At 39.7% G+C, this 105,935-nt stretch overlaps 10 protein-coding genes and 1 long non-coding RNA gene across 20 annotated transcripts; 4 read left to right on the forward strand and 7 right to left on the reverse strand.

Annotated features, from left to right (window-relative positions):
* Positions 1–210: 210 nt before the first annotated feature.
* LOC148400245 (troponin T, fast skeletal muscle isoforms-like) lies at positions 211–7,518 on the reverse strand. Of its 2 annotated transcripts, XM_088371622.1 has the most exons (12): positions 7,293–7,518; positions 5,523–5,540; positions 5,263–5,283; positions 4,683–4,701; positions 4,561–4,606; positions 2,735–2,851; positions 2,571–2,648; positions 2,182–2,295; positions 1,940–2,049; positions 1,738–1,828; positions 1,227–1,267; positions 211–475 (listed from the first exon to the last, which is right to left on the reverse strand). In XM_088371622.1, exons 1-12 carry the CDS (start codon positions 7,501–7,503, stop codon positions 436–438), a joined length of 906 nt encoding a protein of 301 aa, XP_088227748.1. In that variant the 5' UTR covers positions 7,504–7,518; the 3' UTR covers positions 211–435. The 2 variants fall into 2 exon arrangements, with proteins under 2 accessions (XP_088227748.1, XP_088227749.1); XM_088371623.1 differs by lacking the exon at positions 5,263–5,283.
* Positions 7,519–15,752: 8,234 nt separating this feature from the next.
* On the forward strand, positions 15,753–25,804 carry LOC148400246 (uncharacterized). 2 transcript variants are annotated; one of them, XM_088371696.1, is made up of 3 exons: positions 15,753–15,840; positions 18,944–21,049; positions 23,248–23,572. In XM_088371696.1, exons 2-3 carry the CDS (start codon positions 18,952–18,954, stop codon positions 23,424–23,426), a joined length of 2,277 nt encoding a protein of 758 aa, XP_088227822.1. In that variant the 5' UTR covers positions 15,753–15,840; positions 18,944–18,951; the 3' UTR covers positions 23,427–23,572. The 2 variants fall into 2 exon arrangements, with proteins under 2 accessions (XP_088227822.1, XP_088227821.1); XM_088371695.1 differs by having other exon boundaries at positions 18,944–25,804.
* Positions 17,404–38,534, reverse strand: LOC148400247 (uncharacterized). Of its 2 annotated transcripts, none has more exons than XM_088371698.1 (14): positions 38,318–38,534; positions 34,726–34,857; positions 33,819–34,068; positions 33,579–33,673; positions 32,523–32,712; positions 31,832–31,951; positions 31,237–31,260; positions 30,109–30,150; positions 29,947–29,978; positions 28,951–29,035; positions 28,665–28,796; positions 27,523–27,615; positions 26,613–26,715; positions 17,404–17,781 (listed from the first exon to the last, which is right to left on the reverse strand). In XM_088371698.1, exons 1-14 carry the CDS (start codon positions 38,374–38,376, stop codon positions 17,777–17,779), a joined length of 1,362 nt encoding a protein of 453 aa, XP_088227824.1. In that variant the 5' UTR covers positions 38,377–38,534; the 3' UTR covers positions 17,404–17,776. The 2 variants fall into 2 exon arrangements, with proteins under 2 accessions (XP_088227824.1, XP_088227823.1); XM_088371697.1 differs by having other exon boundaries at positions 33,816–34,068; positions 38,318–38,533.
* A 3,361-nt stretch (positions 38,535–41,895) lies between these two features.
* foxr1 (forkhead box R1) lies at positions 41,896–46,715 on the reverse strand. Of its 2 annotated transcripts, XM_088371247.1 has the most exons (7): positions 46,524–46,714; positions 45,954–46,040; positions 44,594–44,763; positions 43,212–43,268; positions 42,979–43,106; positions 42,086–42,318; positions 41,896–41,970 (listed from the first exon to the last, which is right to left on the reverse strand). In XM_088371247.1, exons 1-7 carry the CDS (start codon positions 46,642–46,644, stop codon positions 41,942–41,944), a joined length of 825 nt encoding a protein of 274 aa, XP_088227373.1. In that variant the 5' UTR covers positions 46,645–46,714; the 3' UTR covers positions 41,896–41,941. The 2 variants fall into 2 exon arrangements, with proteins under 2 accessions (XP_088227373.1, XP_088227374.1); XM_088371248.1 differs by lacking the exon at positions 43,212–43,268 and having other exon boundaries at positions 46,524–46,715.
* A 1,147-nt stretch (positions 46,716–47,862) lies between these two features.
* Positions 47,863–52,836, reverse strand: LOC148400249 (V-type proton ATPase subunit d 1). Its single transcript, XM_088371867.1, has 8 exons — positions 52,636–52,836; positions 51,806–51,977; positions 51,405–51,583; positions 51,217–51,296; positions 50,884–50,961; positions 50,458–50,634; positions 49,564–49,641; positions 47,863–48,961 (listed from the first exon to the last, which is right to left on the reverse strand). The coding sequence occupies exons 1-8, from the start codon at positions 52,760–52,762 to the stop codon at positions 48,800–48,802; spliced, it is 1,053 nt and encodes a 350-aa protein (XP_088227993.1). The 5' UTR covers positions 52,763–52,836; the 3' UTR covers positions 47,863–48,799.
* On the forward strand, positions 49,499–51,208 carry LOC148400250 (uncharacterized). Its single transcript, XR_015857708.1, has 2 exons — positions 49,499–49,939; positions 50,782–51,208. It is a non-coding gene; the product is annotated as an uncharacterized LOC148400250 (long non-coding RNA).
* Positions 52,837–55,931: 3,095 nt separating the features above from the next.
* Positions 55,932–59,305, reverse strand: LOC148400251 (low choriolytic enzyme-like). 3 transcript variants are annotated; one of them, XM_088372005.1, is made up of 9 exons: positions 59,174–59,294; positions 58,628–58,661; positions 58,469–58,519; positions 57,588–57,737; positions 57,372–57,501; positions 56,900–57,078; positions 56,594–56,675; positions 56,241–56,365; positions 55,932–56,111 (listed from the first exon to the last, which is right to left on the reverse strand). In XM_088372005.1, coding segments are annotated over exons 1-9 (807 nt in total). In that variant the 5' UTR covers positions 59,228–59,294; the 3' UTR covers positions 55,932–56,109. The 3 variants fall into 3 exon arrangements, with proteins under 3 accessions (XP_088228131.1, XP_088228130.1, XP_088228129.1); XM_088372004.1 differs by lacking the exon at positions 55,932–56,111 and having other exon boundaries at positions 56,233–56,365; positions 58,469–58,516; positions 59,174–59,305; XM_088372003.1 differs by lacking the exon at positions 55,932–56,111 and having other exon boundaries at positions 56,233–56,365; positions 59,174–59,297.
* Positions 59,306–64,098: 4,793 nt separating this feature from the next.
* LOC148400252 (low choriolytic enzyme-like) lies at positions 64,099–66,631 on the reverse strand. The gene is made up of 7 exons (XM_088371367.1): positions 66,614–66,631; positions 66,447–66,497; positions 65,667–65,816; positions 65,460–65,589; positions 64,981–65,159; positions 64,576–64,657; positions 64,099–64,460 (listed from the first exon to the last, which is right to left on the reverse strand). Exons 1-7 carry the CDS (start codon positions 66,615–66,617, stop codon positions 64,328–64,330), a joined length of 729 nt encoding a protein of 242 aa, XP_088227493.1. The 5' UTR covers positions 66,618–66,631; the 3' UTR covers positions 64,099–64,327.
* Positions 66,632–75,838: 9,207 nt separating this feature from the next.
* Positions 75,839–88,004, forward strand: c1qtnf4 (C1q and TNF related 4). Of its 2 annotated transcripts, none has more exons than XM_088371945.1 (3): positions 75,839–76,025; positions 82,853–83,216; positions 84,253–88,004. In XM_088371945.1, the coding sequence occupies exons 2-3, from the start codon at positions 82,860–82,862 to the stop codon at positions 85,033–85,035; spliced, it is 1,140 nt and encodes a 379-aa protein (XP_088228071.1). In that variant the 5' UTR covers positions 75,839–76,025; positions 82,853–82,859; the 3' UTR covers positions 85,036–88,004. The 2 variants fall into 2 exon arrangements, with proteins under 2 accessions (XP_088228071.1, XP_088228072.1); XM_088371946.1 differs by lacking the exon at positions 75,839–76,025 and adding an exon at positions 80,100–80,913.
* Positions 88,005–89,855: 1,851 nt separating this feature from the next.
* On the reverse strand, positions 89,856–101,987 carry LOC148400254 (high choriolytic enzyme 2-like). Of its 3 annotated transcripts, none has more exons than XM_088371259.1 (8): positions 101,104–101,987; positions 92,994–93,044; positions 91,535–91,693; positions 91,328–91,457; positions 90,850–91,028; positions 90,490–90,571; positions 90,047–90,171; positions 89,856–89,919 (listed from the first exon to the last, which is right to left on the reverse strand). In XM_088371259.1, coding segments are annotated over exons 1-8 (744 nt in total). In that variant the 5' UTR covers positions 101,120–101,987; the 3' UTR covers positions 89,856–89,917. The 3 variants fall into 3 exon arrangements, with proteins under 3 accessions (XP_088227385.1, XP_088227386.1, XP_088227384.1); XM_088371260.1 differs by lacking the exons at positions 89,856–89,919; positions 101,104–101,987 and adding exons at positions 93,165–93,198; positions 93,566–93,624 and having other exon boundaries at positions 90,039–90,171; XM_088371258.1 differs by lacking the exon at positions 89,856–89,919 and having other exon boundaries at positions 90,039–90,171.
* On the forward strand, positions 95,632–100,703 carry LOC148400255 (low choriolytic enzyme-like). The gene is made up of 9 exons (XM_088371347.1): positions 95,632–95,665; positions 95,830–95,897; positions 96,246–96,279; positions 96,396–96,446; positions 97,155–97,313; positions 97,393–97,522; positions 97,825–98,003; positions 98,386–98,467; positions 100,571–100,703. The coding sequence occupies exons 2-9, from the start codon at positions 95,844–95,846 to the stop codon at positions 100,701–100,703; spliced, it is 822 nt and encodes a 273-aa protein (XP_088227473.1). The 5' UTR covers positions 95,632–95,665; positions 95,830–95,843.
* Positions 101,988–105,935: the final 3,948 nt, after the last annotated feature.

Consider the following 105,935-nt stretch of genomic DNA (forward strand, 5'->3'; position numbering starts at 1 on the left):
CATACATTGTTTGCCCTGTATGAGGAGCAGATTAAATTCAAATAATCTATGTTAAACACTCATTTGTTTACGTTTAAACGTGACCTTTAAACACAGCACAATCTTTGGTCTGAAATGGCTAAATCACAAATTAACGTTGGCAAAGTAACAAATATTGGAATTATATTGTCTGATTTGTAAAATGAATTAATCAAACAATGAAACTTAGTGTATTATTTCAGATGCAGCATTTATTTTTCTGGACAGTCACACCATCTTTATACAAATACAATGATGAACGTTTGATGTATTGAGTGGAGGTAAATCCATCCAGAAAACAGTTTCACTAAGCAGAGGCAGCAAGATGTCCATACTGCAAGTTTTTCGTGGTTGTGGTGGTCGCAGCGTGGGCAACGATGTTACCTCTCCGGCCTGACTGAAGCAGACCTTACTTCCTCACTTTCTGCGGCGACGTGTGGCGGCTCCCTTCTTGCTACTGCAAGGTTCGCACACACAAGAGACAGTGTCAGCTCTGAAAATGTTATCAAATCCAACTGGCACATGTGAATTGTCTGTGTACAGTATGACCAAGACAAAATAGGCTATTTATTTTCCTGAACTCTTCATTGGCCTATACAAAACACGATAATTATTGAAGAAAATAAGAATATTACAGAATATCTGGATTGTTATGTTCAGTACTTTTCAGCCATGATGCAGCTACTAATCAATAATAGGGAACGTTCATATTTAGAATTAAATAACCTTGAATCATTCTTGACTATTGCAAAGACATTTATGATTGTAAAGCTTACAAAATGATCAGTCAAATTGTTGTACATTTTGCACTTCATTCATTTGACTGAAATTATCAAATCTGTGAATATCTAAAGTTTAACTGTCCTTAAACTAATCAAAACAACTATGAGATGGTATTCTAAAGAATATAATACAGGCGTTAAAAAAAAAAAAAAGTAATCAATGTTATGACATCATGGCTTAAATATTTTCTGTTCATTTGAATGTCTAACCAGTGCAACCACAGTGTAGTCACTTTAACACTTCGACTAATGTCAACGTGAGAATTTTCAGGCAAGTCCAGGAATATTGCAAACCCCTTAAATCTGTGATCTATGCATTAACATTGATACTCTTCCCCTTAATTTGAACAAATTCACTCTGAAGCTGTTGTTTAAAGTCCTGTGGAGTTTCAACAGTGCCCTTTTGCAGTATCTCAGTAAACTTACTGTTTTTGCAGCTCATCGATGCGATTTCTGAGAGAGATCACCTGAAAGATAATATGATTGAATTATAAACACTTTACATTTATATTTCATCATTATTTAACATTCGAAAACAACTTTAAAAATCAACCCCATTTCACTTACTATTTATGTCACTACTTATATGCCAAATTGTGTGATCTCCATTCAAGATTGATATAAACAATTGATTGAATGATTACAATTCATGGAATGTAAGGCGTGTTGGTCATCACATGATTGCTCAATCGATCAAGTCATTCGGGGATTCTTGAACCACAGAAACATGCGGCTGTGATGGGGAAAAAAATGTCTCAGGCAGATGAGCCACTGCTGGTAAACTGAACCAGCTCTACGCATTGACACATTGTCATATACCAATAATGCACAATTCTTTCACACTGCTTGATAATGGCTGACTCACAAAATGATGAGAATTTTGAGGTGCAAAAAAAAAAAAAAAAAAAAAAAATCCTAATCAATGCCCTTCACAGACCTCATATCGCTGTCTCTTGAGCTTCTCTAAGTGGTCATATTTAATCTCCTCCAGGCTGTGCAACCACTCCCACATCTCCCTTGCCGTTTCCCTGATAAACACAAACCAGCAAGTCAACGTCTGAAAAAGTTGAATGCAATGGAACTCGATCACTATGATCAAATCAATGATTGCACTGTACTTGATGGCTTCAGCCCGTTACCTCAGTTTGTCGTCACTCAAACCGTCGATGTCCAGAGGTTGGCATCTCTCTGCCAGAATCTTCTTCTTCTTTTCCCTCTCAGTCTGCTTCTTTCCTCTCTTTGTTTCCACCTGTAAAATCACACAAAATCTCAGTTATTATTCTTCACTTGCAATATTATGACTATAAGACAGCACATTAGAGATGTGCGATGCGATGACAGGAAAAATAAGTGATTTAATATAAAGAATAATAAACCATACCCTCTGGAGGTGGCTGGTGAAGCCTGATCCCATGCTAGAGAGAGCAATCTTCTTCTTGGCTTCATCTTCAGCCTTCCTGTGGGCATCGGCCTCCTCCTTTCTTATCCTCTCTGCCTGTCACATACATAATATATATACAATTAATATCATCAATGAAGTCACACTTATAAGCAGCAGGAAAAATACTCCTCCAGTGTTATTGTTCCAAGAAGAAACTGTTTTTACTGCTCTCTAGTGGTAAGATCAATCGTAGCGGCTAATGCGACCTTAGACAAACTGTGATGTCAGTGATGCCATTAATGGATGTGATGTAATGACTTTTGTGATGCATCCCATGAACCAATATGTTCAATATTTCACATGCAAGTTCAGAGATAGCCGCTTTGTACCTCCCGTCTAGCTTGGCGCTCCTTATCCTTCTCAGCTCGAATCCTTTGCTGCTCTGCCCGTTCAGCTCGACGCTTCTCCTGAAAACACCAAACAAAAGACACAGTTACACACTGAGCCGAAGTCACAGGGAATGCTGAATCCATATTCTTGAGGGACATCTCACAATTCTTTCTTTGAGTGCAATTAACTCCTCTTCCTCCTTCTTTCTGCACTCAAAGTGAGCATCAATCAGCGACTGGAGCTCAACTAGGTCTTTGTTTTGACGTTTCTTCTGGATGTCCTGTGTGAAACGAACCAAACATGATCATCAGTACAAAACATGATTGCAAACCAGGCTACAATCATTTATGATTTATCATTATTATGTTTTACTTTTGCATGATTTTTAAAACAACAATATAATTCACATAGTTGTTTTAATTATTTACTTATTTAATTCATAAGATTTTAGAGCGGGGTGATTCATTTTCATTTTGGAGAAATGGCAAAAAAATACACTAAAACACCATCCATCCATTTTCTATACCGCTTGTCCCCACAGGGGTCGTGGGCATGCTGGAGCCTATTCCAACAGTCATCGGGCAGTAGGCGGGGGACACCCTGAACCGGTTGCCAGCCAATCGCAGGGAACACAGAGATGAACAACCATTCGCACTCGCACTCGCACTCGCACTCGCACTCGCACCTTAGGGACAATTTGGAGTGCTCAATCGGCTTTTTGGGATGTGGGAGGAAACCGGAGTGCCCGGAGAAAATCTGTGTGGGCACGGGGAGAACATGCAAACTCCACAAAGGGAGGGCTGGATGTGGTATTGAATCCACACCCACCTAACTGTGAGGCAGATGTGCTAACCGGTGCTCCACCATGCCGCCATGCCGAAATTATTATCATTATTATTTGGGCTAATGAAAAAGATCTGCTTATTTGGCTATTATCGATCAGAATTTTTGCATCAAAACTGGGTGTAGGCCGATTACCCGAGTAATCGACTGAGTAATCGATCGAATAGTCAATTCTAAAAAGATTGTTTTTGACAGCCCTAGTAATTGGTACTAATTAATGATACATGTGAGGGCACCTTCCTGTAGCTCTTCACTTTGAATATGAACATCCACTTTTTCTTTAGATTGTTTTACATTATGTGTTCTATGTGCCCTCTCTGCATACATTGCAGCCTGGTCATCCTGGAATGGGGATCCTCCCATCTGTGGTCTCCTCTCAAGGTTTCTCGTCTTTTCCCCTAGTAGTTATTTTTTTTTTTTTTTTTTTAGTTTTTCCTTGCACTCCTGGGAGTTTAAGATCAGGGGATGTTGAGAATAATTCTTAATTTTTGCACATGTGAAGCCCTTTGAGACTTGTCTGTGATTTAGTGCTGTATAAATAAACTTGACAAATGCAAAAAGATTGATCATTTTGTTTTCTCATAATCCTAAACAAACAAATAGCATCAAAATTACTGATTGAATGAACTCTGGCGCCTCCTTCAGGTTTATTTTTTTTATGCTCCTCAAAATAGTTGCTTGCAGCAGTTTTAATATCGTTTTAAGCAGCTGTTTGATGACCCGGATAAGTGGTGCAAATTAACGACATAACAGGCAGTGTACCAATTCTCTAGTTTTCGCACGCTTGTAGCCTATGTTTTTGAATATTATGTGTTCTTCAAGTGTATCTTATAGTGTGGGTATTGGGACTGGGTGACTGGGTGCAATTGTGGATAGGGGTATTTGGGGGTATTAACCTAAATGATCTACATACTCTATTTATTTATTTGTGTTTATTTACACAATTCTTTACATGTGTAATATACGACCTTGCATAACTGCACAAACTACTTGAAGGGCACCCCGAGTGCAAAACAGCCAGTTATTAACTCTAGTGTCTAACCATTGTGTGATTAATACCATGATGAAAAATCTCTTATTTAAATTGTGATCAGAGCTTGAATATGGCGACATTGAGCTACATGTTGATTATAAATGTAAACTTACATCAAAGTCAACCTTTTCCCCATCTGGGATCTTTGGAGCAGTTGGCCTATAACAAAATAACACAATGAGTAAGCCACATGGCGACAACACAATGTGTCCACAAAAGTCAAGAACTTCCTCACTTGAACTTTGGCTTCTCTTCTGGAGATTCAGCACCATAAGAATGAGAAAAAGAACAGGGAGAGAGGCAAGAGAGATCAGATGGTTAGAGGCTCAAATGTGGAGGAAGATGAAGTCCAACATGTTGGTTAATCAGGGGGAGGATCCATGTGGACAAGCTGTGTTACATCACAAGTGGTTTCACAACTCCAGACGACAGTTGAATGATGTGAGTTTTAATTTTAGAAAAACTTTCCACAACATCGTTGTCAAATTCCTGTTAAGTACCCCAAGTTCATACTGCAGTATTACCTGATTTATTGAGTTAATTTGGTCAATTAGTGTGTATAGGAAACATGACCAGTTAATCTCGTACCACAAATTACCTCAATAGTTTGACACTCGTTTGAAACCAATGAGTCGAATAACTGTTAATAGATGTGCATGGTAAAAACACAGCTCGATTCCAACAGGGAGAGTTTACATTATAATACTGAAGTTGGAGATGATCTTAAAGTTGTCTTTAAAGGGAGCCCCATTCCAACACAGGAACAAATCAGAAACAAGCAAAGCAATAGCGACTCAGCAGAAAATACAAAGTACCATCTTGATCTCCCTCCTCCACTGGTGGGACACATTCATGCAAAAAAAAGAAGAGGCAGAGATGAGTTGTTTAAGCATGGCTCTGCATCTTTGCTTCATTATGTTCCTTTAATAACACCTCAGTAGGTTTGGCTAATGAGGAGATTAAGTCACTTCCACCTTTCTTTGGAAACCAAGTTGGTGCATGAAAAAAAAATGAACAAAAAAGCTTTTTGCACAGAAAGAGAGCAAATAAATTCAGAGAATCTAGACCAACATACCTTCCTCTTCATAGTCGTCTGCATGCAGCAAGCGTCCAAAGCAAGGGCAGAACAGAATTCATTAGTTATCAGACTTGCTTGCTGCCACTATACAATGCATGGCTTTTGAGGCCCATTTACCAAACTGGGGTGTTGCATTGTCAACAGGAGCCACTGCATAATGATGTATTTATGTTTTGTTTCGAGAGCGCCACATCAAAAGCTTGAGATCACGCAGCGACTCCCTGCCATGTAATTTACAGAGAGTAGGATTTGAACAACACCGATTTCAAACCATTGCATTTAATGCCAACACCCCAGTGTAAATATCATGTTGCAGTTTGCCACGCTCGCTTCACTTCTCATCTACTCACAACAAGAGTACGATTCTAACAATGGAGTAATGAGGGTTGAACAAATAGCTTTTACATGATTTCAGAATAAAATGACATGTCATCCAAGGTGTGATGGCCTTTAACAAAAATTCAGTTTCAATTTATATTAAAAGAAAATGTTTTCAACACAATAAGGTACAATTTTATTTGAGACCTCGGATGAGATGGGGCAGTTTAATCATGTAAAAGCAGTTGAATTTCTTCTTCTCACGCTTAACAATTTATGCACATTTCATTACACACGAATGCAGTAAACACAACGGAATGTTTTGGTTTAATTATGTATCTAACACTGATGGTGCTGCACTTTAGGGTTCTTTATTAGAACCAGACTGAAGTGCAAGGTGCAACAGAGTCCTGTTCGCCAGAGTCTACCCACACATTGAAAAGTCTTCTTTGAGGACTTTGGCAGTAAATATTCAAGTGTCACTTTAGTTTTAAGAAAGAAAATGTGAGGCAGTAATGAAATTGGGAGCACAGTATTGTAACATGAACATGCTCCTCAGTTAACATGTGATGTCTTGGCTGGTTTATATTGTAGTCGCAATGACAAAAGACCACTTGGACCACTTGTCATGCTCAGTATTTTCATTTATTTATAGATAGCTAATTGAGAACCAGCTTCATCTTTTAAAAAATAATCCCATTTTTGATCTGTCAAAATCAGTCTCCTTTTTAGTGTCGGGACACAGCCTCTGGTGATCAGGTTATTCCCTAAAACAATACATGTTTTATGATGCCCCAACCAATCTAAAATTTAAATTCAAAATCATCAATTTCAGTTTCTTACATGCATGTTTGTGATGTCACAAAACACAACAATGCTTGCCTGCATGCTTCTATAATGCGAAGGCCATGAATCATGTAGCATGATATCATTTTAGTATCCAGCTCGTGAATTTCTAAACCTAAAGGATTTTTTTAATCATTTTCTTTTAGCCCTTTATAGGGCAAAGAGCTGATATACTATATTTCAACTACAGAAAATCAGTGTACAGTACTGTAGACATAAAGAGACTCTATTTTACCTTGGTATTTAAAAAAATGCTATTAAAAATAAAATGAAATGATACATATAGATTTTTCTTTCCTTTCATTTCTATTCTGAAGTTTCTTCTGGCTTTGAGCGATGCGGGTGACATCTGTTTTGCCTTATTCGTAGTTTGCGTTCCAAAATGTATTTCCATGCCCTATAAAGAGCTTCAGGTTGCACAGTTTGACAGCATACACTTTATGCCAAAGGTCAAATTTCAGTAACATACACTAACCCATTTATTTGGCAGTACAGTTGATTGGCGAGTGAAGCTGACTATGTTTTGCAGTACCGACTGCCCTGGAGGGCAGAGAGCTGAGAGGGTAGCGGGAGAAGGGAGAACAGACTGCCCACGGCACGTACCTTCCTCCTCACGAACCACCGCCTGTGGCTCTGGTTCAGGCTCTGGTTCAGGCTCTACCTCAGGTTCAGGCTCTACCTCTGGCTCTGCTTCTACCTGGGCCTCCGCCTCAGGGGCTACTTCTACTTCTACTAGCTCCTCCTGGGCTACGGCATGCACCAAACCGCCAAGGAGAGGGTGTCGGAGGAGGCCATTAATGAAGACCACAGACATGACAGAGCCATTAAAAAACAGAAGTGAGAGATTGCTTTAGTTACACAGAAGATGAATTGGTGAGCGAGGGACGGCGCTGCTGGAAAACAAAGAGAAAAACAGATGATGACGATAGTGATGAAGAATGATGATGGGAGTCATTTGACTATTCACGCAGAAGCCATGGAGAACTTGATGAAATGGAAAACTACAGTAACTGAAATATTTTTTTAAATAAAGCTATTTACCATCAACATTTAATCATATATCCATCCATCCATTGTCTGAACCGCTTAGTCCCCACGGGGGTCGCGGGCGTGCTGGAGCCTATCCCAGCCGTCATCGGGCAGTAGGCGGGGGACACCCTGAACTGGTTGCCAGCCAATCGCAGGGCACACAGAGACAGACAACCAATCGCACTCACACTCACACCTAGGGACAATTTGGAGTCTTCAATCGGCCTACCATGCATGTTTTTGGAATGTGGGAGGAAACCGGAGTGCCCGGAGAAAACCCACGCGGGCCCGGGGAGAACATGCAAACTCCACACAGGGAGGGCCGGAGGTGGAATCGAACCCGCACCCTCCTAACTGTGAGGCGGACGTGCTACCCAGTGCCCCACCGAGCCGCCTTAATCATATAATAAAAGCATTTTTCCTTATTACGCTTGCAGGTATAATGGACCCTATATCAGCTGGTTTCTCTTCACGGCTCAGTGTTTAAGATTTTTACTATCTATCTATCTATCTATCTATCTATCTATCTATCTATCTATCTATCTATCTATCTATCTATCTATCTATCTATCTATCTATCTATCTATCTATCTATCTATCTATCTATCTATCTATCTATCTATCTATCTATCTATCTATCTATCGATCTATCTAGTTTTATAATTGTTATAGTTTTCCACTTCCATGGCAGTTGTGTGAAAGACCTCAATGACAATTTGCACTAATCACATGGCAAGAAAATAAATGTAGTGAGCCTAAAAGCTCAATCCCATTTTTTTGCTTAACCATGTAATTGAAAACACTCTGAAGTCAGCAATACACCCTTAACTTGAACTGTTTGACTGTCAGCTGTGTGTTAGTTAACTCTTCAATTTTCTTTTTTTTACAGACACATAAATAGACACATACTAAATAGAACTTAGTACCTTGATATATATTGTTGCTCTTCATACAAAAAATAACTACTACTACTACTACTACTACTACTACTAGTAATAATAATAATAATAATAATAATGATGATAATAATAATAATAATAATAATAATAATAATAATAATAATAATAATAATAATAATGAAGGCCTTCACCTTCACACACAAATAATAATAGCAACTGTTTGGAATGTGACTGAATGGTAGTGTTTACAATACAATTTGATCTTTTTTTGAACATTTTACATTCACTTATTCTAGACTTTGTTCCTGGAAAATAAAGTATACCAAACCAATGAGTAGATAAGTGACAATATGTTTTGTAATACTAAACACCAGCTGTCTTTGCCAAACACTTCAACTTAAGCATGGAACCCAGAAGCTAACAAATTAGTGGAGACAGGTCTTCACAGCTCAGAACTGGTTTACATGTTTACCTTCCTCGTCTTCAGTTTTGAAAAGATAGCATGGATGGGGAAGAAAAAAAAAATCTGTTAACATCATTTTAACTGTACTGTATACTCTACCACATAATCTGTTATAAACACCCTTGACACACTGGGCTCTACTTTTGGGAATGGCATAAATCCTGCAACGTGAGAGGCATAACTGCACGGAGGTGGTTTAGACCAAGTGTTAGTAATTTCGCCGATGAATGCAAGCCGGTAGATCTGAGGGATGGAGATCTGCGCTGCTGTGGGAGTGGTCACAAGCAACTTCAATCATCGAAGCAACTCCTCTCATTCCCTTGTTGCGTGAGTCACACACGACAATTTCAACATGGTAGACAGTCCACCAATTTTGGCAGAGACTGGTCTGTCAAATTGGCAAACCCGCACAAGTCTTGCACTGGCCCAAAAATTCACCGGCATTTGTGCGTCATTGCAGATTCAGTCTCTCCAAAAATAGAGCCCTTTGACTTTCTTACATTACATGGAGGTACAGTATGTGTTGCAATTTGTACTTTAGCATTTGACAATATTGCAGATCAATCTACTTCTATCGGTGCATTTCCATCATGCACATTATTGCCAACATTTTATTCTAGGACAGGAATAGACAAGGGAACATTCTTCAACAAGGCAACAACAAGGAAAATTATTTTATCAATGTCATAGAACACTTTCATGCCTGATCTGGACACTGCAACAGCTAAAACTGTTGTGGATGCTTGAAAACCCAAACATTCCTGAATGGTTACTTACCCTCATACTGATCCCTGAAATATGAACACAAGTCAGAAATCAACTTAACATGAATTTACAATCCGTCATTTCATCCTCAAGTTGAAAATCATCAGTTAACGTGTGAACACAGGGTGTTTAGTGACTGACAATGTGTGATGCACTTACACTTCCTCAGTGTCGGACATGGTGACGGCAGACCTTGCAGCTGAGGGCAAAGACAAAGAGCCTCATGAGACCACGGTGTTGAAATAGCTGCCTCTGCGTCACTTTGCCATTTATTTCTGTATTTAAACTTTTGCATTGTTTTGATGAAAAGGTGTAAAAATAACATCAAATCAAATGTCAAGCAGTTTAACGTTCCATTGTTCAGAATCACATAATTAGAATCAGAATTATTGTTGTTGGCCAAATAGGTTAGAACGCGCAAGAAATTTGTCTCTTGTTAAAAAAACACAATCACAAAATCCACATTTAGGACATAAACATAAATATATAAATAACTGAATATTTTACTGTATCATTGTAACAACAAAACAGAAAAGGATGCCGTGTCAGAACTACAATGATGTGTGTACGTTGAAAATTACAAATCAACTGTTAATTAGGTTAGCTATTTTAAGAGGTTAATGGCAAGAGTAACGAAGAAAACTGAATGACTGATTGATGCAGAAATGCTGAAAATCCCCGACACAAGCAATTCTATGATAAAGTGTGTTCCAACAGTGTGTGTTGACGCTAAACACCACTTGCAACACATTGCTATTCAAGTAAAGCAGAAGTGAGAGGGGAAGAGCTCAATTGAAGCTGAAATGACAGGGTTTCTGTATACTGTACGCAACTGTATCATATTTGATGTATAAAAAGTCTCGGTGGATGACACCTTCACACTTAGCGGTGGGCACAGGTGCAGAGGACTTAAAGGATTAGTTAAGGATCATATTTCTACCCATCAGCTGAAGAGCACAGTCCAAATAGTTGCTTTAATCCTCAGGCTTGGACCAGAGGGAGGAGCCTCTGTAGTCCAGCAGCCAATCAGCATCAACTTCCAACAAACGAAAACTTTGATCGACTCACAGCTGACAGCCGTGTCTCCGTTGTGTTCAGTATTCAGGCAGTACATACCTACACATCAGCACTCTGTATATTTAGTGGATGGCCACTTCATTTCTTTAGTATGTGAACACTCAGTGCTGAGGAGTATTTCTGAGTCTTTCTGAATCTAAAACTGCAATGGAACAGATGAGCCCAGGGAGACACCCATCCCTGGTCAAACTGATTGCAGATCTGAAATGTATTTATAGGCCGATACATCAGTCTGACACAGGGGAGGGGCAAAGCCCCTACCAGCCAACAGGACTTAGTTTATTATTACTGCATCTAAATGCCATATATCACCAAAGTGACAGCCGGCTTCCCAAGCCCGGCATCCATATCAGATTAAAGTTCGTTACACTGACAAGTGAGATGAGCAGGATTCAACTCGTGATACTGCATAGGTGCATGTGATAAATATGCACGCATTTTAGTACTTCAATGAAATATAAATCACTTTCCAGTCTGCTTGTGCAAAACCTGAGACCTGTTGCTAAATCTGTGAACACACATAGACATCATTTGCAGATGTTCAGGTACAAGTGCCCGCATAGCTGAGGGTCCGTTTCACCCCTTGACAAAAACTTAAGAAATGCCGTACAGTATAATTATAGAACTGTCATTTGGAATTGAAGAATGTGAACTTTGAACTTTGATACTTCAACAGAAAAAAAAAAATCGTTTAACTGTAATAAGTGTAATTCAAATTAATATCAAGAAATTAGATCACATCACTAATTATATCATCTTACTTAAGCTTCAACTGACTGGGCCAACTTCACTATCATTAATATTGTCAGTTTTTTATTATTCATTGATTAGTAATCGTTGTAGTAGTTGATTAGTATCTACTTCTTAATTTTCTTGGGTGATATCAATTCACAGCAATAAAAACTGCCTATTAATGTCTACATGAAATAGATTAATCACAATCATCGAGTAGAGTCCGTGAAGGAATAAGGTTTTAAATTTTACTGAAAATGACACACATTACTAGCCCATCACTCAAGAGTAATGAAAACTGAATTTTAAAAAAATATTCCCACATGGTTAAAATGTTCAGCAATGAAGATTAGAACTCTCCAGAATCTTAAAGATATCCCACTTGATGATATATTCCGACAGTCCAGAATCACATGGCTCAGATTGCCCTGCTGAATGTTCTCTGTATATGCAGTAAAAAACTAATTCAAGCAACGGTATATTTAATTTGAAAGTGAATTTGCCCGTGTGCCCAGTGCTTACCTCAGAGCGGAAGAGAAGCTCCTGTGACGACCAAGATGAAGGTGTGCACAATCTACAGCCTCTGCTCAGAGAATATGTCCTTGTGTTACAGTGATACTTGAGCTCATCTGGCCCTTATTGGCTGTGGGATGAGAGTGAGGTGTGGGTGTAGAATATGTTTGTGAGTGGGAAATGTGGGGAGGGGGCCAGCCATGACCCCAGAGAAGGAGATGGATGAAATACTGTGGATGGGAGACGAGGGCTCGGGTTTTGGAAAGGAGCAGCTGAGAAGCTTCAGTTGCTAAATTTACAGTGATGGAAGGCTGAGAGGAGGGAGGGGGGAGTTACACATCAGCTTGGCATCCAGACAATGGAGGGAGACAGTGTGCGTGGGTGCGTGCGTGCGCGTGTGTGCCTGTGCGTGTGTGTGTGTGTGTGTGTGTGTGTGTGTGTGGTTGTCACTGCGTGTTTGTCAGCCACTTCATAAATCAATTCGTCAATCAGTCTGGCATCCCAGTCAGAAATGGTAAAATCAGAACAAGAACAGCAACAAAAAGTTGAAATGGAAGTATCACAACCACTTGTGTTGCTTTCTCATACAGAATAGTTGAAGCATCTTTACATGTACCTGCAGCCTGCTTTTATAGGTGGGATTCTTTTTCAAAAAGGAGGAACAAACACAGCAGACTCTTCATTCCAAGAGGATCATCACTGGAGCCACCCTTGCAAGGATCATTTCATCATCATCAACTCAGACTTACATATTGTTTCAACACTTTTCTCTCCATTAGCTGCTTCTTTAGTGTATTTGTCAAAGAAGGTGTCCAAGGGTTTTCTGTTGGATTTAGAAAAGTCACAAATCTCTTTGGCACAGCCAGTTGAAATATGGTTGCAACAGTATGTCGGACATTCTACTGAATATCCATCAAGTAAGAATATATCATTCTGTTACATACTAGAATGCCAGCAGAGGTGCTAAGCTCATTGTAGATGCCCACATTGTTTTCACACACATTTATGGCAGCATGACGCATTGTTGCATTGTTGCAGTCAAATCAAATTAAGCCCATGAAATATATGCAAAATTCCCATGGAAATCTATCTACCCACCATATGTGAAATTAATATATACACGAGCACCTATAATAAAATTTAAAATGGATTGATTTTTGGTATTTTGGTGTCAAGGTTCAGTCCAGTCCACCAAAGTCCTAGATCCCCTTTACAACTGGCATTAAAATGGGATCCATGTCCGGACACGTAATCCAGATAATAACAATCCAGTCTTGCCTTTGGTTTTGCACCTTTTATTTTTAATACATTCTCATTAACCTCATTGAGATCATATCTATGTCTTGCAGAGCAAAATCTGCACATATTTCTGAATTGTAAAGAACATTGTGTCCCTGCAGGGGTTTTTTTTGTACCAAATTTTTTCTTTACGCATCCTTTTTTCCCCCATTACTCTATGCAGAGAGATCTTACGACTGAGCCAATATCTGTGACACAGGCTTCTAACAAAAAAGGTTATGAATATGCAGATGAAATGTATGTGACATCGCAAAAGATGTAACATTTGCTTTCCGCTTACTGTAATTGTGGCCAACACTTGAGAAGAGGACACTTGCCTCACTTGCCTACCCTCAATGCACGTCACTGTCTACTGGCTGCGATATGCATTCACTAGATCAGGCATGTCCTCAAGGGACGTTGTTCTGCTTTATTTTCATGTCTCCCTGCTGCAACCTACCTGATTCAAATGATTTCAACAGATGAGAATTCCAATTTGAATAAAACGGTGGAGTGCATATGTCAGACTATCGACACCATACACACTGGCAACCAAACAGCTTTAAAAAGCCTCACATTCACTTATGTAATCCGTTCCTGCCGCCTAACCAGTCAGGGGACGCAGGGGCGACATTTTTCCAAGGGGGGTCTCGGTCGTCACACATCAACAGGGGAAGCCCAGCAGGAAGACAGGGGTCACACTGCAGTCCGAGTTAATTTGGCACTCTTTTTCCTTTTGCATCTTCAACACGTTCGTTCTCATCTGCTTCAAGTTCAGACCCGCACGGACTCAACGGGGTGTCCTCCTCCACAAGAACATCAAGAGCATCAACATGTTTTAAGTTTAAAATTATTTACTTTAACCTAGAGCTCAATTTGCATTGATGCCAAGGGTTGAATTAAATCCAAATTGGTTATGCAATGTCATACAAAATATTGACTGGCGGCCATCAGCGGCATCCTAGGGCTGAGGAGACATTCTCTCTGAGGCAAATGGCTTTCATTTTTTACCTTGCGTCACTGTGTCGGAGAGAGGCTGAGATTTCATAATTCTTAAAACATTTAAATTAGGTAGTTTATGTACTATCCACCTCCAATTAATTCACAGCCACTCGGTCTGAACGTAGTGTTTTTGCAGATTACACACGTGAGACAAAAGACTGTGTTTCTATTTTTACACACGTGAGACAATGTACCGTGTTTCCATTTCCGTCAGTTAATGGGCTTCCGTCAATGACACACTGATGCATGCATCTCTGAAGCCAATTAGGCCTTTATGGTAGAGTGATTCAGACGGCGGGCATTCTTCTGTAAAAACCTCATTAAGTTCTCTACTCTATAACTTTTAAGCTTTAACGTCATCACTTGACCAGTACCAACCCAACGATGAGGCATGGTCATGGTAGTGTCATGCTGTGGGTATGTCTTTTAGCGGGAGGAATAGGAGGACAAGACATACATCTTTTCTGAATCACTTATCCTTACAAGGGTTGCGGGCGTGCTGGAACCTATCCCAACTGACCTGGGGCAGTAGACGGGGGAGCCAGCCAATTGCAGGGCACAACAACCATCTGCACTCATACTCAAACCTACAGACAATTTGGAGTGTTCAATCGGTCTACCAAACATGTTTTTGAAATGAGGGAGGAAAACCCATGCAAGTACTGAGAGAAGATGCAAACTCCACATAGGAGCCTTCCAGCGTTGAATGGAACCAGAATCAAACCCACAACCTCTGCACGGTGACGTGCCCCACCATGCTGCCAGGACTAGACATGTTTAAAGAATAAAATTAATAATCCAGCATTGTACAGTGATGAAAAAACGCTCAGGAATGCTGTGGAAGGAAACATTCACTTTCCAAAAGGACAACAATCGTTGCACACAACTTAGGACAACAAATGAGTTGTTTCAATGATGTGAATGTCCTTGAGTGGCCCGAGCAGAGCACAGACGTGAACCAGATGGAGTGAAATTCGAAACCTGAACCTTGGAACTCAGAGGCAGAAGTGCTAACCTTCAGGACATCGTGCTACCCGTGACTTTAGCTTTTGTTTAATGCCGCCACGCTACGTACACACTCCAATGCACTCCAATTTTTAAGTGTTATTTTTAAACTGTAACTCACAGTGTATTCAACTGTGAAATTCCTCCAGGTGAGGTGGCTATTGGCTGCCTGTAGGGGCTGCACCTTGATCATGCCAGACAGCCTGGAAAAAAAAACATGTTTGCCTGCAACATGCATTGGAGGCAAGTGTTTTATTTTTGGAGTACCCACTGCACTGTGTCTCTCTCCTTAAGGCTCCAGTTCGCTAGAGGATGAGACGGCCTAGAGGCACTCTGAGCCGGGATTAACAAGCAGAGAGCAGTTTGTCCCAACATCCTCTCACCAAAGGTAAAGCAGTCAAACTGTGTTGCTTGATTGACAAGCTGGTGATATTTCGATGTATCCTTGTCTGGCCTAGTGCCAGATGCTTTCCTCTATGCAGCGCATTAGCCTAGCTAGCAGCATGTGCGTAATTGGAAATCTTAAATGCATGGAATGCAAGACAGTATAATACAGTTGCTCCAAAAGAGGAACAACAAAAATGGAACGGTGTTTCTGCACAGTGTTGTGCTTCAAAGTGAGTAACTCACTTTCCAAAACATGCACAAATGTGACATCTTGTTAGTTTTTTATCAAATTCCTATGAAACATTGGTTGAGTGTTTTTACCCCACCTGTAATAATGGAACTGTCGTACCTACTGTACAAGAGAAAGAGCAAAACAAAGGCAGCACCGGTTTCTCCTACACAGCGTGGTCTTCAAATTTGCAATACATCAACCCCATATATATATATCATAAAAGGGCTTGGTCTTTTTTTCTTTTTAAATTATGTTATTTATAGATGCATTTGTTGAGGTCATGGCACAGTTTTATCTGCAGAGATGATCTTACACTTTCCACCTTTGAGCAGCCTCGACGTAAGCCAAGACACCCCAGCACAGAGCCTTAAAAAGGGACTTCTCATGTGTCAGCTTGCCTCCTTGCCATTGGAGTTGCTTTGACAACCCAAATTTATATTTACTGCAGACCAGATAGATGGTGTTCATTTATAACGTTGATGATGTATATTATCCCTTCTTTTCGACTATTGGGTGATTTTCATGAAAAACACATTTTAAGGTTTAGAGGTTCACTCTAAGTCTGTGAATATGATTCCAATAAACTGCCAGACACAAGTCCAAGCTTACAGAAGATCTGGGAGGATTTTACGTCTCATATTGATTTCCATCAGACTGATGTTGTTTCTCTGAGCGTAAGACATCACGCAACAGGTGCTTACTGTCAGAATGTTTGCTCTTATTTCCCCCAGACTAAATTTAGACTGCAGACCATTTTCTAGTGGCAGCCAAGTAAACTATTCAAACTGAAAGGAGCCAATTCCACTCATGTTTGCACTTAAATAAAAGTAACTCTGGTCTGTGGCAGAGTAAAAAAAAATATCCATATGCATTTATCATAACACTGGATGTTTTTTTTTTACATTGCCATTAAATGAAACCAAATCTTTTTATTAGTAAAACAAATGTCTTGTTTTCCTCAGCTAATTTAGCAGTTTCTTAAGTACTCCTCGTTGGCTTAAAGTCCCTGCCCCTCCTGCATTGCTTGCACCTCTTTACCCTCTTACCCATGTGTCAGTTACTTTTATATCATGCCAAGGTCATTCCCGAATTTGACCGCCTCCTTGAAAGACTATTTTCAAAAGAAGCTTGTCATCGGTTCAATGTATCCTTGCCATAAGCAACAGCTTTACGTGCCTTTCTATTTCTAATAGTATTGCCTATGGTAGAAAGGCATCGTCTTCAGGACCCAATTAAGACTTTCAAAATGTGTAAATGAGTCAGTGATGAGAGCTCATATTCTAATTTCAACTACAGATTTAGCTCAGAGACATGAAGCCATTTTATTCAGTGTTAGAGCAGGCAATAAGAATTCAGAGTAGAACACGATGGACATGAACACTACTAAAGCGAACTAGCAAACGACTTATGCAGTAAATCACACAAACAAATCAGAGAAATCAAACAAGATTAAGAAAAAATATAGTTATTTTATTAAATTACAAGATAAAGAATTCTAGCATAAATGAATACATGTCAAATAACAACGTTTCCAAACTTTTGCTAAAAAGTAATAGGTGTGATAGGTAAGCTTTAAAACATTTGAGTAAAGCGCCATAATATATGTTCAAATGTATGGATGACGGGAATCACAAAGTCTATACAGTTTCAGACGTAAATATTTTTGGGGGAAATCCTAAATGGCATGTCCCTCTTCCATTTTTCTTCAGGCTGGAAAAAAAGAAAATATTACACTTATTACTTCTCAAGATGAAACAATCATCCATCCATCCATCCATCCATCCATCCATCCATCCATCCATCCATCCATCCATCCATCCATCCATCCATCCATCCATCCATCCATCCATCCATCCATCATCCAGGAGTGGGGTGGCATTACAAAGTGTGTGTGTGTGTGGGGGGGGGGGGGGGGGTACTGAGTGGGGAGAATGGCATGGAGGAGATCAAGAATGCGAGGGTCACTCAGTCAGGGCTCAAGTATTCCTTGGTGCAAAATGAAGCAAAGGACCAATAAGTCCTGTAAGGTCTCGTACGTACAAGATAGTTTTTTCTTATCTGGTATTTCTTAAAGGGATTTACAGTAACACTTTTGTCCCATCGTATGTTGTGTTCTCTGATAACCAAAACAAAAAAAATTTGGGTCTATGGTTTTGTTTACTTCTGCATCATTGATTGTCAGTCGGAGCACTTCTTTGGTTGTAACGCTGACGTCAGACTCATCGTCAGTTGCGGTTCCAATCATTCCACAGGCCTATATAACTATATATAAACTATATATCAAATAACTACAACATACGACAAGTTTATCGAACCGTCCGTGTCACTCCAAATCATTAAATCCAACGAAATATTCGTCCTCTGTGTAAACAACGCAGGCCTATATAACTATACACAAACAATCTATCAAATAACTATAATGTAAATAACAAGTTTATCAATTCATCCGTGTCGTGCCAAATTATTAAATCCATCGAAATCTTCGTCCTCTGTCACTTGTAAACAACGCCGCTGACTCCAGAAGTCAGTGGATGGATTCAGACTTGTCAATTGCAGTTCCAATTATTCCGCAGGCCTAGAGCACCCTCATGCAGTTTAGTCTGAAAATAACTTGTGAAGTGATAATACTACTAGTAAGTAAGTCATGTGTTAATGATCAAGTGATAATGTGTTAATACTTTCACACATAAGTCGCTCCTGAGTATAAGTCGCACCCCTGGCCAAACTATGAAAAAAACCTGTGACTTATAGTCCGGAAAATACGGTATTTTCGATACTCCAGAGGAGCTAAGACAGACCTTTCTGCTCTGATTTTTATTGTAATTTTAACATTTTGTGTGTAAAAAATGATATACCTCTGTATCTTTTGCAGGACTTGATATGCTGATGGAAGTAAGCCACGGGTTTGAGTCGGGGCTTTCCCAGCAATATCCACCACCTTTACTCCCGAAACCAGGCAAAGACAATGCAAGGCTTCAAAAACTAAAGAAAAAGAGAGCCAAGAGAAAGGGCAGTCTCTCTCAGACACCTGTCCCATTTCGTTCCTGTTTGTCACCTGTCAATGAAGCCAGTACAGATCTTGAGCACAGTGACCTGTCCAGTCCACCCAAAACACCGGATTCAGTCGGCACTGTGGAATCCTTGTGGTCTGCTCTTCCACTAGAGTCCTTTGATCAATCTGCATCTACATTTCCTCTTCTTGAAAGCAGCTCCTACAAGAAATGTGATGGGAATCTGCCACAGACCTACAAAAGACAGATTAAGACTTCTGGAGAGCAGGTGGCACCACTATATGAATGCTCCGCATTTTTATTTGATGAAGTGATGCCACCTTTAAATTCGTCCACCGCACCAAGAATGCAGTGTATTCCATCATCCTCACCTCAAACTGCTTTCAATTCAGTGTCACTGGATTCTCTTAGGTCAGACACGACAGACCATCCTATCACTGTGTCAGAGTCCAATCCTAAAATGTCAACTCATAACCTGACACCATCCTCAGCCATCCTAAACTATGGTTCAGACCCAACACCTTCTCAAGTTACAGACCTGCCTCCTGTTGCTCCTGTGCTGGTATCAGTTTCAAACACACAAAAAGATAATTTTAATCCCAACCATATGGAAAGAAAAGAGCATAATCTACTCCATACATCAACTTCTTGGACCCCAAGACCTATCAGTAATGATAACTTGGTAAGGCATTTATCCCAAGAGACAAGGTGTGATGGTCCTAAAAATTCAATTTATGTATCAAAATCAAGATTTAATAAGATCTCTAAGTCTCCTTCCAAACAAGACCTGACAGCGATACACCAAAGCACCAAAGAAGAGTCATTAGCAGTAACACATATGGACAAAAAAGCTCCAGATGAAATAAAACCTCAGAAACCAGCTGTGCCCACAATTGCATGTAGAAAACCCAAGACTGCATTGTGCACACAGTCAAGATTATCCAGTCACTCTGGTGAAATACCGAAAAATGACCCTCTGTTATCTATAACAAGTACAGATTTGAAGTCTTGTCAAAATGAATTTGCTCCCTCAATTTCCGTTGAGTCTCTTCGCGGCAAAATGTATGCCGCAAAAATAGAAGTACATCAGAATATTATTGACAATTACACAAAAAGGCAAAATACCGATCACAAAGAGAGCGCTGTCCGAAATACTTGTAGGAGTACCCTGAATTTAAGCTGTACCGCTGACTCTTGCATTTCTGGAGAAAATTTCACACCACATGCTACTATGCCTGACTCTGCTCTTAGACAATCTGTCCCAAACTTGAAAAACGACCACATTTTACAAAGAGATGCAGCATTTTTGCCAAATGTCCCATCATTTTTCTGCACAGCACCACAGACCGAGACAGCAATGATCTACCCACAAGATTCCAAAAGCTTTAGCCAGCTGTCATCCTCCTATCATCCTCCAATTGTTGAGGCACGCAAGTCCTTGTCATCACTCCTGGAGAATCGGATATCATTATCAACCTCTAAAACAAAAGCACAATCAACATATTATGGACTTACTCCTCTTCAGTATGCTGCTCATGATGGGATTCGAACTCTAACATCGTATCAAAGCCTTCTATCCCACAGAATTGAGCTGACCTCTTTCACCAAAACACATTCAGAGAATGACTGTGTCTCAAAACCTGATTCACCAAAACAACTCAATGGACATCAAAAGCGACCATCATTGGAGAGTGAATCTGTAAATTCTGTGCATCCACTTTCAACGCCAAAGGATCCCAAATGCCGAACAGAGCGGACTGTCAGAGATAACAAAGACATATTTGAGAAAAGCCATGAGATCAAAAGTCTACATGTGGAAATACCTTCATTTGGGACATCTAGATTGGAAAAAATAAGACCTGAGCTTCCTCTTGGCTTGGTACAGAAACACATGTGTCAGTCCACAGTTGATGTATCTGCACGAAAGGCCTCATACTCTGAGGTTCCAATCCCAACCCTTAAAGCAGGTGAGGTGCACACACAGACTGTGACAATGTTTCCTATAATGGCAGCTACAAATATGTCCCCATGCCTAAACAAGAGCAGTAATTTTGTTGATGGCAAGCTGGTGGAGCAAGATTCAACGACAGGAACACAGTGTACAAACACACAACTAGACAATCCTTTTGACCAAACCGGTGTCACAAATTCAAATAAATGGTGTAATGGTATAAATGGTGTTGGCTCAATATCAATCAATAAAATAAATAATTTATCACATAGCAAACCATGTATCAATACGGATCACAAAGCTTTGCACAGCCAAAGAGAGCAGCTTAAACAAAACATAAAAGGAAGTGCAGAGTTTATCCCACACACTGTTAACATTCATGACATTTCACCCTCTGCCATGACTAATACTAATGAAATCCCCCAAAACACAAAGAGAAGCTGCCAATTCGAAACTGAAATTAAAAAGCCAACTTTCACTGCTATAGAATCAATGCTTCAAGATGAGCCGAGAAGACCTTCTGCATGTTCTAAACACAATCACACACAGAACAAGACAGTAGGTCACAAAATGTGTTACCTAGGAGACGCTTTTGCTTTGAATACATGCACCAGCCCTGTAAATACGTTGCCAACCAATAACCCCGCGCGTGATATCAAGCTCCCGGACATACCAATGATTACAACCAAATCCCCTAACATATTCCCTTTAGAGAGCGACCACCAACCAAATATAGAAACCGGAATGCTTCACAAAACAAGCGACACTGGCATTCCATCCTCCAGACTGCAAAGTAACTTTAGCCATGAACAAAATTGCAACATTACAGCTACCAAGCTCGCAACAGACACACCAGGAGCATCACTAAAAAATCAAAATGAATGTGCTAGAAATCGTGTATACCAGGGCAAAGCAAATATGAAAGCCCAATTACGAAATTCTGATGCATCTTCGATGCTAACCAATGGCATTGCTTTTATGGCTGCAGAATTATCAGGAGACTCTCTGCCTACCATACCTTTAATGGCAGGAAATGATAAAGCTAAATTTACTGATACCAAAAACACCTCAAATCTTTCAAATGGAGAAACACAGCCGAACGTGCTTGACAGTCATGGTAAGCAATCCAACACGCAATTTGTAGGATTAGATGCTTTCGACAGGACAATCACAAATATGGTTTCCCCTATGAAATCAGGAGATCTAAACAACCTAACAGACAGATGTGTTTTGGAAACTACTAAATCAAACAAATCCAATATTGGTGGAAAGCTTCCCGTCACTGAGTTGACTATAACAGACCCAGTGGTAAGTGGTAAACCATTACATCTTACACCCCACGTCATAGGTAATGTGCCCTCAAGCTCTTTGATGAGGCGTGTGACTCCAAAGAGTCATCAGCTAAGAAAACCAGAGTCAGCTATAATAGCTGAAAATATTGACAAAAGACCCCTTTTCACACCACTTGAGGAGACTATAATTCAAAATCCTAGGAAAAGTCTTTTAAATTCAAATGACTGTGTTGCTGCAAACATACGAAGGAATAATATAGAACAGAATCAAAAGCCCAAGTCTGATGAAAAAGAGCAAAGTTGTGTGAAATTATCAGGCATTCCAACTGGAGTGGAAAACACAAGTCATAAAGAAGCTAATTTTGAGAATGACATTCATAAAGAAAAAATTCAAAACATTTCACATAGTGCTGTAAATGCAAAATCTTTGGTTGTCCCACGAGCCCCCTCATTACCAAGATTGTGCAATACACCAACACAGGCATTTCATTCGATTTTACGCCAGTCCCGTCATACTCCTGTCAACAACACCCCCTCCCCAGTACCTATGCAAAATAAGAGCATTTCTAGCCCTGCTTATGTCCCTGTTAAGCCAAATTCCCATTCAAAAAGCGATCAAACAAAGTTAAACATAGAAACCAAAAGCAGCCCTCCTCTCCATCACTTGTCTGGCAGTCCAACCACACATTCATCTAAGCAAGTTGAAATATGCCCTTCTTCTGGCACTGCAGAACAAAACTCTTCTGTTGTAAACTCACACAATCAAGGCCAGTCAAAGGGTTCTGCCACTAAGGACCAGCATTTGACAGAGGAGCCAGTTGAGAACATTACCCCTTCAGAGCCAGCAACAGATTCTGTCATGAAATCATCCATATTTAACGCTGCTGTGATTGATTCTCCCACTCCTGCCTCTCTGCCTCAGGCCTCAGTGTCAGTCTCACCTCCATCCCCAAACAAAGGAACGTCACCGCTATCTCAGCAAATCACTGGACTCAAAGACAGGGATATTTTGAAGATGAAGGATATATCAGGTGTGGCAGAGAAAAGAGCAGTCGAACCCTCCATGAAGTCAGTGACATCAACTGCATCTTCAACTGCTGAGAAAAACACAGTTGGACCAGGAACATCTCCCTTACCTACGGAGTCAAAGGCAACCCAGAAGCCAAAAGGCTTTAAGGCTAAACTCAGTGGATGGACACGGCTCAAGAAACACATGGTGGTTGAACCAGAGGAACCAGCTTTTCCAAAGCCACTGGCCAAATCTCAGGATGAGTCCAGTGACAAGATAAACACAGACAGCGATAGTAAGGAAAGGTTGTCAGCAGACCAGTGCGAAAATCAAGACTTGGTCAAGAACAAAGAGGTCTCTCTAAGTCCAAGGGCGCTGAGTATGTGGGATGCTCTCCTCTTTCAGATGTTCTCTACCAAAGACCGAATCATGCAGCAGATCAACTCCACCAAAAAAGATTCAGAAAAGATAAAGGTCTCCAATGACAAGCAAGAGGACGTTCCATCCTTTGTCAATCGCTTACCACTACTGCTGTACAGTCCTCGATTTGATGCTAGGAAATTAAAAGAGGCAGCAGAGAAGCCATTGACAAAAGTAGCATCGCTGTTTGATAGAGGACTACTGAAGCGAAAAACTCAGGAGGATGATCGCAAGGACTTCAATAGAATAGCCAGAGGATTTGAACCCAATTAAGCAGAAATGTGACTTGGACAAATGAGCCTGAGGTTGATTAATTAGTCTATTGCATCATTGAAGATGAGGAGGTTTTTTTTAACCTTCTGGGAGAACATTGATCTAAGTATTCTCAAATGTGTTCGGTTTAGTCAAATTAAGAAAGCAAATTAACTTTGAAAGAATTGTTTTAATATAATATTTATTGAACATTTCTTCTTCGTTCTGAGCACTCATGCATTTACCCAAAGATGTGTTTTTATGGTCTTAATAGAGTAAATGGTTGGGAATTGTGAAAACGCATCATGTGCTCGAGGCACCTTTGCACTTTTCATTTACAAATTTGAAGAAACAAAAAAGCTAACCAAAACAACAGTGAATTTTAAAAATGAATCCAGCTTCGATTAGTTGTACTGTAGCAAGTTGCATCTATGTATTTATCGGGGTTAGCATCTCAGTTCTAAACCACTGTAATACATTTGGATTTACATTCCTAAATCAACTAAGATGATGCATTTTTAGATGAATATTGGACAGAACGACCCTGGGAGTTATGCGTAGAGGCAAATAATTACAATGTCTGTCAGTAACTGGCCAGTCAACAAGCCAGCAAACCAAAGTGGAGATATCTGATATGTTAAGAGATAAAACTTGTGTGTTGGAATGGGACTGTGAATCAAAAAATTTTTTGGGGGGGTGGTACTTCACACATTAATAATAATCATAATCTGAGGTTGAACTTTGGAAGTCAATAATGATGATGTTATGCTGGTTGTGTCTTCTGTGTGCAAACTTATGATGAATAGAAAGTGAAATTGAAGAAAATGCATTATACAGCGTATCAGTGTCATATTTCACACCTCTCATACCATTTCTGCTGTGAGAGTAATGATTGCGCCCCCTATACTGTCTTAAGATGAAAAGAATCTTATAAGATTTAATTTGCAATGTTAAGGTTCCTTTATTCCAATAAACTACAGGTGTCAAACTCAAGGCCCAGCGGCCAGATACGGCCAGCCACATCATTTTATGTGGCCCGCGAAGAATTACTAGAATTGCAAATTGTCTTCACTTTTAATAATATTTGACCAGTTTTTACTCATCTGATTTGAAAATGAGTTATTTGTCAATTTGTTTTGTAGCTTTTACTGTATATAATATGAGGTGCTCATACATTTATTTGGGTTGACAGTCATAATGGCCCTCCGAAAGAAGCTATGACTACAATGCGGCCTGCGAAAAAAATGAGTTTGACACCCCTGCAATAAGCTATCAACGACCTTGTTTATTCCACTGATGTTTACTGTAAATGTTCAAAGTCTGCATAAATTTGAAGGGTTTTCTTTTCACTGCTTGCATTTCCCTGAACCACTACAGTATGTAGTTTGTAATTACAGCTGCCAGGTTGTCAGGTGATACATGGCTGCAAATAAGTTGCATCTGAAAACAAACCAAGTAAATGTGATTCTGTTCTTTTTTTACCCTGCCCTTTCTGAGAAAAAATAGGGCTTCGCTCAAATGTTTTGTTTGTTGAAAACAAACACTTCAGTTAGTCCACTATTATCCTAACATACAAATCATATAAAATTGTTATCGATCCTGCCGTACTTGAACGAAATGCAATCTTATGAAACTGGCTGACAAAAAGACATCAATTAAACTCCACATGACAAGAGCTTTTTTTCATCTGCTTGAAATAGATTCCAGTGCCTCTAATTGTTATGTACCCTTCCAATCGGATAAATGTTGCATACAATAACAAACCTAAAAGAGCCCTTTAGTGTGTAACTTGGGTTGTCAATCACAGCAGTGGAATGAAAAATGACAAACAACACCTGTATCAGAGCAAGAGCGGCTCACCCCAAGGCAAGTTGAAGTGAACAAAGTACTGGAATAGCTTGTTGGTAAAGCAGGTAACGACTAAGGACAATGGTAGCGGTTTCCATTAATCAAATGTGGCGACTGTGGCTCAGGCAGTAGAGTGGGTCAATTAGAAACCAGAGGGTTGGCGGTTCAACCCTAGCTAGTCACGTGTCATTGTGTCCTTGGGCAAGACACTTCACACCCAACTTGCCTCCAGGTCGCCATTGTAAGTGAGAAAATGTTCTCAATTGACTTACCTGGTAAAACATTGAGGAAAAAATAAATTCATAAAATTAGAGTTAGCAAGCTAAAAATATCAATTTAAGACTGACAACAGATTTCCCAATCTTAACTATCTGTTATCGTTCTATTATGTTGGGTTACATTTTTGCAGCTGTACTTTGTAAATTCCCAATGAACTGAGTATATTTCAGGTTCCATTACTTGGACATTCTTAGAATGTACCTTTGAGAATAATGTTGGGGTGGTACACCTTTGAGCTCACATAACACCACAGGTAGGTAGGAAAGGCAACAAAACTTTAGAATTGAAAATTCAATCCCATGTTGGACCTCAATTAATTTATACATTGTACCTTGAGTAAGAATACAAAAACTCCAAAGCACAACCTATACATAATAACAATGATAATAATAATAATAATAAGTCAGAACATATCAGAACATACTTGTGACTTTTTCTTTAACTATTTCTATAGGGTAGTGTCTGATCATCAAACCTACCTGTCCAGTTTGCATCATCACTGCCAGCATCCTCATCAGTAGGCTTCTCATATTTGCCATGAGCCATCACAACAAATTTAGACTTTTTACCAGTTGAGCATTCCTGAGTTCATTTAAAAAAAAAAAAAAGAAAAACACTGATTACACTTTCATTTTTGGTGCAATTTCAGTTACTTTACGCATCATTATTAATGTTAATGTCTCTTCTATTGTCATACAATCCTAATTTTATAACATCTACGCTGCTCTGTGGTGCCGATCATAGCCCCGTGTGTCACAATGTTTATTGTCATGGTGTCCGTTCACACGTCTGTGCACTCGCCCCTCCCTACCTGTGTTTTAAATACACCCTTCTATCCAATCCATTATCTGTACCACTTGTCCCCACGGGGGCCGTGGGCATGCTGGAACCCAATCCCACCCATCTAGGAGCAGTAGGCTGGGGACACCCTGAACCGGTTGCCAGCCAATCGCAGGGCACATAGAGACGAACGACCATTTGCACTCACACCTACGGACAATTTGGAGTCCTCAATCAGCCTACCATGAATGGTTTTGGGAAGTGGGAGGCAACTGGAGTGCCCGGAGAAAATCCATGCTGGCACAGGGAGAACATGCAAACTCCACACAGGCAGGGCCGAAGTTGGAATTGAACCCGCGTCCTCCGAACTGTGAGGCGAACGTGCTAACTATGTTTAAATACATATGCGACATTTTTGTCCCCAAAGGGCATCTGCTGAAATCCATGCATAGCCTACCTAAGTCAGTGGCGCCGTGAAAAATATTTAGTATAATAATCAAGATTCTTATTTTGATATTGACATGACCTTCATTTGTATATCATAGTTTCTTTTCATTGTTTTTAGGAAGTTGAGGAGTACAAAATTCCATCAGCACAAAAAACACCTACCTTGCTATTCCTCACAGAAGAAGTGGGAGAAACAATTTCGCTGAAGTTTTCCCATACATTTTTCTTGTTTAAAACATCACCGGGTTTTATTTCCTGAAAAAGATCTGATATTAAATACTTCCTGGACTTAAATCTATCTGATGGAATACCTGAGAGTAATGTTACATTTTGAACAGATTGCTGCTACACGTGTGTTAAATTAGAAGTTGCTTGAAGGTTTATAATTATGCAATATCAATGCTAATTTCACATCATTTTTCAGAACCATGCAAACTGACTTCTTATATGATTCGTTTAGATATTTTGGTGTTTGAATATTCAGTGTTGAATTCTGTGTGTTTTTATTGAGTTTAAATGTAGTTAGAGCATATTGAACAAGTAAAACTATGTTTTATTATATGGTCTCTATAAATGTTGAAACTGAGACTTATCCCTGCAATAAAAAAAACAGGTTCACTGTATAAGCCAAAGTGATAGCTCTTGACTTGTGCTAATAATGAGCAGTTATATAGTAGGAATTGCATTCGTAGCCAAATGTTAACGTTTTGGTTGTTGAAATAATAAAGGGATCTTTGCGACTTACAAAGAACAGTACTTGGGGTAAGTATACACCCGTATACAACAAGAAAACACGCTTGATTATAGCCGGACTTATAGTTTTTATGACTTACACTAATTATGACTTACCTACTGTGTGAATGTATGGTAGTGATACTAGCTACCGCCAATTTCGATGCGCAAATTTGATTAACTTGCCTGCTCCGTCACACTATAGCACAGGTGTCAAACTTAAGGCCTGGGGGCCAGATACGGCCCGCCACATCATTTTATGTGGCCCTCGAAGACAAATTGTGCATCAAATTCGTGTCATTACTAGAATTGCTAATTGTCTTCACTTTTAAAAATATCTTCTTCTTTTTTTAAAATATATGACCAGTTTTTACTAGTCTGATTTGAAAACGAGTTATTTGTCAGTTTGTTTTGTAGCTCATACTGTATATAATATGAGGTGCTCATACATTTATTTGAGTTGACAGTCATGATGGCCCTCCGAAAGGAACTATGACTACAATGCGGCCCATGAGAAAAATGAGTTTGACACCCCTGCACTATAGTATGACAAAACTCAGATTTTAACTGACCTTTGGTGGTGTGTTTGAGAGAGTGTTTTGGTTCCATGCCACTCCAGCCTCAAAAAGATTCTTTTTTTGTGCAATGGGACTTAGCACATCCACAAGGACTGGACTAGCTGGTTTGCATTCCTTTGTGGAAACCTGTGTAAAAGTACTTTGATGTTTAAAAAAAATACTGTAAAAAAGTGGTATTTTACACAGTCAAAGATTCTACAGTCATAAATTATTTGAAAACAAAGTACTGGTATACATCTGAACTTGGTTTCATTGTATTTACGCTATTGGTTTGTTTTACCTCAAGAGCATGTGTATACTGCTGGAGTTTCTTGTCAATCTTGGAAACACAAAGAGGTTGTGGAATCTTCTTTTTGATGTTGGAACTTGAACAGAAAGAGAAAACACCATGCATTGTCACATGATGACAATACACTGTACACTGAATATGTATAAATAAAAACACAAGCAGAGGAAAGAATTTTTAAAAAAAATCAGTCAAGAGGGTTGCAAACGGAGAGATTTTTTTCTTCCCCTTGCTAGTATTGCTAATGCTTCTAGTTCAGCAATAAGGCTTCAATTCATGCGGGAGTGTGGAAGATTTTTAGAAAATAACTTGTGATTAAAAATACAGTGCAAAGTAATCTGGTTGTTTTAAGATAGGCTTGTGAGATGTTTCTGGTGGCTCTGGCAGCCCCATTTTAGACCCCCGGGATGTGTTGTGAGACAACAAAAAGGTGCCGGACGTGAAGATTTGGTAGGTCAAAATTTATAACAGTATTCACAGTTGGAGCAATAACAAACCTAGTTTGTGATATTTAACAGGTCTGCAGCTATAAAATGTGTAAAATGTGTTCTAGGATTCCTTGCTTGTTAAATCCAGAAAATAGAAAGGCAAATTTAAGCGCAGTACATTGCTTAACCTGAAGATGACGCCATATAGACAGTTGTTTGACACAAATTCAAAACATGCGCAACAATTTAAAAATAATGACCAGGTCATGTAGACAGCATTAGTAGGCACTCATTTATGCAGTTTGGAAGAAAACAAAAGTTGATTTGTGGTAAAGAAACACGTTAACAAGACAAAGTACAATGAAATACAGAGGGGGTGGGGGGGTCACCATATACATTTAATTTCCCTGTTAGGGTAAACTAAATTATTTTAAATTCTGTGTTGATTCGGATGAATAATTGTAAATTCCCAATATTTCAACTGATTGCCAGAAATACAAATTTTCCAACCTCCCAGGTAACTGTAGCGATTTTCATGCCGTATGAATTACACTTAACTCACCTCTTTCGCAGAGATTCGGTTCGCTCGGTGATCTGAAAAAAATGTGACAAGGGACCGTTATTAGAGTTAGGCAGTGTTTTGTGAAAATGAGGAAAACAAACATGAAGCGAAGCGCTGAGTAATAAAAAGGGCAGCTAATGAAGACATTTGATCTCAACTTACCACACATTTACCATCTGTTGGTATTCTGCTCTTCGCCTCATCCTATACAGAGAAACAGTGTCCTAAGATGCATGTCAAATTTCTGCTCAGTTTCTCTATTTATCTTTGCTATGGCAACAAATCACATGGGACTTACGTGCATACCCTATTTGGCGCAGCTTTATATTATTGCACCTTTTGATTGCCTCATGACATTTATTCAATAAATACCAGGAAGCTGTATGTCAGCATAACACTTCTTGACTTAAAGTGCATCTAAGCCTTAGATTCTAAGGTAAACGGCCTGCTTCAGGTCATCGCTCACACTTTTTTTACCTGGATTTAGGCTGTCATGTATAAATGTATAGGTAGTGATAGTGCTGAAATGGTTTATTTCTATACTTTTTATAACTATAAAAAAAAAAAAAACATAGATAGTCCAACAGCTAGCCAAAATGTCGGATGATATACGAACAGTGTTATTTTTCTGTCAGACATGGGATTGTAGTGAAATAACTCAAATGGTATTTGAAACAAGACAAAATTCTGTTAGACAGCTGTTATAAGTTGGACTTCATGTGAATGAGGAAACAACTTTCTCTATTCCAATTATGGTCTAACCACCATCTGGTTTCACAAAGGAACATGTTCACATATGCTTTAAGAAGCAATCATGGTGAAATGTAAATGTCTCTTTAGATTTTGTACCACAATTGACACATGTGTTGTAAAAGGAGGAAAAGAAAAGACAAATGTTGTAAAACTGCCATGATTTAAAAACTATGTGCAGTGTTATTTTCTGTCAGACAAACTCTATTTGAAACAAAATAGAATTCCATGACAGCTGTGTTATACATATGTTGTGTTATGCTTAATGTGAATTAGGAAAGAGAGTTTCCAATTCCAATTATGGACTATGACTAAGGCATCCTTTTTCACTTAAACACATCCATCTGAACAAACTGCTTAGCAGGATGTTTGAGCAATTAAAGATGCTGTCATGTTCCTGGAGGGCAACTTCACTAACTACAAACAGTTTGCTTATCGGACATGCTTGTGTTGGGTTCTTTGAAAGCGTTACCATAAGGTCATACACACTGATCCACCATCTTCTTCACACAACAATATGAGGAAGTAAAAGGGACTTACTGGGTAAAACTGAATGAGGAGTTTCTGTTGGAAGAAGCAGCATAAGAGAGAATGTTTGTCACATTTAACATGAACAGTGACACTTTATTACACAAATTGCCATCAAAAAGTAATTAACCAAAATTAACAAAATAAATAAAACTAAAATTGAAAAAATAACATATTCATAAATGAAATAAAAGAATGAGAATGCTTCAACTGACACTACACCTTATGTTGATGAAACTATTTAAAACTATAATTATAGCGACAATATTCTTTGTTTTCATCTTTGTCACTTATGTTATACATGAACTTTCGGGGTTCATTTAAAATCTATTTATTTTAGAATGAGAGTTCAAAGCATGACAGCATGTTAACTGATGGGAGCCTTACCATAGATTCATCATTTGCATCCTAAACCAGAGATGAGTGACTACTGAGGTAAAGAAGATTTGGAGGAAGTTTATCACCTCACACTATATTTTACTTCTATTTTTCATTTGCTGTTGCAGTGACCAATAAATTGCCACTCATAACCACCAAGGACCCTCAACCTTTGTCTTTGGACGTCTCTCGGTATCTGCATTACATACTCTTTTATTTTTCTCCGTACCTTGAATGTTGGGCTCATGGCTCCATAGCAGTTCAATGTCTCATCTTCTTCATTGCTGTAAACGGAAAGGCCGGACGGCCTGCTTTTATCGTCATCACTTCTGTGTTCTTCCTTTGACCTCTACAACAAACACAACATATAAATTTGATCAATTACTATTCAAAAGATTACGACTTGTAGCTTTAATCGTTTGACATGTTTTTACTCCGTTGTGTTCATGCTTGCCTTGTGCTATTTTCTGTCTGGTTGATTTACACCTCCAGTTTAGAGCACAAAAATGTACTCGTGTCTAAATTCACTATTCCCTCCACCACACACCTTTGCACGTACCTTTTAAAAAATATATTTTACGGTGCCATTCCAAGTCTAATGAAAACCTGTCATTCGTTGAAGCTATCGCCAAGACAAATTCCTCATTCTTCTCATTTACTGCTCTTGATTTAAAGCCAATTAAGTGAACCAGGCAAAAGCCATGTGTAGCTGGATAACAAGAATAAGCTCATGTTCCTCAATTTATGAGAGGTAAAGTTTTCCACATTTACAAATTGACCATTTAGCGAACTGGCAGGCTTTGGGATATTGTGTCATGCCTACAGTAATGTATGAGGTGAATGTCTTTAAAATCCGATACATTTGAGAATAACAAGTTACAGTTGTCCACTTTGTAGCCAAGTGATATTTTAAAACTGACCTTTTCTGTCAGCTTTTGGTTTCTCTCAAACTCTGCAAGCCTGTCCTTCATCCCTTCATGTGTGAAGTTGAGATCCTCTTCTTGATCAACTTCGTATGTTGGTTTGTTAGCGCTAGCGCCAGCTCTCCACTCGTTCTGCAAAATCTGATGCACCTCTTCTTCGTCTTGCTTCACCTTGCACACCTCGTCACTGTTCAGGATAATAAAAATAATGTAAAAATAATAGGCCTTACTTTAGTTGTATGGACTTTTCACATTGCTGTCTCGGACTTGAGCTTCTCGAATCATGCAAGATCATTTATACTTAAAGGTGAATAAAGATTTGAGGTTATTCCTGATTTTTTTCACTATTATTTTTATTATTTTATTGTTTGTTTTTGGCATTATATGGTTCTGATTAATGCCAGGTAGGATCCGTTAACTGAAAATGCTTGATTGTAGATCACAAGTGTCAAACTCAAGGCCCGGGGGCCAGATACGGCCTGCCACATCATTTTATGTGGCCCGCGAAGAAAAATTGTGCATCAAATTCGTGTCATTACTAGAATTGCAAATTGTCTTCACTTTTAATAATATCTTTTTTCTTTAATATTTGACCAGTTTTTACTTGTCTGATTTGAAAACGAGTTATTTGTCAGTTTGTTTTGTTGCTTTTACTGTATATCATATGAGGTACTCATACATTTATTTGGGTTGACAGTCATAATGGCCCTCCGAACGAAGCTATGACTAAAATGCGGCCCGTGAAAAAAATGAGTTTGACACCCCTGCTCTACAATGTAGATGGTCAGAATGTATCTATCCCCTGCCAACTACTGGATTTCCTTGAGCATGCAAGTGGTTAAAAAGACAACTACATTATTTAACCAAGTCGGTGTGAAGTCGGTGTAATTTAATTTCATCAAACTTATGCCAAAAAAGACTAAATTTGTCAAAAGCCAAAAGGAAAAACCTGTGTTCTGAAAACAAGCTAAATTAATGCACCAGCAGAAGAAGAGGAATACCTTGAGCCAAATTCTAAAAGCACTTTTACACAATAACTGAACACATTGTAACCTCATCCTTCCAGTCGTTAAGTAGGGCATTGTGTCTGTTGGAGGGTCGCTAGCCTGCTGTTGTCTTGGATCATTTGTCTGAAACACTTCTCTTTTCTAAAATAAAAGAAAATTCAGTTGGATTTGATTTCAGTCAAAAATCCATTCAAGGAAAAAAAGCATGATGTCAAACATTTTCCTGACAGATTTGTGACAGAAAAGTAACCGTTAAAGTGAAAGAAGAAGAAAATTGACATACTACGCTCAGTGGAGGGCTTCTGGCGGACTGCAGCCCATGAGCCCTCTGTTTTGGCTGCCATTCCTCCTGCTCTTCATCATTCTGTATTTTCTCTTTATTGATGCCTGCTTCCCACTGAAATGATGAAGGTTCTTGTGCCTTGACCCTGAAGTCCCGAAGAACATTGCGGTTCTCCAACCTGTGGCTCCAGTCACTGAAACCCTCATCCTCCTCCTGAACAAAGCAGCAACTAGGCTTCACTTCTTCATCCGACCTGTGGAATAGCAGTGTCAAAGAAATTCACTGTAATTGAATTTAAGTTTTTTTTTTTTTTTTTTTTAAATAAGCAACACATCCTGCAATCAAGCACAAGTTAAAGTTCCGTTAAAATTATGATGACAGACTGACATGACAGTTTTGGTTCGGCTAGATAATGACGCTGGCGAATAACTGACTGGCAAAAGTTTCTGACACGACCACCTCAGTTTTTTTGTTTTAAGGAAGCCAATTTTGCAGCAGACATCTTGGCTCAATAAGTGGCCAGATATTTATGCGTCTCTTTCTGAGAATGATTAGGTCATTATTTTGCCAGGGTGCAACATTTGTCTGAGTCTTAACTGTGGGAACCAAACCCAACCTCCCCTGCATAGCATTACCAACATTATGATATCTGCCCAAAGAACATTGACTAACAATAAAAAATCAACCGCACATGGCATATCGGTTCACACGTAGATTGCCCAAGATTAAACGATTCTATCATATTTAAAAAGTCACTGACTAGTGTATTATTGTCACAATAAATTAGAATGGTAAAATCGCAAACAATCGTTTTTTTTATTCATCATGCAAAAAGTCAGCAAATTCAGTACTTATTTGGGCGATATAGTAAACTGAACAAAGGATAAAATTCAAGCGTAGCAAGCCTTACACTCCTGTTGGTTTATTTTCCTGCTGAGGCATTGACAGAGACGTCACTTGGTCTCTCTGCCTCTCCCTAGTTCTCCTCCTGCGCTCTCGCTCCAGCTCCTCCGCATCCTCAAGGCTCCGCTGGACCGTCACCCTGAAGCCAACAAGATACAATTGCACAATCAACAACTGATAGAAATTATTTCTTGAAGTCTTGAGTTGATTTGCCCAACACAAAACAAAATTTCTAGTCTTTGCAAGTTTTCCAACATCTAGTGCCTAATTTGGTCGCACACACGCGCACACACGCACACACACGCACACACACTCACACACACACTTGGGCTGTAGTTTCTGTGTCCTGTGTTGCTCTCAAATCATTTTACAATGATGTAATGGTAAATGTACAAATGTGTGACAGATCAGAACTGTCAGTTTCAATGGGAAGAACTTTATAACGATATTTTTTATGACACATCTGTTGTGGTGTTTGAACGATCTGCAGTGGTCTCAACTTCGTGGTTAAAGGTAAATTAAAGATCCTGTGAATTTCTGTGATCTTAAACGATAATAGTAATGGACCAGACCTGGCTGCCAGGCAAACTCCACACATGAAGTACTGGCAGTTTCAGACAGAGAATCTGTGAAACAAAATTTAGTATACACCTCATCAACTTTCCTTCCAGAGATGAAATCCTCAGAGAACAACAGCTTTGTTTAGAATTCAAGTGACAGATGTTTTGTACATCTGTTTACTAGATAATGAGTGATGTCAAAAGATCAAACGGAGAAATGGGGACAAGATTCAGCAGGAACTCATTATTGCAAAATGGAAGCTATGAGACCATGGAGAAAACCGAACAAAACATTGGAAGCATTCAGTTCAGCATATGACTCATTCATCGGCGTCAAGGCGCTTCCCTTTCTTCGCAGTTGCTCTCAATCTACCCAGTCTGAAGGACATTGCCAGCTCTCGCTACCTCAGCAGAGCTGGCCACATCATCAAGAACCTTTCTCACCTCAGTAACTAGGTCAGTCAAAGCTTAGACAAACACACTGTGAGATACAGTAGCTTCTTTCCCAGTGCTATCACTGCAATTACTCAGAATCATAAGCAAAAGAACTTTTCCAAAAACCATCTCAATCATCAACAACGAATTTTAATCAGAGATAGTTTTATGACTCCCTAAATATGTTTTGGGGGCTGATTTAAAAACGTATTTAGGTTTCCTTTAGGACATTGGTGTTTTGAGATATTTTTAGTATTTACTTTTAAGAATGGGCCAATAAAGCTTGCTCAATTCAGATTTTTGTTATGAAATTTCTAGCTATGATGTTTCAGCATAATCCCCCTGTTGCTGAACCTAACCCTTAATTTAATTCATTTTATAGCATTCATAGTAAATCAGCTCCCACTGGTGCGATCCCTGGTGAGCTGAGTGAGTCAAACATGCTGTGGTCATTATTATAGTGGGAGGTGACCTAGATATGATCGAATTCAAAAGTGCTGCAAGTGGCAACTGTATTTATAACAAACATGAGGTTACTGTAAGTTCATTCAATGTCTGTGAATGTTGTGTCGGAGTAAAGACAGCATGGAGAATGGCTCATTGATATTATTATTGTTTAGTCATTGAAAGAAAGTGGAATTTTGGCAACGATTAGGGTTTACATTAGGGACTACTCAAGCAAAGAACGGTTGATATTAACATCTGACAAAGGATGTATTAAAAAAAGTAGTTGTGAATTGATTGGTCATTAATAAATGAGTGGTTACTCCTCTGACAACATGAATTGAATTCTCATCTGGTTGTGTGAATGAGAGTGTGAATGCAGCTGACTAAATCGACAGAGACCGCAGCATCCATTTATCCATCCATCAATTTTCCACTCTTGTTATCCTGTTTGGAGTTGAAGGAAGCTGAACCTTATCCCTACTGACATCAGGCAAAAGGCAGACTATATACACCCTAGACTGGACACCAGTCAATCACAAGAAACCATAAAAATAGAGAACCATACATCTTCATATTCCCAGTGTTCCTGACAAATCCCCACACTGGCTGTACATGACAGATGAGTGAACCATTAGCAGACATAGCAGACAATGACTCTGGAAAATAAAATAATAAAAAAATCGGAATGTAAACTACCGTATTTTTCAGACATAGACGTTGCTACTCTAAATAAACTATATATTAAATAACTATAACATAAATAACAAGTTTATCGAACCATCTGTGTCACTCCAAATCATAAAATCTCCTGACTCCGGAAGTCAGTGAATGGAACTCATTGTCAGTGAGGCTCCAATTATTCCACAGCCATAGTGCGCCCTCATGCGGTTTAAAGTGAAAATAACATGTGAAGTGATCAACTATACTATTAAGTCAGTAATGTGTTAATGATCAAGTAAAAATTTGTGAATAATTACACATCAGTCGCTCCTGAGTATAAGTCCCCCCCCCACCCAAACTATGAAAAAAACTGCGACTTATAGTCCGAAAAATACGATACTTGTAATCTAAGTGAAGCGGCTAAACTTGAATGCAGACATTATAAAATAGAAGTCGGGAAAACTGTTTTAGTAGAAGGCAGATAACGTTCATCTAAACCACTCCAGATGGTAACAACATTGTGTTCCTTGCTTGAAGAACGAGTAGGTCATTTCTGACTTTAGCCTGTGTGAGCCCATTGTTACTGAATTCCTCGACCTAAAAGAGGCCCTAAGAAATATTTTGTTAACATTAGTTAAAATTAAGCAAAATCTCAACATACATTGTGCAGTAGATAGAATTTTGTACGAGTGTTTGTATCATGATTTTGCGGGGGTGAGCGTTGAGTGCAGCTGAGCAGAAGGGAGTTCATGGGGCCTGCCAGATGATGTCATTGCCATAAGGGAAGTTGCAACTATAAAAGACGCCATTGAGCCTAGAACAGAGTGAAGTCACACACATTTTCCACCAATAACTGAGGATAAAAAAAAACCTCAGAGATAATGAAAAACACACAGCCTGTTTTTATAATAGAGTGCCCATCAAACACAAATGAGCAAGAAGTCTATATTTGAAAACACAAACTTAAAGATAACAAAGCATTTATTTATGCAAGTGTCTTACCTTGTGAATTTTGATTTAGCTCCCCCTTTGCTTTTTATATTTAAAAAAATAGTTATATTCTTGACTAAATTTTGTCCTGGTGTTGGAATTCATAGTTTATGCTTAGTTTTCATGATATGCAGTTATTCATAAGCTATAAATAATGTAAAGCACCCATCTTAGTGTCTTGTCTGCTCATTGAGTTCAGGAAGAGCTACAATAAATGTCATCATCATTTTGAAATCTACTCAAATTAAGTTATGAATAAACAGATTTAGGTAATGGCTGCAGATTCTCAAAATTTTTGTAGAAAAGGAATATGCTCTGTATCATCATCACCACATTAAATGACATTTGTATCCATCTAATCACGATACACCTATCTTATGCACGTTATTTTTAAAGTTTAAAGCAGAGGCGATTAAAATAAATGATTACTAGATCCATCCTATACTTCAAAATACTATTTTAGCAATGTAATTCTAACAGCACAAAATATATTTATATTTTTCTCACTGGATGAGGTTTTGCAGCAGCTGTCTGCTGGAGTTTCTTCTTCTGATGGGCTCTGACATGGTGGATTGGCCTGCTTCTGTTCTTTGTCCTGATTTTTTTGACGCCTCCAGCTGGTCTCCTGGTCCCGTTCTCAGGAATACTATTCCAACAGTTTCCCCCTTCGTCCTCCAACTCTGTATCTGTAGCCCATCATGGTCAGGTCTTTATGTTCAGCAACAGCTCACCCCTCCCTTTGTGAGAATTTCATCAAAGTGTTGAGTGAGCCCAACCTCCCTAAGCAACAGGGGTCATGTGACTCTCCCAAGAGCAAGATGAGTTTGTTGCAAAAAAAACTGTGATCAATGATCGCAATGTTTGTATTGTATATATTACAGTACATTTGGAAATTGTTGGGAAGAGAGAGAGAGAGAGAGAGAGAGAGAGAGAGAGAGAGAAAGAGAAAGAGAAAGAGAGACAGAGACAGAGACAGAGAGAGGGAGAGGGAGAGAGAGAGAGAGAGAGAGAGAGAGAGAGAGAGAGAGCATGTGAGAGAGAGAGAGAGAGCATGTGAGAGAGAGAGAGAGAGAGAGAGAGCATGTGAGAGAGAGAGAGAGAGAGAGAGAGAGAGAGAGAGAGAGAGAGAGAGAGAGAGAGAGAGAGAGAGAGAGAGAGAGAGAGAGAAAAGTTAATTCCATTCAGAACAGTTGCATTTGTTTAAGGGCAATTATCTGCACCAAGTGAAATGGTACTTCATCTGCTACAATACAGGATCAGCTTTTCTCACTCAACTCCATTGTTTATATATATATATATATATATATATATATATATATGAACATATAGTATATATTCAAACACACACAAGTGCAATTTGTGTGCTTTATTTTGACAACATAAAAGAAACTGCAGCGCTATTCCACATGTTCACCCCCAGTTTTATAGTGCAGTCCACCAAATAAATTTCAAAACCTCTTTCTGTAAAAAGAAAAAAGTGAACAAAGCAACATTATTTTTCCCCTCCTTTCTCCAGATATGGATGTTGATTATGTGCTCACTAGCCCCACATAAAAAGGGGTATACTACCTTCTAGGGAGCTCGAACACCTAATGGGCAGCACAGTTGCCATTGGCTCTCACGTAACAGAACCTGGTCCTTTTGTTATTTGCCCTGGAGCTTTTGGTTAGTCTGTTCAAGCACCTTTATTTTCCAAAATCCTCACTTCATGTAGTTATTTTGACATTATTAAATATTCAATTGTGACCTGTGTATTTGTCTTTTTCAGTGGATATACAAACGTTGAATAGCCTATGTATGCTACCCCTCTGATCTTATTTGATCCAACAGCAAGCATGAGACACAAGTGGAGCTTTTCTCCAGCACACAGATGCACATTAGGTCACCCAAGCATTTCCAGCCAATTTTGTTTTGCACTCAAACATAAGTTTTGTTGCTTGCTTGCTAGCTTCCTGATATCCCAGAGGAACTTGACTCAAATTCATTCCACTAAACAGTTGCCACAGCAACACCCCCACAGCAACACAATCTAACTGTTGGAACAGCTCAATCTGAACCTGACAGAGAACCAAACTGCTGCCTCAGCTAATTCTACATACCCCACTGCCTTCCCAACCAATGTCACTTTTTGTTTTGCCAAAACTTGATAAAACAAAATGCTGGTTGAACAATAGTCCGCTGTTGTTTTTGTCAGTGTGTGTTATATTAATGCAGCATAGTGAATGACTGGTTAGCACGTCTGCCTCACAGAGGTTGCAGGTTCGATTCCACCCGCGGCCCTCTCTGTGAGGTGTTTGCATGTTCTCCCTGTGCCTGCGTGGGTTTTCCCAGGGTACAGGGTTTCCTCCCACATCGCAAAAACATGCTTGGTAGGCCGATTGAGCACTCATGGATGTATGAATGGACGGATGTTATATGCATTAATCTCTAGCGTCTATGGATTGAACATGAGGTGCCTGCTGATCTCTCTGCACTTTTTCAGTTCCGGCTGCCGGGGGATTTACACCTCTCAAGGGTACAGCTACAAATTAAGTGATAAGCCGAAAACAACAATCAGGCTGCACGGATTGCGTACCCTGTGACAACAAAAAGAAAAACCTCCAACTTTTATAGACAAAAATCCAAGAATGACGGCGCCAAAGAACGATCTTGCGAAGGATTAGGCAATGGCTGAAGATGTCTCACCTCGAACCAACGCTGAGTCACTGAGACAAAGCAATGTGGATGAGGAGGACAACTGATCCGTGGAACAGCAAATAGTGGAGTTCTTACCAAAAAGCATAACACTGGATATCGGAAATGTGGACTCATGCTCCCTGCTTCCCAGGGGGAGGAGTCACAGCACCGATGGTTGGGTCAGCGACAACAGTGTCGTACTACTGAGATTGACAAGAAGAAAGTAAAAATTGTTTTATTGAAAGAGGGAAAAAAATCTTAAGGGATCTAATGTTTGTATCAGCATGAATCACAGAAAACAAAATGCATTCATTGCTTGGTAAGTTCATCAATTGTAGAAAGAAGGGAAGATACAAGGGACTTGGACATCCAACTGCAAAATCATAAAACCAAACGGCTCATCGTCAGATACCAGACCGGTCCAGATCAGCGTGCTGGAGGAGTTGGACAAATTCACAAATTGAGGTGTCAAGCCTGATGAAAAAAATGCATGAGGCTAGCTCATGCTACAATCAAACTGTCACTAAGTAAATTGCATGAACTCATGGATTTGGCTGCACGTTAAGACAACATAAACTTGGAAATAACTCTCCATCCAAGGTTAACGAAGATATTGATCCAGACTGCCATTACTACTGTAAAGAAATGCACGAGTGTGGACACTACTTGAAAATCAGTTCAACAGCCGCATCAATTTGGAAGGAAAGCTGTCCATAATTCATCATTAGTGAAACAATACCAGTGTCAACATGACATGTTAACATGATGAAACGCACTGAGTTTTTATGACTAACATCCCAAGCAGGGTCATTGCCCTAGATAAAAAGACTTCATTGCAATATCTGACATTTAGATTATAAAGACTCAACTCAAGAATCCTGATCAGACAAGGACAAAAAAAAAAAAAAGAAAAAAGAAAAAAAAAAAAGAAAATGAACCACACAACTTAACTATACAGTACAACTTAGGATGTGACTCTTGGTTTTGTGGTAGAAAAACCAACATATAAAAGTGTAATTATGGAGTTTGGTGATGTAAATTCTTGGATGAAATTAGGGCGGGACTAGATAAGCACATTTGCTTCATCTCGTTGCCCATTTCAGCAAGCCATGTGATTACGGCAAAAAATGAAAGGTGAGAATTTACCAGCCGAAATAAAAAAAAAAAAAATTCTGCTGCCAACCCAAATGAATGCGTTGTGGCTAGACACGTGCAATTTGCGGCAAAATGGTTAAAACTAAAATGCCTAATCGACACCATTGGCAGTCAACACACTCTTGATTATGCAAGAACATCCAACAATCAACGCTATACAATACAAATAAACCTGCCTAGGAAAGACAGTATAATGTCTATTTGAATCAATATAAGCCTCAAAATTCCAAACAATATACATATAAAAGGGAACATGCATTTTTGCATCCATTTATTTGTTTATATCGTTGATTACTGCAATCACATTCCAAGAACTTTTCCAATTATATCTGCAATAAAGAAAAAAAAAAAAGCAGATGACATCTTCACCGTGTTCAATTTCAGCCCCACTGATTGTTTTCACCAATCTAACACTTTTACGTAGTGTAGTTTGATCACATTCACCTGGATGGGACATGCTTCTCTCCAACTGCTTTAAAGATTCTGCCGGCAACATGCGGAGCTCATCCTCCAGTCGGCGTTGGCCTTCTAGAGTCAGGTACCAAAAGCAGGACTTCCTTTTACCATCCCTGCACATCTGGTTGCAGGTTTTTCGGAAGCTGCTGTTGAAGCACAGGTTGTGGCGAATTGTGTTTTTCCAGCCATCAGGAGCGGTCTGAAAAAAAGGAAAGTGTTCTCTGGGGATTGGGGAAGAACAGAACGGGGTTTGAGTTGAGTGAAGTCCAATGTACAATATATTTAAAAATCCCTGAGATTAAAGTCTGACGTTGGCATACATTTTAAATAGATTATCTGCTGTTAAAAAAATGTAAAGGAATTCAAACATTTGTAAAAACATTAAGTTGAACCCTTTGCAGTCAGCCTCCGTCCCAATGCTGCACCAGTTCCACATAATTATGTGGCGGCATAATTTGGATCATTTGCTATTCATGCAAGTCCTTTTCTTTTCTCAACTTTCTGCCCAAAACTATAACAAGTGATTTGTGCATTTTTGTTGACAGGTTGTTTGCATTGTCTTTCATTTGGGGATTTTGACACCATTGATACAGGAAAGCAATCGATCACACGATAGTTGTGCCACCTCAAGGGCGAGTCAGGAGATAGCAACAAGAATTGTTGAAGAAAAATAAATTATTCTTCAATGAGAGCATGTGTTTCACTCCCGTAACAACACTGTAAGACTAAGATGACAACTAAGGCAAAGAAATGCCTGCAAATGATACTCCGCTTCTAAAAACGTGTTACATTTGCAATCCGTCTCAACTGTGGTTGAAAATCATGACATGAAACCCTTCAATTTCTACCTTCTTTGCCACATACGGTAGTCATTTTCTGACCTGGTGAAGTTGTAAATCTGTTGAACTTTGAGGCTCCCATTGTGGCTGCTTTTAAGTGCCAGTGCAATGAGGATGTAATAATTCACTGGTGGCCGAGGCCAACATCCTGGCTTCAAGGATTTATCGTCCTGTAAACAAACAGATGCTAATTTAAGGTGGGATTTTCTTTAATTAAGGAACATGCCATTTTACACAGATAGGCAAAGTCATGTGTTAGGACCCCATGTCCTCACCCAAACCTTTGGGGCTCTCCCCTTGCGTTGTGCTGTCTGACATGAGGAGACGGCATCCTTGGTGTCACATATAAAAAAAAATAATTTGCATTAATCTCATTCTATCTGTGATTCTGATCATTTGTTACACTGTTCTGCAATTGAAACACGCACACGCACACACGCGCGCGCGCACACACACACACACACACACACACACACACACACACACACACACACACACACACACACACACACACACACACACACACACACACACACACACACACACACACACACACACACACACACACACACACACACACACACACACACACACACACACACACACACACACACACACACACACACACACACACACACACACACACACACACACACACACACACACACACACACACACACACACACACACACACACACACACACACACACACACACACACACACACACACACACACACACACACACACACACACACACACACACACACACACACACACACACACACACACACACACACACACACACACACACACACACACACACACACACACACACACACACACACACACACACACACACACACACACACACACACACACACACACACACACACACACACACACACACACACACACACACACACACACACACACACACACACACACACACACACACACACACACACACACACACACACACACACACACACACACACACACACACACACACACACACACACACACACACACACACACACACACACACACACACACACACACACACACACACACACACACACACACACACACACACACACACACACACACACACACACACACACACACACACACACACACACACACACACACACACACACACACACACACACACACACACACACACACACACACACACACACACACACACACACACACACACACACACACACACACACACACACACACACACACACACACACACACACACACACACACACACACACACACACACACACACACACACACACACACACACACACACACACACACACACACACACACACACACACACACACACACACACACACACACACACACACACACACACACACACACACACACACACACACACACACACACACACACACACACACACACACACACACACACACACACACACACACACACACACACACACACACACACACACACACACACACACACACACACACACACACACACACACACACACACACACACACACACACACACACACACACACACACACACACACACACACACACACACACACACACACACACACACACACACACACACACACACACACACACACACACACACACACACACTTCCAACCTGAGGAGATAACGTTTGCTGTTCTCCGACTGGCGAACACGTCAGTGGAATTTGGGGTTCCTCGGAACGGTCTTGGTGAGTCTGTCGACCTGCAGCAGGTTCTCCGTAGACGATCGGACAGGCAATGTTAGGATTGACTAGGAGCCACGGGTTTGGCTTCACAAAGGTGTCTAACAAAAGAAAATTGGCAGGGTGTGTCATGTCTAAAAAGTTGTTTGTTGTTCTGTACATATTAGCTGAAAACACTACAATTATTTGGCAAACATTTGGCAAGGGCTTGAACAAACCATTGACTTTAGTGTATAGAGCCAAAACTTCTCTTTTTATATAATCTTTGTTTCTAATCATTTGCACTCAAAAGTGTCACTGGATTAATCTAATTTTAATTGATTAACTTGAAACTGACATCTACTTCATGGTTACTCATTAATCCCAGGGGCTACCAGTTTGGTATGCACTTCTGAAACAAATTGAATAAAATTACTTTTATTTACATCACTATTGAAATTTTTTTATTAATTTAACTGCTTTTAATGGTTTTGCACAAAAATAGAATTATATTTGCAGCCATTTCATAAATGTGTCCGTGTTCACCTTTTCAAATGATCGCATTTAAAACAAACCTAGAAAATCACAATGTCCCCTCACTGGTGAATCATTTTTAGAGTAGGCCCACAGGATATTGATTCCGTGCTTGGGGTGTTAAATGCCTGCAGGCAAACTTTGGTGACCCCTAGTGTATTGTTGCTTTAAAACAATCCCGTTATTTGTTGCTTTAAGGCAGGGGTCACCAACATGACAGCAGTCAAGGACCAGATAAGTAGCCCCCAGGGCCGTTTTAAAAAAAACTAGATCAGTGATTTTTCTTTTTATGAGCAATGTTTTTAAGTGATCATTCAAAAACGATTGTAAAAATAATGTTGCATATTGGTATTTATCTTCCTAATTATTGTGACCAATAGTGAACATAAGTGTCTTTATATTATGTCATGAATTATTCATATCAGCTGTCACATTTTTTTTTTTAGAAATTTCACCAAAAAGTATTTTTCAGATTGATTAGCCAATCGATTATTCCAATTACTTTGATTACTCTTAGCCCTACTTCTTGTTTCGAGGCAGACATTTCTTTGTCAATGAACCGATGTTTTCCCCCAGCCCAGATGACATCACCAGTATATCATTAAACAATTTGAGCAAATGTGTTACTGATAGTTCTTCACATATTAGCAGGCACGAAATCACTCTCAGATTCAAATAGTTTGATGATCCCTGCTTCAAGCTGTCTATACAAAAGGGGTGGAACACTTCACTAATTAAGTTTTGCTGATTGAAGAAAGAGAGTAAAAACTTCACTCACCAGATGTTTCGTCATACCAAATGAAGTCATCTTTTCTTTGGGAGGCCAAAGTCCTCTGCATCATATATTGATCACCAAGGTTATCATCTTGAGGTAAAAAAAAACAAGGGCACACAGCTGTCATATTCCACTTTGATTTTTTTTTTTTTTGGGGGGGGGGGTGCTCTGACACATTCATTATTTATTTCTTGAGCCAATGTATGTTATAGAATTTATTTATTTTAATGAGAATTAATAAACATTAAATAGAGGGAAAAATCTTCATTTATCGTAAACCTATTAAAATCTAATGACAAGATCAAGCAAAATTAAATAAACTTTTATCCAGCTCTGGTCCAAGCATTCAGTGGAATTTTAAGTTAACACTAAAAAAAGTTATCACTTTGTTGTTTGGTTGCTGTACCAAAAGTAGTTTTGTCCATATAAATATAAAATACATTGAGAAAAAGAGCAAAAGTATGTCAAGACCAGAGCAACACACACACACTTAATTCTCTCATTCATTTTGATGGTGAGTTAAGACAAGTGGCCACTCGAGAGTTGAAACCAAAGAAGACTTTAAATAGTCACCATGGCAAAATTGATCAGTAGTTGTTGCCAGTTTGAGCTCCTGGTCCATGTCCCAGTCTGTCAGACCTACAGAGCAGTGCAGGTCAAGGAGTCGAGATTTGGTGTGAAGGTTAAAAGTCATGTCAGGACCTTGAAAAGAAGGATACCCTTTGCTTTTGGCCTTCTTAAACAATCTTGGAGACTAATGCATGGTGCTGCAGCTGCAGCTCATTGCTCTTAATTGAACCAAAAAAGCTCTTCGCCTCCTTTTAGCACCATTGAATGATTTAAGAAGACTTCTGGAAAACCAAAGAAAAAGAGTTGCAACGGTGAAACTGATGCTTGTTTATTCACTGGATGAAAACAACCAATTTTTTAAACATAATTTGGGGTGAAAAGTAACACGAGATATGAGTGATTGATAGAACTGTATGTATACCTCCGTCTCCTTCACTCATAAGAGTTATGGGTGAGCTGGAGTGAAATATGTTATATGTGAAAGGTGGACCAGTCAAATCTTTCAAACAAGCATTTATTCTCATAGTTCTACTTGTGACAAATGTATCTCAAAGCAGTGGTCCCCAACCTTTTTTGCGCCACGGACCGGCCTTTATATAAATAAATAATACAAGTATATAAATAATACATTTATGATAAATATATAAATACAATAAACCAAAATGATACAACTGGCATAAAAACAAGTATAAACGACATAAAAATAAAACTCACCATTATGTTGAATTAGTGGGAGCACAGAGCTTGTTTCTCAGAAATGAGCCGGTCCCATCAAGGCGTAATCGGAGACAATGACACCCGAAGTGGTTAAGGTTTGTCTTTTAATGCAGGATGCTTGGTCTCCATGTGCCGAAGCAGTTTTGAATTTGATTTTGTTTTGAATTTTTTAAATCCATATTTTAAGTAGGACCCCAGAAATGTTCTTTTTTTAAAAAATGTTTTTCAAAATAAATTCTTACTAATTTTTTGCTAGCTTTGCGGGCTCGACTGGGGAAACATGTCACATGACCGGGACGAGCGTCTTGACCTGAATTAATTGATCGTCCATAAAATTAAAATATTTTTTTTTTTTGGTGCGGCTTGGCGGCCCAGTACCAAGTGACCCACGGAGACTGGGGGTTGGGGACCCCTGTCTTAAATGAACCAAGCAGGTTTATGTGCTGACTTTCAGACCATTATTCTTAGAGCGTATATCAGAACCTAAATAAAACATTGAACAGAAATCCTCATTTTCATTCATTTTCTTATGCAACTAAAGTGAAACTGACTTTTTCTAACATAAATTAGAGCATTCCTTCAACAAATCAATTGCATGAGTCTTGTCAGTCCCTGACAGTGTACATAGGATCTTATTCATTTATTTTTCTTGTCACATTGACAACACACTTCACAGGAAACATCAACATCATATGCAGTAATGCAATTTTTACAGCATGGAAAAACACTTTTTTTTTTTTTTTTTAAATATCTACTCTTATAGTTATATCTTTTACTTACAACAATGAGCATCATTCGAAAGCTCAAACTTATCACACAACAGATTGATGCAGAATGGAAATTCATGTTCTATTGCACATCTCATATCGAACAACACTCAAGTTAGCCAGCGAGCATGTAGCAACTAACTCTCCACTCAGTATATATTTTTTGTGGCAAGGGGGGGACACACACACGATAAGCCATTCCTACAGGTCCTTGCCCATAACAAAAACATTGACAACTAGGGCTAATGGAATGTTTTCGGTAATTGTGTTGGTTTCATTTCACTGATTGCAGTGAAACAAACATACAAACTCAAACATATGCTACAGGGTACCACGTTCAATTGTTAGTGAGCCTTGGGATGAAAACTATCCCAGAGGATGGATTGATTGGATTTGCTTTATAAATAAAGGACATCTTGACTATGCACATTTATCAATTCAGACTCCTGTTGATTTTATTTAGGGCAACAGGGATATCTATCTGAAAGATTTACATATTACCATTTTTAAAATTTGGGGTTGTTACGAAAGATGCGTTCCACAACCTGGCATCATAAAGAATACATAAGATAAAGGGTTACGAATAACATATAGTACATTGCATTTAATTATAACTGGTGCTTCACCAATGAAATGAAGACTTGTACTAAGGGTCATGACATGGTTTTTGAGGACCAACAAAGACTTAAAAGTAAAGAATGAAGGCTGCTTGGCATGGTGGCATGAGATGCTTTAACACCAAGGTAGGAGTGGACATGACATGAGGCTGGATGAAAGCAAAGTGTGGGAGGGATCTTAAAAGATGGGAATGTAGTTGTCAATCTTGGCACGGTGCCGCTGGGCAATGCACTCGGCAATCCAGACAATGTTCCTGCACTCCTGCTCTTTCAGCTTGACGTAAGCGTAGAAAACACTAAAATGGAACTGGTTAAGGAAAGCCAGTTTATTCAGCTTCACCTGCAAACATAAGCATGACATAGTCAGTTGTGATTTCTGAAAGAGTACATAATTCACTTCAGCATTCATGTCTCAAAGTGAAGGTATTTATTGGGGCTTCCCAACATTTACAGAGCCCTGGCACATACCGGTAACTTAGTACTTGGGGGGAAAAAAAAAATGTGTCTCAAATATGTATACCTTCCAGCTTTTATGTCATGGTAGTCACATCTAGATGGGTTAAATAACTCAGGACAAAATACATTTTGTTTGTGTTGCTAGTGTTCGCTGCACATTAAGTTTATTATGGTCGTCGCTGAGATTTATACCTGTTTTTATGTTTGCAGAGTTCCTTCATTTCTGTCAATAAATGTTATGTTAATAAAAGGTTGACAGTTTTACATGTTTTCCTCCGCCAACAGACCTATTTCAGCTGATCAGAAAGTCTGATAATGATCCTGATCGTTTGAATCAGGTGTGTTGGAGGAGAGATACTACATCGAAAACATGCTTTTAAAAACTGGACGGGCAGTCCTATTTTAAATAATAGCATGTTTTTCTGCAAAAACTTATCAAACGGGAAGCAGTTTATCAAGAAGTGATTGCTCTTTTTTTTTTGTCACCTCATGCTCAAAGAAGCGATCCTCCAGTGTTTTGTCGCCTGGGTTGCTGCCAGCACCCTCAAACAGCAGCTTGTACTCCTGAAAAATACACAAACAAACATGCCTAAGGGAGCAATTGGATGCCCACAAACAGATTTACAAAGTTGGTGTTTGCTGCTCAAACGCATTCCACAGAGAATAAATACCGTATTTTCCGGACTGTAAGTCACAGGTTTTTTCAGAGTTTGGCTGGGGTTGGGACTTACTCTGGAATGACTTATGTGTGAAATTATTAACACATTGTTATGTCATTTCACATGTTATTTTCAGACTAAACCACAAGAGGGCGCTCCAGGCCTGTGGAATAATTGGAACTTCAACTGACGATGAGTCTGACGTAAGCGACGTAGAAGGGATAGTGTCGCATCTTTTATGTCCGGAGTTAGCATAGTTGTTTAAAAGTGACTGGGGGTGAAGATTTCATTCGATTTGGTGATTTGGAGTGACACGGATGGTTTGATAAACTTGTTAGCGTGTTATTTATGCTATCGTTATCTGAATAACTCTTAATATGTTATGTTAACATAACAGGCACCTTACCTTCTCAGTTCGTTGTTTATGGGTCATGTAACGTTAGCATATCGTACAATTATTCAGCCAGTTGTTGCCTCTAATCTATTTTCATTTTAAATTGCCTTTCAAGATGACAAGTCTGTTCTTGGTGTTGGACTTTAGCAAATAAATTTCCCCCAAAAATAACTAATATTCCAGTGAGACATATATGTCTTTTCCTTCTTTATTATGCATTTGATGGCTGGTGTGACTTGTATTCCAGGGCGGCTTATATCCCAGAAAATACGGTAGCTAAATTGTGCAAGCCTATTGTGAAGATAAGCAGAAAAAATTAGGACTTACGGGGTAGTAATCAGCCACAGCCTTGACCTGCTCATAGTCATCCGCCCGGGCCAGTTGAGCAAGGCCTTCTGGGTAAAGCTTGCCACAGTGAGGAAAGAGCTTAGCACGATCCTCCTTGGAGAGCTCTGTGCCAAATGAGTTGATAGTGATGATGAAGGCTCTCCTGTCGGCCTCAAACTGCAGCGAAGACAGGAAAGTTAGAGCAGAGCTAGGCAAAGTGCAGCCTAAAGTAAAACGCCGCTACGTACATCTTTAATCAAAGCTTTATGATCAAGAGCAAATCCTGAAATATTCATATGACCTAAATTTTGGGCTATTCCTTAGGATAATCAGCGCTTAACCACCCTGTCAAGAGGATTTAAAACAACAACCTGCAAGTGCATCAACTAAATCTGTTATCTTCAATTTACAAGACAAGCCACTCACCTCCAAGATGGGACACATGGTATCAGCTGTAGTTCCTCCCAGGTTGGAACAGAACTTGTAAAATGCTTCGAGATAAGCCTGGGAAAAGTAATACACAGACAGCAAATAAAGTGACTGTCAGGGGTAAAACCTTGTGACTTGAACCATATTAAAAAAATTGCATCTTTACTAGTGACCACATAATAATCTCAAACACATATCACGTTATCTGCAAGAAATTTGTATTGATTGTGCAAAACGTTCACTATACTTGGTTGTTTCTTCTGCTGTTGTTGATTTCATCTAAAAGTTTAATGCAATAAATATCTGTTTGACCACCTTTAAATATTTTACCTTGTAGAGTGTATTACGGATAATTTCAATGTTCATTTCATCCAAGTCCTGTTCAGATATACAATCCTGGAAAAATGCAGCTGAAAGCAAAGCAAGACAGAAAATTAATTGTTCCTTATGCATCCTCTGTTCTGCAATAGGCAATAAGAAGCTTTCGTGTCCACTTGACTAAGTCAGAGGGCAATTACCAAGGGGTGTGTCCACCAGAATGGCGTTGTACAGCTCAGCTGGAGTCTGAGCAATATTAACCGCCTCCATCTGCTCAAAGCTGCCCAGAGGGTGACACTTGGGCACCAGCTCAGAGATGGCGCGCTGATGAAGGGTTCCCGTAATGAGCAGGATGACATTATCTATCATGTAGCTGTACCTGCGGCCATCACCAGAGAGACAAGACATATCAGTAATGGTTTTCCACACTCAACACATCAGCAACACCTTGTATATTAATACCCGTTACAATCCGGCTAACTACTTCAATGATGGTCCAGCATTCAGTGTTCTTACACAGAATATGCAAGCTTGTACTGGACCTCACTCAGTAGCTTGTGTAAATGTTCAAAATATTCCAACATAAGAGGGACTTCCTCACGTAATGAAATCCATGAAGCTGGCCAGTGGCTCATATGACTGGTTCCTCATGTGACGAAACTCAACAACCATCTTCTCTTTCAATTTATCATCAATGACAGACACGGTGAGAGGTGACGCCTCATTCGCCAAGAAGCTGCCATAGTCTGTGCTTTGCAAATGAAGTTTCAGGTCTGCAAGGGAGAGGGGGACAGACTGAGCCAAGTGATGAACTTGTGCAGTTACTAAACAAAACTAAGACTAATAATTACAGCACCATAACAACACTGTTTACTCAACAAAGAGCAACTACGAAAAAGGACAACCACCACGCAACACCACATAGCACATAAACTAATAAGTAATTAAGTAGACAAGATAGAAGGTAGAATTGCTGTAGCTATTTATTAAGTACTGCATGTTATTTGTGCGGCTTTAGAAAACGAGTTTTTTTTTTTTTTAAATGGTTAATTCAAAAGATGTTGCAGTGAAAGTGTGAGCTTAGGCGAAATGAAACCGAGGCAAGCACGAATTGTATTGGGTAGCACTGTTGTTCCTATTTTACGGATGACAAATATGTATTGGGTAGCACTGTTGTTCCTATTTTACGGATGACAAATACCAAACAAATAAAGCAAACAGATTGCTAGTCTTGATATTAAATAAAGACGGAAAATTATTTTCGTCGACGAATCAGTAATGTAATTAAATCCGGTCAGTGTGTCCAGAAGTAATGTAATTAAATCCGGTCAGTGTGTCCAGAATATCTATCTACCTATCTATCTATCTATCTGTCTGTCATTCGTGTAATTAGCTTGCACGGCTAGCGAACAGTTCTCACATAAATCTCACCTTCGAGGGTCTCACATTGTACAAGGTTTAAGTAATCGGCCTGAGACAATATTCCAGCTTTAAATCCCCTGACCAGGCCCTCAAGGTAGCCATTATCAACGTTAAAATAAAGCTCAGAGAAAGGCATCTTGTCTGGTCGTTAGATCTCTCGGCCGCAGAAACCTCCGCCTGGTTGCTTAGCGTTAGCATTAGCATCAGCTGACTAAATCATGTGACGGTCACCTGATCAGCCAATACGGCGCTTCCGCTCACCCTACTTGTCGTTTAGGGAAAGGTACACTAGATGACGCCAATACTTTGTTTTAAATGTATTGTAAAAAGCAAAAAAAAAAAAAAAAAAAAAAGCAATGAAGTACTCCCAAGTTAAAAATTTGAGAATGCATTTTCTCAACAAATCGTTTGCAAATGATCAGACTGAACGAATTTTTCTTTTTATTATTATTTTTTTTTTTCAAATGATTCCCAATTGTGTTAAATAAAACGCGGCAGGTACAGGGTTTAATTCTGGCTCCAGCTTTCCTGTGTGCCGTTTGCATGTTTTCCCCGTGCCCGTGCCCCGATTCAGAAACTGGATGGATGGGACAGAATAAGCACAACATTTTGAAAATGGAATGCTTTGAGATGAATTGAATTAGAAATCCACAAAGTACCGAATAAAACAAAACATAAAAAACTGCCTTTTACTTGGGAATTTGGGAGAAAAGAAGGTGGTTGGAATAACATGAAAAGTTTCAAGTTGGAACAGTTTGGATCAATTAAATTTTGGAAAGCTGTCAAAAATTAAGACGACTTGGATATCAATTGCCTTTGAAGTTTTAATCTCATTTAAAAGCCTGATTGATTATATCAACCACCAAACCGCATTTTTTGGCCTCTCCACGACGAAGTTACATACATCCCGGCCTGTATTGACTCATGCTCGTTTGAAACCCGGACTTCTTTAAAACCCTGCGGCCAAATTCTGACAGCTGACTGTTTCAACACAATTTTGGGCCAGCAGCAAAATGAATTGTTAATGTAAGTCTGCAGTGGCTCAGTGGGACAAGGCACAGGGCACATTTATTTTTTCATTGCCAGAGCTGATGACTCAACAGAGTGACAAAAAGAACGCACTGTCTGCCTTCAAACTAGATTTGGCAGGGCTGACATTCAGGACATACTGTACGTGAACGTAAACAAAATAATTATATAACACAGAATACACCCACCTCTTTGTGTTGCTTTTTTAAAAAGATCTATACATACAGTTACATTATGCTGAAATTTGAAGAAACACAGCAGATAGCTGTGACTTACTTGGCTGAAATTTTCACAAAACGCAAACTGTAAATTGCCAATCTTAAAATCTGTAGCCCAGAATAATATGAAGCACCACTACTTTCCCGTTGCATGATGAACAATTTGTTCTGAAACGCTGTCTCAGGAAGTTCACATTACAATTATGTCGGTGTTCAACACATAGTAACTGACAGCTTCTGTAGTTTCCCATAAGTCATTGTCAATTATCATAGTTTCAAAACTGTGAGACAGTTTCTTGGAAGGTAATTGCTGGCAGAGTACTTGGCAGAGATCAGGAGGTAATTAAAAAAATGTTGGCCAGTTTGGTGAATTCTCTTTGGTGGTCAGCTGGTCTTCAAAGGTGGAAAGGTGGCTGGCTTGGGGAAGGAAAACTTCAGTGACACACAGCTCATTGGGAAAAGGTTTTATTCAACCGATGTCAGAATTGAAGCCAAAAGTGTCAACTGCCCCAAGTCTTCCCGCCCTCGAATTTTATACCCTGCGCCCCCACCTCACGCGTGCACACGAGGGTGGCTGGATGACCTCTGACCCGCCAAACTGCCTTGCTGATTCTATACAGATGGCCAACTATACATCTTAGTGCCAGGAAGTCTGCCTTCCTGGACCAGGCTCCATAAAATCCCACACGAGCGTAACCTGGTCACACTTAGGCTTACAAGTGAAATATACATTGCATACAACCAGAATGAAAATATACTACACCAGATTTAAGAGAGATTTAAAAGTTTGATAAAAGCATGAAAGTGCACCAAGGAGATGAAAGGTGAGCTATGAGGAACAAAGACAAAAACAAAATGAATGAATTTGAAGGGTTGATCTGTTACCACCATTCATTACAGCGAAACAACACAAATGTGTCATTTAAACCGCGAGTGTTGTTCAAGTGTGCTCTAGACACTATAGGAAGCATGTGGATAGCTAGCTCAGGTAAAGTCATTGTATTTAGTGCAGGGGTGTCAAACTCATTTTTTTCGCGGGCCAAATTGTAGTCATAGCTTCTTTTGGAGGGCCATTATGACTGTCAGCCCAAATAAATGTATGAGCACCTCATACTACATACAGTAAAAGCTACAAAGTAAACTGACAAATAATTCATTTTCAAATCAGACGAGTAAAAACTGCTCAAATATATAAAAAAAAAAGATATTAAAAGTGAAGACAATTTGATATTCTAGTAATGAAAAAAGGAATTTCATGCACAATTTGTCTTCGCGTGCCACATAAAATGATGTGGCGGGCTGTATCTGGCCCCCGGGCCTTCAGTTTGACAACTGTGATTCAGTGTTTTGTTCTAGTTCTTTAATGTCATGATTATGATTATTATGGTTGTGTTTTTAACTAGGTTTTTATACTTGAAAAAGAGGGAACATCGGCCAAGGGACTACAGATTCCATCCAATTTCTGAACTGCTTTTGCTCTTGGGTCATGGGTGTGCTTAAGCCTATCCCAGCTGACTTCGACTTCATTTGACTTCATGGCAAATGGCAGGAAATCCTTAACGACCTCACATCGCACTTGAATCATTTGAGGTGACTAGTCAGGAGAGGCTCACAGTCAGTCAAGAGTTGCATTGTACACTGAACTTTATTGAGACTCTGACCCTATTTATACACTGGTGAGGTCCGCCCTCAGTGATCCTATTGGTGTAGAAGATCACAATAGATGCAGAACATAAAGACATCAAAGAAACACAAAACACATGAAAAAGAAAACAGAGAAACAAATTTTGCATGGATTGTTTGATGCTGCTACAAGTTTAACTGCACGACCCATTAAAAACCCTTTGTGGCATGTCCTTGCTTTCCTCAATTGCCAAGGAGCAAAAGATGCTCAAGAAAATGGCAGGCAATGAGTGACCTTTGCTCTTTCATTATTTTGACTCCATCGAATAAATCAATCAGTCAGCTCAGATCTGTGAATTGTCAACCAGGAGTCCACCTACCTCATGAGCCAATGGCCTATTCCAGAGAGAATCTTTTAAAGGGAAAACTCACGCATTTTATTTTGCATTATATTCTTTATTATGTATTTATTTTTGGAATCAAATATATGTAAATCACTGTAAGTTATGACTAATTACCAGTTAATACATTTAAAATGATATGCTTAAGTACTTCTTTTTGTTACCACTGGAGACCTCAACAAGACCTGGACGCCCTCCGTTTGTCTTGAAGTTTCTAATGGTGAGAGGGAAAATAGACAGCAATTAACAGGCAAAATTATACAGTTAGGCAGATGTTCGTGTATTTTGTGTGTTTTTGGAGCAAATGCTGATTCACAAATTATCAGACAAAGTGTTTACTCACAGCACTCATAAAGACGATTGACAAGATCATAGTCTCTGGCACTCATCTCTGTTGCGGTGCCAAAATCAGTTATAGAATTATCTATGGCAACGATGGTCGGTTCACCATTTGAGGAGAAGGCACGTCTACAAACAATAATTAAATAACCTATTATTTTTTCAAATCATAAAATGCTGAATTAGGTGAAAGTCAACTGGAATTTCCCATTGTGGATGACCATTAATGTTTTCAAATATTTTCTAAATAGATTTGCCACAACAGACGAACAATAAAAAAAAAAAAAACAGAAACATTGAGCAGTTGGACATCTAGATTCAAATAGATCATACGTATGGTTGGACAGATGTACTCACGGGCTGTAGTGCATCACAGAGTCAAAATCATAGGGGGTTCCCAAGTTGTTTGTATTTGCAATCTGAAAGTTTCGTTCCGTTCCTGCATACAGGGAGAAAGCCATCATTTAATTAAAATTTCTTTCAGTAAGATGAAATTCCGATAAAAAATATCCATCACCCATCTTATAGTCGGTGGGAAGTAGCATACACTTTGTACTAGCTGTCAGCCATTTCCAAGAAGATAAATAAATTGAACCATAGTCAATATGTTCACATGTACTACGTCCAGTACCAATTCTGTAAAAAGTCTGTTGGCAAGCTGACCTGATATGATGTTTTCAGACTTAATGATGACGTGATCATCTCTGTCAGAGCGGACCTGCTCATGGTGGAATCCAAGTGCATGGAGCACCTCGTGTTGTACAATGTCTTTGAACACACAACCATTTCTCTGCAAGGAGATTGGCTGTCTGCCACCTATTTGACCAAGGTATGACCAACACCTGGCACACAAAATTAATTGATATCATGATTGATTTGCTGACTTTTAGCCAAATGGAAAGTCAGAGATCTGTACAGAATTTTAGTAAATTGTTGCCCCACTGTGATTTTATGACACTAAAGTAAAATATTTGCAAGGAAGCAACTGACTCAAAAATAAGAAATAATTTCACATTGAAAAACAACCACAAAAGTACTAAAGTATGTCAACTTAAAGATGGAGGTGCTTTTTTTGTGCACATAAGCTGAATCAATGGGAAAAACAAATGTGAGTTTTAGCAACTGTATTTCTTACCCCGAGTCTGATATGAAGGATAGATAGTTTCTATCCCTTCCTCTCTTCTTGACAAAGCGAACGCAGGTTGTGCGCTCTCCATTACTGAACTCACTTAGGGCATTTTTTATAAGTCTCTTTTGTCGTCTGCCTGCAGGCACAGAACATTGAACTGCTAAGTTTGATTGATCAAAGTTACACCTATAGTATGCAACCCTTTGTGTTACGATGACTTACTAAAAGCGCCAGAGATTTCATAGGGAATTCTGACTTCGTTTCCAGATTTTGGCCATTTACAGCCACTGCTGGTGCAGGAGACAGCATTCCTCAAAATTCCATCGTCATCGTCAGTGACACTCTTAATGTCCCCATATGTCAGGGCTAAGCCTGTACAATAACAAACAGCGGAGATTCAGACAGTGTGATTTGTCATGTCGAACAGTTTCTTTAGTCAGTTATAAGGTCAATGTTTCCACAACAGGTAGACAATATTTCAGAGGTGAACACTTTACCAAATTTTGCCGGTCCGTGATCTATCCTTGGTGCCCTAACCCGGATACTTTTCTGTCCTAATCTGTCCGTCCATATTCATAATATAATCATCCCTCGTTCCCGGTCCATCCTCATAATTAAAAAATGGCTTCTGTCAGCGGTCTATCCGTTCATTTTCGGTTAAAAGAAAGTTATACCCCCGACATGAGAAACCCAATTTGATTGAAATGTTGGAGTGCATATACTAGAGTATTTACACCTTATGGCCAAAGATCTTTACAAAGCCTCACATCGACCTTGTATTTATATTTGCAATATTAAGTCGCAAACAAGTTTAACATTTAAAACTCATTGGTTCGCTACCTATTTACATCCATTTCACTTAAAGGCTTCCAGTTCGGTTTTTTTTTTCTAACTTTAATACACTGCATTGAAATAAATAGGCGAGATATAAATGGTCATACAATATTAGGTTGACTGTGTAACTGAAAACAGTCAATTCTATTTTTGTCAGTTTTATTGCCCATAAATAGGATTTTGGAAAATGTTTGTGTTATTTCGTTGTGATGCAAAGAGAAAGATTTCAGTACATACATTACATTTCATTGCCAAAGGAAATCACTTACCTTGTCTAACATGTGCATTTGCTTTTTCAATTTTTCCAGAAACGGAGTCTTCTGGAAAAAATAAGGACAAATACAATCACAAAAAAAGCACTAGAACATTTTAATATTGTTCACACTGAGACTCAAACAACCAATTGTATAGTAATAATTTGTACACACCGTTTTCCTTTTTGCCATTGCGCTTTGTTGAGACCTGAAAAAAAAACAATCACATTCTTAAGAGTCCAATTCACAACAGTGCACATGTAAAAAGACAAATCATTTCACGTAAATTGATCATTTTTATAGTAGGAGGACTTTGAAGAGACGAAGACCACACATTTGTATACATTTTCCTGGAAACTGCAATAGCAGAAAAAAATCCTACAAAAGCAAAATAGCATTAAATTCTTCACAGAGAAGATGTGACAAATCACAAAACCTTATTTCATAAAACTTCAGACATGTTGGTATTAAATATCTGAAAAAAAAAAAAAAAAAAAAATATATATATATATATATATATATATATATATATATATATATATATATATATATATATATACATATATATATATACGTATATTTCCTTATAAATAGTTAACATGTCACTGATAATGATGGCCAATTATTCAAAAATGTATATCAGTAAAAATATTAAATGCATGTCTTTATTGTCATTGATCAGATGATATAAAAACTATTAATTCGTAAACTTGATCATACCAGAGAAATGGCTGCTACAGACAGAAGGAGAAGAGTGACGACAATTTGCGTCATGGTGTTGCTGTTTTCTAAAAATGAAGATAAATTAAAAAAAAAGTGACATTAAAAAGTTAAAATCACAGTGATGGGTGTGTGCGAGAGAGAAACAGAGAGAGATTAATTGAAAGATAAAGCAACTAAAAGTAGAGCAATTTTGTCTTACCGGTGTTTTCAGGTATGCCTGTGGTCCCTGGTGGTTGCCTTTTATACATCTTAAAAAAGGTGTGTGACGCATTCCAGCTGTCAAATTAAGTCATCGTATGCAAGTTTCCATGATAGTACGGAACATCATACCAAAAATTCCCACTTGCCAAGAACACTGTCACATCTCATCTCCGGTGCTCTGCGTGTCAGTGTTGTCAAAGTTTCCATTCGCGTCTCTGTGCACTCGCCCCTCCCCTCCTTTGTCTACCCATCATCAGTGTAATTACCATTACAAACCTCTCGTTACCTAACTTGTATTTAAGTCCTGTCTGCATGTCACTCTCTGTTAGATTATTCTGATAGTTTGTCGGTTCCTCATGTTACTCTGCCTCTGTCAGTTCTATTTCTGTTAGTCAGTCAACCCCGTTAGCCCGTCTTATTGTTTCCCTGCTTGGACCTGCCTGATCCTGCTTGTTTGTTACCCTCATCCTCTCCTCCAACACCCTCTTCCCTCAATAAACCCTGGTCCAAGCTGCATTTGGTCACCCTGCCCCATTCCTGCACATGACAAACTCAAGATCCATCCATCCATCCATCCATCCATCCATCCATCCATCCATCCATCCATCCATCCATCCATCCACCCATCCATCCATCCATCCATCCATCCATCCATCCATCCATCCATCCATCCATCCATCCATCCATCCATCCATCCATCCATCCATCTTCTATACTGCTTGTCCCCACGGGGGTCACGGGTGTGCTGGAGTCTATCCCAGCAGTCATCGGGCAGTAGGCGGGGGACACCCTGAACCGGTAGCCAGCCAATTGCAGGGCACAGTTTTACCTATAGAATTCCCACAAATATTTCCTTATTCATTTTCATTCAATGCAACAATGTATTTTTTTATTCAACATTTAAAAATATTAGCAAAAAATCATTTTTGTTTGTGTCATTCATTCTCTTCCGTCCAACACCTAAAATGATAATTAATGCTCTGGGGTGAAAGGAATTTGGTGCTGTACCGTGATGAGTAATTTACTTGTCTTGGAAGAAAGACTAATTATTACTTTTATGTTCACCATTGAGCATAATAGGGCAATCAAAAAATTAACATCAGTCAATGTTTGTGGGATTTGGATTGTGTAAGTAATCAAATATGAAGATGTGTAACTAATCCTAGTTACGTCATAAAACTTAACGCATCGGAGAGCTGGTCTCTGAGTTAGTGGCCTGGGTTGTTTGCTCAGTGATTACCAGAGGTGGCCATCGTCCTCCGTCCCTCAGTTTTCGTCCCAATTTTAGCCTCGCCCAGTCAGTCCGAGTCCGCCAAACGCAGTCTAGAACAGACTTACTTTTACCACCTCACACACATGTGTTGCACATCGGACATGCAGTCAAATAAGTGAAAAATAGTTGTATACCTTTCAGATTTACTGACTGCAGTGACAAGTGTCCCATCTTGTTCTGATTTTTTTGTTGTTGTTTCTACATTTGGCTACTTGTACATTGGCTGCTTGTGTGATGCCCGTGTGTGATGTGGAAACTATGTTTCAATAGAATAATATATTCAATGTAAATTTAATCTTACATTGAGAGTATGTAAGATTCAATGAGGGTGCTTGGTGAAAGCTTACCACTGCTCGGCAATACTATATTCACATTTACCGTATTTTCCTATATCTCGCTCCAGAGTACAAGTCGCATCAGCCATAAAATGCTTAATAAAGAAAAAAAAAAACATATATAAGTTGCACCGGAGTACAAGTCGCATTTTTGGGGAAACTTTATTTGACAGAATGCAACACCAAGAATAGACATGAATACGCAACAACAGACTAAACAATACAATATGCTAATGTTACATACACACAAACGAGGAACTGAGAACGTGCCTGACGTAATATATTAACAGTTATTCAAATAACTATAACATAAACCACACGTTTATCAAACCATCTGTGTCACTCCAAATCATCAAATCCATCAAAATCTTGGTCCTCTGTGAACAACGCCACTGCTGACTCCGGAACTACATGGGGCACTGAGGTCAGACTCATTGTCAGATTCGCCTCCAATTACTCCACAGGCCGTGCGCCCTCATGCGGTTTAAAGTGAAAATAACATGTGAAGTTACCAACCATACGATAGTAAGTAAGTAAGTAATGTGTAAGTGATCAAGTAATATAAGTTGCTCCTGATTTTAAATCGCACACCAGGCCAAACTATGAAAAAAACTGCAATTTATAATCAAAAAGTCCGGTATAACCTAAATTGTCAATCTAACCTTGCTAGACTAGCTTCACAGTTCACAAAGCAATGAAGTGCAGTGATTCAAAACAGTTCATGGAGGAAGAGGTGAACCTCTCAATTTGATTAACAAAAATTGGATAGGTAGATAAAATTCTAGATTTGGTCTTAAAAACAGAAATGTCATCATTCTGAGAGCATAGAACCATTTTTATTTTACTCTACCGTGAAGATCGAGATGAAAAGCTTGTAAAGAACATGAATGCAGAATGCTCCTTCCTCTTTATTGTTTAGTTATGCTAGGAGATCAATTTAGACTCTTTAATGCAAACAGCACAGCTTTCAATATAATACTCATCTTCCTGCCAATGTGTATGCCTGTTTCCTTGGGCAGTCATAAAATGTGTTGGAGTGAGGAAGAGAAATGTGGCTTGATCTGCACTATAGACACTCTGCTACTATAATTGGACACAGAGGAGCAAAAAGATCCTCCCTTGGGCATTTTATTATGCAGATACAGTGAAGCATAGCCCACAAATCTCCACATTCCCAGCTCAAGGCCTGCACACCTATATCAGAATCAGAATCAGCTTTATTGACCAAGTTTTTGCATGCCAAACAGGGAATTTGACTCCGGTTGAGCTTTGCTTCTGTACAACATTTAAGTGACTGACAACATTCAGGTAGCTAACAACATTTAAGTGGCGAGAGCAGGATGTTATTGCACAGTGATGTTGCTGAGTCTCTATGAGTGGTGTGAGTTCATCAGAGCGACATCCTGGGGGAAGAAGCTGTGTCTGCTGGTTTTGACATACAGTGCTCTGTATTGCCGTCCAGAGGGGAGTGGTTTGAACAGACTGTGACGTGACCTGGGTGAGAAGCGTTGAACTTCCTGAGCTGTAAAACCTCTGCTGGGCCTTCTTCCGGACAGAGGCTATGTGGCCGGTCCATTTCAGGTCCCAGGAGATTGTGGATCCCAGGAACTTGAAGGTGTCTGTGGTGGGAATAGCATTACTGAGGATAGTGAGGGGTGGAAGGGGCAAAGGGCCCTAAATCACAAGTCTCAAAGGGCTTCACATGTCCAAAAATTGACGATTATTCTCAAACATACCTTGATCGTAAACTCCCAAGACGGCAAGGAAAAACTCAAGAAAACACAGCCGAATCGGCCACCACAGGTTAATTAAATGCCATGTCATAAAAATGTGCCTTTAATCTTGTCTTAAATGTTTCTATCGAGGTAACAGTTCTAATATCTATTGGTAGCGCATTCCAAAGCACCTGAGGCCGAATAGAAAATGCTCTAGACCAGGCATGGGAAAACTACGGCCCGCGGGCCACATCCGGCCCACAGGGACGTTTAATCCGGCCCGCCAAACCTGAATAAATTGTATTATTAAACATTTTTTGGGTCATTTTCCCTGCAATGACTGCATTTCACCAGTAAATGGGGAAACGCCCGCACGTGCATTTACTCCCGGAAGTCGTGTCAGAAAGCTCGTTGCACACTCATAAGTGCGTGCACGTACTCAGTAGTACGGACCCGGCGCACTCCGCGCTCTATTTTGAGTGTGAGCTGTTATGTCAGCATTCTCGTAATTCGTCAACAGAGACCAACAGAGCAAAGCTCTATCTTATAAGGACATGTTTTTGCTTTCCCGCTTTTTCCTTTCCCGCCTTTTGCTTAGTATGAAAGCTTCTGACCTGGAGGGTGGGCGTTGTTTTTACATCTACTGCAGTGCCTCGTGTACTGACCGCCATTAAACAACCCAAGATCTTGCCAATAAAGAACCAACTGTTACTCCACATCTTTGTTTTCCTTGCTCAACGACGGACATCTTGAACAAAACGCAACAATACAAACTGGAGCCTTGCGATTTTTTTGCATCTATTTACAAACCAATTTTTGACTTTCAAACTGACACACCAGCATTTCATGACAGAGGGTCTGATGTGATATGAACAATAGTTTTTGTTCTTGCGTGTATGGTTTTTGCAACCAAAACCACAAAAGGACAACATTTTTCCCCAGAAAATTAGAAGGGTTTACTGCTGAGTGAAGCATCTTTTGCTTCCAGCCTTGTAGACTATGTTTTGCCATTTGTTCATGGCCAGATCATCAATTGACCCTGGCTTTTGTATGCGTATGTGGTTGTTTACATCCAATCTTGTTAATTAAAAGGTCAGTACCCTCTGCCTGTACCGCAATTACAGGATCTCTTGACTTTAACTTGAACACTATCCATTAACAACCGTTTGTCCTGGCATGTCCTTGCTTTCCTCTAATGCCAAGGAACCAACGAGGATGACATGAAAATGGCAGGCGATGAGTGAGCCTTTGTCCTTCATTTTTACTGCTTAGAATAAATCAATGTCAGTTCATCTGTGGAGTGTCAACCCGGAGTCTTGTAAGAAATATCGCAGAGAGAATCTTTTAAAGGGAAAACTCACACATTTACTTCTTTAAAATTTATTTTTTTGCATTTGATATACACACATGTGAATTACTGTATCTTATCAACAACCACCAGTTAATACATTTAAATGATATGATTGAGCACTTAATTTGATCACCACTGAGACAACAAGACCTGGAAATCCTCTGTCTTGAAGTTTCTGATTGGTGGGGGTAATATACAGCAACACGTGTAAGGCAGAAATCAATGTATTTTGTATGTTTTTGGAGCAAATGCTGGTTCACAAAGTATACAATGTGTTTACTCACAACACTCATAAAGACGATTGACGCGTGCATAGTCATTGTCACTCATCTCTTTTGCGCTGCCAAAATCAGTTATCAACCTATTTTTGGCAATGATGGTTTGTTGGTTATTTTTGGAGTAGGCATATCTGCAAAAAATAAATACATAGTTTGAAGTTGGGAAAAAAGAACAGAAATATTGAGCAGTTGGGCATCTGCATTCAAATAGATCACATTGTTGTATGGTCGGACAGATGTACTCACGCGTTGAAATGCATCACAGAGTGATAATCATAGGGGGTAATCAAGTTGTTTGTTGGTACAATCTGAAAGTAATATTCAGCTCCTGCATAAAATCAGTAAGCCAAACAAAAGTAATTTAAAATTGTTTCAGTAACAATATGTGCTAGCTTTTAGTTGTATATTCTGAGTATCATGAAATTTATTTACTCAATAAAAGTGATGAGGATGGTGGAACATTTACACACATGATAATATGGATGCCATTCTGACTAGTACCCATCACCCATCTTACAGTCAATAACAAGTAGCATATACTATAGTCGAGCTGACAGCTATTTCCAAGAACATAAATAAAATGAACCAAATACAATATGTTCTCATGCATGTCCGGCACCAGTTCTGTAAAAGGACTTTCGGCAAGCTCACCTTGAATGATGTTTTCATAATTAATGATTACATAGTCATCTCTGTCAGAGCGGACCTGCTCATGGTGAAATCCAAGTGCATGGAGGGCTTGATGTTGCACAATGTTTTTGCGCACGCAACGGTCTTTCTGCAAGGAGATCAGCTGTCTGCCACCGGTTTGACCAAGGTGTGACCAACACCTGGCACACAAACACACAAATTAATTGATGTCATAAACTCACTGATTGCTGACTTTTAGCCAATTGGAAAGGAAGAGATATGTACAGAAATTTTCCAAATTATTTACGACATTAAAGTGAAATGTTTTGTGGCGCTGCGTGCAAGCAAATGCCTCCCAAAAACAAAAAAGCGATTTCACACTGAAAAACAACCAGAACAGGACTAAAGTCTATCAACTCAAAGACGGAGGTGCTTTTTTATGCACATAAGCTGAATCAATGGGAAAAACAAATGTGAGTTTTATTAACTGTATTTCTTACCCTGAGTCTGATATGAAGGATAGATAGTTTCTATCCGTTTCAGTCTTCCTGACAAAGTGAATGCATGTCGAGCGCTCTCCAAAACTAAAGTCTCTTAGGGCTTTTTCTATAGTTGTCCTTTGACGTTTGGCTGCAGACAGAGAATTGAACTGCTAAGTTTGATTGATTAAAGTTACACTTATGGTAGGTAACAATACCATGACTTACTAAAAGCTCTGGAGATTTCATAGGGAATTATGACTTTGTTTCCAGTTTTTGGCCATTTACAGCCACCGCTGGGGCAGGGTAGAACATTCCTCAAAATTTCCTCTTTATCACCCATGTGTCCCATAATGTCCCCATGTGTCAGGTTTAAGCCTGTAGAATAACAAACAGCAGAGATTTGTGATTTGTCATTTGGAACAGATAGATTCTTTCATCAATATTCCCACAACAGATATAGTAGGTAATATTACTGAGATGGACACTAAATTTACAAAATGTTGCCAGTCCGTCATGTAGCCTTCATCCCCTGACTTGGACACCCTTCGGTCCTTGTCTGTCCATCCTTATTCCTAATTTATTCGTCCCTTCATCCATTGTCGGTCACAAAAAAGTGATACCTCCACAGGAGAAAAACTGAATTTGATTAAACCATATGGTGGCTGCCAAAGAGCTTTAGAAAGCCTCAAATTCACTTATATTTAATTCTCAAAACACTGGCACTTGACCCGAAAAAAGACGATTTCTGGGACGGAATAAAACCTCACTTCTGTGAGTGCTCAGTCTGTCGGGTAGACTCTGTCCTCAGAAGCTATGTGAACACATTAGGATGAAAGATGAAACTTTAGTTTGACCTCGTAATGAATAATTTAAAGTTCAATTCTTTATAGGCCAGAGGTATTACGATAAAAAAAATCTACAAGAAAAACAGTCAAATAAAATGTTCGCTGAATCCTGCTCAGAGATAGATCTCAGTACATTTCAGCCTAAAATGAAAACACTGACCTGGTTTGACATTCGCATTTGCCTTTTCAACTTTCACAGAAACGGACTCATCTGGAAAAAATAAGAATACAATCACAAATAAGCACTAGAAGATTTGTTCACGTTGAGAATTGAATAACCCAAACGTCCATTGTTAGGGTTGACAAATTACAGAGGTTTTTACACACCCATTTTCTTTGTGCCATACCTATGTATGCAGCCCTGGAAAAAAACAGTAACAAAACACTTTTGTAATCACATTTTCAAATCACATTTTACAGTAGTGCACATATGAAAAGACGAATCATTTCACGTATATTGGTCATTTTTATTACAGAAGACCCTAAAAAGAAACTCTGAAGAGACTAAGACTATACATTTGCGTACATTTTTATTGAAAATACAGTAGGAGAAAAGTTCTACAGAAGCATATTAAAATTAACATCTTGAGAAATCACTTTGCAAATCCTGGAACCTTATTTTATTACATTACAGACTTTTTGTCATTAAAAATTACCAAATCACTGATTACGGGTTTGTAAACCTGATATTACCAGAGATACGGCTGCAACAGACAGAAGGAGAACAGTGATGACAATTGGCGTCATGGTGTCGCTGTTTTCTAAAAATGAAGATAAACAAATAAAAGAAGTTAACATAAGTACAGAAGTTAACAGTGATGTCCATGTGCGCATCCATGAGAGTTTTGAGAGATGAGAGATGGAGAGACAGACAGAGAAACAGACAGATAGAATGAGAGAGAGAAAGTGAAGGAAAAACAGGTAAAAGGAGAACAAGTTTGTCTTACCGGTGTTTTCAGGGTATGCCCGTGGTACCTGGTGTTTGCTCTTTATAAGTTGTACGTAGGGTGTGACTTTTACTTATTCTAGCATTTCAGATGCCAAATCAAGTCCTAATATGGAAGTTTCCATGATTTATTGTCCGGCATTATGCAACTTGAGGCTGAACTCGATTGTTTGAATCGTCCAGTCATCGTACATCATGTATTTTTCATAATAACAGTGGACTCTATTGTGGTTGTATTTCACCATCCGTTTTAATTGTGCTTCACAAAAGCGATTCTAGGGTTACGTTAGATTACTCAATGAGGGGTGCCCCAGTTGCACTTTACAGCATAAAACTAATGCCAATTGTCTATGCCCAACCTACTCAACGCCTGTTCGTTTTTCTTTTGTTTAAGGAAGATATTCACACCGACACACACAAAACCATAAACAATGTGGGTTGAATTGTAGCCCCGCAGTCAGTTCTGTTTCTGTGCTCTTACTCGAGCAAAAACTAACAAAAAGCATATCTCCACTATAGAGGCTACAAAACAAAATGAACCAGCCAACTAATAGAAACACACTTGTTTTATGGTGCCAAATTTTGGGTTCACAGCTATCCCACTTTACTGGAACCTCACTGGAGCGTCAAAAACGAGCACTATGGACTATACACTGCAAATCATACACTTTTCACACAAATGAATTGTTTCTCAATGATAAAATACTAAAGCTCCATGATATTATTCTACATACTTCATTAATAAACATAAACATGTATAAGGTCTCCAGATATGACATGCCTCAGAATGAACAGCATGTATTCATACTGAGATGGGAAATCCTTAGTCTTAGTGGACTATTGATGTTTGAGCACTTACAGATAAACAACACTATGGTTGTTGAGTCCTAAACACAGAAATCAAGACGTCAGCAAATCTGAAGACTTTAAAAAACTGTGAAGAGTTTATTGATACAACAATACAATGTGTCATATGAAATGTCATTCAGATGTAATATGCCGGGACTTAGTGTTTCTGTAATCTCCTTGCATCATGTCTGCATTCTCAGGCAGGCACCTGTGTTCTTGATAGTGTAACCCATAAATGTGAGATGGAGTCGCAGTCTTGCAGGCATTCTGGGAGCTAGTCTCACAGCGCAGGAACAGGCACAGCCTCTACTGTATTATCAGCAAAGGATTTCCTAAGATGGGTCTTTAGGGCAATTGACCAGACCATCGCCACTCGACGTGCCGGAACTGGCGAGCCGCGGTGCCCCTGTGGTACCTCTCTCGCAGGTACACAATGGACGGTTGGGGCAAGTGGCTTGTCTTGTGCCTCAGCATGTTGGACACAGAAGATGTTGAAGATGTGTACATCTTGATCTTCATTCTTCTCGGATGGCTCTCTCTGACCCTCTGCATGTGTACAAAATGCCAAATCTATTGCTACTGACATGATGTTTTGATAAAATCACGAAATTAGCCGGAATAGGTTCCACCTCACCCGTGATTTGATTTTTGTCATGCATATTTCAGAGATTCTTTCACCAAGTGGGAAGCAGTGAAACCTTGTCATCATCTATATTTTTTAATACAATGATTATTTAGCCATCTCCTGTGTCTCCTCCATGGAGAAAAGGCAAAAGGTAAGATGACAAGGGGCTCCTTGGGGAAATATCAAGCTCCAAACTGGACAAAAAAAATGTGTGAAATTATTACACAGCAAGAGGAAAAGATGTGAGGGGACAGGAGGCAAAAGAAACTAAGATAAAAAGGGGATCAGGGAATAGTGTGAAATAGGATGGGATTGAAAGCGAGGGGTGTGGGGAGACGGAGAAATTAAGTGTTGATGGAAGTAAATACAGTCACTACGCAATGGTAGAACCAGATTAAGACCATCACGTCAGCACAGCGAGGTTTGTGCTACCTGCATATCTTTAATCCCTATGCAAACTGTAGGCATGGGACATGCCTACATTTACATCAGGATGTTTCAGTAAAAAATACTCCTATTTTTGAAGAGCATTAACAGCCAACACCCAATTACTGATTACACAAGCAATAGAAACGTCATCATTCAGCACTAACAAGATTATGCCAACGCAATGAGGAAGCTTTACACATCCAAAGTTGTCAAGTTGTCTCACATTTTAATTAAACTAATTATGAAGAGAAAGGTTTGTGCTAAATCCTTCCTCACAATGATAAAACAGGTTGTGTTACCTTAGCTCTCTGGATTGGTTTTCACCCTTCCATTTCTTCACAAGGGCACGATTTCATCTACATGTTCGACATGTACCATTTCCACAGTCATAGGAATGCTATTCCGACCCCCCTTGTACTTCAAAGAAAAACATTCACAGGTTGGTTCAGCAGTGTGTTATTGAGTTTGTATCTATTATTCGTGTTAAAATTAGCCTTAATTTACACTGAGCACAACTACCGTAATTTCTGGTGTATAAGCCGTGACTTTTTTCCAAAATTTTGAACCCTGCGGCTTATAGTCAGGTGCGGCTTATATAAAAAAAAATTGTGATTTTTGTGATGACTTGATCACTTTTACTGTTAACACTATTATATACAGTAAAAGCTACAAAACAAACTGACAAATAACTCGTTTTCAAATCAGACGAGTAAAAACTGGTCAAATATTTAAAGAAAAAGATATTATTAAAAGTGAAGACAATTTGCAATTCTAGTAATGACACACGAATTTGATGCACAATTTGTCTTCGTGGGCCACATAGAATGATGTGGCGGGCCGTATCTGGCCCCCGGGCCTTGAGTTTGACACCTGTGCTCTAAACCCTTTCTCTTACTCTGCCATGTGACTCAGAGATTACACAAAGCAGTGGCGCTGTTTGGACCATCTGCATTGTATTAAAACCCAATCAATCAGCATTTAAATTAAATTCTTCTGACATTTTGCTTACCAAAAACAAGTTGTAATAAATGTGAACTTTTAATGCATTTTATTCAGAAGGTTACTTTGAACCCTGAGGCGTATTTATGGATTTTTACGGCCTCCGGCCTCCAGGGGGCGCTCTAGCAGGAAGCAAGAGCGAGACAGGCGAAGAAGAGATAATGCGCCAAAGAAGACGCGCTAGTTTGTTTACAACATTTCGCGCATCACGCAGAACGCGGCAGTCGATGTTGATGACATTGTGTTGCGGCACCCTTTTCTTTATTTCGTGGACCCTCATCATGGAAAATGCTAGAAGAAATTGATAAAAACGACAACGAAAGAGATACTGAGAAAGTGTGTGGCGAAGGATATCTAACGCTATTCCAATTGGAAATTGAGGAGGAAGACTTCGACGGTTTCAGTGCACAGGAGGAAGATGAAGACGATGAAGCTCTTTTTTTTACTTTTACTTTAACCAGCCCTGTTAGTGCTGTGCTACCGTGTTGCTGCTGTGTTACCGCCGCGTCACAGGCAGTGTTTGGAAGGAAATGTTAAGGTATGTTATTAAAACTTTAAAAAAGCTTTCTGTGTCCAGTATTTCTTTGTTAATAACTCGCGTGCACACTTCCGTGTTGCTGCGGTATTACTGCCGCGTCACAGGCAGTGTTTGGAAAGAAATGTTAAGGTATGTTATTAAAACTTTAAAAAAGCTTTCTGTGTCCAGTATTTCTTTGTTAATAACTCGCGTGCACACTTCCGTGTTGCTGCGGTACTACTGCTGCGTCACAGGCAATGTTTAGAAAGACATGTTAAAGTATGTTATTCAAACTTCAAAAAGGCTTTCTGTGTACTGTCTTTCTTTGTAAAAAACTCGTGTGCATGTGCGGCTTATAGTCCGGTGCGACTTATGTAAGAAAAAAACTGAAATATCCCCGAATTTTAGCTGGTGCGGCTTATACACCGGTGCGGCTTATACACCGGAAATTACGGTAGAGTGATCCCTCGCCACTTCGCGCTTCACCTTTTGCGAATGCGCTACTTTATAAGTGGGCTTCTATATGACTGGAGAACGGCGTTTAAATAAATGCTGATAGCGTGGGACGAGCCTCTGAGCAATGTGCGTCACTCTCAGAAGCACCGGAAGCGCGGCATCAAGCATGTCACGAAGGAGGCAGGACAATGTGCAATGTGTACCATGTGCAACATGGACTATTTAGGGAAGACAAAATGAGGAAAAAGGGAAAAGGGAGGCTAGAACCCCAACAGAGTTCTGGTGGCATCTCATTACACAATGCAATTCATCTCATACAACTACCGTATTTTCTGCACTATAAGACACACCTAAAAACCTCCAATTTTCTCAAAAGCCATCAGTGCGCTTTATAATCCAGTGCGCCTTATAAATGGACCAGTATGGATTCGTGGATGAGGACTAACTTATTAAAGTAAGCTTTACGTGTTTATTTTGTGTGTTGTGTGATATTAACGTTTGAACAACGTTGAGTTATTGATATATTGTTATTGTTTTCACTATCTCGAGTGTTACTATATTGTGATTGCATTAACGTTTGCGCAACGTTGAGTTATTTATTCTATGCGCCTTATAATCCGGTGTGCCTTACATATGGACAAAGTTTTAAAATGGGCCATTCATTGAAGGTGCGCCTTATAATCCGGTGTGCCTCATAGTGCGGAAAATAGGGTACTCAAAATACATCCAGAAGAAGTGAAAACAGGGCGCACAGCGTCAAAATCAGCAGAAAGTCTAATGCTAATTAATATGAAAATGAAATACATTTTTGTGTCATCTCAAGATTATCGCTTTAATGTGTCGGACGTTTCCATTGATCGAAGGACCTGAACCCTCAATGAAGCAAAGTATTTTGGCAAATCCTTCTCTATACTGACAAGAGTTTTCTGAAATACTTGTCCTTGAAGTGCTTCGCACACATAAGCAGGACTTTGCCCACAGATGTGGGAACTTCGTCCTGAAAATTTTAATTTAACCAGGCATTTCTTTGAGATTCTCATGCTGGGGGACGGTGTAATGAGTTGTGTGGATGAATCTATCCAACAAGGGAACATTTTGATGGCTCCACATCAGCATCATTGTGTTGTTTGGACTACAAAAGTCTCTCGCTTTGTAGTAAAGATGGCGGACGTCAGGTCTAAGTACCATCAGACATTAATTCACACACTGAAACAAAGAGGAGAAGACAACCAGTATTTGTTTTACTTGCGAGGAGGTGAGGAACTAACAGAGAGCATTTCAGTTACATTCTCTTTCAGTGGTTATTGGCTCATGGATGCATAGCGCAACCCTAGTCAACCTCAGTTTGTTGCAGTATAGCCTCTATTTTATGCACCTTTTAATCCGGTGCGCCCTATATATGAAATCATTTCTAAAATAAAAAATTCAATGACGGTGCGCCTTATAATCCAGTGCGCCTTATGATGCGAAAAATGCGGTAATGAGGGCCTCTAGCAGGGATGGCCAACAAAACAAGAAAGAAAGGGAGGTATAAAATGAGAGCCACACATACGACTGGGAGTTGAAGGAATTCTCTGGCGCTAGACAGAGAGCTTTGTTGGAGCAAGGGAGTCCAACTCGTAAATTATGAGGGCCTCTGTCACTATCCAATTATTCCAACAGCGGATCTGCGTAACCGTTTGGCCGCACCCATTACCTTGTTTGGTACTGCCGCTCCAAAGACTGTGACATAATAGATAATTGAACAAAGTAAAAAATATCCCCCAAACAGATTATGAAACTATCTCTGCAGCACCTGGAGGGATTAGATTAAATTTTTCTACAATGCTGGAGACTCCAAATCCACAATAAAATGTATTTAAAAGTGGATTTTCCACGATATAGGAAAATATACTACACCACCTTGAACGTTTTTGGTTTTGCAGCATGTGATTAGTGTTAATTCACATTATAATCATCTTTAATTTGCTTTACGAACACACCTATTCATTGATGGCATTTAAACACCTTTGGCAGTTTAATTACAGGGTTTGGCATGCAGACAAAAGTGCTGTCAAATGAGAAATCAAGTTATACTCATAAGCAAAGTTTTATTGGTTAATTTGGATGGACTATTTTATGGGTGGGACGTGGTTGATTGGTTAGCACATCCGCCTCACATTGCAGAGGTAGTCGGTTCAGTTCTGTCTCCGGCCTTCCTGCGTGGAATGTGCATGTTCTCCCTCTGCCTGCGTGGGTGACCTGTGGGTACTCCGGTTTCCTCCAAAATTCCAAAAACATGCACGGTCGACCGATTGAGAACTCCAAAATGCCCGGAAGTATGTGTGTGAGCGGTCAAGTGTTTGTGTGTGCCCTGTGACTGGCTGACGACCACTTCAGGGTGCCCCCCGCCTACTTTCTGAAATCAACTGGGATAGGCTTCAGGACTGCCGCAACTCTTGTGAGGATAAGCAGTACAGATAATGTGAATCTATTGTGAATCGATCCAACTCCCTCCTCCACACATGATTCCCACCCTTCTAAACATTACTTACACTTAATAAATTATGAACCGTTTTAAAACACAGAATGTTTTGAATCCCAAGCTGATTGTAGTCTGTGTCCAGTGTGTATCTTCTAGGCAACATGACAAAACAATGAGGGAAACCTGCAATAGATGAAGTTAGGGTCAAAAATGAAAACCTGCAAGTCTGTAATAGCACAACAGAGAAGTAACAAAGAAACCTTGTAAGATTTTAATTTAATTTCAAAGTCCAACAAATTGCAGAAAGAAATTAGTCTTGTAAGATCACACACCCCAGGGAGCCCAACACTACAGACTTGAGGCCCTGACCTCTCATCTGATAAAGATGAGAGGCTCATCCTACAAGCCCTCCGTCCACTGATGAGCTCTGCGCTACCCCCCCCCCCCCCCCCCCCCCCCCCCCCAAAATACAGAGTGGAGACCGTTGTCATCCACTTGCCACACAGATGGAGCAGGGTGGAACCCTGTGAGGGTCATGTTCTTTGACTTCTCCAGTGCATTCAACTCTATCCAGGCTGCACTGCTGAGAGAGAAACTGGAGGGGGTCAGCGCGGACAAGCAGCTTTCTGCATGGACCATCCATTACTTCATAAACAGACTACAGTATGTAAAGTTCCATGGTTGTGTGTCTGATGTGGTAGTCTGCAGCACCGGGCACTGTTCTTTCACCTTCCCTGTTTAGTCTCTCTACATCAGACTTCAGGTACAACTCAGGCCACTACCACCTGTAGAAGTTCTCGGATGATATGGCCATCATTGAATGCGTACCAGACGGGAGCGTTCATGAATACAGGGGTTTCATCAGTGGCTTTGTGAGCTGGTGTGGGGCCAACGATCTTAAAATCAATGCCAACAAGACGAAGAAGATGGTCATTGATTTCGGGAGGAAGTCACCCCCCCCCCCACAGCACGAGTGAACATCCAGGGTAAGGATGTTGACATAGTGGTGACTTACAAGTACCTGGATGTTCACCTCAATAACTAGTTGGACTGGACTACAAATACAGACGTCCTGTGCAAGAAGGGCCAGAGTTGACTTCAGCTGCTGAGGAGATAAGTCCGACATTCTGGACGATCGTAGGTCATTGGGACCGGTGCACTGTCACCATGTGTTGCAGGCTGAGTTTCTTTTTCATCAATGAATCATAATATTACTATGGAGATCTGAAGCATTTGTTCTTCTCCGACACTGCCTTTTTCTATATCTGTGCAATTAAACATTTTGAAAAAGAGATGGCATGTGGACTAGAAAATGCATTTTCAGTTTATGCTATTCTTGCTCATTAATGAAAGGAAGCACCCAAGACATCTGCTGACATTCCTTCACCAAGATGAAAAAGAACACACCTACTCGCTTTCTCATGTCAACTCGACACTGCAGCAAGCATCTACAGGGGTCCCCTCCCCGCTTGGCACGTTTGCAGCAGATGCAGGTTAATTTACGTCTTCCGAGACGATAAATGGTTTGGTGATGAAGCTGGAGTTGCATAAAAATTAAGGTGATGCTTGGCAAATAATAGTGCAAGATGCAGGGTGTACCGTCTTCTAAACTCAAATGTTTCATGAAACGGATTTTCATCGAGTAAAATTTATGATAACCGTAAAAAAAAGGATGCATGTAATTGTTCCAGATGATACCGAGCAAAAATATCTAACTAGAGAAGAGTCCCTGTGCTTGTGGTGGTTTCACACTTCATTATCTTTCATTGTCATTGTGGAGCTGTGCAGCCCACTCTTAAATCTATTTCTGCACGTTGGCCGAAACACAAACAGCACAGCAGTTTGCTGCAAAGGCGCTGAGATGATCAGATGCAAAACAGCGCAACAGTCTGCCAAATGCCTGTAAAAAAAAATAGGTTCAGTGCATGTTTATGTGTGAGAAACAAAGTGTCAAATTTAAATATAGGGAATCCGGGTGGTTTGAATTTCAATTTGCAAATGGATTAGTCAGACTTAAAAGAGAGGTAAAATGAAGAGAATAATGTCAGGGGGGAGGGCTGGCTGCAATATCACCAGCAGCACCAAACAGCAAAGCTCACACACACAGACTGGGTGTATCTCAACTGCATCTCTGCAGTATACGCATTGCACCCCCGAAACCAATCAGATTACAACCCACCATAGCATATGATAAGCGTGTGAGGGAGGGGGTGGGTGGAGTGGAGGTGTGTTAACAGAAGGTACAAGAAGAGAGATAGAGCAGATGGAACAATGAATGATGGCAAAAGGAGGGGAGAGCAGATTGAAGGAAAAAGAGGAGGGTGAGTACGGGGAGAGAGAGCAAAAGAGAGAGAAGGTTTATCCAAACAGCGTTGGAGGGTGGGAAGTTTCAACGCTACTCTCTGCTTGACGCAACGACCAAGACACAAGGTTATCCCAAATACACACGCCAAGGTGAGAAGACTCCATCATCATCACTGTCATCACCATCCTCATGATCATGTGATGTTTTTGTTTTTTTGCCAAATACGATATGTGATGGCATCCTAGAATGGTTGGGAGTGCTGCATGCAAGCGGTGAACTCTGCCGCAGCCCAAGTTGAGAGTGTCTGTGCAGAGGAATGCAACGTAAACAGCAACGCACCACCGGGGGGCTTGGCGAGTCATTTTTGCACCCTGAGATATTGTCGACACAATTGGGAGCTCACAATAGAATGCGTTTTATAATTTTAATAAAAAATGAATCCTTAGATATGTGTAATGTGCAAATGTTTTTCCAATTAAAGCAGCATGTTGGCGGACAGCGAAGCACTTTGGAGGAAAGTCTGATCTTGTGTATTTGCATTCAGCATGCACTTATGCCACATTTCAGCAGAATGCATTATTTATCTGCTGTGAAATAGCGATATCTCAACTGGGGAAGGAATGTATAATGGATGCTCCAATGCAGTCATACATGTCATATTCAATAACAGGGATGAAGAAAAGAGTTATTACAGAGAAAAACAATACATATGAAAGTCATATGGTTCAATATCTGTGGTGGTGGTGGTGGTCCACGAGGCAGCAGGAAGCTGTGATGTGAATAAAGCTTAGGTCATGAGCTCTTATCTTAAAATGGACTTCCTTACAAAGGAGATTTCTTTTGTCTGCGGCTGCTCTTGTCTTTTACCATCAATGTAAGACATGGCTGCTACATGAGATACCGTGTGGACCTCAAATTTGTAAGCAGCGCAGGTTTTTGTGTTTGTTAGGGTCCGTGCGTGTTTGTGTTTTTCCCTGCTTTCCTCTCCTGTACTCTGCTGTGTATGTGCAAGGCTGCTCACAAAAAAAAATGCAAACCAGTAAGATTGTGTATGTGTGTTTTCACTGTGACCTATTTGTGGGCAGGGCTGTTTCTGTCTTGACACTGAACGTTGAGGGTTGAATTTCTGTGGATTATGGGCAAAGTCCTAAGAAAATAATGAAAATAGATTTAAATAATCACTCATATAAATAAATAAATAAATAAATAAATAAATAAATAATGATCAAATTTATCTTTTTGATGTATTGTTTTTATGTCCAAAATTTGTATCTGACTATTTGCCATCAGATAGGGTTAGAAGTTAAAATGAGTACTTACAGACATAGAAGACATTAGACAACTATGTTGAAAAATTCTTAGACAGAGGCAACATGGAAAAGCCGAAACTATTTGTCAAAACAAAGCTCGAAAGTCACAACGTCTGTGTACTTGTCAAGGAAGTGCAAAGCAACTGTGGGAAGTTTTTAACCACGGACAAACTGCAAAACATGGAATTAAAGTTTAACCATGATCAGTTCGAAGTTCTCACCACATAGATTTTAAATAATTTCTGTTTACATCTGTTGTTGATGAGATGCAAGAGAAATTTTCAATGTAAGAGAAATGTGGTTTTAAGGTACAAGAGTTACTTAAATCTACTTTTATCAATGCTAAATAATTCTGCGGCAATTCTTGATAATTGCTTGCTTTTGCTTCTGCCCTCTCTGTGCGTGACTCTCTTTAGTTGTATTGGGTAACAGAGGCACAGTGTTGTTATTTATTTTGTTTTCAGGTAGAGGCAGTAGATAGAAGACAGGTTGGATCAGAATTCTGAGAAATACTTTGTCTTTTGCTTTTGCGCTGACATTAATTTCATCCCGAGGCTGTGTCTACAGCCAAGCAGGCAGCTGACAGCTCGCTGACAAGTGTTGAAGATGAGAAGCAGGGAGGGGGCGAGGAAGAGAGACTAATGAGAGGAGTTGCAGCAGCGGGGGTCTGTCAGTGCACCTCCATATTACAGCCCCCCTAACTCTTTGATACGTCCCAAGAGGCCAGGTCACCCCACCGCATGTACTTAGTGAGCTTTATTAAACATCTCGTGCGCTAAAAGAAAGGAGAAGGGGGTTAGCTATAATCAAAGCGTGAATAAATAAACTTAGGGTGGCTTTCAATCAGTTTTTGAAATGAGTTATAATTCATTTTTTTACAAAAATGTCATTTTCAGAGAACCATGCTTTGCTGAGGCTATCTCAAAATATGTCAACACCCAATATTATATAAGGTATCATAAAGGCATACTTTTGTCTTTTAGATTGTTCAGGTGTTATTCTAAATTTGAGTTCAAACAGGTACTGGTAAAACCAGTGACTGGACTCCACTTTTGATGCCCATGCACATTTGAAGTGCTCAATGTTGAGGTTTTTTCAAACCCTCCTCAGTTTTTTTCAACCCTCCTCACTTTGATATCGACCACTCTCACTAGGTTAAGGGCAGCATCAAAACATTGCACTTCCAACTGAAAACTTCCACCCCTCCCTACTTCCCTCATGGAACTCACTCACTCACTCACTCACTCACTCACTCACTCACTCACTCACTCACTCACTCACTCACTCACTCACTCACTCACTCACTCACTCACTCACTCATAAACCTATTCGGGTTGTGTTTATCCAACAGGCACAAAGATTCCACTTTCAAGGTTTTCGGTTTCTAAGCAACATCTGCCCCCCCTGTCAGAACTACATTCTGTATTGACCTTCAAACAATTTACACTACAGTGCCTGCCAGGTCTTGCGATGCATGACAAACTTGACAGCCACTTCCTGTTTATGACCATAAAATGTATTTGACAATGAAATACAGTATGACCATGACTCATCAACAATTCATGTTATTTTTACCTGAAGCCAGCTGGGAAGACTGTGTTGTGTTATTTTCCATTATAGAACCTGTAAAATGACTACATTTGTAGCAAAGTGTGATTTCTTCATTGTTTTTTTTGTGAAAAGCTCTAATAAAATTTAAATTTATAATACATTAGATAGACTAATTGTAAACCTCAGCAAACCATGCACTGTTTAGTTAAGACTTATCGGAAACTGATGCATGCCAAAATTGAAATTCATTTAGTGGAAGCTCCTACACCCTCGTTCCACTTTATTTCTTTATTTATTTTCGTGCTCTTTTCATCTCTGCTTCTACCATCTATTGATCTGTCTCCAGAGCTCTATTTTTAGACACATAATGCATCTCAGGGAGCTACTGGGAGAAAGAAGACAGATGCCACTGATACTGTGAGGTGACTGTGTATTTGATAGCAATTTGATAAGACTTCAGATGTCTTTTTGAATGTTTCTTTCACTTTGGCGCAAAGCCGTGAATAAGCCCATACACACTCATATTGCTATGTGTTGCTTGTCCTCATGTTTATGTTCCGGGCAGCTTCGAGTGACAGAAATATTCTAAGATAAGACAGTTTTCACAATGGATTTAGGGATTTAAAAGTTAAAAGTTAAAGTCCCAATGATTGTCACACACAACTGGGTGCGGTGAAATTTGTCTCTACATTTAACCCATCCCTGAAGGTAGCAGTGAGCAGCAGCGGTGCCGCGCCCGGGTATCATTTAGTGATCTAACCCCCCAATTCCAACCCTTAATGCTGAGTGCCAAGCAGGGAGGCAATGGGTCCCATTTTTATAGTATTTGGTATGACCCGGCCAGGGTTTGAACCCACAACCTTCCAGTCTCAGGGCGGACACTCTATCACTAGGCCACTGAGCTGGTATTGATCAAATCACTCCAACTTCACATTCAAAACCAACACAAGGTCATTCTATGCTATGCTGACTTTGACCTGGAGCAGAAAGTGGTGCAAACAATGTTAATTCAAGCGATTAATATCGCATTATTAGGCACAGTTTCTATGAACAGGTTTATTTTCAAACAAGTCACACTGCGCTATAAGGCACATTTAGAAGCTGTATGTTAAGTTGTCTATCATTAGAACAACTAATAATTGCATTGAATTAAATGGAACCAGACATCTTAAGTTGTTTATGGTCTCGTGTCTTGCAAAGATGAATACAGATTTGCTTGACAAAGATAAATACAGTACAGTAAGTCAAAGTGTGGACTGACTAGTTAGTCCGGATTTTGAAACCGTGGGGAACGTACAAGTGTCATTATGCTGCGGAAGAATGTCACAGGTTAAAATACGGCAATTTGTTCAGGAACACAATGTTCTACTGGCCCAGCCTCTTGCAAAATTATCAACTACAATTGTGCATTGTTTATGGACACATTTTTTGCCACCATAAGAAGGAAAATGAAATCCGTAATGGAGTACTCACTGAAATAACATTTGACCGGGGGTGCGACTTATACTCTGGAGCAATTTATGTGTGAAATTATTAACACATTATTATATAATTTCACGTTATTTTCACACTAAACCGCAAAAGGGCGCTCTGGCCTGTGTTGATAATTGTTTTAATGAGTCGACGTAGAAGAGGAAGCGCCGCATCTTCTACCTCCGGTGTTAGTGGAGTTGTTTAAAAGTGAGACAGAGGATGAAAATTTCATTGGATTTAATGATTTGGAGTGACACGAATGGTTTGGTAAACTTCTTAGCATGTTATGTATCCTATGGTTATCTGAATAACTCTTGATAATGTCACGTCAGGCACGTTCTCAGTTGGTTGTTTATGTGTCATGTAACGTTAGCATACCGTACATTTATTCAGCTTGTTGTTGCCTCTATTCAATTTTTATTTTAAATTACCTTTCAAGATGACATGTCTGTTCTTGGTGTTGGATTTTATCAAATAAGTATCCCCCAAAAATGCGACTTGCACTCCAGTGTGACTTACATATGTCTTTCCCTTTCTTATTATGCATTTTATGGCTGGTGCGACTTCTACTCTGGAGCGATTTATAGTCTAGAAAATACGGTACATCCAAGTTGGAAGAAAATTGCAAAACGGATGCTTTTGACTGAATTTTAGCAATACTATTCAGACATGGATACTATTTTGTGGATTTTAACTTGCATGGGTAAGTTTCATCTCCCTGCCTTGCTCCCAATGATGCTCATTACGGCAAACAATCGTCTGGTCGACTCTTTTCACCGTTGTCACCTGTCTATTGAGTACCATGAATCATATTAGAATGTCTGCCGTTAAATAAATGAGCTATATAAATAAATGTACAAAAACATAATATAAAAAGTTCTAAATTGTATGTTGTAAAAATCACTATATATTTTTTAAACTAATTTGTAAAACAGTGCATTACTATGCTGTTTTTGTTGTACACCAAACTGAGAACCAGACCAAAGTCCGCAGCAATTCATGTGAAGGGATAGGCAAATACTTTTTAATTACCTCTTTGGTGAACCGCAAAGGAGAAACAGACGAACGCTGACGTAACAGTTATGTGAACATACAGTCATTTAATCACAACAGGTACAGGAGGTGAAATCAGAGCACAGACTATGGGCCCTAGTTTGGTGGTTACTGGCGTCCATGCACTTGTCGTAAAAATGGGCATTTTTGTACCTGTGTAAATCTAAAGGTCTTTTTGGGGCCATGTTGTGCCTAATTGTAATGGCTGACAGGTCTGGACTGCTGGCTGGCCAGTCTAGTACTCCCACTCTATGAAGCCATGCTGTTGTACGTATAACACAAGCAGAATGTTGCTTGGCATTGTCTTGTTGAAATAAGCAAAGACATCCATGAAAAAGACAATGCCCGGACGGGAGCAACCTGTATTTTATCTTTCAGCAAATTACACATGCCATGGGCACCCACATACCATTACAGAAGCTTGCACTAACAACAATCCAGTTGGATCTTTGCCTTTTTGGCTCAGAGGACACAATGTCCATGATTTGCAAAAACACTTTGAAATGTGGACTCGTCAGACCAATACACACTTGTCCGCTTAGTTTATCACAAATGAGCATAGGCCCAGAGAAGGTGGCAGAAGTGATGATGTAATCTCATAATTTCTTGCAAAAATGTAAATGCTGTTTTCAAACTGTTGGACTTGCACAATTGTTCACACAGTTGACGGTTCACTAAGCAGTGAACCTCGCCCCATCCTTTCTTGAGTACAAACGCCTTTTGGGCATGCTACTCACCTAGTCTTGACATTTACCTGATCAGCTGTGGAATATTAAGTAGTTAAGTGGTAGTCTTGCATCTCTCCAACAACGAGCTGTCATCCCTTGGGGAACATATTCAATGTAATTAATTTAAATGAATGAATGTCAAGGATGCAAAGCTAAACTAAAAATGCATTTTGCTTTTTGACACTGAATATGCATCACAAACTGATTAAAGATTCAATTTATTTTTCTTACAGAACAATTGCTCATGCTATACTATACAATACTAAATTATAATGTTATTTTTAATACAGAATTAAAACCTGCAACCAGAACATATTGTATTGATATTAATCTCCATGGGGTGCTTTAAATTGCTATCCTCTGATTTTTAACCAGGTTTTGGTTGCTTGGCAACAGATATATTGCAGTCTGTAATTCACAGCTTTCACACATCTTGCGTTGTAAACAGCAGCAATGAGACTATCTTAAGGGTCCTATGCCACAGTTTTTTTCCCCCGATGATCTTTGATATACTTTGATCACATTTACATAATTTGGGATGGACATTTTTCAAGATATTTACGTGTTTTTCAATACCTGTCATGTAAAATGATTCAATTTCTCAATGATATTCAACAGGTATAGAAACGTTCTGCTTTTCTGCGTAAAACATCCTTCCAAGGTCAATAAAGATGCAAAATTCCAATTTAGATATGTGTAATATTCCTATTAAGGATTCATATGCGAATGTATATTGGTTGTATGTTTTGTTTTTTGCGGTGCTGGCACAGTCAGTAGTAATATAGCCACCACTTTACTGTCAACTGAATTAAAAAGTTATTTATCAATTTATTTATTTATTACACATTTTCATCTGTTCAGAGACAAGATGCTGATCTCAGCAGGCATGCTGATTGGCCTGCTGTGCATGAGCCATGAGGGCGCTGTGATGGGTTTCGCTCGACTCCCAGACAACACCGAACTACGGTCAGCTTTCTCAGTCGCACGAACCAACAGCATGGAAGGGGGACCCAAGATGACGGTGACCTTTGACACAGTCTACGTCAACATTGGTGGTGATTTTGACCCAAAGACTGGCTTGTTTCGCTGTCGCATCCCTGGGGCCTACTACTTCTCCTTTACAGTGGGGAAGTTCCCTCATAAAGACTTGTCTGTGATGCTAATGAAGAATAGAAATGAGGTGCAAGCCATTGTGTATGAAGAGAATGCTGGAGAGGAGAGGAAGGTAGGTCAGCGCTCTGGCACTGCAGCATAGCAAATTTGTGTATAAAGCACACTGCTGCACTGAAGAGGAATGCCAAGTGAAAGGTGTATGTACAAATGCACACACATAAGAAATGTGCTTTCACTTGGGTGCCTTTAAAGGCAGCTCAAAGGTGTATGTACAAACACACACATGAGAAATGTGCTTTGCCTTTAAATACTTTTTAATTTTTTCAGTTATAGAATATATATTTGTTGCAATCCTTAGAGATTAACTGAACACATTCATTCATGGCCCAAAGGATTTTCTCGCAGTGAAAAAATCCTTATGAATATAGACCATTCTTAAATGGATATTTTTTGCTATTTGCTTTGGTTTGCTATCTATTATAGTCCAGAGAATACAGAGATAACGTCTTGGTGCTTTCCTTTTTCTATTACAGAGTACCTGTAGAACAGTAGAAATTTTGAAAAAAATTTTAATCAATAACTAAAGGGGTACTCTCGTTAAGTGTTTATGAGTTCTGGAAAACACAGGATACTATGAGGGAAAAAGCAATTTCAATGATCACAAACGCCCTAAAAAAATACCTTAGCATGTATGTATGTAATTGTAATCTTATAGTACAATAATTACAATAAGCTATATTTGTGAATAAAATTTGCTAAGTGCAACGTGTAAAATTAAAAGAAACCTCCTTCGTATCGTGTACTGCATTATAAATGATGTAATTCTGTTTTCAGAGATGCATTCAATATTATCATTAACAAATACGATCTTTAGTGTCATTTTTTAATTAAATATACAAATCAAAATGTAATTTATATGGAAGGAGCTCACCTTTTCTCCTTCTCCAAATTCGGTCTTTTAGTTCTTTGCATACTCTAAATGCACCTACACTTCAATCCTTCAGTCCTCTCCATTCTAAACATTTTTAGGCTTGGAGCAATAGAGGATGAGGTTGCTTTACCCTTTACCCGGCTAGAAGTGTCACAACTTGTGTTGATTGATGATTGATGTGAAGGAGACTTCCCATGCAAACCTTTGCTTCCTTTAGGTACAGAGCCAGAGTGTCATGCTGCAGCTGGAGTTTGGTGACAGCATCTGGCTCCGCCTCCATGGCGATCCTCGCTATGCCCTCTATAGCAACACTGGACACTACACTACCTTTAACGGTTACCTCATCTATCCAGACACCTACGACTACCAGACAAATCGCCCGCAGCAGGACCGCCCTGCTTACAAATCCCAACAGCCTCAAGAGCAGAATAGTAACCAGGCCACAGTGGATGTCGGATCTGATCTGAAGAACATAGTGGGCGAGAAAGAGCCGCATCAATATGATGAAGAGGAGCGAGAGGATGAGGAAGATCCACGATCTGCTTTCTCAGTGGGTCGCACTCAGAGTATAATCGGAGAGAATCAAGCCGGTATGCTACAGCACCAGCCGGTCAGCTTTGACACAGCGTTCGTTAACATCGGTGAGGACTTCAATGTGACAGAAGGGATTTTTATGTGCCGTGTTCCTGGCACATACTATTTCTCCTTCAACGTGGGCAAGCTTCCGCAGAAGACGCTCTCCGTCAAGCTGATGAAGAACCACTTGGAAGTGCAGGCAATGATCTATGACGACAGCCACGGAGAGAAAGCGCTGCAGAGTCAGAGTTTGATGCTCTCGCTGAAAACGGGGGACACAGTGTGGCTCTACTCCCACCAGAGAGATGGCTTTGGGGCGTACAGCAACCACGCCAAATACATCACCTTTACGGGCTTTCTGGTGTACCCAGACTTGCCTGCCACTAGCACCACCAGTCAGTTGCATGCAGAAAAGAAGCCCTAGCCACAGCATTTTGGCTACAAACTAAATGTTGAGGGTGGAATTCATGCAAAATAATGGGCATGAATGATTCTTCAAGGCTCCTCCATACTTTCTCTTCCTGTGAATTTCCTTTGGTATGCTTCAGAGAACGGATTGAAAACGGATATGAATTTCCGGAATCTCCAGCCTCACGAAATGAGATCTAACCCCGCTCCGCCCTTTGATTGGTATGAGGGGTTGAATATGTAATGAATATGATCATTGTCTTTAGACCTCATAGACAAATTAACAAACATGGATGAATTGACTTCAAACTGTTGGTTAATGTCACTGAATGGCGTGTCAGATGTAGTCCTGTAACTTTACTTTGATCAATCAAAAGAAATGTGAGCCAACCTTTTAAAGGGAAAGTCAAGTCTTTAAAATAGCATGTTCTCTGCAACCCCACTAACATATTCTGAGTAATGTTGTATTTGTGGAATATTAATTAATGAGAAAAACCCACTTGTTTTTACCCATCTCAAGGGACGGCCAGTTTGACTTGTACTGTCTCTTGAAAATGACATCATAGTGCCTGATGGTTCAAATAATGACCGTCACGGCCTCACGTGGTTGTTGGGTCTGGTCAAGTGATGTTCACAAGCTGCGCCCTTAGACAATGTGATGTGATCATACTCCACAAACGCAATATCAATCAAAATACCGTGTTCAGGCCAGTGGGGGCACATAAAACACACTGTAAAGTTGTTGTTTTTTTACTTAAAAGAAAATGGTGATAGACAAAGTGTTTGTTCTACTTTAAATGAATTCTGTCTCGTGTTTCTGATTGTAAGTATTCTTCCTAATTCTATTTACCGAATTATTAAAAGACAATACTGGACTGTTTTGCTGTTGTTGACATAATTGGTCATTCCCATTTCAAAGCATCACTCACACTGAAAAAGCCACAAGGGCAGTTGAGGACAAAACTAACTTTCTTTTAAGGTTTAGTACAAACACCATATCCATCCCATATGTGCTGTTGACCACATGCCAGCACTGAGCCTGAAGGAATGGGCAGCATAATTTGATTTCTAATTCTGGCAGAGTGTAATTTATTCTTAAAATGAAGACCACTATGGGGAAAATTAAATTTCCTCTTCAAGGCCACTTTGATATGCATGTCGGTTTCATTATACACTGCGGGGAGAAACATGATGCCATTGGAAATTGTGATTACCCTTGACATTATGAATTTATATACTGTATGCTGTCTGAGAAGGCCATGATGTTTTTCTGATTAAAACCTTTCTAGTTTTCATCATAGTCATAGTTAACAGGAATGCAAATTATGAAAGAGGTCGCTTTATATAGGTGCTTTACTGAAATACTTTTCAATAGATGGAAATGAAATCATTTATTTTCATTACTACTTGAATACTTTTAGAAAATACTTTTCAGGTCTGCACTGTCAATACCTTATTCCAACTGGTTCATCACCATTCAATGCCCCACTTAAAACCAGAGCTCAGATAAAAGCAGTCGCTATCAACCATCCCTCAACTACTTTTGCAATATACTTCTATATCGACCCGTCTCAAAACCCACCTCGTTAGAGTGCAAAAATGTTTTGCAAATATTTGAGAGGTTTTTTGTATATCCCTTTTCAGTTTGCTGTGGTGCAATTTGCATTTTGCACATTTATCTGAGAGTAATGGAAAAATCCAGCGACTTTGGAAGGTATGATAATGACTTTGCAGTAACAGAGTGGTTTAAGAGCACGTGTGCACACGTGCACGCCTACACGTGCACTAATTGCAAGCCCTGGCCAACCCACTGAAAAATGTTTAGCTTTGCACTTGAATAAACCTTTTGTACGTATAAAATGGTACATACAGACAGACACACATATACATGCAAGCAAATAAAGTCTCTTAGGCCTAACATTTATTTTGGTCTGACACATGCAATAAAAATGTATTACATTATAAGTGTCAGTCTCCCAATAGACCGCCATCCACCTCAGTGGTGTTGATAAGCATTTTTCTAAAGGATACTTTGACTCAAAGTATGTCGCAAGCTGCAGCTCATTCATTTGTGTGTTGCCTTTTTGTTGCAATGTTTTCAGCTCCAGCCACATAGAAATCACAGTTGACAATGGTTCTTTGTAAAACTTCCCACCACTACCCAAACTTGGAACATTTATGGAAAATCTTAATTAATCCATGGTGTGAAGTGACTTTATCATTCTCATCTGAAACTTCCAGTGGTCATATGAGATGTGATGCATGCATGTAACAGAAAAGTCAATGAATTGGAAAAAGACTGTTATTACTTTTCCTAATATTATTATTATTATTATCATCATCATCATCATCATCATTATTATTATTATGCAGCCGTCCATTTTCTATACTGCTTGTCCTCACGGGGGTCACGATTCTTATTCTTATTCTTATTCTTCTTATTATTATTATTATCCTGCTATTCCTTACATATTTTCTATCTATCCCTCACCAGTTCCAAAATAATCATGCCTTCCAAGCTTCCGTTTCTTCATTTAAAAAATTTAAAAAAAATTCCTAAATTTCACAGTATTGATCCAAAAATTCTCATCCTGAAATTCACATTCGACATAAAACATTTACATCATCATTGTGTTTGAAATTTTCAACATTGCAGAAATTTATATAGACAACTGCATTGCCTTATTATTATTATTGTTCAAAAGTATAATAATTGTCACTGCTCTGTTACTTTATAATAAAAGGATTACAATTATTATAATAATGTATTAAGTAGACATGGAAACACATACATAAAAAGGGACTTTGACTGAGGAAACTAAATCACAAAATACATTATGAACCTTGTCTTATAAATGTGGCTTGTCTTTTAGCTGATGATTTTTTTTTTATAAATGTGGCTTGTCTTTTAGCTGATGAAAATTTTGACAGTGAATTCACCAATTATTTCTCCATTCAACAAAATAAAACAATTTAAAAGATGCATGGTTTGGTTGGATGATCATTTTATCTCTATATAAAGAAAACAGACGGAAGCAGCAGTGCTCTGTTTCAAATGATGATGTGGCGCCATCTTTAGAACAGTTGCCGCAACCACATTGATTTGAATACACACACACACACACGCACACAAACATCGCAAATCATCTTTATCGTTATACCCAAAAGTGAGCGTTTTGGATGGAGGGTAATTTATTCCATTTATCCTGCAAGCGACACTTTCCTCACCATGATGAAGGTAGTAGGTGACCAGTGTGGCTGGAATCCGGCATCTGCCTCACATGACTCAATCTGAAACCTCCAGGAATAGGTTGATTATGGATTTTTGCCTCCCATTTGGAGTGAAATTTGTGGACTGGATTCACCATCACAATTTGCAATTTCATAAAGTGACAGGATTTACTGAAAGACTGAGAATGGGAATTTAAGGGAAATAAACATTGTCCATTACAAACTGAGTAAAAAAGAAGTGGTGTTTCACATTACCTCAAGTTAGTAGATAAAAACAGAAAAAAATAAACTGGAAAAATGTAAGTGACAGTGTAAGTGAATTACTAGTTTTTGACATTGTTTATTTTGGTTTCTACATCATGGCAGCACATGATTGTGATTAAGCATGTAAATCTGAATTTAGTTTCAATTAAGGGGTCACAAAGAAGATAAAGAAACAAGGGGGGAACGACGAGATAACGAATCACAAAACAGAGGTAAATATGCTGATTGCGTGTATTTTTTATTACATGCTGTTTTCATTGTGTCATCAAATTAATGGTGAAAATGACTTTTGGGGAGACTATCACTTATCAATTTGACTTGTGTGGCATAATGTATTGTGGGGGGTTCAGATATCAAATGGAGGTATTATAATATGTATATATGTGGTTTTACTAACGGGGGGGTTGGAATTAAAATAAACAAATGAGGGGTGATGCCATTTTTACTGGGATGTTCTACTGTCTACTTCCCCTACAGAAAATAATAATTAAAGATAATGGGTGTATGGGAAATCACAAGCCACTTTACTAATGGCATATCAGAATAGGTATAGATCAAATTGATTCTTTTTTTTGGCTGTATGAAAGGGGGGGGGGTTGATATTTGGGGCTAAATTGTTGTACTTGTACCACCAACAATACGGTGACAACCCACGGAGGTCAACTTGTCGGATTGAAAAGTTGAACTTGGAAATATCCGGCGCACCGGATTCTCAAGAATGAGGCCGATCATTTAATCAAGTGTGTAGTAAGTTTGCGTATGTCTGTGAACTAATTAAAGAAAATAGACTTGAAAGAAACGGCACTTTATCTATTTCAGCATTTCATGACGATAAGAGGCCCTGATGGAATATAAACGACTGTTTTTGGTTTTCTTCTTTTGCTTCCAGCCTTTTAGAGTTTATTCATGGCGAGATTGTCGATTGACCTTGTATGTGTATGTGATTGTTTACATCTTGTTAATTGCCTTTTCCTCAATTACAGAATCTCTTGGCTTTAACTTAACAACTCTTTGTCCTGGCATAACCTTGCTTTCCTCCATTGCCAAGGAACTAAAGCTGATGACATGAAAATGGCAAGCAGTGGGTAAGCCTTTGTCCTTCATTTTACTGTTTAAAACGAATCAGTCAATGTCAATTCATCTGTGGACTGTACACCCGGAGTCCACCTATCTTGTAAGCCTTTGGCCTATCCCAAAGGGAATCTTTTAAAGGGAAAACTCACACGTTTACTCACACTGCTTTCAAAAGTATTTATTTTTGCATTCAATATACATAATATGTGAATTACTGTATCTTATGAACAACTACCAGTTAATATATTTAAATGATATGATTGAGCACTGAATTTGATCACCACTGGAAACCTTAACAAGACCTGGACGTCCTCCGTTTGTCTTGAAGTTTCTGATTGGTGGGGGGAATAGACAGCAATTAACAGGCGTAATCATCCAGTAAGGCTGATGTTCGTGTATTTTGTATGTTTTTGGAGCAAATGCTGATTCACAAATTATCAGACAAAGTGTTTACTCACAGCACTCATAAAGACGATTGAGGCGTATATAGTCATTGTCACTCATCTCTGTTGCTCTGCCAAAATTATCTGAAAACCTATATTTGGCAATGATGGTTGCTTGGTGATTTATGGAGAAGGAAAATCTACAATAGATAAATAAATGAATGAATAACCTATTAACACGTTTTCCCATCCTCAATTTAGGTACATCACCTAAACTCATAAAATGCAGAACTAAGTGAAAGTCAACTTAGATTTTCCATTGAGAATGACCATTTATGTTTTCAAATATTTTATAAATAGATTTTTCACAACAGGTAACAATATACGCATAATATAATTTGGTTGTTTAGTTCCATGTCAGAAACAACCAGTTGGGCCAAAAGAACCAAAACATTGAGCAGTTGGGGATCTGCATTCAAATAGATCACATTGTTGTATGGTTGGACAAATGTACTCACGCGTCGTAATGCATCACAGAGTCATAATCATAGGGGGTAATCAAGTTGTTTGTTGGTGCAATATGAAAGTTTGGTTCCTTTCCTGTATACAAAGAGAAAGCCAAAATTAGTTCAAAATTCTTTCAGTCAGATGGTGTACTAGTTTTCAGTTGTATGTATTCTGAGTATCATGAAATATATTTGCTCAATAAAAATGATGATGGCGGGACATTTACATATGTGATATTATGAATGCCATTCTGACAAAAAGCCCATCTTACTGTCAAAAACAATTAGCATACACCACAGACGAGCTGCCCGCCATTTCCAAGAAGAAGAATAAAATGAACCAGTTCTGTAAAAGTCTTTCGGCAAGCTAACCTGGTTCGATGTTTTCATAAATAATTTTGACGTAGTCATCTCTGTCATAGCGGACTTGCTCATGGTGGAATCCAAGTGCATGGAGAACCTCGTGTTGCACAATGTCTTTATGCACACAACCATTTTTATCCAAGTCGATTATTTGTCGGCCACCGATCTGACCAAGGTGTGACCGACAGCTGGCACAAAAACACACAAAATCAATCGATGTCATGAGCTCACCAATTGCTGACTTTTAACCAATTGGAAAGGAAAAGAGAATTCATACAAATTGTTGCCACACTTAATTTTACGACACTAAAGTGACATGTTTTGCGGCACGCAACTGACTCACATAGACAGAAAAGTAATTTCATACTGGAAAACAACCAGAACAGGACTAAAGTCTGTCAACTTAAAGAAGGAGGTGCTTTTTTATGAACATAAGAGTGAATCAATGGGAAAAACAAATGTGAGTTTTAGTAACTGTATTTCTTACCTATTGGATGATAAGAAGAATAGATAGTCTATATCCCATCGAGTCTTTTTGACAAAGCGAATGCATGTCGTGCGTCCTCCAAAACTAATGCCTCTTAGGGCATTTTCAATAATTCTCTTTTGACGTTTGGCTGCAGACAGAAAATTTAACTGCTAAGTTTGACTGATTAAAGTTTCACAGATCGTAGGTAACGATACCATGACTTACTAAAATATCTGGAGATATAATAGGGAACTATGACTTGGTTTCCGGTTTTGGGCCATTTACAGCCAAAAATGTAGCAGGGGATACCATCCCTAAAAATTCCCTCCTCATCTCTCTTGAGTACCTTAATGTCCCCATATGTCACGTTGTAGGTCAGGTTGCCTGTAGAATAACAAACAGCGGATATTCAGACAGTGTGATTCGTCATGTGGAACTGTCAGTTTCTTTGGTAAGTATTCCCACAACAGGTTGACAATATTCCTGAGACAGACACCAAATTTTGCCAGTCCCTCATCTATCCTTCATCCCCGGACTTGGACACCCTTCAGTCCATCCTTATTCCTAATTTATTCGTCCCTTCATCCATTGTCGGTCCCAAAAAGTCCTACCTCCACAGGTGAAAAACCCAATTTGATTCAAATGGTGGAGTGCATATACTGGAGCAGTGGTTCTTAACCTTGTTGGAGATACCGAACCCCACCAGTTTAATATGCGCATTCACCGAACACCTCGTTAGTGCTTTTATTTTTTTTTAATTCAAGACATAGATGTTTTTACACTGGTGCACAAAATGAGCCGTGCATGAACATCACCTTGTTCAAAGAACAAAACCATCACAATGCATGAACTCTTAACAAATTACATACTGGCAAAGCAGAATTTACACAATAAATCTGGTTTGTTCAGACCTCCTCAGTGGAGGCTCTGTCGAACCCCTGAGACCGACTCACCGAATCCCTAGGGTTCGATCGAACCCAGGTTAAGAACCACTGTACTGGAGTATTTACACTCCAGTGGCTGCCAAAAATTTCTACAAAGCCTCAAATTCACTTATTTTTAATTGTAGCTTCAAAACACCAAAACGCTTCAAACCCCAAAACAGGACAATTTCTGGGATGGAACGAAACACAACTATGAGTGCTCAGTCCCTCCTTTTTTGACTTTCTTATTCCTCATCCTTCAACTGCAAAATGACTTTCTGTCCGTTTGTTACAATATTCATGTTTTTCAAAAGTCACCCTCATAATCCTAAAAAAAATTAAATGTAACTACCATGTGCATTCTTAAATGTTGTGGGATTGATCTGTTTCAATTGTAGTATTTCAATTTTTTATTAAACATACCTGGAAAAACTTAAGTGAATTTGCATGTATATGCAACATCACAAGATCATAAGCACTAATTTCACTAACAACTGAGACTCATGTTTCCCCGTTTGCGTCTAATGACAAATTTTGAGTCATTTATTTGTCGCCTGCGCAATTCAGAAGCTATTGGGACACATTGGAATGAAATGTGGAACTTCAGTTTGACCTAGTAATGAATGATTCAAAGTTCAATTCTTTGTAGGCCAGAGGTATTACAACAATTAAATCTATAATAAAAAGTCAAATAAAATGTCACCTGAATGCTACTCACAGATAGATCTCAGTATAGTTCAGTCTAAAATGAAAACACTGACCTGGTTTGACATTTGCATTTGCCTTTTCAATTTTCGCGGAAATGGACTCTTCTGGAAAAAATAAGAATAAATACAATCACAAAAAAGCACTAGAACATTTGTTCACATTGAGAATTAAATAACCCAAACATCCATATTTAGGGTTCACAAATTACATTGGTTTCTACACACCCATTTTCTTTGTGCCATTTCTCTGTATTGAGATCTGGAAAAAAGCAGTAACAAAACACATTTTTAAATCACATTTTTAAGTGTCCATTTTACAATAGTGCACATGTGAAAAGACTTATCATTTCTCATATATTGATCTTTTTTTTTTGTAGAAGACCCAAAAAAGAAACTCTGAAGCAACTAAGACTACACATTTGTGTAAATTTTCATTGAAACTACAGTAGGAGAAAAGTCCTACAGAAGCAAAAATGGCATTAAAATCTTCAGAAAGCACTTTGCAAATTCTGAAAACTTATTTCATTACATTACAGACTTTTTGGCATTAAAAGTTTGAAAAAGTTTTTTCTTTGTCATTAAAAATGACCATATCACTGATTACGGGTTTGTAAACCTGATCTTACCGGAGAAACGGCTGCAACAGACAGAAGGACAACAGTGATGACAATTGGCGTCATGGTGTCGCTGTTTCTAAAAATGAAGATAAATAACTTAAAAAATATTGTTATTTTTTAGTTTGATTGAAGGAAAAACAGGTAAAAGCAGAGCAAGTTTGTCTTACCGGTGTTTTCAGGTATGCCCGTGGTACCTGGTGTTTGTCCTTTATAAATTGTACATAGGGTGTGTCTTTTACTTATTCCCGCATTCTAGATGCCAAATCAAGTCCTAATATGGATGTTTCCATGATTTATTTTAAGACATTATGGAACTTGAGGCTAAACTCAATTGTTTGAATGATCCAATATCTAGTATTTGTCATTATCATAATTACACTCCTTGCTTGGTGGAATATATTGTGGTTGTATACCACCATGCGTTTTGTGCTTCAAACAAATTATTGTAAGGGTGTCAAAGACAATTTTATCACGTCCCGCATCATGGACTTTGGAAGACCACTATAGCTCTGAACAAATTACAACAATTTGATGAATAACTAGTTTGGAAATAAGAGGCTCGTAAAACTGTTCAACTGAGTCTCAGAGTCATTGCTGTGCAATAACATCCTGCTCTCCACACCTTTTTTTTAATTGTCTACACTGTTTGTACTACGTGTCCTCTCTGCATCCATTGCAGCCTGGTCATCCTGGAAGAGGGACCCTCCCATCTGTGGTCTCTTCTCAAGGTTTCTCATTTCCCCAAGTTGGAGTTTTGAGTTTTTCCTTGTCCTCCTGGGAGTTTAGATCAGGGGATGTTTGAGAATATTTGTCATTTTTCACACGTCCTGAGTGCTGTTAGTCACCTAAATGTTGAACAGAGGCTGTGATGTACCGAAGTCAAATTCCTTGTTTGGCACGCTCAAACATGGCAAATAAAAACTCATGAACCTTGAATATTTTAAAAAGTTGAATGGTAACCAAATCTGTTGGCAATCTCTCTATTTTCTTTTTTAAAAGTGAAGACAAGTTATAATTTTATTATTGACAGATGAAAAAAAAATAGAGAGATTGCAAGCAGATTTTGTTATCATTCAACTTTTTAAAATATTTGAACAGTTTTACTAGTTTTACTACTTTTGAAGTATAATTATGATAGATGACAAATACTAGATATTGGATCATTCAAACAATTGAGTAATCCAGCATTCTAGATGCCAAATCAAGTCCTAAAGGAAATTTCCATGATTTATTTTAAGACATTATGCAACTTGAGGCTTACTACTTTTGAACTATAATTATGATAGATGACAAATACTAGATATTGGATCATTCAAACAATTGAGTTCAGCCTCGAGTTACATAATGTCTTAAAATAAATCATGGAAACTTCTATATTACGACTTAATTTGGCTTCTAGAATGCTGGATTACTCAATTGTTTGAAAGATCCAATATCTAGTATTTGTCATCTATCATAATTATACTTCAAAAACAGTAAAACGAGTAAAACTGTTGAAATATTTTAAAAAGTAGAACGGTAACAAAATCTGCTGGCAATCTCTATTTTTTTTCGTCTGTCAATAGTAAAATTGTAACTTGTCTTCACTTTAAAAAAAAAAAAAAAAAGAGAGAGAGATTGCCAGCAGATTTTGTTACCATTTAACTTTTTAAAATATTTGAACAGTTTTACTAGCCTCTCATTTCCAAACTAGTTATTCATCAAATTGTTGTAATTTGTTCATAGCCATAGTGGCCTTCCAAAGTCCACGATGCGGCACTTGACAAAAATGTCTTTGACACCCTTACAATAACTTGTGTGAAGCACAAAACGCATGGTGGTTTACAACCACAATATATTCCACCAAGCAAGGAGTGTAATTATGATAGATGACAAATACTAGATATTGGATCATTCAAACAATTGAGTTTAGCCTCAAGTTGCGTAATGTCTTAAAAAAAAACATGGAAACTTCTATATTACGACTTGATTTGTTATCTAATACTGGAATAAGTATAAGTATAATAAAGTTGAGTCTAAGTCTAAGTCTAAGTCTAAGTCTAAGACACACCCTATGTACAACTTATAAAGGACAAACACCAGGTACCACGGGCATACCTGAAAACACCGGTAAGACAAACTTGCTCTGTTTTTACCTATTTTCCTTCAATCTCTCTCTCTCTCACTCTGTCTGTCTATTTCTCTGTTTGTCTCTCTGTCTCTCCATCTGTCTAATAAACACACTGAGATTTTAACATCTATATTTTTTTTTTGTTATTTATCTTCATTTTTAGAAAACAGCGACACCATGACGCCAATTGTCATCACTGTTCTCCTTCTGTCTGTTGCAGCCGTTTCTTCGGTAAGATCAGGTTTACAAACCCGTAATCAGGGATATGGTCATTTTTATACAAAAAAAACCTTTTTCAAACTTTTAATGCCAAAAAGTCTGTAGTCTTCAGAATTTGCAAAGTGCTTTCTGAAGATTTTAATGCCATTTTTGCTTCTGTAGGACTTTTCGCTACTGTATTTTCAATGAAAATTTACACAAACGTTTAGTCTTAGTTGCTTCAGAGGTTTTTTTGGGGGTCTTCTACAAAAAAAATGATCAATATATGAGAAATGATAAGTCTTTGCACATGTGCACTATTGTAAAATGGACACTTAAAAATGTGATTTAAAAATGTGTTTTGTTACTGCTTTTTTCCAGGTCTCAATACATAGAAATGGCACAAAGAAAATGGGTGTGTAAAAACCAATGTAATTTGTCAACCCTAACAATGGACGTTTGGGTTATTTAATTCTCAATGTGAACAAATCTTCTAGTGCTTATTTGTGATTGTATTCTTATTTTTTCCAGAAGAGTCCGTTTCTGCGAAAATTGAAAAGGCAAATGCAAATGGAAACCCAGGTCAGTGTTTTCATTTTAGACTGAAATATATTGAGATCTATCTCTGAGCAGCATTCAGCTGACATTTTATTTGACTGTTTTTATTATAGATTTACTTGTTGTAATACCTCTGGACTATAAAGAATTGAACTTTAAATCATTCATTACAGGTCAAACTGAAGTTCCACATTTCATCCCAATGTGTTCACATAGCTTCTGAGTTACGCAGGCAACAAATAAATGACTTAAATTTTGTCATTAGATGCAAACGGGGAAACATGAGTCTCAGTTGTGAGTGAAATTAGTGCTTGTGATCTTGTGATGTTGCATATATATGCAAATTCAGTTCAATCTTTCCAGGTATGTTTTAAAAATTTAGAATACTATAATTGTCATTGCCATTTTAAAGCGATTGGTGTTTTGAGGCTGCAATCAAAAAGAAGTGAATTTGAGGCCTTGTAAAGCTTTTTGGCAGCCACTATGTGTGTAGATACTCCGCTATATGCACTCCACCATTTGAATCAAATTGGGTTTTTCACCTGTGGAGGTAGGACTTTTTTGGGACTGACAATGGATGGAGGGACGAATGAATTAGGAATAAGGATGGACTGAAGGCTGTCCAAGTCCGGGGATGAAGGATAGATGAGGCACTGGCAAAATTTGGTGTCCATTGTCTGTTCCACATGACGAATCACACTTTCTGAATATCTGCTGTTTGTTATTCTACAGGCAACCTGACCTACAACCTGACATATGGAGACATTATTGAACACATGAGCGATGAGGAAGGAATTTTGAGGGATGGTACCCCCTGCTTCATTGTTGGCTGTAAATGGCCAAAAACTGGAAAAGAAGTCATAATTCCCTATGAAATCTCCAGAAATTTTAGTAAGTCATGGTATCGTTATGTACTATAAGTGTAACTTTGATCAATCAAACTTAACAGTTAAATGTTCTGTGTCTGCAGCCAAACGACAAAAGAGATTTATAAAAGATACCCTAAGAGAGTTTAGTAGTGGAGCGCGCAAAACATGCATTCGCTTTGTCAGGAAGACTGAAATAGATATAAACTATCTATCCTTTGTATCACAAAATAGGTAAGAAATACAGTTACCAAAACTCACATTGATTCATCTTATGTGCATAAAAAAGCACCTCCATCTTTGAGTTGATAGACTTTAGTCCTGTTATGATTGTTTTCCAGTGTGAAATTACTTTTTTGTCTATGTGAGTCAGTTGCTTGCACGCAAAACCCAAAAACATTTCACTTCAGTGTCGTAAAATTAAGTGTGGCAACAATTTGAAAAAAATCTGTACATCTCTCTTCCTTTCCAATTGGCTAAATGTCAGCAATCAGTGAGCTCATGACATCAATTGATTTTGTGTGTTTGTGTGCCAGGTGTCAGTCAAACCTTGGTCAGATCGGTGGCGGACAGATAATTGACTTGAAGAGAGACAAATGCATGCGTAAAAACATTGTGCAACACGAGGTCCTCCATGCACTTGGATTCCACCATGAGCAAGTCCGCTATGACAGAAATGACTACGTCACCATCAAGTATGAAAACATCATACCAGGTCAGCTTGCCGAGAGACCTTTTACAAAACTGGTGCCGGACGTACATAAGAACATTTTGTATATAGTTCATTTTATTTATCTTCTTGGAAAAGGCTGGCATCTCGACTATAGTGCATGCTGCTTGTTATTGACTGTAAGATGGGTGATGGGCACTTTTTGTCAGAATGGAAATGGCTGGCAGCTTGTCTATAGTGTATGCTAAGATGGGTGATGGGTACTTTTTGTCAGAATGGCATCCATATTATCAAATGTACCACCAGCCTCATCATTTTTATTGAGTAAATAAATTTCATGAGAGTCAGAATATACAACTGAATCTGGTACATAATGTTACTGAAAGAATTTTAAATTACTTTTGTTTGGATTTCTCCTTTTATGCAGGAGCGAAAAAAAACTTTGACATTGCACCAACAAACAACATGGGTACTCCCTATGATTATGACTCTGTGATGCATTACAACGCGTGAGTACATCTGTCCAACCATACAACAATTTGATCTATTTGAATGCAGATGTCCAACTGCTCAATGTTTCTGTTCTTTTTGCCCAACTTGTTGTTTTCTAGCATTGAACTAAACATCCAAAATCCCAACAGTTGTTTGAACTATTTATTATGCATATATTATTACCTGTTGTCGAAAATCCATCCATCCATTTTCTTCCGCTTATCCGGGGTCAGGTCGCGTGAGTAGCAGCTTTAGGAGGGATTCCCAGACTTCCCTCTCCCCAGCCACTTCGTCTAGCTCATCCCAGGAGATCCCAAGGCGTTTCCAGGCCAGCTGAGAGACATAGTCTCTCCAACGCGTCCTGGGTCGTCCACGTGGTCTCATACCGGTGGGACATGCCCGGAACACCTCCCCAAGGAGGCGTCCAGTAGGCATCCTGATGAGATGCCCGAGCCACCTCATCTGGCTCCTCTCAATGTGGAGGAGCAGCAGCTCTACTCAGAGTCTCTCCCGGATGACCGAGCTTCTCACCCTATCTCTAAGGGACAGCCCGAACACCCTGCAGAGGAAACTCATTTCGGCCGCTTGTATCCCGGATCTTGTTCTTTCAGTCATGACCCATAGCTTGTGACCATAAGTGAGGGTAGGAGTGCAGATCGACCGGTAAATTGAGAGCTTTGCCTTTTGGCTTGGCTCTCTCTTCAACATGACGGAGCGGTACAGAGTCCGCATTACAACTGACACTGCACTGATCCGCCTGTCGATCTCATGCTCCATGCTGCTCTCGTTCGTGAACAAGACCCCAAGATACTTGAACTCCTCTAATTGGGGCTGGAGCTCGTCCACAATCCGGAAAGGGCATTCCACCCTTTGATCATCAAGTCGATCATCGATCGAACTGCGGCCTAGGGTGTCCTGGTGCCAAGTGCACACATGGAGACCCTTATGTTTGAACATGGTGTTCATTATTGACAATCCGTCTCGAGCACAGAAGTCCAACAATAGAACACCGCTCGGGTTCAGATCGGGGGTGGGGGGGCGTTCCTCCCAATCACGCCCTTCCAGGTCTCACTGTCATTGCCCACGTGAGCATTGAAGTCACCCAGTAGAACGATGGAGTCCCCAGAAGGAGGTTTCTCCAGCACTTCTTCCAAGGACTCCAAAATGGTGGGTACTCTGAGCTGCCGCTGGGTGCATAGCTACAAACAACAGTCAGAACCCGTCGCCCCACCCGAAGGCAGAGGGTGGCTACCCTCTCGTTTACCGGGGTGAACCAAAATGTGCAGGCACCCAGCCAGGGGGCAATAAGTGTACCCACACCTGCTCGCCTCTCACCGTGGGCAACTCAAGATTGGAAGGGAGTCCAGCCCCTCTCGAGAGGGTTTGTAACAGAACCCAAACTGTGTCTGGAGGCAAGTACAACTATATCTAGTTGGAACTTTTCTGCCCCGCACACCAGCTCAGGCTCCTTTCCAGCCAGAGAGGTGAGATTCCATGTCCCTAGAGCCAGCTTCTGCAGCCAGGGATCGGACTGCCAAGGTACCCGCCCTTGGCCACCGCCCAGCTCACTATGCACCCAACCCTTTTGGCCCCTCCCACAGGGGGTGAGCCCATGGGAAGGGGGACCCACGTTCCCACCCACTTGGCCAAGGCCCGGCCACCAGACGCTCGACTTTAAGCCACCACTCTAGGCCTGGCTCCGGAGAGGGTCCCCAGTGACCCGCGTCCGGGCGAGGGAAAACCAAATACAATTTTGTTAATCATCACAAGGGGTTTTTGTTAGCCGTGCTTTGTCTGGCCCCTCACCTAGGAGCCTTTTGCCATGGGTGACCCTACCAGGGGCATGAAGCCCCAGACAACATGGCTCCCAGGGTCATTGGGTCACGCAAACCCCTCCACCACGAGAAGGTGATGACTCACGGAGGGGTGTTGTGGAAAATCTATTTAGAAAATATTGGAAAACATAAATGGTCATCCTCAATGGGAAATTTAAGTTGACTTTCACTTAGTTCTACATTTTATGAGTTCAGGTGATTTAAATTGAGGACAAGAAAACTTGTTAATAGGTTATTTATTTATTTATTTATTTATTCATTTATTTATTTATTTATTTACTGTAGATTTTCCGCCTCCAAAAATGGCCAACCGACCATCGTTGCCAAATATAGGTCGATAACTAATTTTGGCATTACAACAGAGATGAGTGACAATGACTATGCACGCCTCAATCGTCTTTATGAGTGCTGTGAGTAAACACTTTGAATGATGATGATCTAAAAACATACAAAATACATTGACGTCTGACTTACTGGATGATTACACCTGTTAATTGCTGTCTATTCTCCCCACCAATCAGAAACTTCAAGACAAACAGAGGATGTCCAGGTCTTGTTGAGGCCTCCAGTGGTAATCAAATTAAGTGCTCAAGCATATCATTTAAATGTATGAACTGGTAGTTGTTGATAAGATATAGTAATTCGCATAAGTATATCCAATGCAAAAAAAATAAATTTTAAAGAAGTAGATGTGTGAGTTTTCCCTGTAAAAGATTCTCTCTGGGATATTTCTTACAAGACTCCAGGTTGACAATCCACAGATGAACTGACATTGATTTATTCTAAGCAGTAAAAATGAAGGACAAAGGCTCACTCACCACCGGCCATTTTCATGTCATCAGCTTTGGTTCCTTGGCAATGTAGGAAAGCAAGGACGTGCCAGGACAAAGGGTCGTTAATGGATAGTGTTCAAGTTAAAGGCCCAGAGACACCGGTATATGTATAAATCGGTTTTAGTTAGCTTATGGGCTTATAAATATAAATTGACGATCGAAACAACGAAAAGGAAGCTGTTGCTCTGAAAATTTTAATTTAAATTTGCCGTGCAGAAGAGTTTGACTGCATCGAGCCGCCAGCCGGAAGTGACGTCTCATGACGTCTCAAGTTGTAGCTTCAGTGAATGTAAACAAAAAGAGAAGAGGGGCCAGCGCGGAGACCATCGGGCCAGGTTTGCGGCCAACCCAGCTCGCCTAGCCGTGCCTTCCATTCTCCTGGCGTACGTTCGCTCGCGGGACGACAAGATGGGTTGCGTTCGCCTGATAGGATCCACGAACCGGACAGTGCGTGCCTGCTGTGTGCTCGTGTTCACAGTGGTCTGGTTGACTGTCATCTTTCCGGACTCTGCTGTGCATCGGGAGCGGCTCGCGTGCTATCACTCTTATTGTTCATCTTCTTGTTTTAATTTTCCTGTGTTGTTTACTTGTATGTGCGTTGTGAACTCTGTCTTGTCACCCTGGGATAGTGAGAAACGTAATTTCGATCTCTTTGTGTGTCTTGACATGCGGAGGAATTGACAATAAAGGAGACTTTGAAAAGTATGTCGAAGCGTGACGGGAGGGGCACAATTCAGAAAACGTGCTCAGCTCGTCGAAATAATGCGATTTAAGCAATAAAATTAAAAATGCACCTAAACCAAACGCTGCAGATGTTCATTTCTCCATGCGCAGTGGTCAACTCGTCACTCTAAAGCCCCCTGAGAACTTTTTACTATGCCAACCTAACCACAGTGACGGGAGAGGCACAATTCAGAAAACGTGCTCAGCTCGTCGAGAAAATGCGATTTAAGCAATAAAATTAAAAATGCTTATAAAACCTAAACCAAACGTTGCAGGTGGTCATGTCTTCATGTGCCGAGATCAACTCGGCACTCTAAAGCCCCCAAGAGCACTTTTTACTATGCCAACCTAACCAGAGTGACGGAAGGGGGACAATTCAGAAAATGTGCTCAGCTCAGCCCAAGTGAACTGCTAGATTCATCATATTCTGCGTCAAAAGAGGTTGCTGAATCGGATAAAATGATGCTAATATTGCCGCTAGAAACGGAGCTGTCGCTATCGTCTGCCATGTTGTTTGGGTTTGTTGACGTCCAGATGTACAACTTGTGACGTCACAGTAATGGCGCCGCCAGTGTGGCTTCGTGCGGGACCCGATCGATAAACTGGCATTTCATTTTAGCTTTATTCTTAGTAATCGGTGTCCATTTTTAATTTCCAATGCGGCAAATGTGTTCACTTTATACATTCTATCAAATTCCGTTCTAATTGAAAAAAAAAAAGGGATGTCTCTAGGCCTTTAAAGCCAAGAAATTCTATAATTGAGGAAAAGGCAGAGGGTTCTGACCTATTAATTAACAAGATTGGATGTAAACAAACACATACACACACATACACACACAAAAGCCAGGGTCAATCGACGTTCTGGCAATGAACAAATGGCAAAACATGGCTTACAAGGCCGGAAGCAATAGAAGAGAAGTCAGTTGTAAACACTTCTAATTTTCTGAAGAAAAATGTTGTCCTGTTGTGGTTTTGGTTGCCAAAACCGTAAACGCAAAAACTATTGTTAATATCACATCAGAGATGTTAGAGTGGTCCTCACTCTAACTTCTTTGCAAGAACCATACGTGAGACAGTTTGGCCATTTTACTCCTGCAAGAAAGAGAAAACCATCTGCACACTGTGTGGTACAGTGATGATTGAAGGCAGTCTGACTTAGACCTCTTGCAAGGGCATATTTATTGAGAAAAAGCAGGGTGGGGGTGACAGGTTTGGTGAACCCCCGGCATCCTGTCAAATCAGAGTAGGGGGTGTTTAACGATGTTGTAAACAGAACAACTTTGATTGTTTCCTCTGCAGCTGGACAACTAGTGCAGGGGATCTTAGCACTTTGTTTTACTATGTTGTTAAAACAGGACAAGTTTGGTTAATCATTATAGTTTACATTCCAACATAATCATGCGATCAAAATAATCCATCAACCCTAACAAGAGCCTCTGTCATGAAATGCTGGTGTGTCAATTCAAAAGTCAAAAATTGGTTGGTTGGTTGGTTGGTTGGTTGGTTGGTTGGTTGGTTGGTTGGTTGGTTGGTTGGTTGGTTGGTTGGTTGGTTGGTTGGTTGGTTGGTTGGTTGGTTGGTTGGTTGGTTGGTTGGTTGGTTGGTTGGTTGGTTGGTTGGTTGGAAGTTGGTTGGTTGGAAGTTGGTTGGTTGGTTGGAAGGTGGTACGATTCGACCCAAAAGTGTTGGTTTGTTTTTTGACAAAATTTTGTTTGTTTAAAAGGTGCGTAAAAGGCCGAAATGTAAATAGTGTGCAAAAAACCTGTTGATGTCATTATTCCTGGAAGGACTCTTACCCAATCGTTTTTTCAGTTTTTGTTGGCTATAATAACCAAGTAGCCGGTTCGATTCCACCTCTGACCCTCCCTGTGTGGAGTTTGCATGTTCTCCCCGTGCCCGCGTGGGTTTTCGCCGGACACTCCGGTTTCCTCCCACATCCCAAAAACATCCTTGGTAGGCCAATTGAGCACTCCAAATTGCCCCTAGGTATGAGTGCGAGTGCGAATAGTTGTTCGTCTCTGTCTGCCCTGCGATCGGTTGGCAATCAGTCCAGGGTGTTCCCCGCCCACGGCCCAATGACTGCTAGGATAGGCTCCAGGACACCAACGACCCCCGTGGGGACAAGCAGTATAGAAAATAGATGGATGGATGAATGACTAGCCAAATAATTGTTGTGGCTATGAACTGATCCATCTGGCCATGGGTCAATCCATTTTTACCATCCTGTTAGTCAAAGTCAAAAGTCAAAGTCAAAGTCTGCTTTATTGTCAATTTCTTCACGTGCCAAGACACACAAAGAAATCGAAATTACGTTCCCACTATCCCTCGGTGACAAGACAGTTCACAATGTACATACAAGTAAACAACACAAGAAAAATAAAACAAGAAGGCACAATCAATGAATAAATAAGAGAGGTGAATAAATAATAAATAAACAAATAACACAATAAATAAGTACAGGACGCTACGCAGAAGGGGGAAGAGAGTTCAGGATCCTAACAGCAGGAGGTTGTTGTCCCTGCACCACGCGGTCAGAAGGTCAACCTCCAACCTGTACTGAGTCGTCAGCAAACTTCACTATGCGCTGTAGGACGTAGTGCAATCATGCGTCAGCAGGGTGAAGAGCAGCGGACTGAGTACACAGCGTGATGCTGGCGGAGATTTTGTCACCAACACATACCACCTGAGGCCTCTGACAGAGGAAGTCCAGTAGCCAGTTGCGGAGGTAGGTACTGAGGCCCAGCTTGTCGAGTTTGCAGATGAGATTTTGAGGCACAATGGTGTTGAAGGCAGAACTGAAGTCCACAAACAGCAACCTCACATGAGTCCTTTCTCTCCAGGTGGGTGAGGGCCGAGTGGAGGGCAGAGCAGATGGCATCCTCAGAGGACCGCTTGGCACAGTACGCAAACTGGAAAGGGTCAATGGTGGGGGGGAGAACGGATTTGATGTGCTCCATGACAAGCCGCTCAAAGCACTTCATGATGATGGGCGTCAGTGCCACGGGCCGGTAGTCATTGAAGCAGGACGGAACAGGCTTCTTTGGCACAGGTACGATGGTGGCAGCCTTGAAACACGAAGCGGTGATGGCCTGCTGCAGGGAAATGTTAAAGATGTCCGTGAAGACATTCGCCAGCTCCCCAGCGCAGTCCTTCAGCGCTCAACCTGGGATGTTGTCAGGGCCCGCCGCCTTACGGGTGTTGATAGCGGCAAGCGCCCTCCTCATGCTGTCGGCAGAGAGGCACAGGGGCTGCTCGTGTGGAGGGGGAGTGGTCTTCAGCGGGCAAGTGCTGTTCTGAGCGTCAAAGCAAGCATAGAAGCGGTTAAGATCGTTGAGCAGACAGCCGTCGCCCTCACAGCTCTGCGGCGCGGGCGTGTAGTCCGTGATGGTCTGAATGCACTGCCAAAGGCTCCGTGCGTCCCTGCTGTCCTTGAAGTGGGCGGTAATCTTGCAAGAGAACGCCCTTTTCGCTTCCTTGATGCCCCGGGACAGGTCGGCCCTTGCTGCCCTCAAGCCAGCCACATCCCCCGCTCTGAAGGCTTCGTCCCTGGCCCTCAGCAGCCTGAGGACAGCCCCCGTCAGCCATGGCTTCCAGTTAGCCCGAGTGACGATGGACTTCGAGTGAGTCACATCGTCAATGCACTTTGTGACGTAAGAGGAAACAGAGTCAGTATACGTCTCTATGTCTGTCCGATCGTTGCAAGTGGCCACCCGCTTAAACATGTCCCAGTCAGTAGTGCCAAAGCAGTCTCGAAGCGCATCAGAGGCACCCTCAGGCCACACCCGTACCCGCTTGCGAACCAGCCTGGATGCCTTCACCCTTTGTCTGTATGCAGGCAAAAGCATAACAGTGAGATGGTCAGAAAGTCCAAGATGGGGGAGGGGGGCGGCCTTGAAAGCTCCTTTATGTGTAGAGTCGACCAGGTCCAGGAAGCTGTCACCACGTGTTGGAAAATTAACATGCTGGTGACGCCTCGGAAAAACAGACTTCAGGTTAGCATGATTAAAGTCCCCAGCGAAGATGGTGAAACTGTCAGGGTGCGCCGTCTGTTGTTCACTGACGGCCTGGTACAGTTCACTAAGAGCCGCGATCCT

The sequence above is a fragment of the Syngnathus floridae genome, chromosome 3 (assembly GCF_059516105.1).
Source record: "Syngnathus floridae isolate MCC-2025c chromosome 3, RoL_Sflo_1.0, whole genome shotgun sequence".
Taxonomy (NCBI): domain Eukaryota; kingdom Metazoa; phylum Chordata; class Actinopteri; order Syngnathiformes; family Syngnathidae; genus Syngnathus; species Syngnathus floridae.

Bases quoted from the DNA above. Each gene is read 5' to 3' on its own strand.
- LOC148400245 (XM_088371622.1), bottom strand. From the start codon at position 7,503: ATGTCTGTGGTCTTCATTAATGGCCTCCTCCGACACCCTCTCCTTGGC. The intron at 2,852-4,560 runs GTAAGTTTACAT...CGTTTCACACAG, and splicing joins GGGAAAAGGTTGACTTTGAT to GACATCCAGAAGAAACGTCA. The intron at 2,050-2,181 runs GTATGGTTTATT...GTGATTTTACAG, and splicing joins TCACCAGCCACCTCCAGAGG to GTGGAAACAAAGAGAGGAAA.
- LOC148400246 (XM_088371695.1), top strand. From the start codon at position 18,952: ATGCTGATGGAAGTAAGCCACGGGTTTGAGTCGGGGCTTTCCCAGCAA.
- LOC148400247 (XM_088371697.1), bottom strand. From the start codon at position 38,376: ATGTCAGAGCCCATCAGAAGAAGAAACTCCAGCAGACAGCTGCTGCAA. The intron at 30,151-31,236 runs GTAAGTCCCTTT...TTCTCTGTATAG, and splicing joins TCCTCATTCAGTTTTACCCA to GATGAGGCGAAGAGCAGAAT. The intron at 29,979-30,108 runs GTAAGTTGAGAT...CATTTTTTTCAG, and splicing joins CAACAGATGGTAAATGTGTG to ATCACCGAGCGAACCGAATC.
- foxr1 (XM_088371247.1), bottom strand. From the start codon at position 46,644: ATGACTTTTAACCTTCACACCAAATCTCGACTCCTTGACCTGCACTGC. The intron at 43,107-43,211 runs GTGAGGACATGG...GTTTGTTTACAG, and splicing joins GGAGAGCCCCAAAGGTTTGG to GACGATAAATCCTTGAAGCC. The intron at 41,971-42,085 runs GTGAATGTGATC...TCTTTATTGCAG, and splicing joins GAGAAGCATGTCCCATCCAG to ATATAATTGGAAAAGTTCTT.
- LOC148400249 (XM_088371867.1), bottom strand. From the start codon at position 52,762: ATGCCTTTCTCTGAGCTTTATTTTAACGTTGATAATGGCTACCTTGAG. The intron at 51,297-51,404 runs GTAATTGCCCTC...CTTTGCTTTCAG, and splicing joins TCTGGTGGACACACCCCTTG to CTGCATTTTTCCAGGATTGT. The intron at 48,962-49,563 runs GTGACAAAAAAA...TTATGTTTGCAG, and splicing joins ATCGCTTCTTTGAGCATGAG to GTGAAGCTGAATAAACTGGC.
- LOC148400251 (XM_088372003.1), bottom strand. From the start codon at position 59,227: ATGACGCAAATTGTCGTCACTCTTCTCCTTCTGTCTGTAGCAGCCATT. The intron at 58,520-58,627 runs GTGTGTACAAAT...TATTTTTTCCAG, and splicing joins CAATGGCAAAAAGGAAAACG to AAGACTCCGTTTCTGGAAAA. The intron at 57,738-58,468 runs GTAAGTGATTTC...GTTATTGTACAG, and splicing joins AAATGCACATGTTAGACAAG to GCTTAGCCCTGACATATGGG.
- LOC148400252 (XM_088371367.1), bottom strand. The intron at 65,817-66,446 runs GTCAGTGTTTTC...GTTATTCTACAG, and splicing joins AAATGCGAATGTCAAACCAG to GCTTAAACCTGACACATGGG. The intron at 64,658-64,980 runs GTGAGCTTGCCG...GATTTTATGCAG, and splicing joins TTATGAAAACATCATTCAAG to GAGCTGAATATTACTTTCAG.
- c1qtnf4 (XM_088371945.1), top strand. From the start codon at position 82,860: ATGCTGATCTCAGCAGGCATGCTGATTGGCCTGCTGTGCATGAGCCAT. The intron at 83,217-84,252 runs GTAGGTCAGCGC...TGCTTCCTTTAG, and splicing joins ATGCTGGAGAGGAGAGGAAG to GTACAGAGCCAGAGTGTCAT.
- LOC148400254 (XM_088371260.1), bottom strand. From the start codon at position 93,619: ATGACGCCAATTGTCATCACTGTTGTCCTTCTGTCTGTTGCAGCCGTT. The intron at 93,045-93,164 runs GTGTGTAGAAAC...TATTTTTTCCAG, and splicing joins AAATGGCACAAAGAAAATGG to AAGAGTCCATTTCCGCGAAA. The intron at 91,458-91,534 runs GTAAGTCATGGT...TTCTGTCTGCAG, and splicing joins TTATATCTCCAGATATTTTA to CCAAACGTCAAAAGAGAATT.
- LOC148400255 (XM_088371347.1), top strand. From the start codon at position 95,844: ATGACGCCAATTGTCATCACTGTTCTCCTTCTGTCTGTTGCAGCCGTT. The intron at 95,898-96,245 runs GTAAGATCAGGT...GCTTTTTTCCAG, and splicing joins CTGTTGCAGCCGTTTCTTCG to GTCTCAATACATAGAAATGG. The intron at 96,447-97,154 runs GTCAGTGTTTTC...GTTATTCTACAG, and splicing joins AAATGCAAATGGAAACCCAG to GCAACCTGACCTACAACCTG.